The sequence below is a fragment of the Schistocerca nitens genome, chromosome 1 (assembly GCF_023898315.1).
Source record: "Schistocerca nitens isolate TAMUIC-IGC-003100 chromosome 1, iqSchNite1.1, whole genome shotgun sequence".
Lineage (NCBI taxonomy): Eukaryota > Metazoa > Arthropoda > Insecta > Orthoptera > Acrididae > Schistocerca > Schistocerca nitens.
This window is the reverse complement of record NC_064614.1, coordinates 204762607-204894161: the sequence shown is the minus strand read 5'-3', so window position 1 is coordinate 204894161 and position 131555 is coordinate 204762607. Positions and strand designations below refer to the sequence as shown.

The 131555-nt window shown below is 40.7% G+C and overlaps 1 protein-coding gene across 1 annotated transcript; it reads right to left on the bottom strand.

The window, feature by feature from the left end:
* Window positions 1-34549: 34549 nt before the first annotated feature.
* LOC126245923 (T-complex protein 1 subunit alpha) lies at window positions 34550-130925 on the bottom strand. Its single transcript, XM_049948356.1, has 13 exons — window positions 130751-130925; window positions 128195-128280; window positions 112699-112827; window positions 97458-97555; window positions 89979-90089; window positions 72753-72934; window positions 68261-68343; window positions 68032-68172; window positions 59990-60101; window positions 37010-37100; window positions 35427-35619; window positions 35152-35315; window positions 34550-34890 (listed from the first exon to the last, which is right to left on the bottom strand). Exons 1-13 carry the CDS (start codon window positions 130821-130823, stop codon window positions 34680-34682), a joined length of 1674 nt encoding a protein of 557 aa, XP_049804313.1. The 5' UTR covers window positions 130824-130925; the 3' UTR covers window positions 34550-34679.
* Window positions 130926-131555: the final 630 nt, after the last annotated feature.

Here is a 131555-nt window from a genome sequence, read left to right as displayed (position 1 = left end):
TGGCTCTTCAGTAATTTCATATGAAGGCAGTAGTAGTGACGAAGCTGTTGAGGAGGCAGTTGAAGCAGCTGAGGAGGCTGTCGAGGTTGAGGAGGCTGTCGAGGTTGAGGAGGCTGTCGAGGCAGCAAATACAGATGGTGTTGTTCAAACCCAGAATATTCCTTTGCAGCAGTTTGAAGCAAGGGAGCTGTGTAAACAGATTTATAATCTCACATACAACTGCAGCAACAGCGAAACATTACAAAAAGTACTTGAATCACTGAGCAACTGTGTGCAAGATTTGCAATTAGCAAATCCTGAAGTTGGTGGTCTCCCATTAGCAGTGCCATCAACTTCCAAACAATAGCGAAGAACGATGCCAAAAGCCTTACAAGATCTGTCTTAAACACATTATAACTTCCCATTTGAAGGGTAAGAAATGACGGTTTATTTGAATTTTAGATAGCTCTTTGTCTATGTAAAATACAAATAAGCTCCGTCATTTCTGATCCTCGAGATGGAATGCTATGAGGTCTTTATGTTGGTCTCTGCTTTTAAACTTTGTTGCACATTTGAATTTCGAAGTAGCAATAGATAAAATATTATAAAAAGGATAGTTGCTACATTTGTGTGTGTGTTTGTGAGTGAGCGAGTGTGCGCGCGCGCTTTTGAAAAGGCCCTTGTTGCCCCAAAGATGAGTCCGACAGTCTTTTTGTTGTGCCTTTCTGTGACTCAGCATCTTCACCATTTGGTGAGCAGCAACAACTATCCTTTTCATAATATTGTTACATTCCATCCTGGATTTTTCGTTGTTCATTGGAGAAAAGATTTTTCTGAGGAATTAAACTAGATGGTAGTGTAGAACTTGCAAACTTTTTAAAATATGAAGTAAAAGATTTTAACTTTAAATTAGGTTAATTCAAATATGGGACAATGTTGAGAATTGAAAAGGTGGAAAAAATAAGTAAGATATATCTTAGTGGCATTGAGATGTCGTATGACTGATGGAGGAAAGATTTTGCATTTCTTTTTCCAAGTAAGAATGCACTTACTCTCACTTGCTTCAATACATGTCTAGTGATTCACGTGAAACAGAGAAAAAGATAGACTGCCCTGTTAATGAACATGAGATTGCCCAGTATCACTCTGACAGAAGAGTATGGTGTTTCCTTGATATGGTATCTGGTCAGCAATGTCATTGGGACCAAATGAAGTAAGTATTGACTTTTTTTAATTGCTTTGGAAGCTTAATGTGTATCAGTTACCTACATATTGGATATCTACCACCTTGGTTCTAATGTTCTTAATAACTTTGCAGAGTTACTGCAGGTACCACACAGAAGCAATTACTGTTACTGGAATACCAGTAATGTTTATTAAATTCAGTTGTAAAGTAGTTCTGGGCATTGCAGCTGGTGAGCAATGTCATTGGGCACCAAAAGAAGTGAGTACTAAATTTTGGAATTGTGCCTTGAAAACATGTGTATCAGTTGTCTTCATGTTGCATAACTCAATTACTTGTTAATTTATTTGTTAGGTTCAGTTATGATGGATTTCTGGCCTTCAGTCCATGGGAAAATTCACACCAGATTGCATCAAGACTGTTATATTCCAAGGATATCTTGGAAGATTGATAGTATTCCTGAAGGAAAAAAATCCATATGGTATTTCACGTGTGTATCAAACTGCCATTTGTTGTGGCACATAAATGTTTGCAACTTTATTGTAATTTTTGAACAGTTTCTCAACAATCCAAGAATTTCTTGTAATGAGAAGTAGACATTGTTGTTTGGGTAAAGGAAATACAAATCACGGTCAATATAACTACCTTATTAACTTTCCACAGAGAAATATTTTTCACTACTTCTACTTAAAAATTCAAATGTGTGACAAAGTTTGCTTACAGAACTTGGCATAAAGATCTTCCTTATTTGTATTTTTTAGGTAGCTCTTATTGTTTGATCCTTCGAATGGAATGCTATGACCTCCATGTGATCTATTCCTTAGTAGTTAATTATCCATTAAGGCACAAATATATGAACATTACAATGAGAGGGGTATTTATGCCAGGCCCTGTAAAAGTAATGGCATCTTACTTAATATTATTGTTGGGAATTTGATGGCACAGCTGTGGGGAGACCACAAATTTCAGGGTTCGCTAACTGCAAATCTGGCACACAGTTGCTGAGTGATTCAAGTACTTTTCATAATGTTTTACTGTTGATACAGTTGTATGTGAGATTATAAACCTGTTTGAACAACACCTTCACTTCAAATTGCTGCAAAGAAATGGTTAAGGTATCAGTGTGATGCTCTGTATGTGTTTCCTCAACTGTGTCCTCATTGCTACTGTTTTCATGTGAAATTACTGCACACACACTTCTGAAACCAAACCTGTACATCTTGTGAAGACAGATTAATGGGCTATTCCTGCAGCTTTCTGGTATTTTATCAAAACCCCACTCTGGACAGAAAATAAAGATTGCACAGAAATGCTTGCATGGGTATTTATATATCTCAAAATCTTCACATGCGCAGTTTGGTAGAGCAAAGCTTACAACATAATTAGTCTTTGAACATTGTACTCTCCATACAAAACGTTGTCCAACTTCACATTCACTAATCTTGCAGTTAATTCAACTTTCCCTGGTGCATATCACTGCATGACATGTTTCACAAACTTGCTTTTTTTAATAAAAAAAAAAAAAAAAAAACCAGTGGAACATGTCTGTTATGATTTGATGGCAGAATTCTGCAGACAGTACTTTCTAATTAGGCTTGGAAGAAATTGATTTCTTATAGCCCTAGTAGCCCCATTGAAGGTCCCATCTGTGTTCCATTTTAGGGAAAAAAAAAGTTTACAATCTTGTTCATGGCGTCAACTCCACTTGTAATGTCAATGGTATCAAAATTGCCCTTGTCCTCATAAGCTTCCACTCACTTTTCATGTACCAATAGCCACTGCTGTTAAACGTACGGTGATGCATATTCGTTTCTCTGAGAAGCCTCACTATCTCTTCTGTATGATCTGTAAATTCTCTGTTGGTGATTCTGAAATTTCTTGCCACATGCCCAGAAATCTCTTCATGTCATTTGGTATTTATTCAGCCATCTTCCTCAAACCTGTTTGACTGAAAAGGCACAAGTAAACTTTTGTCTGAGGAAATGCTTGATCAGTTGCGTTTATCTCAGACTATAAGAAATCAGTAACCCAGTAGGTGGGATTCCAATCCTTGAAAATGTCTAGTGCTTCATGAATGGATCTCGCATTTTCAACTTGAATGAAAAAGAAAACCAAATAACCCACATTACTCTTTACAGCTATAAAAAAAAATAAAGGCATATCGTGTTGTTGTTTTGTATGTTGCATATAACAACTATCCCTGTACTTCTTCAAAAGATCTCTTTGCTAACAGCTCTGATAGAAAAAAGTGATGGTTTCACTCCTCCATTGGCACCTATACCATGTTTGTAACAAATCATGTGATTGCTTTATTCCTTGTGCCACTCGTCAGCATGATTCTGCAATCTAGTCTCGTCAAACAATGCTTTATTTGTACATTACAAGGTCCAATATGTGTGAATATAATTTTTTTTTTTTCAGTGGGGTAAAATGTAGTATTCATTAGACCTGGTATGTGTGTCCCAGTGAAATTATCAATAAATGTATCTAGAGCCAAATTATTGGCTGTATGATGTCATTCCATCGTGCACCTGAATTTGTATTTCCTTTACAAGCTATTGTTAGCATGTGTGTGTGCTGATTTGCTGGAGAGGCAGAGAGATAGTGTTTCAGCTATCTTTGAGACAGTTAAAGGAGGTGCTTTAGAAATGAGTGTCCTGATTGATATGAAAAACAGTTTTCAAATTTTCTGTACAAACTATAAACAGTTCCTCAGTTGGTGATTGTGGAAGAGATTGCCATAGCCACAGTATTGATCCACTGTCAGGTGGTAAACCTAGGATTTCCTTCCAGTATGAGCCAAGTGAAGTAAAACTGTGGTTGGAGAAATGTTTTATATTCTTAAACTGAGTATTTGTAACGCATTATGGTGGATTGCAGTTCATGTGTCAACACTTAAAAATGTTTAGTTCTTCACTGATGACACTTGATACAATTTCAATTTTTAAGGCTATTCTGTGTCAAGTTAAATTTTGAATTATCCATTTAAGCTTATTTTTTGCTGCGTGGCAGATGGATTTATGTTCATGTAATATTTTTAACATTGATTGTAGTAAGCTGTAATAATATGTAAATGCCCAATAAAATAGATTGATATTTATATTTTTTGTTTCTGTATAACAATTCTGTAGCTTGGTGACCTGAGTTGTGTGTGTGTAAGATATTATCATTTCATGGGAAATGTGGCAATAACAGATCAGAAATTGTGTGCAGAATATACCTAATTATCAACACCTGTAAGCGGCTAAAGGTCTGGATTTCATTATAATTTCATTCTTAGAGAGCTGCAAGATCACCAATGGTATCTGTACAGATACCAGCTTCATATAAATTAGTAAGGTTTTTACTGACTATTATTTACTAAAGCCGACAAAACAGGCTGCATTCAGTAGTAGTACTACATAATGGTGATACTTCAGTACAACTTTGAACCCTTTAAGTGGTTTGGATCAGCTCAGCAGGAGCAAAGTATATTCTTCAAGGTATGTTTCACATGCAACTAAGAAACCTTTGCCTTGAATGTTATGTGATTTTGCACTCTGCTGCTAAGTTTTCCTTTTAGATTTATTAAATTTCTTAAAGAGGCTTCTGTTACAAACACTAGCAATCCACATAGGTAACATGTGACTGATATTCCTTATGTATCACAACCTTATTTCAGTTTCACTCTGTTGTTGATGGTAACTGTTATGATGGAAGAGTTGATTTGTGCCACATTAAGGAAGATTAAGAAAAAAGTCATTTACAAACTCATGAAAAGGAGGCAGGGTTCCCCAAAAGTATAAAGGTTGCCATAAGCAGTCACTTTTGTTGGATTAAGTTATTTCCATATCCTTTCTGGATATTTCAGCCAGCTGCATCCTATTGTAGAGATAGACTAACCAAAAACCTTAGTGTTATATGAACAGAGCAGAAAAAACTTTATTAAATGCACAAAGGACTGGTAACTACCTTCATGTATGGACCACTTTCCAAAAAATACACTGTGTCAAGGCATTCAGATTGTACATATTCTTTCTGAATATTTTTATTGTAGCAGGAAGAATGGGGATTGTTTAACTTACCTTTAACCTAAGGTACATTAGATAAAATTCATCAAAAGAGTAAAGTTGGAATATGGGCTCTTACTTCAACTGTTCAAGAGAAGTTAGAGTACAATATTACAAGAGACAGATGAAAACTAGGTGGGAGATAGACTGAGAATAATTTCACATGGTGATGAAAGACCTGCACCCAAACAAGGCACTTGGGGTAGGCATTCCCTCACATTTGTGGAGATCCTTCAGACAGACAGCCAAGTCGAACTATTTCATGTGGTATGCAAGATAAGAGACAAGTGAAAAACCTTCACGTTTCAGAAGGAAGTAATTCCTATTCCACGAAAACCAGGCACTGAAAGTTGGAAATATTACAGAACTATCAGTGTGGCAAGTCATGGTTGTAGTTTGACACAAATTAAGTAAAGAATAGTTGACAAACTGGTAGGTGCCAACTGACCTCAGGAAACATTACTTTGGTATCTGGGAAAAAGTAGCAACACATGAGGCAGTATTGGTCCTATGAAAAATCTTACAAGAGGATATAGAGAAAGCTTTTGACACTGTTGGCTGGACTATACACTAGGAAATTCTGAAGGTAGCAAGGATAAAATACAAAGATTAAAATTTGCACACTGATGTAACAGTAATGTGTAAAGACATGAAAAGTGTGCAGTCCTTGGGAAGGGAGTGAGACCGGGAGTGAAGTATTGTAGAAGGTGAAACCACGACTTGCAGACGTATGTTTAAAGGGGTGTTGTTTCTGTTGCAGAGGAATTAATTTAGTGTACAATCCTTACTGTGATTTGTATTACCAATGTTTTGAGGGGGATGGAAATATTAAAGTAACGGTATACAAATTCAAAAAAGGTTTTTGACTAATGAGTATCATCTTCAAGCTCTGATTCAACATGCATTTAAAATGCTTGGCTGTATATCATGGCACTGTCTGTAGCTCTTGCCAGTTCATTACACACAATTCGAAGATTCAACAGTGGAACGAAAGACCTGACAAAAAGTAGCATTCATTGAGTGATTGGATATGACAATTGCTCTATCCTGACAATATTTTACATATAAATTATAGCCATAAGAGTTGCTTATCAATTGAACTGGGTGTACACAGGTATGATTAACATAATAAATCCGTAATAAATATCACTGGTATCTTTAAGTACTCATCTTAGCAACTGAAATGACTACACATCTATGCTGATAACTGAAGCCATGTTTAACATCCTCAGATGTATTTTACTACATTAGATTCAGTTCTCATTCTATAGACCCAAAAATGAGATTGGTTTCTTGGATATGGAATATGTCAAAGTACAACATAAAAAACAAAGACCATCTGAATATAACAATTCGCTGATCACATGTCAGGATACTTTAAAGATATGTGAATACATAACAGATAAACTGGGACTGCCAACGTTTACAGAATTAATACACTCAGAATGAAACAGTTATGCACTTTTAACAAATTTATCAAACACACAACACCTAATCTTAACTGTTGTAAAGCCAAATCTAAGACATTTTTACTTAAGCTGGTCCAACAGTCCCTGTTAAGATATTCATTTATAGAGGAGCTGCCTGCCTAAAAATCTTTCAAACTCTGTTTAAACTGTGCTGTTTCTGAAACAAACTTTTTAATGGTAGCTGGCAATTTATTGAAAATGTGTGTTCCTGTAAACTGGACTCCTCTTTGGACCAAGGTAAGCAATTTTAGGTCTTATTGTTCCTAGTATTTTACTATGTGCTGAGCTATTGTCTGGAAATAAACATGTTATTTGCAACCAATTTCTTTAAGGGATCAATATACTGAAGCATTGGTTAGAGTACCCACTTCCTTGCTCAGATTTGTACATGATTATATGGAATTTACAACACAATTGAGTCTTATTACGTGCTTCTGCAGTCTAAAAACTTTTGCTCGGTTTGATGAGGTACCTGAAAATATGAAAGCAAATGAAGTAAGCAAGTTTTTTTTTTCTATCTCCTACATCTGACATCATTCCCATTGCAAATACAAACTTGTTTAGGTGCTTCAGCAATTTTGTGGTACACACCCTTCCTAACTGAATTTATTACTGAGTTGTAACCCGAGAAATTTAACACTGTCAACTGCTTCTATCTGCATGTCTTCGTACAGTATACACATCCTGGAAACAAATTTCTTACAGGTTCTTATCTGCATATAGTGGGTCTTTCCAAAAGTTTAATGACAGTAAATTACTTCTAAACCATTTATTGTAAGTGAAGATTTGATAGTAGCAATTTCTAAATCTGTACTTGACTTGCTATTTGTTGCAATGTTTGTGTCATGTGCCAACAAAACAAACTTAGCATCTGGCAATTTAACAGATGAGGTCATTACTGTAGACAGGAATAAACAACAGATTCAAGATGGAACCTTGAGGAGCACCACATGTAATTACTTCCCAATCAGATGAAGACTATTTGCTTACTCTGCATGTATTTGCAGTGACACCCTTGTTTCCTTTTAGTTAGGTCAGACTCTAACCATTTTGCAGCACTGCCAGTGACATCACAATATTCTAATTCTCTTGAGAGAAAGCTGTGATTCATAGTCAAGGGCTTTTGACAGGTCACAGAGAATGCCAGTAGCCTCTAACTTGTTTTCTTATGAATTATTCCCATTGTATGTGCAAATACCCTTCTCTATATCAGTAAGCATAAGGAACCCGAACTGTGACTTTGATGATATATTGTTTGCAGTTGGATGCTTAAGGAGATGCTTAGACACAACCTTTTCAAATATTTTTGAAGACACCAGCAAAAGTGAAAATGATCAATAATTGATAGTATCTCTTTAACGCTGTTCTTGTACAGAGGCTTAACTTAGGCATATTTTAGCCAGCCTGGAAATGTTCCACTGATAAGATATTGATTACACAAATAATTTGAGGTACAACTCAACTCACATGAATACACTTTGAAAAACTTCACTAGAATACTTTAACGATTTTATGATGGATGCTGCTACTTAGGAAGAAGTGAGTGTCATTTCCATTTTACTGAAGTTATTTGTAGGGAGTGGTCTCAGATGTTCAATTGCACTGTTAACTGAACCTGATAACTTGAAGCTGTCAGTAACAGATACAAAGTACTGTACCTATTTAAGAAGTTTGCAACACTACATGCATTTGTTACCAATGTCTCATTTACTTTAATTTGAAGTGTTACTGGAATTTTCAAAATTCAGAACCTGTATGTATCACAGCATCAACAACAAGTTTAAATAACACATGGCTTTATCTCAATAGGAAGTCAGACTGCTACTTAATTTACAGATGGCAGCAGAAATGATTTTCTTTCAGTGTTATCTTTAAGGCAAACAGTAGCCTGTCTTCCTAATCACAGTTAATGTAACATAGCTGTTACTGTAGTCTCTTTAAATTTGGTCGTCTTGTCAGACTGTAGTTATCAGATTATCTTATCATTATTTACAGGATACCAGATGCATTAGTAAAACAAGTGTTTTCTGGAGACAATTTCTTAATCAAAACTGTGTAGCACAATAAATACCTTACATCTCTCAGTATTTGAACATCTGAATCAAATCTACAGTTACTCTGCATTATGTGGTGCAAAATGTAAATGTACTGTGATACTGGAGGGGTGCAGAACTAATTTTTATATGCACTCACAGTAAGAATGGTTACAAGAATGCTTTATGGAAAGCTTCATAGCGTTCTGTTTGTAAATTTTTAGTAAAATTTTCCAAAACTGAAGTCACAGCCACATGAGAAGAAAGTCCACATGACCTGGATTCATATACAAAATGAAATATTTCATTCAGCTATGAATTGTGCATAGTTAAATTGCCAGGAAAGTGGAAATAATGTGAAAGGTTTAAGACAACACTCTTTGTAACACAGCCTGTCATTTACTCTTCTTTCTTGCTGAGTGAGCTATGCACCCCATAGCAAACTGCCTTGTTTCTTATGCAGTCAAGTTATTTACCCATTCTTCTTAAATCATATATAGTTTTTGTGTGACACTGCATGGCACAACACACAAGTATTCTTACAAATTTAACTGTGGTATAATGAACACAGGAAGTAGTTTTTTAAAGAATTTTATGTTGCCCTTGGAGGTTTCTTTCATGATCCTTTAAGGCCCCTTTTGCATGATCAAAATTCATTTGTATGATCGTAGAAACTATTATTAATATAAAAGATTATCTGTCCTATGTATAGCCAAACAATTACCCCTTAAATGTATAACAAAGCCTGCTTCTTCTGAAAAGTTGTTTTCACAATTAACTGAGAAGACGGCAAAAGGCATTATCTTCCTGTGAGGCATAATTTAGAAAACATATCTATTTCTTTTAACACAAGTAACAGCTCTTGGTAAACCAATATTTCATTATAACTGCACTGGAATCTTATGTATCCCAGGAAACGAAAATTTATAGCCTTATTAGGACACTATTCTTAACAGTTTGTTTTTTCCCCCAGTATGAGGTGCGTACTCCACAACAAATGCTATTTCTCGTAAGCAATGGCAATGTTTAGCTTCTCTCAAGGGTTATACATGATGGTTTATGGAATGTGTAACGGAAATACTGCATTTATTATTTAGGTGTATAACATTTTATGCTACCTATTTGGTACTCGACAGAATAAGCAGATCAATCACAGCATGGTCAAGAAACAGGTAAAATCCGGTAAGCTAAGAATCCGTACGATTTATTTACTTCTACGTAATTTATAAATACATTTCCACTTCTCCGCTACAGTGTACGTGCGATAACAGCCACATTTCTTTCACATTGCGGTCACATATCAGCGGATCACACTCGTTTCAGGACGATTCAGCACACACGAACGGACGTTTTAACATACACTCCAGTGTGGTACGAAAACTTTCACGTAACTCGACTCGACCACGGATCTCGATACTCGACAAGTGTGCAGCGTGTTTGCTTATACGTCATTTTGACGTCACTTCCGAGTGGTTTTGGACCACAATGATGTGTCTGTTAGGCTTCCCGTTGGAAGCCCTATAGCTTCTGCACAGCAAGGCCAGTCTACTAGTATCTATGGTCGAAGGTCACTGTTTGACTGGCAGCAGAAAAAAAGTTATTTTCTAAGGCGCATATTTTTGCCAGCCAATTCTAACATAAAATTATTATTACCTCCTCCAACACTCTGAAATCTTTCAGAGCGTCACGAAAGATGTTTTCATACACCTGAGACATTTTGCTCGATAGCGAAAACACAACCACTCAAGATACACGGTCAGTATGACAGTGCAGAACACAGCAGACGCTTTTCCCACTAACTCGATTCGACCACAGATCTCGATCAGTCGACAAGTGTGCAGCGCGTTTGCGTACACGTCGTTTTGACGTCACTTCCGAGTGGTTTTGGACCACAATGATGTGTCTGTTAGGCTTCCCGGCTCCAACATAAACCACATGACTGTTGGCAAAACGTGGCGGGATTTCAAATCAGCAGTCTGCCATCCTATGTTTGTATCGTATTTTCCCCACATTTCTCAATTGACTGCCAAACGCTTCCATCAAAAATTACTTTTTATTTGCGAAAAATTATGCCAGAACTACATTTGACCTACATTTAAAAAATCTAAAAAATACATCGAACGCCACTCTGGTGGCCAGCGGGACGAAATTACCATAAACTATCAATTGAAGTAAAATGTCGTTAAAATGCTTTTAAACAGTAAGAGTGGGCTCATGTCAAAACTTTAAACATTGGATTCGCCGCGTTTTGAGCTCTAGTCAGTTATAAAAGAAAATGGGATATGGGAGTTATGTCAACTATAGGTGCCAAAATTGTCGACTTTAGGGGCAGGTCCATTTTAGAGTATCAGTTTTAGGTGCACTTCAAAGGTTCATTTCCCAATATTTTTACAAAAGCTTAAACTATCAGTTTAAAAAAATGTTTTAGATGAAAGGTGAGACTTTGAAGTTTCAGAAAATAATTTTGGAGCCTACGTTTATTTAATAGTATTAGAAGGTAGAAAAAATTCTCTTAATGTGTCGACTATAGGTGCTCTTACCATATTATAATCTCACTTGAATATAAAAATCCTTGCTACCTGTGGGCTATTAAGTGCCTCAAAACGAATAATGCATATACCAAAGTGAATATTGTGCACCGTAAAAGATGTCAATTATGACTCCAGAAACACCTACAAAATTTCAACTGAAACAGTCGTTACAGCAATCAATTAAACCAGGGCAGGCCATAAATTAAAAGTTCCAAGAGATTATGCAATGATTTTAATTTTTTGCAGGTATTTCTTCACAGTTGATGAAAACAAACTCAAGGAAAACTCTTTTCAAGGTTAAAACACTCACTGTTGTCAACTTCTGTCTTAAGATAGTAATTCTGTGAGGAAACAAACTGCAAAATAATTCCTCAATGAACTGTGACAGTATATAATTTTTTAAGAAAACTATCTAAGGGCCACTTTCCATTCCTAATATTGCAAAACTGTACTGACCTTCATCCAGATTAAGAGCTATTTCCCAGGGCACAAACAGGTTAGAGCTCATCTGCCAAAACGAAAACATTTGGCAGTCTCTCAGTACAATAAGAATAGGGGCTCTTTCTTATTTTAGAAAAATAATACCTGTACAGTGATCTGATTTTGTTCTGACACTGTGTGGGATCATGAGGAAATTTTTCCTTGCCTCTGCATAATAATCATGTGGGCATAAATCAAATAAAACTCCCCTTTAATTACATAATAATGATTATCATTGCAGTTTGTGAACAATTTGAATAGCTTACTACAAATGCAGCAGAAGACAATTAGTCAACCTAGAGCTTAAAAACTCACTTTTTTAACAGAAATTTTAGGCTTACCTTAGGAGTAACCTTTAAAGATAGGAAAAGTAGTTGTTACACTGAAAAGTGAGGTCTGTTTTCTGCAGAGTTCATAAACTGCCAATGTCACATTTTCATGACGTTTTGTACCAAATTTTGGAAATTGTTGCATATGAATGAAATATATATACCTGTACTTGCTTCAATCAAACAGCATTCTTAATTTCTTATAGCAAGCTTATCCAACAAATCCGTAGTACCTGGTGTGTGTAGTGGATGCATATTGCCAGAGGTGAACATTATCCATTGCAGTAACAACTGAGGTAATAGAAATACTTTTGTGCTTGTCAATCCAATGATATTTACAAACATGCACTGCCGACACCATGCATAATCTCACATTTTCACTAAGTTCCTTAGCAAATTTTGAAAGCTGTTGCATATGAATGAAATATATGTACCTGTACATGCTTCACTCAGAGCCTACTGAATTTTGTATTACAATCTCATCTGACAAATCCTTGGTACCTGGTGGTTATTATGTATCTATAGCAGACACATTTTACCAAAGTGAACACAATCCATTGCACCAACTACAGTTGACTAAGAATCAAGAAACTGGTTTAAACTATTACGTGAAACAACTTTTGGGTGTTTGAGTTTCCATAGATAACATGAAAAGAAATAAATGTTGATTCTTTCAAGTGCTTTTCTCATTTTAAATTTATTACCCTTTTTTCTCAGTTGCTGCAAATATTCAAAGAAAACTAACATATCTTGGGAATAAATGGATATTCAGAAAAAATTAACTCAATATTTTATTTCACAACATTTCTTACAAAATTTTATTTCACATTTTCTTTCTTACAACACAATATTTTGCCACAGATTTATTTCTTAAGCCCATATTCTAAGAGGGCAGAACAATGTTTAACAGGTAAAAAGATATAGAAGACACTGACAAGAGAATAAATCTAGTAAAAATATAAGGGCCCAAACAAATTAACAACACAACATACAGACCTAGAAGGAACAAAAAATAAAAGACAGTACATAAATATATGTTCTGTTAAGAGCAAAAGAATATCTAGGTTTACATAAAAGAAATGAATCCAATTGGTCTGAAAACAGAAGTAAAGTCCAAACATATATTGAAAAAGGCTTTGTGGGTGCAGTATGGGCACTTAGAGGAACTCCAGATACCTCTGTCTGTACTTTGTGTAGACATCAAGGTTCAAACATTAATAATAATAAACAACATAACCTTGGCAATTATTAACTCTAATGTAATAGGGATCAGGCATAGAATATTTAATGTCCCTTAAACAGCACAGCTTATGTGTATAAACTCCTCACACAACCTTTCTGGAATGTTTCTGTCACAGACTTGCCAAAATGGTGATTTCTAATTTTAAAATACTCAAATAAAATTGATTTAATTAGAGCATTTCTGTGATTTTCTGTGGGCTCAAAGTCCATAATATGTTTGTTGATAGATTGAAAAACACTACAATCAACATCTGCCATAGCACATGAAACAAGAACAAGCACAACATTTTTCTTTTGCAACATTCCCTTCGCCTGTTGCAACCGATAAGCTTGCTCTGCTGCTTTGCAAATTTTAATAACGTCAGCAGAAGGTGTAACTAAACCTCCCACATTCTTTCTTCTGATTAGTCCAATGTCACTGTCCACTGCCCCACACAAGGAATTTGCACATTCTACACAATGTACTGACTTAAGTCAATTTACGCACAATGAATCCTGCTATGTATGCAACAACATTCCGTACATAATTTGACAGCTGTTCAAATGAGACAGCAGGAATGCTGTATGAGTGATCATGAGAGACTGATGCAACATCTAGGCCTAACTTCTCTGAATTACAATTGATAACTTATGTAAATGGGTTAGATTGCATCACATCCAGTCCAGAAGATACACTGAGAATGGAACAATCTGCAGTATCCAAAGTAGATCCAAACTCTGACCCTCTTACCTGCTGATGGATAAGCAATCGTTTGTAGGCTGCTTTGAATTGAGCTGCTGTGGGATTGTTGTTATCACCACCATATCTTCTGATTGAGCTGAAAAATGTCTATGTGGTCCTGTAGCAATTTATACGTAAGCAAGATATTTAGTTTTGGTTGAGAGCTGTCTATGAGGGAAACATAAATTTTCTTAGGCTCTGTATACATACAAGAAAGCCAAGGAAACCAGTCTTTCTGTTAGTATACAAAATAGATGGTCCATTAGCCTCAAGTCTCAGCTCCTGAATATATTTTTCCACTTCATCAAGAAATGGTAAAATATGGCAAGCTGTCTGCATTGACAGAGGTGATTTATACCCTTTGGGCAGGAGATTCCTACTATTGAAACAATCAAAAAGGTTGTTCATTGTCCTTATAAATTTAACTGTATGTTCACATCCTTTAAAGTCAGCTAGTTGCAAATCTTTGTCAAGGAATTCTAGAGCATTAGCTACACTACCACTAAATGTTTGCACAGCAATCCTTACATTCATTTTATGACGATACCACTCAATGTGTTTTGTTCTTACTTTTGTAGTGGCCAGAAGTTTCTCCACTTTTTGCAGCTCATGTAATTTTAATACATAATCCCATTTTATTGGATTTCTGTTTCCATCAAAAATGACACCTTTACCAGCTAATGTATTGCGTATTAACTTGAACATGTGACATGGATCAAGGAATATGCAAACATCATCCTTACAAAGAGGGTGTTTACAAAAAAGATTTCATTCTGCACGTTGAAAGACAGGCCCCTAGCTTGTCTACCATTGCAGTGTTTACGTGAGCACCATCAAAAGTAACAGAAATTACTTCCACTCCAGCATCATATGTAAATTTCAATGCCTCCTTAAGTAGGTTTGATTTTTCAACAGCACCCAGGCCATTGACTAAAAAGTAGCCAATTGGAATTTTCCATGAACCATTAACAGCAGTCAACATGAATGTTAATGCCTCATTTGCAACAGGCAGATTGTCATTGTCAAGATCTGTACTATAATCTATGTAACCAATAAACTTATTTCCACAAAATTCAACATGCTTCCTTATGGCAATCTCATCAAATGACATGGCACAAAGCAATTTCTTACCTTTGCTAATGAGTTCCTGACTTTTTATTCTAAGCACTATTGCTGCTTCTTTACTGAAACCAGGATCCCCATCAACAACACTGTACCATTTTCTTAATGTTCGTGGATGTGGCAGTGATGTTTTAAAATTTTTCCTTACATAGCTATATGCCTTGCTACTGTAAAAATTTAGTGTTAGAGCAAAGGTCCGAAGAGCTGCTGGATACATATTTGCTTCTTTACCTTTACTGACACGTTGGAGCAACTCCGAAGTACCAGGTGGCAGCATCTGATAGCAAAAAGCCACATCATTTAAGCATAAGTATTCCAACTGCAATCAGTTATACATTTTAAAAATGACAGGCATTGTAAATATACTTGCCTTTAGTAAATTAGCCAGGGATTCATTTATAACACGATTATTTTCAAGATTATTTATCAAAGATTTCAAAGACAAGACTTCCTTCTTCATCCCACGAGATGACCGCTGCAAATTCGGCACTTATGCAGTTTAGCAGGTACGGAAAAAATTTTTCATTTTTTTCCAAAATTTGATCGATTATAGTAAAATGTGATACGCTGATTACGAATACGATATTTATTTTCGCCCCAGTCAATTATTTACATCAAAAAAATTGTTTTAAATTTTTTTAAAGTTTTTTTTTTATTTTTCAATATTTGGTCGATTACAGTATACGTTCATTTTAACGGAACGGTAGGTACGTATTTTACTAATTAGCCACAATCAAACGCCAGTGCAAAATTAACAAACTTTTAACTAAATTTAGCAAAATAAAAATAAAACGTAATCACTGTGCTGCTTCGGGATACACTAAACGAACGTGCTCAACCAAGTTATGAAATGCATCCTTTTGAAAACGCTGACGCCACAAAAATTCTGCCAAATAGTTATGTAGCATAGTACGATGGGTACCGAACCTGCGTTTGTTTTTTTCCTTGGCTTTCTGCCAGAGTCTATGTGATTGGTTGTAGCGTGAGTAAGGGAGTCAACGAAATTAATCCAATGGTTTACAGTCAAATGCTGATATCCCAGATTACCCACTGTGTTGTATGCTGCCCACAAATCCGAGACAACAGTAGTACCAGGGAGCACGAACTGTTGCAAAATAGGCAACAAAGTGCCAGCATCCCGTCTGTCTACAGTCACCATGAAACTTTCCTTTGTTTCCACATCGAAACCACCAAAAACCCATTGTTCTCTAACGCGATGACCACGTTCGTACTTTCGACGAACAAAACAACTTTCGTCGATCTCCACAATATGACCTCTGCCTCCCAGAAGGATCGGATTGAGCAAAAAATATTCGTGACAAATGTCCCTACAAAATTGTTTCCAATCAACAATCGTATGGGCACTTCCGATTTCCAACTCCCTCTGTAAAAAGTCCTGCTTATCTATATCATAAGCCCACAGATACATCAGTTGCAAGATCTTGGAAACTTCAATATGGCTTCCTGAAAAGAATGAAAATTTTCGAATTGATGCTTGTTTCCTACAAACTCGACCTGCTGAACAACGCCAGATGACACCATCCATAGAATTATTGTTTTCTAATCGCATTTCGTTGTATCCCACGCACTTGCCATCACAAATCATCACACTTTTCAACAATCCGTGTTGTTGAGCCCACTTAATCGCCTCCCTATTAGTGGCCGATATTTCGAATAAATTTTTGAGGCGAAATTCCGTAAGATTTGGAAATCTATTTGCCATATTCAAATGAACCTTTCAGTATATTGTCGACTAGCAAATCGTGTTCAAAGCAACGAATTCGACACGACAGACTACCAGTTCATTTGTTTCAGTTTAAACCTTTTCTTAGTTTAAACCTTTGCTTAGCGTATCCCGAAGCTGTAAACTAATCCGTTTTGTTTTTATTTCTACTTATTTTCGTTTACAATTATGAGCATCATATTCTCATCATCAACTCATTAAATGAAAATGGATGTTATATGGTGAATGATCACCAGTTCAATATTTTCGAATCATAGACGGCCGCTGCCGCGGCCGCATTCCAAAAAAAAAACTCCCAACCTAACCTCAAGTGGGCTACGCTACAGATGTGTAAATATACAGTGGGGGGAGTTTATTAAAAGTTTGTTAATTTTGCACTGGCGTTTGATTGTGGCTAATTAGTAAAAATACGTACCTACCGTTCCGTTAAAATGAACGTATACTGTAATCGACAAAATATTGAAAACTAAAAAAAAAAAAAAAAAATTTTAAAAAAATTTAAAACAATTTTTTTGGTGTAAATAATGGACTGGGGCGAAAATAAATATCGTATTCGTAATCAGCGTATCACATTTGACTATAATCGATCAAATTTTGGAAAAAAATGAAAAATTTTTTCCGTACCTGCTAAACTGCATAAGTGCCGCAAATTCTTTAACTTTCTGGCTTTGATGCTAATCTGCCGTCTTGCCACATCTATCACTTTTTCTGCTATGCCAGGAGTACACAAATCGCTATTCGAAAAGTCCCCAATATACCTGAAACTTTTGTTTTTCGGGGTGTTCGTTTCCATATCGCATGTCACTGTAAACAAAGCAAAAATGCATGTTTTGAGGTATAATTTGTGGGCGAAGCATGACCGAAATGGCACTTAACGTAACGTGCTACAGTTCTATTCTAATATAATATTTTACTAACTCGCAGTTATTACACACATTCTAAGAACATTCAGACTTACAGGCATTGGAAGCACAGATTTCAGAAGACGAGGCATCATCTAACGAACGCCTTCTAGAGTGTGATTTACGGAGCTTAGGCTTCTTCGATTTCATATGCTCCGGAAAATCGAAAAGTGTCGGGATAGCATCACTACTTAGCCAATTCCCTCCAGTTTTAGCCCTATAAACACATCGGGTTTAAAAATGACAGGCATTGTAAATACAAATTATAAATATACATTGTAAATAATAACTAACCTATCAAAACATTTCTCCTCGGAAGTGTTTCGAGCAAAGGCGCGTATGTGCAGACGGCTTAAAGTTTTTCCGCTTCAGAGCCTGTATCCAAAGCTGCCTTCGGTTTTCATCCTTGGGGAACCTATGAGTAGGAACGAGAAACAGTTATACTTACTTCTGTAACCGAATTATCACAGATACTTTCCAAAATGTAGTATGAGTCTGACTTACAGGCACCACTTTCAACACTTTATTTACGTGATACTCTTTTTCAAGTGCAAAAAACATATAAAAGTCACTTCAGCAGGTTTCAATAAACGCATCTGCACTATCATAGAAACACTTACACGTGAAATGTAATGCCATTTTCCCCGACAAAACGCTGAGTACAGCCATAAGAACAACACGAAACAACCATGTTTTGCCAACATTCACGTGACTTCAGCCCAGAGATGTTGGAGCCGCGAAAATGACGTCAGGGCCAGTCTATTATATTTATGGTCGAAGACAGTGACACACACATTTCGATCTCATCCTTTACACTGCTTTGAACTAGACGAGAATCCAACACATCATTCGACAATAATTCATTTACCTGTCCTGCTGAGCTTGAGGCTATGCTGAATCCGCGCATTTTCTTTCAGTTACAGTAGAAAAATCGAAATGGCAGCACCTTACAGAAAACGATAACTTAATAATTTCGTCGTCAAATGATACAGAAAAGCGTTGATTGAAACGCTGTCCCACTCAACCTTGGTTTCATTGCATTCATTTCCTAAAATAGACTACTTGTAAGAGCTATCCACAGATCTGTCCAAGTGGAGATGGGGTCGATCTAAAGAATGTAATTATTTACAGCTTGCGGTACTACACTTACGTGATGTGCAAAAGCGATAATAAAAAAAAATTAACTTTTTGCGCCTTAGTCAAACTTAGACATAGAAACATCTGTAAATGTATTTATATTTTTTAACATCTGCTGTTTATTATATGCAACTAGAAAGAAATCGTGTAGAATGTTGCAAGCTTTTATTACAGTGCATCAGGAGCAAGATCTCATCTTAGATTAATATACTCTTATCTTTTAGTTCGAAATACGAAATGTACATTATACTAATTGTAGGATGTTGATGACAAATAATTGTTTGTCTTTTGTGATATAACGTGTGGCCAATTATAAAAGCATAGCAGATGAATGCCCAGTAGCTGAGGGAAAAATTCTTATACATTTGATTTATCTAGACAATGAGACCATTAAAATAATACGAGGGACCGACACTAGGTCTGTGCTGATCACTAGTAATTAGTTTTTTTTTTCTGTCCTGCATTATATGACTACAGTAAACCAAGCTGTAACCGCGCGAACTCCGTGGCTTGCGGACACGGCACTGACGCCACTGAATAGCTCGCATTACTTGTGACCAGAGACAGATATCAATATCATTACCATTTCAAAAACTTTTTGGTACTTTTAGCTACATTTCATTCCCAACAATGTACGGTCTAAAACGGATCTAACAGTAAGCTATCCGCTACATAACTTTTTCACTACAAGATTTGTAAATCAAGTGCACAACGTTGACAAATAGCATCATTTCACAATGACACATATTCCTGTACGTTTTACATATTTCCCATTAGCCACCTTCAGCAGAGATGTTTTGTTGTCAATGAATACGATTTTCTGCAACTGGCGACGGTACTTCTCTGAAATGACTGAATGTGATGCTCCAGAGTCCACAACAGCTTGGACTGGTCGGCCATCCATGAGAATCTCGACGTAGTTTCCTATCATTTTTGTAGTGATTGACAGGGGAGGAGTTTTCTCTTTGGCGGCCTCACCTCCAAGGAATGTCGCACCCTTTAGTTTTCCAGGTTGCGGGAGCTAGATGATGGGATGGAGCTTCTAAACGGCGACGGAGACCTTGAACGACGTGTTGGGGAGCATCCTCTCCAGTGGCTAGCTTGTGGTGATGGTGACCTACGTCGTCCTGCACCCACATCATCTTGTTCATCTTCCGTTGCCTCGGAGTTGGCGTCGGCTAAGATCGGTCTGCTGTCTTGTGGCGTGGGCATCATCAAATATCCGCCGCCTTTCTCGACAATAGCGTACCACATGTCCCAATCGTCCGCAGTGGAAACTTACTGGTTGGTTATCCTGGGTCCTCCAGACGTCAGCCTTCCTTGGTGCCCAGACAGGTTCCTCATGCGGCATTGTAGTAACAGAACTTCGCCTGGGACTTTTTCGCCATTGTAAAGGGAAATGAAGGACGAGAGACTGGGTTCAATGTCTGCTCCAATTCCTCTACTATGACCTCTTGAAGCGTCTCAGTTTTTTGCTCGCCGTGCAATCCAAGTGCCTTCTGAACTTCCTCTCTCACTATCAGACGAAGAACACTTGTGAAATCAGTTCCTTCCTCCATCACAGACATCGATACAATGTTTGGAAGCCATTCAAACTTCTTGCATGTAATTCTTTTTTGATGCATTGTCTCGATATACTGGAACTGTTTTATGAAGTCGTCTGCTGTCAAAACCTCCTTCAGGAGTAGGGCTTGATACTTGTCCTCGGCAACACTCTTCATGAAATGCGCAACCTTATTTTCCTCCTCCATTCTAGGATCCACTATTTTACACAGCTCCAAGACGTCTCGAATGTAGGATGCTGTAGTTTCTCCTGGATGCTGTGCCCTGCACTTTAGTTTATCTTCAGGCTTGCACTTCTGTCATGTGTCGCCGAAATACTTGCGCAGTTCTGCCTGGAATACTTCCCAGCTTGTGAACTTCTCCTCATTGTTCTCATACCATTCCTTGACAGTGCCCTCCAGGTAGAAAAATGTATTAGCCAAACACTTGGTGTCATCTCATTTGTTAAATTTGGCTATACGCTCATATACCTTCAGCCACTTGTTTGGATCTTGGCCATCGTCACAAGAGAACCAACAAGGATGTTTCATGTGGTGGCACACAGTTGCTGTCATCGTAACATCCTCTTCTTCTCCTGTCTCTGATAGATCGTGATCTGTTGAATATGGCTCAAACTCGGGTTTCTCGCCACGTAAATGGCAGCTCTGTCGTGGCCTGATGGGAGCCACTGTGTCGTCTACAATGTGCACTATCACAAGTTCCAACACTCAGCGCCTCCACCAGATTAATGCCAAGTAGAAGAAGGTGTAATTAGATGAATGACGAACACTAACTTCACTTAACGAAGGTTTATTCAGCACTTGCACACACAAGAGTGTGGAGAGGACTGCCTCCAGCCAGAACATATACGGTATATATACAGTTACAGAACATTCCAGTACAATGATTTTTGATATTTGTGCATACTTCTTGAATGTCCTCAAACCAAATATAGAAATCAAGATATTACAGTTCAGGAGAGTTTTGAACTCACGACCCTCCATGCAACAGTCTAGTATCATAACCGCTACAGCACAGTGATGGTGCTACTCAGCTTCTTCTTCAACAGTACTGATCTTTTTTGCGCATGTTACACTTTAAGATACAGTCACACAAATGTACCAGTAAAATTTTTAATGATGACATAAATGTCTTATCTTCTGGGCTAGAAATTTTTCTAAATGGTCGTCCTCAAAGAGTTTATTTTTAAATGAGAGTCAAGCACTCTCATATTTAAGACATTAATCGTATATTCTCGAACATAGTTCAGCCTGCATAAAAGGAAATTTACTCTGGAAGCGACACTTTTGAAACAACCATTCGCAATATTTTCCTGCGATGTGTTAGATATAGGTTCGTTTCAGAAGTTGCCAGAGAGCGCCGCATAATAGGCGTCACCACACTTGCATAGCTATGATGATGCAGGAAGCCCATATGTTCGTACGTTTAAAACATTAGAAGATCTTACATTATGTCATAAAAGAAACAAGACATCAGAGGATACTCCAAGAGCATCGGAATTTCGTGAACCATACTAAAATGCATAATTCGGCTTACAGTGCACATTCATATGTCCAGATTCAGATGTAAATTTTCTTGGAGTACCAGTATTGTATTATCTCATGTTTGGTTCTTTATTATGGCATAATGCCGTAAGTGCTAGAAGATGAAAAGATGCACTTTTAAAATGCAGTTAACAGTTGAAACTAGCCAATAGTGTGGAATTAAATACTTAGTCTCAAATAAATTGACTACCTCAACTAAGAAGATTAATAAAAGCCAAATTTCTTTAGCAAACCGACAAAAATAACTTCATTGTTCTGCAAGGCGATTAATGCTTGACTGTCAGAAAGGTGGAAACATATTTTAGCCTTCCATAATTATGTGAATGTATTTTAATTCACTTGATAGCTCCTGGCCACAGAAATCAATTTTGTTTTCAAAGAGAAAACAACTAAATCACTAAACATAAACACGGGTCACGTGGAGACTATCACTTAAACTCAGACTGCTCTGTGCATCAGCACCAAATCAACGATATTTACAAACCGCAGTAATACTAGATAGTGGTGCTCCCCCCCCCCCCGCTTCCTCCCTCAAGCGTTTGAGGTAGGACACAAAAAAAAGTGTTCCAAAGTGCAGTGCCACACCTCTTCAAATGCATATGAGGTGCAACAATAAAGTAATGAGACTGACGTGAAAAAAAAAAAATGTTGCTTACCGTTTTAGTCAAGTTTAGTGTTGTCTCCTTCAAAGTAGTTACCTTCTGATTGCACACACTTTTTCCAGCACTTCTGCCATTGATGGTAACATTTCTGGAACTCATCTTCTGTAATATCCTCCAACACCCTCGTCACAGCTTTGTGGACATCTTGTGTTGTTTGAAAATTGTGTCCTTTGACCACCATTTTGACTCTTAGAAATAGAAAAAAGTCGTACAGAGCAATATCTGGCGAATAAGGTGACTGTGGTAGTAATGAAATTTGTTTTGATGTTAAAAATTGCTGTACTGACAGAGCAATATGGGATGGTGCATTATAGTGATGCAGAATCCAATTATCAGCAATGTTGGCACAGACACAAAGAACTCTTTTACGAAGTCTTTCTATAATTTCTTTGTAGTAATATTGGTTAACTGTTTGTCCAGGAGGCACCCACTCCTTATGAACAATTCCCTTGGAATCAAAGAAGCAGATAAGCATGCATTTCACTTTTCACTTTGACACGAGAGCTTTTTTTGGTCTGGGTTACCCCTTTGAGCACCACTGCGAACTTTGGTGTTTTGTCTCTGGATCGTACTCAAAAAACCAACTTTCATCACCAGTGATAACACGGCTCAACAATTCTGGATTGATTTCCGTTTGCTCTAACAGATCGGCTGCCACATTTTTCTATGTTTCTCACTGTTGTGGTGTGAGATTTTTGGGGAGCATTTACGCACAAATCTTTCTCATACCAAGATCTTCAGTTATTATTTGACAAACCGTTTCTTGATTGATGTTCAGTTCTTCTGCAATCATTTTCACGGATAATCTTCGATCTGATCGTACGGGTTCATCCTGGCCAAGTTGACATCCATTCATGAGGTTGATGGTCATCCACTGCGGTCTTCATCTTCAACATTCGTTCTGACTTCATTAAACATTTTATGCCAACGAAAAACATGAGCTCTTGACATAACCTCCTCTCCAAAAGCCTTCTGAAGCTTACTGTAAGTTGTCATTGTGTTTTCACCCAATTTAACGCAAAAAGAAATGGCATACCGTTGCACAATATTATGCGATTCCATTTCCGTGACGACAGACACAAACACATGTTAACTTATTACAGCAGTTGCATCGATGTGTTGCTTGGACTAGAAGTAGTTTATAGACCAAGGTCAAAGATATTGTGCCTTCGCAAGCCTGTAGGGTTGCCACACCTTGCAAAGAAAATCAGTCTCATTACTTTATTGTCACACCTCGTACTTCTTTTGCACATGAGTGTATTTCGCTCTGTGGAATTCAAACGTATAATATTTTTTAACGGATGCCATCAACCTATATTCAGGACAGTGCAAATTAAAAAGTCCTGTGGTGTCTCTCTCTTTTTTTAAAAAAGAAAAAAACCAACCTCGCAATTAATATTGGATGGGATTATTTGTAACCTGAAGAACAAGAACTCTTCACAAAATTTGTACTCTTTACTGCCTATTATCTAATAACTTGCTTTATTTGTGTAACACAAAATTAATTATACGATACACGAAACCAATAAAGACAAGAGACAAGCAAGACAGTATACATTTCTTCAATCCTTAAGTCCTAGCATTTTTTTCTCTCTAATTTTGCTACAGCTTTACATGGCATGCTTTCCTTTCTGCAAAAGAACCTATTACCTCATCACACTTCATTATACGTTTTGCTTCATGAAAAGACGAAATATTGTTATCTAATGCTGAAAAAGCTGTTCATACAAACAGTACCCAAGACTGGTGTGGTTTCTCGTTATGATTACGTGTATTATGTCACTTTCAGCTACATAAAATGAAATAGGCCTATCTAATATTGCAGCGATTGTAACACACACCAAATAAATGAGACTGTTTTGGCACAAACGGTCACTTATTTTTTTAACACGACTGAATATAATTCACGAATTACCAATATCAAATGCCTATTAGGCCTACTACAAGGAAAAAGCTTTATGTTCATAAATGGTTTCACATTTCATTCATACGCTCCAGCTTCTCAAGCACGAGATCGAAAAGTAGTGGTACGAAATTTTTATATAAATTTGGAATTGTCATATTCTTCCATAATTGGTGTGATGTCCCCATTTCTTCTCCTTCCTCTTTCTAACAAACAATCTTGTCATCACTAATTCTGTAACTATTCCTGCCAGTGTCAAAACTTATTCTCCAGTTAATTTCACTAACCCTGCCACAATCAATGGCTTATGTATCCCGTGTTTATTCTCGGTTAGGCGTTATTAGGTGTTCGTGCAATGCGTTTTCCACGCTACTCCCAGAATAGAACTTAGGCAGCTGCTACCCGGGTCTGCACAACTGGCCATTACTAGTGTAGCGGCCTGGCCAAAAATTTTTCTTGGGTACACCGGGAAGATAATACATAATCTTTCTTATCTGTTATTGCTGTTAGTCGTTTATTTCCACTCTGGTAGTCTGAATCTATGGATTTCGCTGGTAATTATAACAATGCTGATCATCCACAAACCCAGTCAAACACATAAACAAACAGTTATTGGCATTCATCTGTTCGACTTTGTTCCGCTCAGCTCATATAGCTCCATCCCCTTCTGTCCGCAGGGAAGTTTATTCCTAGTTGCAACGGGGGTTCCCTTGGCAGACACATGATGTCCACTATGCATGCATTCAAAAATCAACTTATGATTCATTCAGAAATAAACTTAGAATGTGTTCAAAAACCAACAGGGATGTGTTTCAAAATCATATTAATAATAGAGAGACCAATGTGTGCCAGATACTAGGGATGCGTTCCAAAATTGTATGAATAATCGAGAGACCAAAGTGCACTGGATACTAGGCACTTTGTGAAACAAGGTTTTTTTCCTCAAGAATATTAATCCAGATATCATTAACAAACTCCTAGTTTGATTAACTCTCACTCCACCCCGCCCCCTCACCACTAGAACACTTGCCGCTTACACTGTGCTTCAGACTGATTTTTGTCCTGTGGGACTGTTTTTGTTAGACGAGATTTTGTTTGTTTTCATGTCTCATATTTGCGGGGTTAAAATTTATCTGTTTTTACTATTCTTTCATGTGTGACATTGAAAAATATCAGAAGCAACTTCATCATATGATGCTGAGCAGAAAAGTTCAACATTCCTCTCTTGGCCAGGGAATTGCTGTATGAAGTCAATAGAGAGAAATAATTTGTGTGTTATGTGCCTACACAGTTAACAATAAGTGTTCATTATAATGCTCCCAACCATTCTGTTGTCACTGACAAGATGCCAGTCATGACAAAGCAAAAGGTGAACAGTTGGCTTTAGCACGACTATTTTGAAGTGAGTAACATGGCTACGTTGAATTAAGTGGTAATCTTAAAAAGGTGAAGCTTATGGAACTAATCTCTCTCTATGAACCACAGTTCCCTGATATGAAATTGACAATCTGATAAAAACATATGAGCATACAGCCATCAGGCTACCACTGTATCACCGCCATTTCAACCCAATAGGACAAAGTTATTTTAGAAAATTCAATAGGACAAATGATCTTGTCATAAAATTATGGCAGTAGCAATGTTACTGCAAACATATGTGACAGCGACAGCAGCACCTCCACTAGGGTGTTCCCACTGTCACTACAGGAAAGATGACTAGTCTGATGCAGCTGAGTGCTTGGACTGTGTAGCTTACATACTTACATAGGAAAATTACATTACAATTAATATTTATTAATTATATATTAATATGAAGGCTACTGACAATAAAAGAAAGAATGAATCTCATGCCAAGGAACTCAGTCTATCATACAAAATAAATCTTTCTCTGTTTGCAATACAGAGGTAGTGTATTTTGATCGCTAATCTTCTTTCTCCCAAATTGATACGATAAATTTGTTAATTGAAAGAAAAAAAATGTAGGGGTATCTGCAAATAGATTTGCAGTCATGTTTGGCACTTTCTTATAAATGTCCATCTCCGTTACATATGCTATACAACTCACAATGACCGATTTCGCTTGTTGCCATCATCAGATCTGTCAAAAATAGAAAAAAATCTAGAACAATATAATACACATGGCTAACAGCTGTACATATTATCCAGACGTACCATTAAAAGTATGCTGCTGCAAGTATCATTGTCAAACAATCTGTAGCCACGGTGAACTGATATAAGGACCATAATACCAACAGCCTTATGCAATAAGCTAAGGTACAAAAATACATGAAAAGAACAAGATAGTTCGTCCATATGGTAAGAGGCTTGTTACTATGCCATATAACAGTGTACTTTCCCATAAAGTTGTACAAGCTTTCAGAAAAAATCAGTGTTAATATTGGATTACAGAAGAAACATACAATGGGTTCTAGGTTACGTCACAAAACTGGCAACAACATTAATATATATTTGGAATCCGGGGTCTACAAGATTAGTTGCCAGGGCTTTGGTCAGAGGGCGAGGAACTTTAAGGCCTACTTCAAAGAACTTACATGCAGCCAAAATAAGACAGCATATGGAGCACACACAGAAAAATATGTGGTGGGAATTATGCAGGATAATTTGGAAGTGTTGCAGAGGACACCTAAAGGAAAATTACTAAACCTGTTAAGAGGAAATGGAACATAAACAAACAAAGAAAATGGCAACAGGTGTTACTGCATAACGAAAATAGCAAATTTAACTTGAATGCATATTTCAATGTATTCAGGAACCTACTAGTCTGAACATTGTTACATACTGCAGCAGCTCAGCCTGTGGCCACATATGAGGTCTTTTAAAAAAATTCCAGAAGCTTGCCTTCAAAATTTTTTTACACTTACCTTTACACTGCTTCAAAATTATCTCCTCCACAATTGATACACCACTCCCAATGCCATTTCCACTTCCAGAAGCAGTGTTGGTATGATTCCTGCTGGATCATGCGAAGTGCCATCAGAGAATTTTCTTTTATCTTGCCTGTCACTGCAAATCTCCATCCTTTCAACAGTGTTTTCAACTTAAGAAATAAAAAAATTTTAAAAAAAGTCCACACGGACCAGGTCTGGAGAATGAGGAGGATGAGGCAAGCACAGTGATTTTGTTTCTTAGGCAATAGTAACGCATCAACAGGGAGGAATTTGTGGGTGCTTTATCGTGATGTAAGAACCACGAACTGTCTCGCCACATTTCAGGCCGTTTCCTTCTCACAGGCATTCCAACATGTCCCGATAGTACCACTGATTAACAGTTTGTCCCTGAGGAACAAATTCATGGTGAGCTAATCCTTCAAAGTCAAAGAAAAGTACCAGCATGGCTCTGATACTTGACCTGACCTTACCAAATCCACTGTGGAGACCTAACCTTGGTCTCAACATCTTAACCAGGGACCCACGTCTGATCACCAATTATGGTTCTCTTAAGGAACATCTCATTCTCATTCATGATACAGAAGCTCTTCACAGATTGCAAGGCAAAGGTCTTTCTGGTCTTGACTCATGAGCTGTGGGATGAACATGGTGGCAACACAATGGTTCCAAGATGCTGTGTCAGGATTTCAAGACATGATCCAACAGAAATGTTACATTCTTCTGCAGTCTCTCTGGCAGTCAGTCTTTGATCGGCATGCACAATTTTGTTGACGTTCCCAACATGAGCATCGTCGGTAGACATTGAAGGGTGTCCTGAACAAAGGCCGTTTTTAACTTCCATCAGGCCATTTTTAAACCATGTGAACCATTCGTAACACAGAGTACGGCTTAAGCACTCATCACTTTAGGCTTCCTGCATTATTTATGAGGGCTATCCACAAAGTACTTTACGTTTTGGAATTAAAAATAAAGTATTGGGAAATTTTTTTATTATATACAGATGAAAGCCACACTTAAATACTACATTTCTACATAGTTGCCATTTAAATTAAGGCACTTATCATAGCGATGGACGAGCTTGGAAATTCCTTCGTCGTAAAATTCGGCCGCCTGCGCCTTCAACCACATGGCGACTGTCTTTTGGAACAGTAGTGTGATTTTTGTGGACTTCCTGAAAAGAGGCACTACAATAAACTCTCAAAGGTATTGCCAAACTCTGCACAACCTCAGAAGAGCAATACAAAACAAGCGCAGGGGAAAGTTGGGCTCAAAGATCTTGCTGATTCACGACAACACCCGGGCCCACACGGCAAATGCCACTCGTGAAGTTCTCGAATCTTTTAAGTGGGAGTTGTTTCCTCATCTGCCGTACAGTCCTGACCTGGCACCGGGCGACTTCCACTTATTCCCAGCAATGAAGAAGTGGTTGGCAATGCAGCGTTTTGATGACGACGCACAGCTTCAAGAAGAGGTAACCACATGGTTGAAGGCGCAGGCGGCCGAATTTTACGACGAAGGAATTTCCAAGCTCTTCCATCGCTACAATAAGTGCCTTAATTTAAATGGCAACTATGTAGAAAAGTAGTATTTAAGTGTGACTTTCATCTGTATATAATAAAAAAAAATTCCAATACTTTATTTATTTTTAATTCCAAAACGAAACGTAATGTACTTTGTAGATAGCCCTCGTATTATGTCTCTGTAAAGATTTTCTCGAGATTCACACAAAATTTAATGCAGACATGTTGCTCCTCTAACTCTGCCATTCCAAAATTCGCAAACTGTGCAACAACGTTCTATTCAAAACAGCACTGGACAATAAGTAACAGGCATATAACAATGAAACTTCTGGCAGTAACACATGAAACACAAGCGTGTGCAAGGATGCCAACCATACAGCAAAATTACAAATGTTCTGGAATTTTTTGACAGACCTTGTACACTGGCCACTCCAGCATGAAGACAGGGGCTTCCTTCTGTCATCATCATCATCATCATAGGAAAACTAAATCATCCTACAGAGGCCGCAAGATAGTAGCAGCTGAAGTCTACTCTGAATGCACTGTCGACCATCTTTTACTAAAGGTCATGTTTTACTTGCTTTGTTATGCTGAAAGGTTTTCTATTAATAAATTCTATATTACTTTTTACTCTTTTTATTCTGCCTTACAAGATGTGACATTTACTCTGTCCTGCTAGGTGGCTTCTATTAAACTATTAGCTTTTTTTTACCCATTTTACTCGCACTTTAGGTAAGGATTTTATTTCTATTTCATTTCACGTTTCATTTTTTGGCAGATTTTTTGCCATTTGAAATCATTTTAAATAATGACTATGCGTATTAAGTTACTGAAATTTTGGTTTGGTCACTAGTGTACCTGGCACTAGTGTCCTCTAATGGTTAAGGCTAGGTTTGTATTAGTATAGGACACCCCCAGACCATCACTGGTACTTGGTATGAACCTATGCATGCAGACTGAATGTGCTACTTTTGCCACAGTACTTTTAACATGATCAAAATTGCTCACACCACTGGGGCATGAGGTTTGCCTTGCCTCCCAGACAGCACATGCCGGTATGGCGTCATCAACCCCTCACGGCACTGTGGCTCCTATACTTACCCTGGCATGCAGGTTAAAAGGGACACTGGCCAGGCCCTCAGTAGACCTTTTACTGTCATTTAGGCTGGTTTGTTCATGAGTTGTTTGAAGTGAATTGATCCAGCTCACCAAATACAGTACTTCATCTTTATTACTCCAGCATTTCGTTATTTTTCTTTTTGTTCTCAAAGGCAAGTTAATAATTTAATTTATTTAATAAAACCAATTTCTGAGGGACATATCCGAGATTTATTTTCAGAGGTATCCTGTGTCTTGACAAAATTTGGGGGAGGGGGGCCGGGGGGTGGGACTTTCAAAACATCTGGTTGGCCAGTTGGTGGATTTGGGGTAGGGGACCAAACAGCAAGGTCATCAGTCCCTTCACAGAAGCAGGATGGCCAGACATGGATTCGAACTGTCATCCTCCCAAACGCAAGTCCATTGTGCTAACCACTGCACCACCTTGCTCAGTAACATCTCTAGCTATGTCCTTGTTTGTTCTACTTATTTTACAAAACATAGTGTCATTTCATGTCCATCTTTTCATTTTTATGGAGGTACAACAGCAAATAAATGAATTCTTCGGGCATGGTCTGTTACTGGAGTAAAAAATTGTCAAACATATATAAAACAGTTATTTGAAACTTCCTGACAGGTTGAAACTGTGTGCCGCCGGACCGAGACTCGAACTCAGGACCTTCACTTTTCGTGAGCAAGTGCTCTACCATCTGAGCTTTAATTTCACCAGTACCTCGTCTCCTCCCTTCCAAACATCACAGAAGCTCTCCTGCAGACCTTGCAGAACTAGCACTCCTGGAAGAAAGGATATTGCAAAGACATGGCTGTGGCAAAGCAGTATTCTAAAAAGAGTACGGAGAAGCATAGTGTAGGCAGTCTCCTTAGTAGATCTGTTACATTTTCCAAGTGCCCTGCTAATAAAACACAGTCTTTGGTTAGCCTTCCCCACAACATTTTCCGTGTGTTCCTTCCAATTTAAGTTGCTCGTAATTGTAATTCCTAGGTATTTAGTTGAATTTACAGCCCTTAGATTTGACTGATTTATCATCTAACCGAAGTTTAATGGATTCCTTTTAGCACTCATGGGGATGACCTCACTTTTCATTACCTAGGGTCAATTGCCAATTTCCTCTGCAAACAATGTAAGACAGCTGCTCAGATTGTCTCCCAAATCATTTGTATAGAATAAGGAACAGCAAAGGGCCTATAATACTAACGTTGGGAATGCCAGAAATCACTTCTGTTTTATACTGTGACTTTCTGTCAATTACTACGAACTGTGACCCCTCGGACAGGAAATCACAAATCCAGTCACGATATTCCATAAGCATGCAATTTCACTACGAGTCATGTGGTACTGTGTCAAAAGCCTTTGGAAATCCAGAAATACGGAATCGATCTGAAATCCCTTGTCAATAGCGCTCAATACTTCATGTGAATAGAGCTAGTTGTGTTTCACAGGAATGATGTTTTCTAAACCCATGTTGACTGTGTGTCAATAGACCGTTTTCTTCTAGATGATTCATACAGTTCGAACTCTATATATGTTCCAAAATCCTGCAGCATATCGACATTAATTATATGAGCCTGTAATTTAGTGGATTATTCCAACTACCTTTCATGAATATTGGTGTGGCTGTAAAAGACAGCCAATCTTTTGGGATTTTGCATCTGTTTAAATTTGGCATGTTGGGTTGTTTAGTTGTTTCTGCAACAGTGTTCTGACCCGTTTTGGGTACCACGGAGGATCAGCTCAGTCGTTTGTTAATTTATTTGGTATAAATCTCCCAATAGCTGCCAATACTTTGGATTGAAGCCATATCCGGTCTACACTTATATTGTTAATTTGGAAGGAGTGGAGCGTGTATCTCAGGAAGATGTCAAGTGAATTTTTATCAGCTGTTTTGTTCGGATTAGCCAGAATAACGGTGATGAGTTTCTAGAATAAAGTATACCAAGCAGATAAGTAGGTATACCATGGTAACAAATGAGAACAAGTGTGGGAACAATGGCTCACTCTCTGTCCTTGTTGTGCATTGTTGAGACCTGTGCATTGTTGAGACCTTTGTAGTGTAAGATGTCACTGCACTGCCAATTGGCTCGTTATATTAGTTATTGATCGCTGACGCATGTAACAGTTTTATTGTATTCGTTCAGGAGTAGTAGTGTACGTATTTTCGTCATGAGTAAACGGAAACATACAACATTAACTCTCAAAGAATAACTTAATGCTTTGAAGCGGATATACAATGGTGAGAATGTATCTAAACCGGCAATGGAATCGGGTGTTGGTAAAGCAATCATTTGTGATTGGAAGATGAACCGAGTGAAGCGTTAACAGTCCTGTGCAAACGCCTTTGGGAAAAACACTAAATTCGCCAGACTTTGAAACTGTCTCAGTACGATAAAATGGATGAAGCTCTTTTCCTCTGGATTACGCAGGAAAGAGAAAGGTGAACTCCTTTGAGTGGAGCACTGGTTCTGGAGAAAGCTGTTTACCTGAACAATTTAATGAATGGTGATCAAGTCTTTTAATGCGAGTACGGGTTGGTTGGAGAGATTAAAAAATGTCATGGAATCAATCAGCTAACAATTACTGGAGAGAAGCTTTCTTCTAACCGTGATGCAGCAAAGGAATACTCGGGTGAGTTTGAAAAAATGATCGAGAGGGAAAGTATTTTGCCCAACAAATTTACAACGCTGATGAGATTGGCCTTAACTTTAAGGAATTGCCAATAAAAAGCCTGGCATCAAAAGCAGAAGACCATGCTCCTGGTTTTAAAACATGCAAAGATCATGTGACTATTAGTGTGCAGCAATGTTGCTGATAATCACAAAGTGCCTTTAATGCTGATTGGCAAATCTGATAGGCCCAGAGCTTTTAAAAACTGAAACACGAAGTCCCTGCCCATATATTATTGCAACCGGAAAAATGCATGGATGGATGGTAAGCTGTTCAAAGAATGGTTTCACGGCCAGTTTATTCCCTCTGTTTGACAGTTTTCTAAGGAAAATCATTTGTCTCCCCATGCAATCTTTTCGATTGGTCACGCACCATCACACCCCAGCACTGAGGAATTATTTGATGGAGAAATTGTGGCAATGTTGTTGCCACCCAATGTTACACCCCTTCTACAGCCGATGGACCAAGGCGTACTGCAAACATTAAAACTGATTTATAGAAAACTTTTTTAAGAATGCTGATTCAAGATGATAGAATTCCTTTCGTGGACAAAATAAAGACCAATGTGAAGGATGTTTATTGGGCCACTGAGGCACTGAGGCATGACAAAATATTTCCGAAAATACTCTGAGAAAATCGTGGAGAAAAGTGAGGCCATTTCTTAAATTTTAGGACAACCTAGTTGAAAATAGAGAGATTTGAAGAAGCTAGTGAAGGAGACCTAGATGAGTGGATAGCAGCGGATGGGGCATGTTTGGAGAACCTTACCGACACTGATTTAGTTGCTGCTGTGACTCAAGACCAGGAAGAAGTGGATTGCTGTGACATATGTGACAATGAGCCTTAAAGCAACATAGGAGAGCTGGTGCCCCACAGTGATGCAGCAGAAGCCCTTGACCTCACACTACATTACTTGGAGCAACAGCCCACTGCTACACCTGCGGATTTGACGCTTACGAGACGATGCCGCAACTATGCGTCTTTAAGACTGTCTTCATTATGCCAAAAACAATGACTGAATTTTTGTCATCTAAAAAGTAGGGATAAAATGTCTGCTGTATTTTAGTAAGTTTGACAGCTTTTCTTTCATTGTTATGCGATGTTTAAACCTAACGTTTTCTTGCCAAATTATCTAATACATGTTTACTTTACTGTGTAAATTAAAACAGTGTGTATGTACAGCAGTTTACCACACAGTTTTCCATACTTAGACTAACATTTTTCGTGTTCGGATTAACCGAATGTTCGGATTAGCAGGACTCTGCTGTATTTTTCATTTATTTTTGTGGGATTTGGGGGTTGCAATATTCAGTCTCGCTACTACAACCCTGTGTTCACTAATCCCTGTGTCCATTTTGATGTTTGTTGCTAAGAGGCGAAGTGTATTTTCAGAACCATTTACTATTCGTGTGGGCTCATGAACTAACTGCTGAAAATAATTTTCAGAGAATGTGTTTAGCACAATTTTGGACGATTTTAACAGAATGGAACAAAAAGGATTGCATTCTCTTCATGATTTCTCTGTAAATATACAAATTTTAACACAAGCAAATTCTGGTTTAACTCTAACACATAGGAGATACTTGTACTATAAATGAAGCACAAATTTCTTTGGTGAAACTGATTTAATTCATTTCAAAATTGTGTAACAAATGTGATGAAAAATAAATGCATATAGTCTAGATTTATGATGCATGTCTGTTAAAAAAAAAAAATTCAACAAACACAAAACTGATCAACAGCATAGAAATGGTTACAAATTTTTAATTAAATATGTTAGCCAATTGTTAACAAGTTAACGTCAGAAAGCCTCAGTATCAGTTTTGTTACACTCACAAAAAGCAGAGGAAAAGTAAACCTGAATAATGATAAATAGTTAGTCTTCTAACTCTCCAGATTCATAAGCATTTCGGTAAGATTTGTTGTCCTTTCTTTCTGGATCCAGACGAATCATATCATCAATGCGAAGAATGGTAATCGCTGCCTCCGTAGCAAACTTGAGTGACTTTATTTTTGAAATAGCTGGTTCCAAAACACCAGCCTTCTTGTTATCACGTACAGTGCCTTCATACAAGTCCAAACCAACCCTATCGGAAAGCAGAAATATTTTAAATATACACTATGCAATGACAATTTAAATTTATCAGTAATCAATAACACAGTTATTAGTGCTCTAAATAAATAATTATTACAGGATTGGTTCGGTTCTAAACAGAGTTGACCCTTTCTGATGAAAAAATTGGTAGATCTTTAATTAGTTTAACATGTTTAATTCTGCTTTGCTGTTACTCAGCAAATACATTTGGAAACTGGTTGTGGGACCCTGAGAGGAAGAGACATTGACTTACCACTTAAGATGTGCATGATCTACTTTAGTTTGGCTAGAATTGTGATAGGCCCTCAATTTTGCTACAAGATCAGTTGCATCTTGTGCAGCATTTACTGCAAGTGTTTTAGGAATTACCAATAAAGATCGTGCAAACTCAGCAATTGCTAACTGCTCACGGGAACTCTGTAACGAGAAATAATTCTTATTAGCATCAGTCTCTGGATCCCAATATTATCTTTGTCAAGTAAAGAGAATGTACATCACTAATTTAAGAAAAGCATTGATTTTACTTACTAAGGATGTAGCAAAATTTTCCAAATAAATGGAAAGAGCTGCTTCAACAGCACCACCACCAGCAACAACACTCTTACTCTCTAGGACACGTTTCACAACAGACAGAGCATCATGTACCGATCTCTCCATTTCATCACAGTAGAAATCATTGGGCCCACGCAGTATGACTGATGCTGCTGTACGGGCTTTAGGGCTGGAAAAAGAAAAAAAAGAAATTGGTAAATCTACACAAATTCCAACAGTCTACAAAATAAATGTCATAGTACAAAAAATTCAATTCTTCTCATTTGGATGCATGCTTAAATTTCCTGGAAGAAAAACTGTGGACAGGACTTTAACCTGGTCTGGCACACAGTTTTAGTCTACCAGTATGTTTCAAATCAGTGCACACACTGCCTCAAAGTGAAACATTCATTCTGGATGCAAGTCAATGATAATACAGTGTGGTTACAATTAAACTTTCACTACCTGAGGCATTGCAGATGGAAAAATTTTCACCATATGGGTACCCAACTTTAAAGGAATGATGTACAGATTGCACACTGCAGGTTCTCATTGTTAGAAGCATTATTGGCATGACCTGCCGACAGGCACCAGTACTGGTACAGCAATATAGGGTTGAAACACAATCATCAGTGTGCATTACAGCTTCAGCCAGTCGACACTGGTCTGGACAAGGTGAGCAGGGCTTTAATCGTAGAGCTGTTTTATCAAACTAACAGCAATAGTGCTTCTGCTCTTCACAACCACTGATGCATTCAAGGATTATGGAGTGGTCCTCCTTCCATACCAGGATTGAAGAACATGATTAGGAAGTTTGAATTAACTGACAATTTCGGAATGGCGCCTGGGAGAGGCCAACACTCAATTGTGCCACAAATTATGACTGCGGCAATGGCTGAGAATGCTGGACTATTTGTGATCTTCCAGCATTGTACGAGCTACATCAGGACAGCTGAATATTTCATGGTCCTCAGTTCAAAAAGTGCTGCAAAAAATTGCGAAATGTCATCTGCACAAACTTCTAGGCTGTCATGGATGCAGATGGTCATCACATTGAGCAACGTTTGTAACCTGGAATGTAAACATGGTATGCAGTTAATAATGTTACCCTATCAGGTGCAAATTAAAACGGGTTTCTTTCGATGGTTTATTAGTTATTTCTCATCCGTGTGTCCTTACAAATGTTTCCACAAAGTTTCAGTGTTCTGTGATCACTTTTTTTTTCATGCGGGTCCTCTCATGCAGCGACAGTTTAATTATAACCACCCTATATGTCTAACTGTTTGAAGAGTGGAAAGGACTATTAATCATTAAAACAGTTGAGTTCACTCAATATTATATACCATGAACATAAAGCACCATTCCAACAACATTTAGGATATGATATACAATAAATCCAAAAAATGTCCAACTATTTAAGTATGTGTGTGTATTTTGAAACAAAAATTATTAGTATCACTTATAATGTTATTAGGTTCGTGTTAGACAACCACTTTGGATTGTATGAGAACAAATTTTCAATTATAACTAATTCATTCTTTACTGTTAACATAATGATTACCAGAGGTGAAAATTCCTACCCTTTGATAAGTATAAGTTCATCATCACACACACGGTCCTGCACTACTTCGGCTGCCTCTCCAACTGCACTGGGGTCGAAACTTTCTTCACCTAAAAAAGAAAAAAAAAACATTATTATTCATACGCTCCCTGTTTATCCTTTGTTTGTCAGTTTGTGCCAGTATGAGCACATATGCCTGAAGACAGAAGAATGATGTTAGGAAAGCTGGAGAACAAGTATATGATAAAGATAGAGGAAATACAAGCAGAAGGGGACAGGGCTAGAGAGAATGCATGAAGGTTGAGCCAGTAGGAAGCACAGTGAAAGTAAGCAAGATACACATAGGTACGTGAGAAGGGAGCGACAATAGTGTAGTTTATTCACAATGTTCTAAATGAGAGTTCCCCATTTCTGGATCAGTTGAAGCTGGTTAACTCCGGGTCACAAGTATTTTGTGTCTGGCTGCTGCCAACATTAGTGATCTTACAATGCAGCACTAGTATGTACCATAACCATTATGGAGTGATTATCATGTCATGCTATGCCAAGTCCAAAAGCACATATGTAGTGTGAAAACTGTGTGAGGAAAATGTGGCCTGCTATGTTCACACCCCCACTTCTCTTCCTGCAGTTGTCAATAACTTGGGTTTCAGTAAACAGAGCTTGCTTCCTCTGTTCACCACACCCCCATGGAAACTGTTAGGATGGCAGCAATGAACTATGTGTAGGAATTTAAGTTGTAAAGAGAAGTTACAAGCTAAGAATAAAATTGTGGGCAGAAATTGGGGGGGGGGGGGGGGAAACAGCAGAGTGAGTGGGAGAAGTACTATAATCAGCTGTTTAATTCCAACCCAACATAAGTATTTGATAATTACTGTAAGAATAAGATAGTGCTCAAGTGTGATGCTATGTATATAGTCAGGAAACAAAGAAGGAAACAGATTTGCAATGTAAGCACAATAACAACTAACTCAAAATAGTTGGTGAGTAACGCAAGCAGCCACAATTAGTTTTTCAATGCTTTTATTTCAGAGTCAAAGTATTTATGGCTGGTTGCATTACTCACTAACAATCATTAATGGTCTTGGAGTTCGAAATATCCAGCATGGATTCAAAATAGTGACACTCCCACTGTTTCCTTTTCCTGACCTCAAGTATCTCCTGTTTGTTTACAAACATATTATGGGTCAAATGCTACAACTATTTTGCTAAACATATGATTTAAAAGAGGTTAAATGTGTCATATCTGCACAAATTGTGAACTAGCATCTACAATATGCATTTTATTATTAATGTCTTGTTTTACTACTGATTTGGATTAAAGTACATGCATATTTTGGAATTGGTAACTCTTTCCAATAAAATTTTTTTCCTGGGAGCCTTGAAACAAATTCTTTGTAAGCAATGTACATGATGATTACTATCACAGTTACAGATTTATTTCAGGTTGAAAAATTTATTTTTGATAATTACCTGTAATTACAGGTAGTTTAATGTTAAACACAACACAAGATCAAATGATAAAGCAAAGTGGGAGAGCTCAATTTTCTAAGGTCAATGAGAGCATGATAGTATCTGTCAATATGAAAAGATGGGGCGAGTTCTAAACAATATGAGGGTTATTTTACTGAATAACTACAGTGAAGCACCACAAACTAATTTTACACACACCTTGAAGATCAGTTGATAGAGACTAACAAAGGGTCATAACAGTCAGGCCCTCTTCGATTTCCTTCACGTAAATAAGATCTGAAGGACAGTGCCCGGATATCAGTATCACAAAGCAGTAGAACAATACTAAAAAAACACCTTTGATATTTTGATTTCCTAATGCTATTAACAACAAAACATTGCCAACTACTTAACATAGTTGCCATAGTTGAGTGTGCAGTGCCTAGTAATATGAAGGCATTTGTTTGAATCGCAATGGTAACATAGCTTTACTTTTATTTCAATTTCATATTTATTAATAAATGGAAATGTTAATTAACCAATATTGTATTATAATGTTTTAATAAAAAGAAGTTCTTTGAGACAGAAAATGTGTTCAAAAATTATTAAGACCAGTATATTTCATAGTGATCAGCACACAGAAGTATGCGCTTGTGAATTAATACTGAAAAATAGTTCACTTTTAATTGTAACTGTATACAGATCCCCACTGTGAAATTTTTGAATCATTTATGATGAATTTAGACTCCTTACTTTGCTATCAGACAGCAAACAGTTAATAGTCTATGAAGATTTAGTTTTCCTGAAGGTTTCTGACAGGAAAACAAATCTGGAAACCTAATTCCGATCCTACGATTCTATCTCAGTAATTAACTTTCCAACACAGATGGATAAAGACAACAGGATCCTAATTGGTAATGTGTTCTCTGATGAAGCACAAAGTAAGAAAACAACTGTTGCCAAGAACTGTAGATCCTGCAGTAGTCACAGACTACAGAAATCTTGTTCCTCAAACAGAATGTCCCTGAAGGAACGGGATATGACAGGAATAATCATTTGAAGCAAAAAACTTCATAGGGACATGTCCCTTATTTCAAACAGTTTCTGAGAAAACACATTTTATGCACATTGTTATTTATTTTCTGTATCATTCAATACTAGTCAGGTTTACAAATGTATGGCAGTAAGTAAACATTACAACATGTGTTTTAAAAAGTATCATACATATTTTTAACACACATTCACTTCTAAGCATTATTGTACACATCACATTACAGCTCTTGCTCAGTTCACAATGAATGTCTGAATACCCCACCTCAACTTCAGTGGACATGTTTTGCTTGGCCGAGTCCTTTGCACATTCACTAATGAGGCCAGCAGCATTAATGATGCAAGCAAGAAGTTCATATTGCATGTTTATCTTTCATTTGTACCCCTCAGACTTCATCAAACCCAATAAACTTAAATGTAATGGTCGCCAGCAGCCCCAAAACAAATGTACTTTAAACATTTTCTATCTTGGAAACCATTCAGAATAGGGGATACGTTAATATGAAGTTTTTTGCTTCAAAAGAGCATTCCTATCATATCCCTGAATACTGACATTTCCTCCTAGGACACCCTGTATTTAAATGGTTGTCCATTTATTATAAAAGTGGAGTTAGTTCTTTTTACAGGTGACACCATTATTGTCATCACTCATACTACGGCAACAGCAGGAACTGTAAATAACGTTCTTAAAAGTACCATTTTCTATGAATGGTCTCACTTTCAATTTAAAAAAAGACAACATATTCAATTCTGTACATCTACCGGTACTACACCAATGATATTGTGCCTCAGCAGCCAGAGACTGTGTGTGTGTGTGTGTGTGTGTGTGTGTGTGTGTCATTTATGGTGAATAGCAACTATTGTTTTCAACATTGTCACATACCAACCTGGATTTCCCATTGTTGTATTTGGCTACTGCTTCACGGTACATTTATTTCCTCAGGAAGTTTGTTGTAAAGTACCACATGAAAAAAAAATGACATTCATCGCTCCAAACTAAGGTTGTATTTACGACAAAAATAATGCCACAAATAATGGTGCAACTAAAATTTTTATCCCTTACCCAGTGATATAAATGCTTGACCAACAGAAAAGTAACATCTGAAAACAAACTGAAAAAGATTCTCCTCGGCAAAATCTTCTCTAACACAGAAGAATTTCTATTGGTGTAATGTGTAAAAGATAGCTGCTAGGAATTACTGGCTCACACCTGTATGTTTTTAAGAGAATGATACATTTATACGTAATCAACACGTAGTGAAAGTATTCACTATAGCTAAAAATAAATTTGGTACAAAAATCTGAAACAGCAAACAGAAAATAAAACACTTTCTTATTTCTATAGTCAGGCCACTAGTAGTATGCAAGACACTTCTCACACACGAAGGGCACTGTGGAGGTGACTAGTGCCAATCCAAGATCTGGAATTCATAAATGTTGCCATGGTGACAGTCCCACATGCCACTCTTACAATTCACTGTTGCACACGGTTTACTGATGGGTGAGGGACGCGGTGTAACAAGCAGCAGTGTAGTGCTGTTGGTAACAAAGCCACCAGCTGTCACAGACATTCATTCAGCAGCTTGGTTTTAGAGATAGGACAGTATTATTGGTGTAATTAACTTTTTCATGTAATTAGTAATTAAAAACAAAAACTTTTTTTTCATAAAAAATTGCTGCTAATGATACTCCAACCAACAATTTTACAATTACCTATCTATTACATCATGCCATTTTTGCACCCATTCTGGCGCGTAATATTGTGCAACAAAGTTTCCCTATTGTCTTGAGTAGCCATTTGTTTATTTATTTATTTATTTATTACTCCAAACACTCTTGACTACAGAATATAGCAATCTATGTAACAGAGACTCTGCATCCAGCAGTTTTGTTTTAAGGCACAAAACAAACAGGGGGCCTTTGTGCGCCCATGTCAGAACCATAGAAAACAAAGACAGAAAAAGGAGTTACAAATGACTACACGTTCAGCCCAATCAACGGAAGGAAAGAGATAAAAACAGGGACTTTGAGAAAAGTACATAAAATATTCTATAGAGAAACGGTCCTGAACTAAAGATAAAATGTGCTTCACATTATCGCAGCGATGAATATAAAGTAAAACGCGGTTGACCTCGCGTCTTGTTCACTAAAACGGCCGACAACTCAGAAGGCAAACAAAAATGAGAACGTAAGTGGTTAAAAAAAGGGCATTCCATTAGGAAATGGCAAACCATCAAAGGCAGAGGGAAATGAGTACAAAATGGTGGGGAAGCACCACTTAACAAATGGCAATGGCTAAAAGACAGTGTCCAATAAGCAACCTAGCTAGAATGATCTCCTCATGGCCAGAGGGCTGAGAGGTCGTCCAAGAAGCCTGGAGAGGCTTAATTTACCGGAGCTTGTTTCCATGAGGGGGAGGGGGGGGGGACCAGTGGTGATGCCAAAGTGACACCACCTGCTGAGACGGTGACACATATAATCAGAGGGAATTTAACTAGTGGGCTGAGGTACGAGGAGTAAAACCTTGGCAGCAGCCTCATTTCTGTCACACTTACGTGACCAGGAACCCACATAAACATTACAGTGTCTCCATTAAGAGTGAGCAAGTGACAGCTTTCTTGGAACATTGCACTAAGGGATGGGTGATGTACAGCAAACAGAGTCTCTGCAGGGCACAGAGAGCCGGAGCAGATGACGCAATTAAGAAGCCTGTGTGTCTGATGTACTGCATGGCCTGATACAGGGCAAAGAACTCTACGGTAAATACTGTGCAGTGTTTTGGAAGCCGATACCAAAAATGGTCAGTGCCAATGACAAAAGCACACCCGACACCATGGTCAGTCCAAGACCCATCAGTGTAAACAAAGGTACTACAGTGAAGTTCGGTGCGGAAGTCGAGAAACTTACAGCATTAGAGAAAGTCTGGAGTGGTGTCCTTAGGAATCGAATGAAAGCCAATGTGAACAGAGGCCCCCCCACACGAAGGCAAGGTTGCGAAGGGTTCACACACATCATGAAAGTGGCCAGTAGTGTGAAATTAAGCTGCCGGAGCAAGAGCTAAAAGCAAATTCCTGAAGGTAACGGAAGAGGTACGCACCCCATACTAGCGATCAAAGCAGTCTTCAAAGAAAGAGGCACGGGATGGGTGGCCAGTCATGGCAAACATAAACATACAGCATAAACATACGGCATGCTTCTTTGTTGAGGAGAAAGTCACAGCGCTATGACAGCAGCAGTTTGGCAGCTTCTGCTACAGATTCTCAACTGTGTTAGTATAAAAAGGCGCCAGTGGCCAATGGGATGCCACGATGGTGGATAGTATTGAGATGGTGTAAGAGGAACGGATGTACAGATGCATTAATGAAATACCCATAGTGCAGTTTCAAATGGACCAGGAACTGGTACAAACGGAGGAGAGTAGTCCAATGTGCTCCCCAAGAAATACCGTTGAGGACATGTACGACACTGAGGGACCATGTACGGTGGAGCCAAATAAGACACGAGGGAAGATCACTCGTGGAGTATCGACATTGGCTTTCACTTTTCCACTCTTTATTGAAGACGATCAAGACACCGCTGAAGACACCGTTCAAGGAGTCAAGTCTGTGGAGAACTGCAATAGATCACAAAATCATCAACGAAAAGGGAGCCAGATATACCCAGAGGGAGACTGGCCATAACAGGGTTAATGGCAATAGCAAAGAGGATGAGGCTCAGGACAGAACCCTGAGGCACACCGTTTTCCTGGATAAAGGTGTCCAACAAGGTAGAACCCACACATACCTTGAAAAACTTTGTCTTTTAAAAATTCCTGAAGGAAACACGTCATGCGGCCACAGAAGCCCCACATGTAGATAGTACGAAGAATAGCACTCCTTCAGCAAGTGTCATACAATTTCTTTAAATCAAAGAACACAGACACAGTCTGTTATTTCTGCAGAAAAGCATTCGTGACACAAGTTGACAAAGTGAAGAGATGGTCAACTGTAGAACGGCGAGCTCGAAATCCACACGATGCAGTGGTTAGTAAATTGCAAGACTCAAGCCACCAAACCAGCCGGGTGGGTTGGTTGGTTGGGTTAAAGATTAAAGGGACCAAACTACAAAGGTCATCGGTCCCTTGTTTCATAAAAAATAAAAACACAGAGCACAGTGAAACTATCCACCAGTCAGGCGAAGCACTAAAAGAAAAATTCCGGGGGAAGAAAAGCCCCATGGTCCATTGTAAGACAACACGGAAAACAGAGCACAGCAACAAAAACAACATAGAGAACAAAGGCAGAAGGAATTAAAACTGCACAGCATAGGACTGTGGCTGGCTGATCACGAAAATAATAGGATGAGCCAGCCACTCTGCAACACGTTAAAACCTCCAGCCTAAAAGTTTAAGGTGGAGTCGAATTACAACACAAAACTAATTAAAAGATACAGCTCAAAAGAGGGTGATGTTAAAAAAATTTAAATGGACCTATAAAAGCTGCTTGCGCGAATAAAACTTAAAACCCGATCTGCCATAGAGAGATTGTCACCTAAAAGAGAGGATAAAATCACCCAGGAGATTAAAATCACGCCTGAGAGCGGTTAAAAGAGGACATTCCAACAATATATGGGCCACCGTCATGTTCGCACCACAGCGACAATGAGGGGGGGTCCTCTCGACGCAGCAGATGACCATGCGTCAGCCAAGAGTGACCAATGCGGAGCCTACACAGAACAACAGAATCCCTGCGAGAGGCCCGCATGGAGGAACCCCACACAGTCGTGGTCGCCTTTACCTGCCGCAGCTTGTTGGGTGCAGACAGAGTGCGCCATTCGTCTCCCCACATCCCAAAGACCCGACAGTGCAAAAACGTTCGGAGATCAGTTACCGGGAGGCCAATCTCCAACGGCAGTTTGCGGGTAGCTTCTTTGGCTAACTTGTCGGCGAGTTCGTTTCCCGCTATCCCAACGTGTCCCGGGGTCCATATGAACACCACCGAACGACCACGCTGTTCAAGAGCGTGAATGGACCCCTGGATGGCACCAACAATGGGATGGCGTGGGTAGCACTGGTCAAGAGCCTGCAGACTACTGAGCAAGTCACTGCAAATGATGGAGGACTCTCCAGTGCTGGTACGAATATGCTCAAGGGCACGAAAAATGGCTGTCAGTTCTGCGGTATAAACACTACAGCCTTCCGGCAAGGAGTGCTGGTCGACATAAGTCCGCATGAGCATAAGCGTATCCCACACGGCCATCAACCATCGAGCCATCGGTATAGATAACCTCCGAGGCATGGTATGCGCTTAGGAGAGCAAGGAATTGGCGGCGCAAGACTGCAGGAGGAACTGAATCTTTTGGCCATCGGGAAAGTTCCAGCCGAAGCTGCGGCCGACGAATACACCAAGATGGTGTATGTGGGCCGACCTGGAAAGCAGATGGAAGAGGCTAACACTCTAGTTCATTAAGGAGCGACCAAACACGGATCCCAATTGTATGGCCTGATCGTGGCCGCCGGTGTGGGATATGGACTGCCACATTTTCGAAAAGGAGACGATAGTTAGGGTGACGGGGTGAACAACGGACGTGGGCAGCATAGTTGGCTAACAGTTGTTGACGCCGAATACGAAGTGGAGGAACCCCAGCCTCAGCAAGGAGGCTATGAACAGGACTGGTGCGGAATGCTCCTGTCACCTGTCGAACCCCACAGTGGTTAACGGGGTCCAGCAGTTGCAACGCTGAGGGCGACGCTGAGCCATATGCCACACTCCCATAATCCAGTTGGGACAGCACAAGGGCTTTGTAGAGCTGCAGCAGCGTGTGACGATCTGCACCCCAAGTTGTGTTGCTTAGGCAGCGGAGGGCATTCAGACGCTGCCAGCACTGACGCTTGAGCTGACAAATATGTGGAAGCCAAGTAAGCTGGGCATCGAACAGCAATCCCAGAAAACGGTAAGTGTCAACAACCCTGAGCATAGCATCCTGAAGATAGAGCTCAGGGTGGGGATGGGCAGTTCGACGCCGACAAAAGTGCGTAACACAAGTCTTCGCAGGAGAAAATTGAAAGCCATGGGCTAGGGCCCACGCCTGCGCCTTGCGTATGGCTCCCTGCAACCGACGTTCTGCAACACCAGTGGTGGAGGAGCTGAAAAAGATGCAGAAATCGTCAGCATATAACGTGGGTGAGACAGACGACCCTACTGCTGCTGCAAGGCCATTAATGGCCACAAGGAAAAGGGGCACGCTCAAGACAGAGCCCTGTGGAACGCCGTTCTCCTGGATATGAAGTGAACTATGGGATGTGCCAATTAAAACGCGGAATGTCCGAACAGATAAAAAATTCTGAATAAAAATGGGGAGAGAGCCCCAGAAACCCCACCCACGCAACGTGGCGAGAATATGGGGCCGCCACATCGTGTCATATGCTCTGGAGAGATCGAAAAAGACGGAGACGAGGTGTTGGCGCTTGGAAAAAGCAGTGCAGATTGCAGACTCAAGGAAGACCAAAGTATCGGTAGTGGAACGGCCCTGACGGAAACCGCTCTGGCACGGAGCCAGAAGACCCCGAGACTCGAGCAGCCAACACAGCCGTCGACTCACCATGCATTCCAGTAGCTTGCACAGAGTGTTTGTCAAACTGATGGGCCGATAGCTATCCACATTAAGTGGGTCCTTACCAGGCTTCAGCACCGGAACGATGGTACTCTCTCGCCACTGCGACGGAAAGACACCATCGCCCCATATGCGGTTGAAGATGGCAAGAACACACTGCTGACAGTCCGGGGACAGGTGCTTGAGCATCTGATTGTGGATGCCATCTGGCCCAGAGGCTGTATCAGGGCACTGTGCCAGGGCACTTTGGAGTTCCCACAAACTAAATGGGGTGTTATACACCTCAGGGTGGCGAGAAGCAAAAGAAAGCCGTTTGCATTCCTCCTGGCGTTTTAGCAAGCGAAACGCGGGCGGGTAATTCCACGATGCAGAGGCCCGAACATAGTGCTGTGCGAAATGCTCGGCGATTGCATCGGCATCGGTGGATAGCGCCCCATTGATGGTAAGCCCTGTGACACCTGTAGAGTGCTGCAATCCAAAGATGCGCCGAATCTTCATCCACACCTGGGAGGGTGAAGTACGGGAACCAATGGTGGAAACGTACCTCTCCCAGCACTCCTGTTTCCGCCTCTTGAGCCGCAGTGCCTGAGCACGGAGACGTTTGAAGACAATGAGGTTCTCCAAAGACGGGTGCCGCTTATGTCGCTGAAGAGCCCGCCGACGTTCTTTAATGGCTTCAGCGACCTCCGGAGACCACCAAGGCACTGACTTTCGCCGGGGGCACCCTAACGAACGAGGAATGGTACGTTCTGCAGCGGAAACAATCGCTGCAGTCAGTGTCTCGACGGCCACATCGATGGTACCGTGGGGGAGAGATTCAACAGTGGCAGCAGAGGAGAACGTTTCCCAGTTTGCCTTGCTAAATGCCCATCTAGGCAGGCGTTCATGGGATCGACGCTGGGGTAGTGAAAGGAAGATGGGAAAATGGTCACTACCACACAAGTTGTCATGGACTCTCCAGTGGACCGATGGTACAAGCCCTGGGCTGCACAACGACAGATCTATGGCCGAGAACGTGCCATGCGCCACACTGAAATGTGTGGAGGCGCCAGTGTTTAAGAGGCAGAGGTCGAGTTGGGAGATGAGATTCTTGACCTCTCTGCCTCGGCCAGTAACCTTCGTTCCACCCCACAGGGGATTGTGGGCGTTAAAATCCCCAAGGAGAAGAAAAGGCGTGGGAAGTTGGGTGACAAGTGCAGCCAATTCGGTCAGGGAGACTGTACCACCTGGAGGGAGATAGACACTGCAGACGGTTATGTCCTGGGTAGTCCTTACGCGGACAGCCACAGCTTCCAATGATGTTTGAAGGGGCACAGGAGCACTATATACAGAGGTACGGACATACACGCAGGCTCCATCTGACACACTATTGTATGTGCTACGGTTGCAGTAATAACCCCTGTATCCATGGAGGACAGGGGTCCGCATTGCCGGGAACCAGGTTTCCTGGAGGGCAATGCATAAAGCAGGTGTCATGCTTAGAAGCTGACGTAGCTCAGGTAGATGGCTAAAATAACCGCCACAATTCCACTGGAGGATTGTACAAAGGGTGTCCTGTAGGGGCATTCAGGCACTGAAAAGGCAAATTACTTTGCAGGGTCACATGCTGCCACCGACTGAGTGACGGACGTCGCTACGGCCATCGTTTCTGAGGAGACAGCGAGATCCAGGTCATCAAGGGATGCAAAGAGCTCGACCTCATCCTCAGAGGCTGAGCTGACAGGAAGCGGTGGCGCGGGAACCACTGGGTCCTTAGGCTTCTTAGAGAGCTTCCTCTTCTCTCTCTTGTCTTTTGGAGGAGGGTTTAAATGCTGGGAGGGCTTTCCTGACGCATTATCAGGAACAGACGAAGAGCGTGAAGCCCTTCGACCAGCAGCTGGTGGCTTCTTCAGCCACTGGCTAGTGTCTTGTGAGACACTGGGGAAGTCCTTGGAAGGGACTCCCCCAAGGGATCCCTTCCGAACAAGTGAGGCCGGAGGAGGCACGTGCGTCCTCGGCTGAGAAGCCGGAGAGGGCTGTCGCCCCTCCGGCTGAGAAGCCGGATAGGGCTGTCGGCCCCAGTTGTTCGGGGCGCACTGCTCCCAAACTGGGTGTTTTAGGAGCAGTGGAAGAGAGAGTGGCCCCCACCTGTGGTGGGGCAGGCGTAACGTGACTGTTCGGTGGGCCAACTGTGAGAGGAATCTTTGCAGGAACTGGTGGCAGCAGTGTTACAGCAGCATAACTCCTCAACATAGGTGTGGGGTTGAGCCGTTCTAATTTCTTCCTCCCCTCTTGGTAAGGTAAACGGTCCAGGGTCTTAATTTCTTGTATCTTCCGCTCTCGTTGGTAGACTGCACAGTCTGGCGAGCAGGGAGAATGATGCTCCCACAGTTAACGAAGGTGGGAGGCGGAGCACACGGAGCATTGGGATGAGAAGGTCGTCCACAATCTCGACACGTGGGGCTGGCAGTGCATCTGGAGGACATGTGTCCGAATTTCCAGCACCGGAAGCATCGCATAGGGGGCGGGACATAGGGCTTGACATCGCACCGGTAGATCATGACCTTGACCTTCTCAGGCGAGCAGTCTCCCTCAAAGGCCAGGATGAAAGCACCGGTAGCGATCCTATTATCCTTGGGTCCCCTAAAGACACGACGAAGTGTACACCTCGTCGTGCCAAGTTCTCCCGTAGCTCGTCATCAGACTGTAGCAGAAGATCTTTATGGAAGATAATCCCCTGGACCAAATTTAGTGACTTATGCGGAGTGACGGTAACGGGTATGTCACCAAGCTTCTCACAGGCGAGTAACGCCCTTGACTGTGCAGAGGAAGCTGCTTGTATCAAAATGGCCCCGCTCCGCATTTTGGAAAGAGATGCCACTTCCCCGAACTTATCTTCAAGATGGGTCACAAAGAACAGAGGCTTCGTCCCCAAAAATGAATCCCCATCAGTTCTGCTGCACACAAGGTATCGCGGTGAATATGGCTCCTGTCTGTCCGCAGCCCTGCGTCCCTCCCAGGGCGTGGCTAGGGAAGGGAACGATTTGGGGTCATATGCCAAAGCGTTAAAGTTGACTTTACCGCGCTTAGAGATGTTGGTGGTCGTGCGACCACCGGATTGAGACTTTACCCGCTTCATTGCGGGATATCCGCCCCGATGCCACCCACTCCGACCAGAGGCTCTCCCCATGGGCGCCACCCAGTCACAGCAAAGGCCACCTGGCAGGATGGCCGTTGCTGGGAGTCCTGATACCCCAGACAGACGGGCATCTACTCCTTGGCTTACGTGGGGAGGTGTCAGCGCAGGCATCGGCAGTACAATCCCTGTGTTGTCAGGGGGCTACGGGGCTACAACCTAGAGGGTACATGACAACCCCACCACAACAGGCTGGCTACCGTGCTGGATTTCGGGTGCCATTGGAAGTCCATAGTGATCGTGGGTGCAGATGGTGACGCACTAAGGGCGTAACTGACACAATCCATCAGGTGTGTATGCCCAAAATGAGGGATGGAGAGTGCAGTTACAACACCAAGACGATAACGTGTGCCCAGGTCTTAGGGCACAGAGGACTCATGGTGCACCACATAAGGTGTCCTTCCCCAAAAGGCTCGTACTTCTGTTGAATTTGGAAAAATGGAGGTCAAACCCCAATGGGGAGCATCACATTAAAGGCCAAAAAAGTTGAGACTCCTTTTAGTCGCCTCTTACGACAGGCAGGAATACTGCGGGCCTATTCTTACCCCCGAACCCGCAGGGGGGAACCAGCCGGGCGCGAATCATGTACCATCACCTTGCAAACACAACTGATGAAAGAAATTGGGCGATATCTAGAAGGAAGGTTTTGTCCTTACTGGGCTTAGATGTGGGAATGACAGCGACTTCACACCAGTGTCTGGGCAATGTAACCTCTGCCCAAATGTGATTGTACATATGAAGGAGAAAGTGCTGGTCTGCAAGAACACCTGAATGTTGACTTCGTCTAGCTATGGGGCAGATGATCAGGATGAAGTGAGAGCACGATCCAGCTCCCTCATAGTAAAGGTGGCACTGTAGCACTCTTGATTCTGAGGAGAGAAGGGTAATGCCCAAGCCGCCTTCACTTTTTTCCAATTGAGGACAGCAGGGTGATAGTGGGTGGAGCTCGAAATCTCTGCATAATTGTGGCCCAAGGTGTGGAGATAGCAATAAGGTTCACAACATCATTTGCTACTGTCTGGCCAAAAATTGGGTCCCAGAGAGCTATCAGAGGTTGGCCCACACAACAAAAGAGGGAATGGAACTGTTGAAAGAACTAGTAAAGGAAATCCAGCTAGCTTTTTTTCTATCCTGAAGAACACACTGACACTGTGCACGCAACTGTTTTAACAAATGCAGTTAGCCATCTTAGCATGACAGCTAAAAATGCAGAGAACACGTCTCCGTGAGCAAATTGCTTCAAAGCATGCCTCCGTCGACTAAGTGACCAGGACACAGCGTGGTAAAGAGGAAGTGCGAGGAACAGAACCTTCTGCAGTGGTAAGGATAACATCTGTAAGATATTACATCTGGGGAAATGTTGTTCATTGAAGGTCACCAGGAAGGAGTAAAGCCTCCAGTTGTTAGAAAGCTGCCATTTGGGTGTGCTCTTAAGTGAGGTAGGAGTGAACAAATTGATAGCACACGGGAAATGTTCACTCGAATACAATCAGAGAGAACGGACCACTCGAGACGACGGGCAAGCTGGCAATGCAGAAGTAGAGGTCGAAATGGGAATAGGTGTGCGTGGAGTCTGAAAGAAACATGGTTGCACCCGTGTTAAGGCAGATGTGGTTAAGCTGACTGAGGTCAGCCAAGAGGCACTTCTCTGATAGGTTCTGGGAGAATCCCAAAGGGGATGGGGCACAATAAAGTCACCGAGTAGCAGAAAGGGGTCAGGGAATTGCCCAGATAGCTGGATGAAGTCTGCTCTGGTCCACCGAACGATGGAGGTATGTAAACAGTCTAAAGTGAAAAGGTCAAGTGAGGAAGGAAAATGCGACTGCAACAGCTTGAAGCCACTTGACTCCCCCACAAGATGGAATGACATCCTCGGGGGAATGGTCAAAGCGGATCGGGAAGAAATGCGAGAGCTCAAAGCAGTCACGAGGATGGAATTTTGTTTCCTGGAGGCAGAGAGCAAGTGGACACTATGATTCCAAGAGCAGCTGTAAGTCCTCTGATGGATCGAAGGCCGGAATGTTCCATTGGAGGAGAGTCGTGTCCAGGAAAGAGGGGGGGGGGGGGGGGGGGGGAACGGCTAAAATCGAGGGCAGATCCCCACTAATATTAACTTCCGCCCTGACAGAACGATATAAATCGCACTCAACTAAAATGTGGCGTACAGTGATTTGTATGCCACAGGCATCACACAGCGGGGGTTCCTCTTGTCTTAGTAAGAAGGCATGCGTAAGAGGACAGTGCTCTATGGAAAGACGTGTAAGGGTCATTTCATCCCGCCTAGGTGACCGGCAGGAGGAACACCACGGCTGGATGGTGGGTTTCACCAACCGCAGCTTATTTTCCCTCACCGCCAGCCATTCTTCCTCCCACAATTGCATAGACTTCCGCCGCAGCACAGAAATGACACCTTGCAAAGGAACAGAACATTGTGTCACCTCCAGTAATCTGCAGGCGTCCTTGGCAGCTCGATCAGCTTGTTCATTTCCTGTATGCCCACATGCCCTGGCACCCAGCAAAAGGACACTTGCTTGCCCTGTCGTTGGAGGATGTACAGTTGGTCGTAAATCAGCTGTTCCAACTTCTCTGCTGGGTACAGGTTCTGCAGTGACTGTAATGCGCTCAGTGAGTCAGAGCAAATTAGAAAGTGTTTGCCCTGAGTACACCGTATCTGCTCCAATGCCTTCAGGATCGCGTGAAGTTCTGCGGAAAAAACAGTGTATTCTTGGGGAAGGCGAATCCTGATGACACCTACAGGGAACACTACTGAGCAGCCAAGAAAATCCCCCTGTTGGGATCCATCAGTGTAGACTACTGTAAAATCGTGATGCCTATCTAAAATACTAAAAAACAAAGATTTGAAATTAAAATCTGATGTACTGTCTTTCTTAGAATTTGCCAAATCTAAAATCAGTCTGGGCCTCTGGAGGAGCCAAGGTGGATATCTGCTCCAACCTCGACGTGAAACAGTAAAACCGGCCACACCCATCTCTAAAATGCAATCCTTTGCACGAATCCCTTAGGGCCTTGTTGCTCGTTGCCGGTTGCGAAAAAGCCTTTCCAGTGGAGGCCGAGCAACAGTGTTGTATGCAGGTGTGTATGGTGTGGATAATGTTTTATAGGCCTGGCGCACCATAGTAGACGCCGCCGAAGGTGAAGTGGCGGTTCACCTGCCTCTGCAAAGAGGCTCGGTATGGGGCTCGTTCTGAATGCCCCAGTGGCCAACCAAATCCCCTCATGGTGCACCACATCCAACAGCTTCAAATAAGTGGGTCTTGCAGACCCATACACCGTGCATCCATAATCGAGCCGGGACCGCACGAAGGCTCTGTAAAACCGGAGCAGACAAGTCCTGTCTGCTCCCCATGTGTGGTGACTAAGACATTTTAAAATAGACGGCGCCTTAAGAGACCGCTTTTTCAGTTCCTTAATGTGTGGCAGCCACGTAAGCTTTAGAATCAAAACTGAGGCCCAGAAACTTCACCGTGTCTTTAAAATTCAGAACGGTGTCACTCATCCTCAACTAAGGCAAGTCAAAAATGGAACGAGAACAGTTAAAAAGAACACACACCGACTTATCAGTTGAAAACTTAAAACCACTCTTCTGTGCCCATTCATCCAAATGTCGCAGAGTGAGTTGCAACTGACGAGTCATCGTTGCAAGGCTTGAAGAAGAGCAAAATACAGAGAAATCGTCCACAAACAAGGAACACTGCACAGGACTTTTCACGACAGACGTAATACTATTAACAGCAATAGCAAAGACCGTCACACTTTAAACACTACCTTGAGGGACACCGTTCTCTTGTTCAAAGCGACTAGACAGTACGTCTCCGACTCAGTACCGAAAATAACGTGGCGATAGGAAGGACCGAATAAAATTGGGAAGACATCCACGAAAACCCCATTCGTGGAGCTGCCTGATGATAAGATGCCTCCAAGTAGTGTCATATGCCTTTTCAATGTCAAAAAATATTCCCAACAGGTGCTGCTGGCGCAGGAAAGCCTGTTGTATAGCCGCCTCCAGGAGGGCCAGGTTATCAAAGGTGGAGCGATACCTCCTGAACCCACACTGAAAGCGACTAAGGAGTTGTCTGGATTCTAACATCCAGACAAGACGGCGGTTAACCATCCGCTCCAAGTTCTTTCCCACGCAGCTAGTGAGGGCAACACTACGGTAACTACCCGGGCACGTGGGGTCTTTCCCAGGTTTTAAAAGAGGAATTAAAATTGCTTCACGCCACCAGTCGGGGAAGTGACCGGACATCCAAACAAGATTAAAACATCTCCCAGAAATCCTCCTGATGGTCTCCCATACAATGGAACTTCGTGTAGAGCTATTAATGGTGTTCAGGAACTGCTGCCACGACCTCTTCTTGCTCTCTCGTATAATCCGACAACACTTTGCCCTCGCCACCTGAAAGGCTGCAAGGTTCTCTACAGTTGGCCGGCATTTGAACCTACGCAGAGCTGCCCGCCTAGCCCTGACTGCAGAGCGGCACTCGTCGCTCCACCAAGGGACAGGCTGCCGCTTCGGTTGTCCTGTGGACTGTGGGATGGACGCTTCACTGGCGTGGTGGATCACTTCAGTAATATGATCCACCCATTCTGGACACTGACCCGATGTTCAAACTGGGCTAGCTGACTGTACAGTGCCCAGTTGGCTCTACTGAGCACCCGTCGAGGCGGTTTCCTTTCCGGTTCCACTGCACGTGGCAGGTGAATCCAGATGGGGAAGTGATCGCTGCCGTGTAAGTCATCGACCACTTCCCATTCAGCAGTGTGGGCGATGGCCGGAGAGCAAGGCGATAGATCAATGGCAGAGAACGACCCAGTTGCAATGCAAAAATGCGTGCTTTGACCTGTATTTAGCAAATAGGCACTGGAAGACAGAAGAAGCCTCTCGATTGCTCTACCCCTGGGGCAAGTACTCACAGAGCCCCAAAGCATATTGTGTGCATTAAAATCACCACAGAGGATGAAGGGGTGGGGGAGCAGTGTAAGAAGATCACAGAGCCTCTTCGCCGAGCGCATCGTGTGGGGGCAGGTAAAGCGAACATACTGTTAGCATATGACACAAATGTACTAATATTGCAACTGCCTGTAAATTCGTCGTGAGGGAGAGAGGCGAGGAGTGGTAGTCAGTGTTGACGAAGATAGCTACTCCTCCTCGAGCTCTCTGTCCACTCAGGTCGTCCTTTTTGTGGAGGACATAACCACGTAGCTCAGGGGTGTATGTTTCGCTGAAATTTGTCTCTTGCAGACATACACACAAGGTCTATCCTGAATCAATAGACGTAGTTCCTCCACATGTGTCCTGAACCCTTGCAGGTTCCATTGTAATATGGGAGACATCACAGTGGTTGTATTTTCTGCGTCTCTTTCCGCCGAGGTGGGGAGACTGCAGCGGGTGGAGGCTCAGTCTTGGGGCAAGATGATTGCCCCATATTCTCGGACTCCATCAGCTCTGGGGAAGAGTCTGATGAAGCATCTGGTGGGACCACATTAACATGATCCGAGGGTTTACCAGCCAATTTAATCTGTTGGTGCTGCTTGACGTGTGCTTTCCTTTGTTTAGGGGGCTTTGCTGGAACTGGAGCTGGGGTGTTTATGACCATGCTGGGTTTTGGAACAGCCTCAGCCATCGGAGATGCTTGGGGCTCTTCGATGTTAGCTACTGTACCTTTCTCTGCTGTTCGAGGAGGGGATACAGGCTCTGATACACTTGCTGCCTTGCAAGTGCACTGACATGTGCAGGTGTTCGTGCCAACACTAACAACCTCCGTCTGTGTAGATGCATCGACTTTTGGAGGCGGCTTCTGAACAATGGAGGCAAAAGACTTAACGAATGTGGGGGGCTGCATGGCCTTAAAGATCTTTTTGGCTTCACTGTAGGGGATACGCTTAGTTGTTTTTATTTCTTGTATTTTACGTTCCTCTAGAAAGATTATAGTGTCCCTACTCCAAACAGGGTGACTTTCAGAACAGTTTATACATCTGAGAGGAGACGAACCGTCAACTCCGCCATGGGCAGCCTTACTACAGTTGCCACACATCGCTTCTCCTTTACACCCTAGAGTTGTATGCCCAAAACGCTGGCACTTAAAACAGCGCATTGGGTTTGGGACATACGACCGCACGTTTAGTCGAAGAAATCCCAACTTGACGTGTTCTGGAAGTTTGGGGGTATTGAAAGTAAGAACGAAAGAGTCGGATTTCACCAGGTTCCCATCCACCCTTTTCACGATGTTCTGAACGTCAACAATTCCCTCCTGAGCCCACTCACTCTTTAATTCTACAGGAAAGTCAACAAGATCCCTACAGGTAACAACACCCCTACTGGAGTTCAGGGTGCTGTGAAGCTCTGTATCGATCGTGTATTCCCCCAAGCTTTTAGCTGTTTGAAGGTTAACTGCTTGTTGAGCAGTTGATGTTTCAACAAGCAGTGTCCCATTCCGTAAACGTTTCACTGATTTTAAAGTTCCAGCTATTCCTTCTAGACCCTTTTGGATATAGAATGGCGAAACCTTTTCAAAGGAACCCTCTTTCCTTTTTATTATTAAAAACAAATTATGGTTGTCAGTATGTGCTCTGTTACTCTGAACTGCTGTACGTTTGCTGACGCCTGAGTCAGGACGACTGGCTAACCTAGCCCTCTTGTTTGATTGGGTGGTAGTGCCTACCAGCGGTCCATCCATCCCACTGGCCAGCGAAATATTAGAAGGAGAAAAAGAGGAAGAATTCATGGTATCCATGGTCGTCCCACGAGCAGCTAGGGAAACTTATGTCCATCCAGACAGAGCCCCGCATGCCTGGATAAGCCTTGTACAACTGAGGTGCGGCGGGTTCCCCAGAGGTTGCCCGCTAGTGACTGTTCCACCTCAACAGCCATGCATCTTATCGGCGCGCAGTACACCTTAAGATTGAAGGGTTTTTTGTAGAGGTATGTACCGTCCTCACGATCCAGGCAATCAAGCCAAGATCCCCGGTCCCTACGACACACAACATTCCACCGTTGCTCCACACAGTGGTCGCTGAAGCATGCCCAGAACTTACGGTATCAGCAGACTGGCGGCGCACACCAGTTCACAGCTCGAGGACCCCGGGTTCGCCAAGCCCGTACCCAGCAAATGAATGCTGAGCCCCCTGAGGGATCAGAGGGTACGTTTGGGTTTCTGTCTCAGTCAGACCATCAAGCAGCCTAGTGTAAATAACACCATGAGAAGCATTCAGCATTCGATGGGCCTCAACATGAGCAGGATAGCCATGGAGGAGCGGTGTTGCTAGTAGTAGTTATGCTTTAAACTCTGACGTTGTCTCCAAAAGCAAAATGTGCCATTGCGTAAACGAGAGCAGGATTCCATCACCAGCTTTCTGAACAATAAACAAATTTATTGTAGCAAAGGACTGACCGTTTTCAGTGTGTGAAACCACGAGGAACAGTGGTGCAGCTAGGAGGGTCTTTGAATCATGAGCCTGATTCCATTTACGTTTAGCGGAAGGTGACTGTGAGGATGATGATTGCCAGCATCTCCGATGGTGTGCTTCTTCCAACTGGGGCCCCGCCTTAGGTGATTATTCACACCCAGGTCACACTTCCCTAACAGCAGACAACAGGACCAATCGTCAATTTGGGAGAGCAGCAGCTTAGGCAATCACCCCTCCCTGGGCCTGGATTGTATCAGGGGGTACATGCAAACACTACGTGTCAACCCGGGGCTGGCCTTCGGGAGCACACAGGGAGGAAGAAGAAAGAGAGGAACCTGAAACAGCGAAGCAGAAAAAGGGTAGGAGAAGGAGAATGAGGGAAGAAAAAAAAGGAATGAAAAACAGTGGAGAGGCTGTTCTGATATCAGCTGCTGAAAATGCCGAACATATTTCCAAATACATCCCAGACATGTTCCTCAAGAGAGGGGGAAGGGAATAGCAAGAGGATAGACATGCAGTACAGAACGGAAAAGATGCTGCAAAGGCTGAGGTTCCGTTATAGTCAAGCAAGAACCTGCCAAAGAACAGTGAGCACCTTAGGGGAGCCCCAACAGAGAACAGAACAATATGGCTTCTGCACTACTATTTAAGCTTAGACTCTAAGGGCCATAAAAATGCGAAGTTGCATACTGAATTGGCACATACCACAGCAATATCAAACATTCAGCTGTTACTGTGAGAGAATAACTGAAGATCTGCCTCTTAGTGGCTGCCTGTGCTCAACACCAGCTGATGATCACTATCTACAAATTATCCAAGGAGAATGCAACAGAACCGTGGGCTTGTTTTTTGGGACAAATGGGAGGGCTGTGTCAACCAAAACATTACGCAATCATCTCCACATGATCAACTTGGTTATTAGGTGAACTACACTGAAAAACTACACTGCTGTGGATTACAAAAAAGGTGGGCAAGGGACCATATCTGGAATGGAACATGGGTCAATGGCATTGGATTCTCTTCACTGACAAGTGCAGGCTTTATATGACATCTGACAACTGTCACAGAAGAGTTTATATGAAGCCAGGAACCACTGTAAATCTGAGGCAGGTTGTCCAATGTGACCACCATTGAGATTGGCCACTTATGTATTAGTCCAGTACCGTGTACAGGTATCAGACACCTCTCAGCACTCTCAAGAGCGACTTAATGCTGTACAGTATCTAGACAGAATCCTCCAACCTACAGTCAACATTTCAGTATTGACTGTCTTGAAAGACAGTAGGTAACACACAAAACACATTGCGCCTACCTTCTGAACATGTTCCTTCACGAGGCAGGAATTGACCAAATATGTGAGGTATCTGCTGATATGAACCCAATTAAGCATGTCTGCAATTAGCTGAAACCTAAGCCCGTCACACACAGTAATATTCGCTGTTGAGTTTGCTAGTTGGCATGCTCAATTGTTGGCTAGCAGGGAATGGCGACAACAAGCTCACATGCTGAAGCACTCTCACAGTATAAGGTGCACTGCACATTCTACTGTGAGAAAATTCCCGTTTCAAGTACAAATATTTGACATATTAACTGAGTTTTCTCCGCATGTAAGAAAAGCTCTTCCCTAGATGCATCAGTTAAATCAATAATGCTTTGCTTCTTCAGTTTCTCCCGGCATATTTGTTGATATTTTGGCGATCAGACAAGTCATCGTCAGGTGCGCTAAGGAAATGAGCTGAGGGCTGGTGGCCATCTTACGTTCACACCCCCCATGGGCACAGAGGTCTGCATCTGTGGCAGTGTGTGTAGTTGCTACGTCCACCCAGATCGGAAGATCATTTTTGTTGCTGAATGTTTTTTTAATTATGCTCAGTGCTGGTTCCCATGCCTTGCTAAGATTATAACCGCAGTCTCTGTTGATGAGCATCTCTGGTGCAAATTTTGATGGCCCCTCTGACAATGCTGTCCCAGTATTTAGGAGTCCGGGCCAAGATCTCGGTATGCTCATAATCCATCTCGTGTTTTTTGAACAAACAAAGTTCTGTGACCACTGGCTTGTTAGGATACTTCAATCATGTGTGCCTTTGATGTTCTCAGCAGCAATCTTCAATGGTACGCACTATCTGTCTAATATAAGTCTTATCACACTGACAAGGAATCTGGTATACACCGGCCTTCCCCAAGTGGAGACCATGTTTCACACTTCCCAGTAACGCTCTTATTTGGCAGGCAAAAGACAGTTTTAACCCCGTGTTTCTTTAATATGCACCTGATTTTCCCCAATAGTGTGCCAGTGTACGCAATACAGTGGCTACTTCTTCCTCCACGACTTATTCTGTCTCCAAAGGTTGTACTGTAGTGGTGGGGTGTAGAGTACATCTAATCTGCAATTCTGGGTACCCGTTCTTTCGGAATACGGTTCTTTCTGTGTGAGATGGGCTTTACAGTGCATTATCTTAGGGCTGCTGCTCACACACTGGATGGCCTCAGCATCCCCTCTTTTTAAAGTGTTGGACTGACTTGAGCAGCACTTCGACGCTCTGTGGGCAGCGCGCCAAGGAGGAGCCTAGCATTTTACAATGCACAAAGTGGAATAACACAGCATCAAATGTTACCTAGTAGTTGATTTTGTTTTCACAAATTTGGAAATATGCACTTTCTAACATAATGCCTTTATTTTTGTAAATTTGTTTTTGTTCGAGTCATTCCCCCCTCCCATAGGACTTCTCCTTTTGTTTACTGCTCCCCTTAGACCTCAGCTCTCTCTCATTCAGAGATACAAAGGAAGTGTTAAACTTTTTTTGAGCTGTTTTGTTCTACATGAAGGGAAAGAGCCTGCAGAATTCGACAAACTTATTTATGACCCGCATTCAGATGGCTCGATTTGGTAACTTGCCTACGAAAGGTAGGTGTCGAGGTTAGCACTTCTTTATGACAACTTTAACTCATCACTAATGATCTATTTTATCCAATCATAGAACACTGAACAATGTAAAGAAAATGACATGCTTAATGAAATTTTGTACCGGACAATTTCAAATTTGGATTTGCTGCTCATTTGTGAGCCGCCAAACCAATTACGCTCTCTGAGCATAGCTGCAGATCTCATTCGAACTTTCAATAAAGAGGAAATACTGACAATGACTGTTTTGAGTCACATCTTGAGATGTTTGTGTTTGTAATTTAATTTACTTGCTCTAAGATTAAGCCATGCAGAGTGATGTGGCATTTAAAAGAAGAAGAAGAAGGAGGAGGAGGAAACATTGTCTATGCATTTACATTACACATCCAACAGTCACATACCTTCCATGTTTGATAAAGATGTCACAAATGCAGCACCAGTAGCCTTAGCAATCCTTTTCAAGTCTGCTTTCTTGCAACGCCTTACAGCCATGGCACCAGCTTCCACAAAATACTGTAAAATAAATAAATAAATAAAAATAAAAAATATTCATGCATGAAGTTTCTGAATAACTTCAGTATATTTAATACTCTATCAGTAGATGTACACACGTACATTCCATCAAAGTATCTTTCCACTCGTATAGAACCAATTACAAATCCTAAACTGTCTAATATATCAAGACCACTAAATGAAGCAATACTCAACTCCTTGTATGTGAAGGAAAAAACCTTGAAAATGCAACATCAGACACCGCTGCTGTCCAATTGCTCCCTCAATATCTTTACTACTGTAAAGATACATATGTGATGAAATAACTATATAAGTGTACATTATCAGGGCTGCCAGAAGTTTCCCCAAGTGAAATTCACTGATATTTCCCTAATTTCCGGACACATTTTAGCATTTATCCCTGAAAAAATTTTGAGATCTCAAGAGGAGTTATGACATAACTTGACAATCTGGCTTTGCAGCTATGGTGCAAGAAACAATAGTGCAAACAAGGAACTATTTTAAAAAAACACTTGCAAGCAGAAGGCGTTTCCTGAAGTAAGCAAAAATCTTCAGTACTCACATCACCTGTAATCAACTGTTTTTAGATGGAGGAAGCAAGCCATACGATGTGGGTGTTTCATTAAGACCACTGATTTTATTTTACAGGGTGTCCCATTCAAACCTCCCCGATTTAAAAGACCCAGGAAAAAAAACCACAGTAGATAAGACAATGAAAAATGCACCACACTGTAGAGCATCTCAAAGAATTTATTTATTTATCATAAATACAGGGTTATTACAAATGATTGAAGCGATTTCACAGCTCTACAATAACTTTATCATTTGAGGTATTTTCACAATGCTTTGCACACACATACAAAAACTCAAAAAGTTTTTTTAGGCATTCACAAATGTTCGATATGTGCCCCTTTAGTGATTCGGCAGACATCAAGCTGATAATCAAGTTCCTCCCACACTCGGCGCAGCATGTCCCCATCAATGAGTTCGGAAGCATCGTTGATGTGAGCTCGCAGTTCTGGCACGTTTCTTGGTAGAGGAGGTTTAAACACTGAATCTTTCACATAACCCCACAGAAAGAAATCGCATGGGGTTAAGTCGGGAGAGCGTGGAGGCCATGACATGAATTGTTGATCATGATCTCCACCACGACCGATCCATCGGTTTTCCAATCTCCTATTTAAGAAATGCCGAACATCATGATGGAAGTGCGGTGGAGCACCATCCTGTTGAAAGATGAAGTCTGCGCTGTCGGTCTCCAGTTGTGGTATGAGCCAATTTTCCAGCATGTCCAGATACATGTGTCCTGTAACGTTTTTTAACAGAAGAAAAAGGGGCCGTAAACTTTAAACCGTGAGATTGCGCAAAACACATTAACTTTTGGTGAATTGCGAATTTGCTGCACGAATGCGTGAGGATTCTCTACCACCCAGATTCGCACATTGTGTCTGTTCACTTCACCATTAAGAAAAAATGTTGCTTCATCACTGAAAACAAGTTTCGCACTGAACGCATCCTCTTCCATGAGCTGTTGCAACCGCGCCGAAAATTCAATTGACTTTGTCATCGGGTGTCAGGGCTTGTAGCAATTGTAAACGGTAAGGCTTCTGCTTTAGCCTTTTCCGTAAGATTTTCCAAACAATCGGCTGTGGTACGTTTAGCTCCCTGCTTGCTTTATTCGTCGACTTCCGCGGGCTACGCGTGAAACTTGCCCGCACGCGTTCAAACGTTTCTTCGCTCACTGCAGGCCGACCCGTCGATTTCCCCTTACAGAGGCATCCAGAAGCTTTAAACTGCGCATACCATCACCGAATGGAGTTAGCAGTTGGTGGATCTTTGTTGAACTTCGTTCTGAAGTGTCGTTGCACTGTTATGACTGACTGATGCGAGTGCATTTCAAGCACGACATACGCTTTCTCGGCTCCTGTCGCCATTTTGTCTCACTGCACTCTCGAGCACTCTGGCGGCAGAAACCTGAAGTGTGGCTTCAGCCGAACAAAACTTTTTGAGTTTTTCTACGTATCTGTAGTGTGTCATGACCATATGTCAACGAATGGAGCTACAGTGAATTTATGAAATCGCTTCAATCATTTGTAATAGCCCTGTACACCTCTACATGTGAACCATTTGTAACACGAAGAATATAGAGTCTGTATTCAATTTCTTGCCAAGTTCTCTGTAACATTTCCTCTGTTATTGTTGCAATTCCGTTAGTGATAAGATGTCGCAAAGTAGGAATATCGTCCACTTTGGTCGCATACACGCGGTCCTCCATGAATCCCCAAATGTATAAATCAAGCAGCGTAATGTCGGGTGAACGTGGTGGCCAGGCAATGGGTCCTCTGCATCCGATCCAACAATTGGGAAATTTCCTATCCAGGAACTTGTGAACAGCTGTTGACCAATGCAGCAGATCTCCATCTTGTTGAAAAATTATGTTGGGTTGCAAGTCTTGTATCTGAGGGTACACAAACTGCTCCAACATGTCCACAAACACTGACCCATTCACTGTTTGTTCTGCAAAGAAGAACGGTCCAACAATCCTGTCGTGCATTAGCCCGCACCAGTCTTTTAGCTTAGGGTTATCAAGAACCTTTTCAATGACAACATGCGGATTTTGCAAACCCCAAATCCGAACATTATATGCCTATTAACGCTTCCAGATAGATGAAAGGTTGCCTCATCTGAGAATAAACATCTTTCCAGGAAGCTGGCATCCATATCAATACGCTGCAGCACATCCGCAGCAAATTGTTATCAGTGTGGTTTGTCGTTCAGTGTCAGGTATTGCAGAATTTGCACTTTGTAAGCACACATGAAGACGCTGGTGAACTACACAATGCAATGTTGATTGAAGTACATCAAGTTGCCTAGATGCTTGACGAATTGACTTACGTGGGCTTCTGAGAAAAGTTTGTCTGATGTCCTCCACTGTCTCTTCTGAAACTTTGTAACGTGCACTATCAGAATGTTTCAGAACAGTTCCTGTTGCCAGAAACTTCCTATACCATTCCTTAATTGTTTTCACATCAGGTGGATCACATTCATACACACGACGATAATTTCCCAGGTATCCATTGCCATGCGTCAGGTGCTCCGTGCGTATTTATAAGGGTACCCTTCCTTTTCCACGTGCTTTGTCTGGTTTGAATCGATTGCTTAGTTTTCTTTGTTATAGGTGTTTACGTCACTCTAAGCTGAAAATGCATTACTGCACTGTGTCATGCATTGTTTGTCGCATTCTGATAGTGCATGTTTACACCCTGTCGCCGCTTGCGGCACGGCTTGCATTTGTGCGCGCTACCTTCTCATTAGCGAAACAATGGCAAGACACTGCCATTTGTTGTTACTTACACTGCTGCTTTCTTTGATAATGATCAACAAGAACCGAATTATAGACTGCGTATGATAGAACATGTTCTGAACGAGAGTTAGGCAAAAAATTTTCTCCGTTTGAAAATCTTTGCGGCCGCTTCTTTAGTTCATCAAATTCTGCACAGAAATTAGTCATCTTAGATTTAAAAATCTAGTGAGTTGCCGCACTTCATTTCTGACTGTATCACTATTAGGCATAAGAATAATACAAATATAAACATGACACAATATGTATATTCTTCCGCGTTTGCTGTTGTCTCACTCTAGTTTCGTAGTTTATTAGGCAGACAGGATTTAAATGAGATAGCAGCAAACACGAAAGAATACATGGAAAAATGTTTATATTTGTATTATTCTTATGGTGAAGAGAATGCTGCATGCGATTCACATTTCATCAGGTTCCTATTAGCTACCATCTCTTCTCACAGGTAGGAAAAAATTCAGAACGTAGAGTTGGCCATATTGACAAACATCCCAAACAGTCATGCCAGTCAAATTTTCGTAGTACACTGAAATTCTGCTACATTCGAAGATGAACAATACGGAATTTGTATTTACTTCATTGGATAGTGTATGAAAATGCAGTGGTCGAAACTCGGGGCGGAGAAAAACAAGCTCGTCTCCCACCTTTTTTTTTTTTTAATTTATTTATTGATGCAGAGGTTTTGGCGCCAGTATATATCTTTGTGCCTACAAAGCATGCCTGTGTAGCGCTACATATATTTGACAGCAGAAGTTAGTTGTGGCAGCACCTACCAACATTTTTCAGAACTTCCGCTTGCTTTGCACTCGATTCTAAGTCGCAGGGGGTTTTTTTGATTACAAAAACCAGAAAAAAAGTGCGGCTTAGATTCGAGTAAATACGGTATGTGGTGCATTTTTCATTGTTGTACCTGGTGTGGTTTTCAATAAAACAAAATGTATTTGGTAACAAAAATAAACATTTCCTCGTAGTCGCAAGACTAATTTAAAATACCTTCACTGATTTCAGAAGTAAGTAAAGAAAAAGTAGGTCTGTTGAAAGAAGTGTGTAAGGTGGGGAAGAATTGTGTAAACTAACACTGTAGGCAACTGCCAATAAAAAGTTGGTTCTGGTATGTTCATTATCATCGGTTAATACCCACTGTGGTATGTCTTATTTTACAGGTATTGGTGATTTTTCTTTCGAGAAATATATGAGTACATGACGTACAAACCACCAGCAACTGACAATTTCCTCCTCCTTATTGTCCATGCTTTCTAACATATAAAATACTTTCAAGGTGCCAAAATGTACTAGAGCAAATAAAGTGTCTATAACACGCCACACTGTATAACTTACTTGCAGTGAGACAGTTGCAATTCCTGAAATCCATGGCCTCTGGCCTGCTGAGCAGCACGGCAGTCCTGGGTCCACGCATAAACCATAAAAATCCACCACATTATGCCATACACAAACAGACCCAGCCTGTAGACAGATTTGTGAAACTAGATCCCACAGGCAGGGCCTGCACATTAGTGGGAACCAAAGGACTTCAGATCAGCAGGCCCAATCTGTTAAGAGATATGCGCAGAAATGGCCTGCAATTTTGGCCTGTCGTGGAAATTCACTCACGTGGCCAGCAATTCACGAGCCACAGACAGCATGTTGATGACATGAGACCACGGTGATCAATTCATGCAACAGGTAACATGTTCAAATACTCTGCAAATCAATGATAATGAGGATAGGTAGCAACTCACCGTAAAGATTATTGCTGAGCCGTAGACTGGCATGTGGAAAAGACAATCACACTCTCACAACTAAGTTTTCAGAAATAGCTTTTGTCAGGAAACAAGTGTACACACGCGCACACACATGCACCATCACTCAGACAATTCTTGCACACATGACCCTCGTCTCCAGCCAGTGTCTACAGCCTCCAAGAATCAGATCCGAACATACCTTTCCTCATGCCTCCCTGCCTCTCATCAGCAGCTGCGAGGCTAGCAGCAAGAAGTGATGGCAGTACTGACTGCAAGCTGATGGGAGTGGTACGAAGGGGAGAAGCAGTAGGAATGAGGGAGTAGGGAAGCAGCATGCTCAGTTGTGCCGGGCCAGCAATGATGCACGACACCTCAGTAAACAAACCATTTCGTCTACTAAGACAAAAATGAGATTCTTCCAGTGTTTTTCCTCTCCCTCTGATTTCCCTAATTTCCAGAACCTATGGCAACCCTGATTATGCTCTACACTGAACAACACCCTTGGCCATTTGAACATATTTGGCAGAAATTAATTTTTAGTGTAATTAACCTGTCATTTAGACAGGAAAATTGAAAATTGCAGTGACAACTGCAGCAGTCCTATGACATTTAGGCCTAGTTAGTTTTGCATTCCCACAGAAATCTTTACAATAATGACTAGTATGAAACATAAAATGAAGGTGAGAACTCATTGTATGTATGAGGCATTAAACAGCCCATAAGCAGTTTTGTTGTTCAACTGAGCTGTCAAATATGAATTCCAACTGGATTGTCCTGCAGCAGTGAAGGGAGAGTGACTGCAGAAATGCTATGCATGTTCTGATGGAACCACGTTTGGTAATAAACTATACCAATCAAAATTTTTTTTTATTTTCATGTCCATGTTCAACACCCCTCTGTATATTGAGTGGTACCTTTCCTCATGCCGAGGTTCAATATTCATTTACGATATATTTTATTTAAAACTTGTATGGCAGAACAAAATCAATACTCATATTGAAAATCTATGATTGTCATGACATTGATGATTATTAGCCCTAGATTTGAATACATGTCAGAATGTCAGACACAAGGACGAGGAGGAGGAGGAGGAGGAGGAGGAGGAGGAGGAGGAGGGTGGTAAAGAAACTACACATCAACTCTGATAGCGAGATGGAATTTTGTTTGTAGAATATTTGTATTGCCACACAGTTTTGTTGAAACAAGACCAATATTTTTCTGCACTTTCTAAATTACAATCGTGTACCTGCTGTGCACCAAGGAAACTATGAGGAATATCTGTATCATCTCCAAGGCAAGAGCAAAACCACTAGCAGTAAAGAAACTCCACAAGTAAGTTTTACCAAGCCCAGAGTGCACCTTAACTACTGTACCTGTCTTAATAATTCTTGAAGTTTACATAATGCTTAGTTACATTAATGGCAGAACAGCTGACGTATATAATTCTAGAATGTGGCACTAAACAATTCTGGAAAACAGTATGTCGAAATGTAAGAGTCAAAAGTAGCACTAACAGCTACATAGATAACCACCAGATACATAGACATGCTGAGCACTCAGCAATGTTCTAGAAATTCAAGAAATTGCAACAACAAGGTCTGATAAAACAAGTACAAGGTAAGACAAAAAAGTGCAAACACTTTGAACTGTCACAGAAAAATTATTTTACCTCCTACAAGATCAAACTTCAGTGAGAAAGTAATTTTATGTTTTCTTAAGAGATAGCAGTAGAATTATAGATTTAACTGTCAACCCACTAAATGGCCAGGGATAATGTCAAGATGGCGGACACATGTTTGAGCTTTGAAGAGCAGAAGCATGGTATTGCATCATACTGCAAATATGTGATAATTGATGCTGCTCAAAGACAGCCAAGATAGAACTTACTTAGTTACAAGATTAACAATTACAGGTGTATGAAAAATTTGAGATCAATGAAACAGCACGTGATTTGGAGAATAGCTGATCTCTTACAGCTACAAATGATGAATCCTCTAATATGGCATTAGAACAATTTTAGAATTCATTTCAAAAATCTTGAAGGCCAGGATAATTTAAGCATAAAGAGTTACTAGAAGAGAAGCAGGTTGCATTCTCTCATTCCAAGGCTAGTGCAACAGCTAAGTGGTGATAACTCACAGCATAGTAAACAATTTTGTGAAAGGAATCAGGGGATGGATAAGCATGAAATGGGATTTATGACAATGTTATTTTGATGAATGAAGCACAATTGAATTAATGGCACTGTTGATATGGGTTGAAGATAGCCACCACATTGTTGAAAAGGCTGTATTTGTCTGGAGTGAGTATGTGGTGTGGTTGTCTCTTTGGGACACTCTGGCCTTTCCGTTTTGTAGGCACTGGAACTGGAGGGAAGTACCTAACAAGCTTGCATATTAGATTCTCTCTTCCACTTGTGAAATGAGAGATGGTATTAGGTTTTACTACTAACAAGGTGGCACCCCTACAAACTAGCATAGGGGTTTATGAGCATACCTGGATCGAAACTTATTAGGCCAGTTGACAGGACACAGGATACCAATCGAGTTTCTGCACACTCTCTGGACCATACACAATTTGATTTTTTTTACTGTGGGTCACAATAAATGTGGAAATGTACCACCATAAATGATCTACAGAATCTTTCTTGATCCATTCTCTGAAATGTGTTGATGTTAAAGGCCAATGATCTGAAAATTTCTCTTAACCAAGACTTGGAACATTCAGTTTACTAACTTTCTGTAACAATTCAAATTTTGTATTTTTTTCCCCCCACATACCATGTATCTCCAAGAACACAATAATCAAGACACACAACAATTTGACTTACCTTAAGGCAAAGATCATCTATACCTCCACTACACAATATTACATTAGCCCCAACAGCTAAAATCTTTTGAATTCTTTCTTTAGTTATGTCCGCTTCTCGTTGCCTGATTCCTTCCAATTTTTCTGGGTCTGTTATAAGAACCTATATCAATAAGCCAAATTTACTGAGATTAGTTCAACAGATTGCAGAAATTTTAATTAAAAATTCAAATCATTTATGAATAACTTGCCTGTATTCCAAGTTTCATCTTTACTTTTTGAAGGGAGAAATCTAGGCACACAATTTTTGCATTTGTTACTCTTTTGGGCATTGCTGAAAAAATAAAAAACTTCTTAGTTCATATCATTATGTGATACCAGCAGATTAACAGGTTATCTATTGAGGCTTCATATCGCAGGAAATTCCAGAGAAACTCAAGTACAACTTGTAGGAGTAGAGATAATTAGTCACTGCATAACACAAATTCACGGATGAGGAATTACACAAAGGACTGATGATCTCTTGTGGCTTATAGCCACCACATACTGGGCATTTTCCAGTCAATGAGAAAGCCCTAGCGCTTTTCTACTAGGAGCACACAAAAATGTTCCTTTTTTTAGCTTGTGTCACTAATCCTATATCAGCAGATAGCAACTAGGACACATAAAGGAGGTCATATTGCACAAGGGAAGGATGGTCGGGAAACTAATAACCAGCTGTTAAAATGAACATAAGAAGAAAGAAATATGGAGGAGTAAAAACAGCAGTGTAAAAGATGTCAAACATAGGAAGATAAATGCAAACATAGGTTAAGCACAGGGAGTTTGTGAGGATCTATGTGCTTGAAAGCCAAGTTCCTGTCTATTTTACTAAGACAGGCTGGTGCAGAGAGATACAAATGTCACCAGTGATAAAGCAGCTTTTGAATCCAACTGTTTTGATGTGCAGGATGCTATACCTGTCTAATAGACATTTTGCCCTTGGTGACAATTTTGTAGTACTATCCATGAAAGGGATACAACTGAGACACCTCTACAGAATACTGACAAATGCTGCAGTATTATTTGTAGATGATACTCGCTAATCTTGTGTTGAGATAAGAGGAGGCTCTCACATGAAACTTAATTAGAAAGTGATGGGAGGAACCAAAATAAAATGGATGGAAAAATGACTGAAGACGATAATGACGATGTAATAGAAACAAGATAATTATACTTTTTTGATTGATGTTTCAGCAAGACAAGTGGAAGGGGCAAGCCACCAGCCAATACTGCTTCTTTCTCCAGTGCCACACACTTGCTGTGTTGCCTGTTCTGGAAATATGTGCAGAGCACTGTCGAGTGTGGCTAACTGAATGCTGGCAATACTGCAACTGCAAGCTGTTGTGCACAAAAGTAGTTTAGCCATGTGAAAGAAGGTCATCTGTCTTAAAGAGAAGACAAAGTGGCAGTCTAAAATCAGTATAAGTGGTATGGGCATATAAATACAATGGACACAAAAATGACACCCAAGATGAATGCACGAGACTACAGCAGAGGACAAAAGGCTAACAAGGAATCACTCGAGCGCGAGGTTGCGAAAGGCCAATGATGTTTACAGCATTCAACATCCCTCTTATTGTCTACCTTGCAACCACAAGATTGGTTACTAATGGCAACAGGGGGCATGGTTGGAGCTATCTAATGATGAGCACAGCATGAGGCTACAGAGCATAGTTTAACAGCTTAGTCAACAAGTAACTCACAATGGCACTACAGTGCTAGTGCTGTTGACACAAAACAAAGCAACAGCAACAATGAACAGAGCAAATATTGCATTATGTCTAACACAACAATTGCTGAAGTTGACATTTCATCAGAAAGGAACCTAAGGAATTTCACACAGTGAGAAAGAAGTGGCAGATGAAATATTAGCGTTTCTGCAAGATGAGTCAGTGGAGTGTGTGGTGTCATATACACTCTACTATTTGGACAATGTACACGAGGAGTGTGACAATGACAACACGTGCTTAACAAGTGAAATTTATACTAAAACAGGTGTCGAGCCATGTACTACCATCATCCTTGTTGGTCAGGGAGCCAAAATCGGTGCCAGCAGAGTAAAAAACAATTATGGACAGATTTCAAATACCATTGCAGCAATAGGGCCGCGTAGTGCAGAGGAAAACTATAGATATTCAAGGAAAATAATTATATTTTACAATATAGTGTAACTGGATAGGTACAATATCTGTTCACCAAGCAGCGGCAGTGCACATTGTTTTTTTCCAGATTCACAATGAAGTAGGTCCCATCTCACATTAAACTTTTCAGTATAGCTTCTGGGGTGGAAATTTTCTTGGAGTACCAGTACTGTACGATCTCATTTTTGGTTCATTATGGCATAATGCCATACATAGCAGAAGATGGTAACATGCAACTGAAATTCAGCAAACAGTTGGAACTGGCCAAAACTGTGGAATGAAACACTGTTTCAAACAAAATGATTGCCTTAGCGGAAAGATTAATAAAGCCAAATTTCTTTAGCAAACTTGCAAAAATAACTTCATTGTTCTGCAAGGCAATTAATGCTTGACTGCTAATAACTTGGAAATAAAAATCAGAAAACTGAAACTAATAATATATTTTTGCCCCTCTGTAATTATGTGAATGTATTTTAATTCACTTAATAGCTCCTGGCCACAGAAATCCGTTTTGTTTTCATTTGACGTGGTATCTGTAAACGAAGAGAAGCAGCAAAATCACGAAACGCAAACATGGGTCACATGGAAACAACTGCACATGCGCATGAGCCTGCTGGCAACTGGTCAAACGAACCTAATGTGAACAGTTGTGACGCCACGTTCATATCAAGCAGTTTATTGTAACAAAATATTACATAGTCTTCGCCCTATGGCCTTTAACATATTTGTGCTGTTTGCAGACGCTTGTGCGTGCACAGTGTTTTGTTGTTGTAAATGGTGCATTTCCTTTGCAACTAAAGTTTTATTTATTTTTTCCTCTCGTTTATATTTTATTGCTGCAGCATCATTCTCCAGTAGCAGGATACAGTTACATTCTTTGCTAGAGACTCGAATTCTTACCAGTTAAAATTACAAAAATTTAACTGAAAGCTAAAGCAATGAAAAATTCCCAGAATTCCAAAAAAGTCCTGGTTTTTTTTTCCAGATTGAAAAATTCCCGGGTTTTTTCCGGATTTCCCTGTTGTCCCAGGTCATATACACCCTGGAAATGGACATAAGAGAACTACAACTATGGTATGTACACTGCTTTTGGCCAACAGCAGGTCAAAATAACTTGCTTTTGCTGGATTCCTGGTCTGCACATAAAAATCATAGTCCCTCCTGAAAAGTATGTGACATTGCAATTCATACCGCCTGGAACCACTGGACAAATTCAGCCAGCCTTTTGAATTCAGTTTCATGGCATCACAGTCCATCAGATCTCATAACCCCATTACACCAATATGATTTTATACGGATCCTTTAAGAGCGGATACCTAGATAAATGTCCTGCAAAATTTGTAGCTCCCAATGAGTTCGCCTTCGATCTTGAGGGTATGTACTTTTGTGATCACTGTGGTGCACTATTTACCATTTGGTGTTCACGGTGCAAGTTAATAGTTTGTTTTGAACATTTCTTGAATGTTGACAATGTCCATTTTGTGAAGTGTAATAATACATCCCACAGAAGCTTGATCTCCACACCTCCTGGACACTCGTTCTCAGTAGCCCTATGGATGCACACAGCAAGTCATTAGCAGCTAATATTTTTTCTGTCTTAACTGTTAACCTACCACATTCAAATTATCCTTTCTAAAGATTGAACGTGCGACCTCAAACGCAAGGGGTTCCTTATAAGACATAGACAGAGATCAGCAGCTGTTGGGAGCAGAAGATTTAGTGCAAATGCAATCAGGAAAGTGGACAAAACGTGAACAATGAAGTGAGGAATGGGGAGGAGTGAAAGGGAAAGGAGAGAGAGACTGCTTGAGCTGGAAACCTGTTGTCTTTGACGATGATGATTTAGAGTGCCAACATGGAGTTAGTGAAGCATACAGTCTTTCGACAAGAGTACTGTCATTATCTGATAATCAGAAGGACCTGGTTTATAGATTTGGTGTTCAGAGTACAAGATAGGGTTAGAGAATCAACTATGACACAACATAGATTCAAAAATTGTGCTTCTCTGAGGATCCCAATACATTCAAGAGCCATGAAGCTCAAATACAATTTTCTTCTTTTTTTTTTTTAGAATTTAAAGTCAAAGTATTGCACAAACACTGAAAACTTACATGGGGAAATTAAGAGCTTTTGAAAATTAAGCTTTTTAAGAGACGTGAGTTAGCATGTTATCGTGAAAAACAACACTTTCACTATCAAAATGTTATTCATGACAAACTTACGGAAGCTATCTACAGAAGTAGGAGTCTGATCTAATGCAAAAGTTTCATTGGTAATCTTCACTTTCCATTCCCCAATTTTTCAGGCTCATCTTGGTCCAAAAATATGCCACAATATTTATGTACAGTATGTGCCAGTCAATCTGTCTCTCTGGATACACATGGCTACTATCACTGAGCAATACATTACATATGTGACTCACTGAACTGTAAACATATTTGCTCTATTTTGATCAAACAGAAAAAAAAAATTAGTTCTAACAATACAAAATCTGATACTATACAGTATATACAGTATCTCTTATCTCTGGCTGGTTTAGTTTTTGAAAGAAAAGAATTACCTTGAGACGCAACAGTGCAGTTTAGGGCATATCCTGGAACTAAGATGCTTTCACGAGCACTTCTCCCATGAGCTTTCAATACATTTACAGCCTTTATTGGGTATATAGAACCACCTCTTCCATCAGAAACTTTTACTGCTTGTGCAGCATCTACAACCATGTTAGCGAAGAAATCGGCATCACTTATTTTGAGTTAAGGTAAAATTGAAAGGCATTTGTATAGAATCAGAAAAATCACAGTAAAATTTTATTTTACAAACAGGAAAACTACCAATAAATTTATTTCTATTATTCAGTCGTGAAGGAAGCACTTCAATATCATAGCAGAACACTACTTTCTGTGCTTGCTTCCACTGGCAGCATTCCCCTTGTTTCTCAATTCCAGTTCTTAAACTTATTATAAATATTTAGTTCCTTGTACAAAACTCCAAAGCATTTACTTTATAATTTTTGTAACTGAAATATTCCACAATAATAAAATACAATACTTTATTACAGTAAACCATTCACTGAATATCAAATTACCAACCCACAGCTCACTGCACAAGTACCTAAAATCAGGCATGATTTTTTAAAGACATTTTTTGAAATTTAAAGGAAGAGGATGAAGGTCGAGATGGTAATGGCACAGATTATTACCTCATTCTCCTCTGAATAAAGAACTGTGTATCATGATGATAGAATTGTTTGGGCACACAATATTGAGTTTTTTAGCATCCATACTAAAAGAAATTTTGGAAGAATAAAAAAATATCTTCATAGAACTACACACACACACACACACACACACACACACACACACACACACACACACCTACCTCTTCAGTGAACGTATGTTCCAAGTTAATTTCTCTGCTGCATACATTAATTTCAGTGTTTATACGCCACTGAGTGTTTCAGAAGAGATGAGAAATTTCTTCCCTTGAACATGCTCATCTGATCCGTGATTCATGTGACCCACACCGCACACAATTTTCGCCGGGTATCAGAAGAGATACAAAGCTTGTTACACATTTAAAGACGTTGCATCAGATGAACCTTTGCCCTCTCAACCTGCTATAATGAGACAGGGTACGCACATTTTCGCAGCAGTCTACTACACTTCAAATTTCAAAATATAAGGTGGTCATCGCTGTACAAAATGAAACATCTTAAACTGCAGCAACAAAGTAACTTTTCCAATCTTCAAGATGAGAAATGACAACTTTCATCATAGCCGAGTTCAGATTCCTGGCACAAATGATCTGCCAGAAACTTAGCAGCCTTTGATGACATTGGTGAAACTTGTGTATGATACAATATAAAGAATGGAAAGTGTACCGGGGAAAGGGGGTTCATTAGTTAGGGAAAAGTGCAAAAAGCTGTTTCTGAAAGATCACAATCTTGACATTTCAAAAATTCTACAAGGTTAAAGGTCTGGGGTGTGGTTGTTATGGACCCTACAAATTTTTCAGTCATTTAGATTTGCTCCAATTATCTCCATAGATGTTGAGAGATAATTTCTCAGATGAAAAATGTATCATATGACAAGAGACTCAACATGACTCCAAACATTTTAAGCAAGCATTTGTTGTCATGTGCAACCAATGAGGCATTGGAGTGCATGGGTTTGAAGAAAAATTATCAATTTCTGTCGAGCACAATTCCCAAATTGTTGGAAACTGTAAAGTTGCTTTAAAAATATGATACAACATAATGTTAAAATAATGTGTTGATTGTATGATTGAATAGTGCACTCTAGTAAATAAGTAAACATAATGTACGGTTTTTCTATATTGTCCTTCCAGCCTACTTTAGCTATTCATAATACATTTTTGACCGCCTATTTTGAAGATCTATAATGCCTGAACTTAGAACATCTGGTGATGATAATGGATAATGGTCACGGAAGCTCCTGACCAGCCAGACATCCTTGTTTCAAGTCATCAGAATATACTACAATAAAATTAGGGTTCGCATCTAAAATCTAGAAAATATATATTTCAAATTACAAGTGGAATGCTTTTTTTAACACAGTCAATTTTAAAATAATTCTGGACCTTTAAAAATCCAAAGTAGGTTTATAATTCACATTTGACACAAAACATACCAATATCTGACACACCAGTTCTAGAAGAAAATCCTTTTCACACGTGTCGAAAAAACCTCATTACTCACTGACATTTGTTACATACTTGAAAAGAGTAACAATGAAGTTATAGGTGAAAAAAGGGGTTGGGGGGTTTGAGTGCACGCATTTTGTAGGCATAGCCATCTGATGCCAAGTGGTGGGTGACTAGCCTTCACACTGAGGCTGTGAATGGAGTTTATCAATTCCCTCATAGTGGAGAGCATCCATCATTATTAAATTTATTGTGCACCAAACATCCACAGTTGAGATGGGAATATATGAGTATTCTATAAAACTGGAGCAGGCAAGATTGAGTTACGTGTCAACCACTGTGCCTCACACACACACACACACACACACACACACACACACACACACACACAAATTGCGAGTTCTGAGAGACCATGATTTGAAATCAAATAGGTGTAGCAGTCAAGTAAGTGGTTTTAATTATTAATAATAACCACTTCTGCTGTATGAGGACACATTTATTGTGTTATGACCAGTTTCACTAACATCTTCAGGTTGCCGAGTTTTACTAAGTCGTGGCACAAATTGTCTTGTTGCCATATGTAACGTTAAAGACCAAATCCAAAACAGTGATCAAACATTCTGCCAACTGCCTGGGGAGAGAAGCACAGCATACTGCATATAGTTTACAGTACGTGGCATACAGTGTTTGTTGTACACACCATGCCATGTCTGCTTGCTGTACTTCTGCCAGAATGTTTATGACTGGTAGTTTTGGATTTGGTCTTTAACATTACATGCAACAATCAGACCTTTTGTGCCAGGACTTTAGCACAACTCGGCAACCTGACGAGGTTCAATGAGCAAAACTGGTTGTAACACAAAAAATGTTTAACAAAACAGGTGTCTTGGTTTTCAGTAATAATTAATGTTATTGTCAGTAGTAATAGTAGTACTCAACGTCGTCAAAATAAATTTAAATAAGCTATATGAGCCTATAAACCTCATCAACTGACTTAAAATGTTGTCTGTAACTCCCAATTCGGGCAAAATAAAATCAGAGTAAGAATGTGGTAAAAGTACAATACGTTGTTGTGTTGTTGTTGTTGTTGTTGTTGTTGTTGTTGTTGTTGTGGTCTTCAGTCCTGAGACTGGTTTGATGCAGCTCTCCATGCTACTCTATCCTGTGCAAGCTTCTTCATCTCCCAGTACCTACTGCCACCTACGTCCTTCTGAATCTGCTTAGTGATTCATCTCTTGGTCTCCCTCTACGATTTTTACCCTCGACGCTGCCCTCCAATGCTAAATTTGTGATCCCTTGATGCCTCAAAACATGTCCTACCAACCGATCCCTTCTTCTAGTCAAGTTGTGCCACAAACTTCTCTTCTCCCCAATCCTATTCAATACCTCCTCATTAGTTACGTGATCTACCCACCTTATCTTCAGTATTCTTCTGTAGCACCACATTTCGAAAGCTTCTATTCTCTTCTTGTTCATACTAGTTATCGTCCATGTTTCACTTTCATACATGGCTACACTCCACACAAATACTTTCAGAAACGACTTCCTGACACTTAAATCTATACTCGATGTTAACAAATTTCTCTTCTTGAGAAACGCTTTCCTTGCCATTGCCAGTCTACATTTTATATCCTCTCTACTTCGACCATCATCAGTTATTTTACTCCCTAAATAGCAAAACTCCTTTACTACTTTAAGTGTCTCATTTCCTAATCTAATTCCCTCATCATCACCCGATTTAATTTGACTACATTCCATTATCCTCGTTTTGCTTTTGTTGATGTTCATCTTATATCCTCCTTTCAAGACACTGTCCATTCCGTTCAACAGCTCTTCCAAGTCCTTTGCTGCCTCTGACAGAATTACAATGTCATCGGCGAACCTCAAAGTTTTTACTTCTTCTCCATGAATTTTAATACCTACTCCGAATTTTTCTTTTGTTTCCTTTACTGCTTGCTCAATATACAGATTGAATAACATCGGGGAGAGGCTACAACCCTGTCTCACTCCTTTCCCAACCACTGCTTGCCTTTGATGCGCCTCGACTCTTGTAACTGCCATCTGGTTTCTGTACAAATTGTAAATAGCCTTTGGCTCCCTGTATTTTACCCCTGCCACCTTTAGAATGTGAGAGAGAGTATTCCACTCAACATTGTCAAAAGCTTTCACTATGTCTACAAATGCTAGAAACGTAGGTTTGCCTTTTCTTAATCTTTCTTCTAAGATAAGTCGTAAGGTCAGTATTGCCTCACATGTTCCAACATTTCTACGGAATCCAAACTTATCTTCCCCGAGGTCCGCTTCTACCAGTTTTTCCATTCGTCTGTAAAGAATTCGCGTTAGTATTTTGCAGCTGTGACTTATTAAACTTATAGTTCGGTAATTTTCACATCTGTCAACACCTGCTTTCTTTGGGATTGGAATTATTATATTCTTCTTGAAGTCTGAGGGTATTTCACCTGTCTCATACATCTTGCTCACCAGATGGTAGAGTTTTGTCAGGACTGGCTCTCCCAAGGCCATCAGTAGTTCTAATGGAATGTTGTCTACTCCCGGGGCCTTGTTTCGACTCAGGTCTTTCAGTGCTCTGTCAAACTCTTCACGCAGTATCATATCTCCCATTTCATCTTCATCTACATCCTCTTCCATTTCCATAATATTGTCCTCAAGTACATTGCCCTTGTATAAACCCTCTATATACTCCTTCCACCTTTCTGCCTTCCCTTCTTTGCTTAGAACTGGGATGCCATCTGAGCTCTTGCTATTCATACAACTGGTTCTCTTTTCTCCAAAGGTCTCTTTAATTTTCCTGTAGGCAGTATCTATCTTACCCCTAGTGAGACAAGCCTCTACATCCTTACATTTGTCCTCTAGCCATCCCTGCTTAGCCATTTTGCACTTCCTGTCGATCTCATTTTTGAGACGTTTGTATTCCTTTTTGCCTGCTTCATTTACTGCATTTTTATATTTTCTCCTTTCATCAATTAAATTCAATATTTCTTCTGTTACCCAAGGATTTCTATTAGCCCTCATCTTTTTACCTACTTGATCGTCTGCTGCTTTCACTACTTCATCCCACCCATTCTTCTTCTACTGTATTTATTTCCCTTATGCTCTCCCTGAAACACTCTACAACCTCTCGTTCTTTCAGTTTATCCTTAAATTCCCACCTTTTTGCAGTTTCTTCAGTTTCAATCTGCAGTTCATAACCAAGAGATTGTGGTCAGAATCCATATCTGCCCCTGGAAATGTCTTACAATTTAAAACCTGGTTCCTAAATCTGTCTTACCATTGTATAATCTATCTGATACCTTTTAGTATCTCCAGGATTCTTCCAGGTACACAACCTTTTATGATTCTTGAACCAAGTGTTAGCTATGATTAAGTTATGCTCTGTGCAAAATTCTACAAGGCGGCTTCCTCTTCCATTTCTTCCCCCCAATCCATATTCACCTACTATGTTTCCTTCTCTCCCTTTTCCTACTGACGAATTCCAGTCACCCATGACTATTAAATTTTCGTCTCCCTTCACTACCTGAATAATTTCTTTTATCTCGTCATACATTTCATCTATTTCTTCATCATCTGCAGAGCTAGTTGGCATATAAACTTGTACTACTGTAGTAGGCATGGGCTTTGTGTCTATCTTGGCCACAATAATGCGTTCACTATGCTGTTTGTAGTAGCTAACCCGCACTCCTATTTTTTTATTCATTATTAAACCTACTCCTGCATTACCCCTATTTGATTTTGTATTTATAACCCTGTATTCACCTGACCAAAAGTCTTGTTCCTCCTGCCACCGAACTTCACTAATTCCCACTATATCTAACTTTTACCTATCCATTTCCCTCTAACCTACCTGCCCGATTAAGGGATCTGACATTCCACGCTCCGATCCGTAGAATGCCAGTTTTCTTTCTCCTGATAACGACGTCCTCTTGAGTAGTCCCCTCCCGGAGATCCGAATGGGGGCCTATTTTACCTCCGGAATATTTTACCCAAGAGGACGGCATCATCATTTAATCATACAGTAAAGCTGCATGTCCTCGGGAAAAATTACGGCTGTAGTTTCCCCTTGCTTTCAGCCGTTTGCAGTACCAGCACAGCAAGGCCGTTTTGGTTAATGTTACAAGGCCAGATCAGTCAATCATCCAGACTGTTGCCCCTGCAACTACTGAAAAGGCTGCTGCCCCTCTTCAGGAACCACATGTTTGTCTGGCCTCTCAACAGATACCCCTCCGTTGTGGTTGCACCTACGGTACGGCCATCTGTATCGCTGAGGCACGCAAGCCTCCCCACCAACGGCAAGGTCCATGGTTCATGGGAGGGAAAGTACAATTATCAGTTGCAAATAATGTTTATTGGAACTCCAGACTTCAGTCACTTTGCTGCCTAATTCAGCACAACACACACACACACACACACACACACACACACACACACACACACCTTACTACATGTACAGTTATATTAGCTTGGCATGTTAGTAAATAAAACACACATCAGCAAATTTAATTTAAAACATTACTATCACTAACGTATATACCGTCCCAACTGGACTATCCATTTCGGAAGTCGAGTTCATGCGGAGGCTGCTGTTTACAGTTATTACACATACTTCAGTGTACATCATACCAGTCTGTAGCACCCTCTAACTGTGTGAGGTATCAAAAAACTATATTAATTGTTTTACAATTTGCATATTTATCATTTTATTCATTATTTTATACTTTTTAAAAACCTTATGCACAAAAATAAGGTGGTTGTAACTAAAAACAGTGTATGTTTTACAGTTATACATACGTGGTGGTGAATGTGCAGAATTGTGTGAACTAACCAGTGGCAACAGTTACTCTTGCTCATTTTACAGTCTCATGTACTTTTTAAAAATTTAGTAGAGCTTATACAGGGTGGTCCCGAATTCATGGTACAAACTTTAATGGTAGGTACAGGACATTGTAACAAGGATTTATTGTATAGGAATGTATAGTCGCAGGTGACGCGGTGAGGCGTAAACAGGGGAAAGAGAAATGGAGTGATCGGTTGGTGTCACTGCCGGTAGAGGGCAGTAGATGAACATGATGTATCGCAGTAGGGACAAGCGCCATTCACAATTGTGCTGCCGTAGACGATGGGTGACTTTACGTATGCAGAAAAAGCAGACATGCATTACATGTACGGCCGTGCAAATGGTAACGCCAGAGCTGCGTTACGAATGTATCGCGCGGAGTATCCTAATTGACGAATGCCGGATCATAGAATTTTTCAACGGTTACATCGTCAACTTTGTGAAACAGGTACGTTCGACGTCAACAGACATGACGCTGGTCGATTAAGAGCTGTACGCACTCCACGACTGGAAGAACGCATCTTGAACATAGTGGCTGATAGACCCGAGTCAAGCACAAGAACTGTTGCGCGTGACGTACATGTGAGTCATCAGACTGTATGCAGAGTGTTAAATGAAAATCGCTTACACCCCTTCCATTTTCAAAAAGTACAAGCATTGAATCCGGCAGATTATCCTCTTCGCGTGAACTTCTGCCAGTGGTTGTTGCAGCAATGTGCGTTGCAGCCGGATTTCGTAGGTCATGTGCTATTTACAGATGAAGCGACATTTTCACGCGAGGGTGTCTTTAATGCACGCAATTCCCATGTGTGGGCAACAGATAATCCACATGCAACGCGTCCACATGCGTATCAACAACGTTTCGGTATTAATGTGTGGGCTGGTATTGTGAACGACTTTTTGATTGGGCCATACTTACTACCCACGCGACTCTGTGGCGAAAGCTATCTTATTTTTCTGCAAGAAGTGTTACCAGAACTGCTGCAAGATGTTCCGCTCGCCATTCGTAACCGCATGTGGTTTCAGCACGATGGAGCGCCAGCACACTTCAGCACTGCTGTACGGAATTACCTGAATGCCACGTTTGGTGCTAGATGGATTGGGCGTGGTGGACCAGTCCCTTGGCCACCCCGATCTCCTGATTTCTCTTGCCTCGATTACTTTTTATGGGGACATCTTAAGAGCCTTGTTTATGAGACTCCAGTTGACTCAGATGAGGATCTCGTTGCTCGCATATCTGTAGCTGCTGCAGGTGTGCGTGAAATACCAGGCATCTTTGAACGTGTACGCCAATCGCTGCACCGACGCTGTCAAGCATGTATCGCTCATGGTGGACGCAATTTTGAACACTTACTGTAAACATGACACTTGTCAACAACGATTTCAATAAAATCTTTCGTTTTCCTTTCGGCCGTTATTTCCCCTGTTTACGCCTCACCGCGTCACCTGGGACTATACATTCCTATACAATATATCCTTGTTACAATGTCCTGCACCTACCATTAAAGTTTGTACCATGAATTCGGGACCACCCTGTATAAAAGACCTACACTAATAAATTTACTAAAACTGTGTGAAATTTAAAGTACAGATAAAGGAATTGGAACAGGAAAAAAATTGTGCTACAAGCTAACATACCAGCAACAGTATGTCAAAAGGACCTGATATCTCTCTGCTTTATAGTATCCTTACTCGTAGATTTCATATAAACGTATTATTGCTACATTTGTTTACCACACTATGGTAAAATTAGTGAAAGGGTGATACCTGTTTTTAGAAAACAAAAAGTAAATGCAGTGTTTTCTACCATGGGTAACTTGGGTAGAATTATAAAAATTTGTACTGGAAAAGCAATGTTTTCCATAGATCAAGTGTGCATATAATTAATGTCCCAAATGTGGTGCTTACTATGCAAGGAACTGGTAGACAGATTGAAGCTAGGTTAGCGAACACGTCACATTAGATTGAAAAAAATGCAGCAGAAAAATCCGGTTTCACTGCCCATCTTCTTGTGAGTGGGGACAGTGTACCAGTCACATCCTCACATATGGAGATTCTCCAACCAAGTGAGAAGAGTAGGCTTATGGTCCTAATGTATGGGTCTGAAGTGTTTTTACCGCCAGGCACCATTTCGTCGGACACTGCTTAATGAGCAGGTGGCCACTACAATCTCCCACTTTTGGCGATTATTTAAGAATCATTGGGATTTGGTTGCTTTGGCTCAGTTCCAACAGACACGTTTACCTGACAAAGGCCTTTTATGATTACACTCAGATCAAACACAAGTACATAGTGCCTGAGAGCAAATTTATTTCCCGTATTTATGCAAGGCATATCTGAAAGTTTATTAGTTTTAACACCAAACTGTGTAATTATACTGTATCTTTAAGTGAAACTAAGCAAAAGGACATTATAAAGGAGAAAGATTGTGGGTTGTTTTGACATACTACTGCTGATACAATAGCTTGCAACACCATTTTTGTCTGTTCTAATTCCTTCAGCTACATTTAGAATCTAACCTTGCTTTAATAAATGTATACTGGTACGATTTTCTGTATTTTTAAACTATATGAAATTGTAAAATGAACAACAACTGACACCACTGGTTACTTCACACAATCACCACTGGTTACTTCACACAATCACGGTCACTTATGTAAAACATTTGACACTGTTTTTAGTTTCAACCACATTAATTTTTTATGAGCATTATTCTTTTAGAAGTGTAAAATAATAAATAAAATTATAAAACGTGTGAATTGTAAAATAAAGTTAATATATTTTGTCAACACACACACACACACACACACACACACACAGAAAGTGCTAAACATGAGGGGGCCGGGGGGTGGGGGGGCGGCACTTACTGCAGACTTAATACTATCAACAGAAACTGAAACAATTGAAACACTGTCACACTTAAATCACTACAGGTCTCAGTTGTCATATTCAAAATGATCAGACAAAACATTCCTGACACTACATTTTGAGTAACATTATGAATGGGAAAATACCTTATGAAAACGTGTGGAACTCCTTGGCCCATCCACAGAGCTGACCAAGAAGTATTGTAAAGCTTCTAAAGGAAATACCATTTAGGCAATTCCTGTACAGGAAAGCTTGTTGTGTAGCCACATTCAGATGAATTACACTACCTAGGGTCGATCAGTATCGACTGAACACAATGTGAAACCGTACTGTGAATCTTATTTTTCACAGAAAAGCCGGTTATGTACTGTTAGCTCCACTGAAGTGGGGGGGGGGGGGGGGGGTGGTGTTAGTGTTTAACATCCTGTCGACACCGACATCATGAGAGATGGAGTGCAAGCTTGAAGTAGGGAAGGACAGAAGAAAATTGTCTGTGCCCCTTCAAAGGAACCATCCCAGCATTTGCCTTACACGATTTATGGAACTCAAGGAAAATTTAAAACTACATGACCAGACATTGGTTTTTCTCTGCAGCTACACTACAACTGCTATTTGGGTATCTACACTTCATCCCCAATTTCAAGAGTAGAATTAAACTGCCATGACACCCAGATGCAATATAAAAACAATGACGAGGATTTCTTTGCTTCTCCCTACAAGATACTACACTCATGTAACAGATCCCGTTGTGACCAAGTGACATGTTACAAAGCATAGATAATGTCAAATGCAGTTACCAGAGTAACTGTTCTGTCATTGTCTGGGTTATGTTTCTCGGGTTTGCCTGGAGACTTCCATTTGCATTACAGCAGTGACTGGGCACCTATCTCACCTTGAAATGCTGGTAGTGATTCCCATACAACTGTATTGTTTTTGAAACTGTGTAATATTCAGGAAGAGCTACCATTCCATATACAATCTTTTTTAAGTTGGGCAGCATTTGACCCTTATTACCTGAAAGGCTGCGAAGTTCTCTGCAGTTGACCAATATTAGAATCAAAATTTTCTGATACCCATCCATCCCTGAAATTAAGGCCAAACGAGCATTTTTCCAAGCACATTTCTGCAGGACTTCACACAGACAATATCGATCACTGCTGAATGTGGCTGGCCACACGAAGCATTTTCACACACTATGCACCTGGAAACTGCTATGTTCATGCAGTGTGAATGCGCTGGGATGCATTTATTCTGCATTATTTTCACACAGGAGGTCAACTGGCACTGACTACATATGCTGAAAATGCACTGTGTTTTCTATGAGCTGTCTGAACTGAGGAGCAAGAAGTACTGGGGAAAGTAGCTTTCCTGGAAATGTTCACAGTGCAGAGCACAGCAATTGCACCCAAGTCTTGTTCCACAGAAAGTACGCCACTGCCAAAATCTAAGAAGAGAAAACAGGATTCATGTGATAAAATAGTACAGGCATTGAAAGGGCATTTGATACAATCTGTACCTCCCACATTGATGCAAATGAGAGATTTCTCAAGACACAACTGTCAGTGGTTAGGAAACAAACTGCAGGACAAATTTGGTTTTCAATTAAATTCATTAAACATTTACAATTGTGTACAATATATCTTCCTCTTCAACATCATCTCCAGGTGGCAGCACTTTCACAGCTAATCAGCCTTCTACACTACAGCATAAGATAATGATAATTTTTATTGGAGAAAGTTTCTGATTGAAGGAATCTGATTTTTGTTAAATATATTGACTGTATTGTTACTGTTTCACCTGTGAAATTATGCTACAATGGACAGGTGTGTCTACACCTATGTTGCACATCGCAAAGACGAAAGTGAAATACAACTTCATTAAAATTATTCAAGAACAGGCCCTTTATGAAGGGACTGCTGCTTTTACTCCATGATTGATGATGCACTGGCAGTGGCCCAGATTTATTAGTTTTTGTAATCCAGACCATATACGTGACTTCTTTGGCGGGTTGTCATGGATCAGTTGACAAACTGACAAAGTTTGTACGAAGTTTAAAATACATTTTTCACTCAGGAAACTCACTTTGAATCCCTGCACACATGCTACCCTGTCAGTAAGAAGAAAGGACAAGGATAGACAGAAATACTCTGGTCTAAAAAAATCTGAGGTGTTTTTACATGGTTTTTTCCAAAGAGTTTTTTTAGCATTTAGACAAGCTCATTCACTGTATTTGCACTGAAGCAATCTTTCAGTGAGGATGGAAAAATAATAAAAAATTCAGATGAACATATAAAAAAATCTTATCTTTTCTCGCCCCTATTTTATTTGTTATACTACAGCACATCATTATGAAAGCAGTGTATCACAGTGCACCGAACAAAGTGAGACTGCCAGTGAAGAACCTTTCGTAACACTTTTGAGCTGTCATTCTAAATTTTGTGAATTATTTGGGGCAAAGAATTTTAACATTGGTGAAAACTCTGTCAATATTTCCGCATAAACTGTCAATATTTCCGCATAAACTGCCACAAGAAAGTAAAGAAAAATTAAATATAGTTTAAAGTCATTGCAAGTTTTTCCTTCTTCACTGATACATTCCTTCACAGTTGTACATAATGCAAAGACCACTTTCTTTTTTAAGGAAATTCCACTCATAGTTGATAGTAACAATGTACAGTAAATGTTCCTGCAGCCACAGCTTTCCACCAACACACTACTGATGAGATTTCCCGAGCTTCACGTTTCACGAGAAAGGTGCCCCTGTGGCCATCATTAACAATGCTGTGCGCAACAAGAGTGAGCTGCTGCAAGAAAAACACGCTTTTGTGGCCATAGCCCTAGAGCAAAGCAGCACTTTTCACTCTTCTATGGAACAGGCTGCTCTCATGTTGATCTGAAGAGAGTGGAATTAATGCTCATTACCACGATGGATAATTTTTTAATGGAATCCATTCATTCCTGAATGCTATCACGTTTGTCAAGCGTCAAGTAGGCTGTGCAACATACAGTTCAACTTGGTGAACAGCTCTTTGCTAGCTTTCTTTTGAGCACTGTTCTATCTGGCTGATGATCAGATTGTCAATAACTTTCCAAGGGACAGCATGTGCTGGGACACAGCAGTACGTTTAACGACCAATAACAGAGCATGACCCATTGCCAATTGGTAAGAGTGTGCTGTGCCACTTGCTCATAAAACTTTCATATTCTGTCAACAAAAGGCTTTATCAACACTACCCTAAGGATATATCTAAAAACAAAGATGATGTGACTTACCGAACGAAAGCGCTGGCAGGTGGATAGACACACAAACAAACACAAACATACACACAAAATTCCACCTTTCGCAACAAACTGTTGCCTCATCAGGAAAGAGGGAAGGAGAGGGAAAGACGAAAGGATGTGGGTTTTAAGGGAGAGGGTAAGGAGTCATTCCAATCCCGGGAGCGGAAAGACTTACCTTAGGGAGAAAAAAAGGACGGGTATGCGCGCGCGCATACCCGTCCTTTTTTCTCCCTAAGGTAAGTCTTTCCGCTCCCGGGATTGGAATGACTCCTTACCCTCTCCCTTAAAACCCACATCCTTTCGTCTTTCCCTCTCCTTCCCTCTTTCCTGATGAGGCAACAGTTTGTTGCGAAAGGTGGAATTTTGTGTGTATGTTTGTGTTTGTTTGTGTGTCTATCCACCTGCCAGCGCTTTCGTTCGGTAAGTCACATCATCTTTGTGCGCGCGCGCGCCCACACACACACACACACACACACACACACACACATATCCACACATATACAGACACAAGCAGACATATTCAAAGACAAAGAGTTTGGGCAGAGATGTCAGTCGAGGCGGAAGTGCAGAGGCAAAGATGTTGTTGAATGACAGGTGAGGTATGAGTGGCGGCAACTTGAAATTAGCGGAGATTGAGGCCTGGTGGATAACGGGAAGAGAGGATATACTGAAGGGCAAGTTCCCATCTCCGGAGTTCGGATTGGTTGGTGTTGGTGGGAAGTATCCAGATAACCCGGACGGTGTAACACTGTGCCAAGATGTGCTGGCCGTGCACCAAGGCATGTTTAGCCACAGGGTGATCCTCATTACCAACAAACACTGTCTGCCTGTGTCCATTCATGCGAATGGACAGTTTGTTGCTGGTCATTCCCACATAGAATGCATCACAGTGTAGGCAGGTCAGTTGGTAAATCACGTGGGTGCTTTCACACGTGGCTCTGCCTTTGATCGTGTACACCTTCCGGGTTACAGGACTGGAGTAGGTGGTGGTGGGAGGGTGCATGGGACAGGTTTTACACTGGGGGCGGTTACAAGGGTAGGAGCCAGAGGGTAGGGAGGGTGGTTTGGGGATTTCATAGGGATGAACTAAGAGGTTACGAAGGTTAGGTGGACGGCGGAAAGACACTCTTGGTGGAGTGAGGAGGATTTCATGAAGGATGGATCTCATTTCACGGCAGGATTTGAGGAAGTCGTATACCTGCTGGAGAGCCATATTCAGAGTCTGGTCCAGTCCCGGAAAGTATCCTGTCACAAGTGTGGCACTTTTGTGGTTCTTCTGTGGGAGGTTCTGGGTTTGAGGGGATGAGGAAGTGGCTCTGGTTATTTGCTTCTGTACCAGGTCGGGAGGGTTGTTACGGGATGTAAAAGCTGTTGTCAGGTTGTTGGTGTAATGGTTCAGGGATTCCGGACTGGAGCAGATTTGTTTGCCACGAAGACCTAGGCTGTAGGGAAGGGACCGTTTGATGTGGAATGGGTGGCAGCTGTCATAATGGAGGTACTGTTGCTTGTTGGTGTGTTTGATGTGGACAGACGTGTGAAGCTGGCCATTGGACAGATGGAGGTTAACGTCAAGGAAAGTGGCGTGGGATTTGGAGTAGGACCAGGTGAATCTGATGGAACCAAAGGAGTTGAGGTTGGAGAGGAAATTCTGGAGTTCTTCTTCACTGTGAGTCCAGATCATGAAGATGTCATCAATAAATCTGTACCAAACTTTGGGTTGGCAGGCCTGGCTAACCAAGAAGGCTTCCTCTAGGCGACCCACGAATAGGTTGGCGTACGAGGGGGCCATCCTGGTACCCATGGCTGTTCCCTTTAATTGTTGGTATGTCTGGCCTTCAAAAGTGAAGAAGTTGTGGGTCAGGATGAAGCTGGCTAAGGTAATGAGGAAAGAGGTTTTAGGTAGGGTGGCAGGTGATCGGCGTGAAAGGAAATGCTCCATCGCAGCGAGGCCCTGGACGTGCGGAATATTTGTGTATAAGGAAGTGGCATCAATGGTTACAAGGATGGTTTCCGGGGGTAACAGATTGGGTAAGGATTCCGGGCATTCGAGAAAGTGGTTGGTGTCTTTGATGAAGGATGGGAGACTGCATGTAATGGGTTGAAGGTGTTGATCTACGTAGGCAGAGATACGTTCTGTGGGGGCTTGGTAACCAGCTACTATGGGGCGGCCGGGATGATTGGGTTTGTGAATTTTAGGAAGAAGGTAGAAGGTAGGGGGTGCAGGGTGTCTGTGGGGTCAGGAGGTTGATGGGAGTCAGGTGAAAGGTTTTGCAGGGGGCCTAAGGTTCTGAGGATTCCTTGAAGCCCCGCCTGGACATCGGGAATGGGATTACCTTGGCAAACTTTGTATGTGGTGTTGTCAAAGCTGACGCAGTCCCTCAACCACATACTCCAGACGATCAAGTACCACGGTCGTGGAACCCTTCTCCGCCAGAAGAATGACGATGGATCGGTCAGCCTTCAGATCACGGATAGCCTGGGCTTCAGCAGTGGTGATGTTGTGAGTAGGATTAAGGTTTTTTAAGAAGGATTGAGATGCAAGGCTGGAAGTTAGAAATTCCTGGAAGGTTTGGAGAGGGTGATTTTGAGGAAGAGGAGGTGGGTCCCGCTGCAACGGAGGACGGAACTGTTCCAGGCAGGTTTCAATTTGGATAGTGTCCTGGGGAGTTGGAGGAGTACGATTAGGATCATTTTTCTTCGTGGCAAAGTGATATTTCCAGCAGAGAGTACGAGAGTAGGACAGTAAATCTTTGACAAGGGCTGTTTGGTTGAATCTGGGAGTGGGGCTGAAGGTGAGGCCTTTGGATAGGACAGAGGTTTCGGATTGGGAGAGAGGTTTGGAGGCAAGGTTAACTACTGAATTAGGGTGTTGTGGTTCCAGATTGTGTTGATTGGAATTTTGAGGTTTTGGAGGGAGTGGAGCTGGAAGTGGGAGATTGAGTAGATGGGAGAGACTGGGTTTGTGTGCAATGAGAGGAGGTTGAGGTTTGCTGGAAAGGTTGTGAAGGGTGAGTGAGTTGCCTTTCCGGAGGTGGGAAACCAGGAGATTGGATAGTTTTTTGAGGTGGAGGGTGGCATGCTGTTCTAATTTGATAGGATAGTTTGTATCACAGCCCCACGGCACACTGTGTGCATTAGAATTATCGTATTTGAGGAATAGTGAGGGAAGCTGTGTGACGAGTTGCTGAGAGCCTCCTGGTGTATTGGGTTGATTAGTAGGTAGATAGCGGGAACTTGCAGTGGCCCTATGAAGCACATACTCTGTGGTATTGACTGCTCATAAGTTGGCAATGAAACGACGAGCGGTACGCACCATCCACGACCGACTCCACATTTAGAACTCTCCTTACTAAGGCGATTTTTCTATTTTGTGGAGGCTATATCATCTCAACACAAGTTAGGAAAAGATGGACAGCATCAAACCTGTCCAAGGACTGATTTTTTTTTTAAAAGTCTTTTTAGACACAAGCCCCATTATATTCCCAGAGCCAAAAACTTAAATTCCTCCATGTGAGTCCTGTACGCACTGATGCATTCCACTTGAACATGGGAGCCATTTTATCAATGAAGTTTCTCCTTCCCTGTCTATGCCCGAGTGAGGACCTATGACAGTTGAGGTTTAGTTAAGGGACTGTACGGATCCCTCTGGGAGACATCAGACTTCATATTCTACAGTCTCTGAAGCAGAATCACTACACCCATTGGATAAAATGAGATCTGCAGGGTCTGACAGTTTACAACTACTTTCTTTTCATGAGAATGTTCTCTGTATGTTTTCTATTTGGATGCTCTTCAAACATATACCTGACATAGTAAGTGACAATATTATGAAAAGGACAGTTGCTACTCACCATATAATGAAGATGCTGAGTCAGATATGGGCACAACAAAGCTTTCAGCCAAACAGGCCTTCATCAGAATCTCTCTCTCTCTCTCTCTCTCTCTCTCTCTCTCTCTCTCTCTCTCTCTCTCACACACACACACACACACACACACACACACACACACACACACAACTACAATACATATGAACCATGAAAACAAGCTACAAACTATTAGTACAGAATAAGCACATAACTTGGTAAATGCAATGCTTTTAAAAAATTGTGAAAAAAAGGATACGCGCCGATAAGTTTGCTTGACATCGAGGTTTTTGCTGCATTCACCAGACAGTCTCGCCCCAGTTCATCAACTCCAACTGTAAGGTGTTCTTGGATATATTTACATGCCTCTCTAAAAACAAAGAAATACATGCCTAAATCTCACTAATAAGGAACAGCAAGTAAGAACACGAATCTAACTTTAAGTACACAATGAACTGCCTTTCCTGGACAATTATGTTCAGTGACCATATTTCTTAAAAACTATGCTTTAGCAAATATTTATTCAACAAGAATCCAAGAAAGTCTGTAAAACATCACACAAATTAAACACAATGGATAAAATTTATAATGTAATGCTCAATGGTATGAAAGTGCAGTGAACACCCGAATTATATTCTGAAAGAGTGTTTAAGACTCAAAACCCGAATACATAATAAATGAATGAGCATAAATTGCATGTGCACGCGCTGTGTGTGTGTGTGTGTGTGTGTGTGTGTGTGTGTGTGTGTGTGTGTCATGCATGCCTAAACACTTCCCAGCAGTAACCTTTCTTCATACTTCACCAGTGTATTTGTTGTTATATTTCATCCATATCACATAAGAACAATGTTCTCATCACTTAAAAGCAAAATTTCTACGCAACAAGGAGACACATGAAGCAGCATTTCATATAGTGCACTCTCATTAACTCTCTCTTTTTTGTTAATCTGTAGCACACATGCTGTGCTAAAGGCAAAAATCAGTCCTCCAACATAAATACATTAGATATGGAAAAACTTCACACTACAATAACAACAACAATAATAAGGTTCAGTATCATCCATTTGAGAGCCAATGCTGGATATAAGAGTCCTTCAGATTTTTCTATGGGTAGTGGTCTTCCATTACACATGCACATGTTGCTCTTCAAAATTTTCTAACCTAATCTACGCACCTTACATCTGGTCATAGACTCAATCTTTTCTTACAGCACAGAATCCAGCAAAGAATGTAACATCTCATATGCCTTCCATCACGAGTAGGAATTATATTCATAAAGTTTCAATAAAATGCCTAGTTATAATTCAGCAATTAACCTTAGCCAGAGATAATGTTAGCATCAGATAAGGTAGTGTGCCCATCAATGCCTCCCTTGTGATGTTTCTCCTTTCTGTAGAGAAAGACTAAGATTATCAATGTTGATAAGATTGCTACTCACCATGAAAATATGTTGAGTGCACACAGGTTCAAAGCAAAGACTTGTATATGAGCTTTTGACCAAAGCCTTCTTTAGACAAGAAAAACACACACAAACATTCCACAAGCAAGCACACTTCACATACACACGACTGCTATCTCCGGCCATTCCAGCCAGACTGCAACAGAAACACGTTGATCGGGAGCAACAATCCAGAGCAAAGTGGGGAAGGGAGAGGGGGATGAATTGCAGGGTACAGGTCAGCAAAGACTAATTGGTATTGCCTGGTGGAGCATGCAGGAACTAGAAGTGGGAGGACAGTGCTGCCAGACACACCATTGAGAGGCTGTGGTTCTCCCCCTCTCCCTTGCCCACAGCCTCCTGACACTGCACCTGGCAGCTCTGTCTGCTACCTCTAGTCCCTGAATGCTCACCAGGCAGTGCCAAGTCCTCTTCCTCCACCGATACCCTGCCATAGTTCCCCCGGGCTGGATTGTTGCTCCGGTTTGATGCACTTCTGTTGCTGTCTGCTCAGAGCAGCCACAGATAGTGGTCACACGTGTGCGAGGTGCGAAAGTTTCTGTGCAACAGTCTTTTCATCATGTCTGTCTGCAATTCATGGCATTTTCAGGTGAGGAGCAATCTACTCTTTTCATAATACTGCTGGTATGTCAACCTGTAATTTCCACTGTTTGATTAAGATTATCAGTGATAGTGATCAGTCTTGCATAATCTGTCTTGATTAACAGTTGAGAGAGAGAGAGAGAGAGAGAGAGAGAGAGAGGTGAATACAGTAAGCAGATTCAGAAGGCTGTAGGTTTCAGATTGCAGTAGTTATTCAGAGATGAGGCTTTAAGAGGCCAGATAGCAAGAAAAGCTGCATCAAACCACAAAACAGGTAGAAACACACACACACACACACACACACACACACACACACACACACACCATTACCATCAAGCATAGGATCAAGCCTACTTTCGAAGTTGATACACCACAACGACATATTAGCAAGCTGTGAACGAATATACAGCAGCGAACGAGAATGAAATGCTATTTTATGTCTAATTCATAGATTCTGGGAAAGCTTTTTACTCAACCCCAACAAAATCTGTACTGAGTCTTGAAGAAGCAAGACCAACTTAACCTAAATTACTTTACTGCAGAACACAGCAAAAATTATTTCGAAGAATCCCTGGGGTCTGAAATATTATTTACTTAATTGAAGGTTTTCATGAAATAAGGGTTTAGTTCCTGTATACTAACGAAGTAACCCAAGCCAGAATTGGGTTTTTTTTTTTTTTTTTCACTATCACAAATGGAAATGCCTTGGCACTGGCAAATCCTGAAATACTGTATTTACATGACTGTAAGACTAGGTGTTTTCCCATGTTTATCATTCGAAAAATACATGGTCACATACATTCACAAATTAACCTATGGCAGCTGAAATCAATGTTTTTACATTGGGTTAATAATTGGTATAGGCGTCTTTTTTTATAGATTAAGCTTTGGCAGCTCAGGCTATATACAGATTCATTTTGAAGAATTAGAAAGGGTTGGAGAGGGAAGAATATCACCAGCTCAGCTGAGAACTAGGCCAAGTGTGGCAAATATTGTGCTGTGAACTGTGAGAATGTCTACCACATACACTGGCTTTTTATGAACATCTACCACATTCAAACTGCATTTTGACAAATTTGTAGTCCAAACTGGACTGACTTTAAAATTTGACAAATACTCTAAACGGTACACATTTCTGCAACGGACTGTGAAAGTCAGAGATAGTGGCCAGTGGCATATTTGTTTCCTGCAAGAATGTTGTCAATGCTCACCATGAAGTATGATGGGAATGAATGGGGGTGTGTTAGATGCTGACTCTAGGCAACTATCGAGAGAGCAGCAGGCGGACAACATGTTTGGAAGCTAGAGACAAAGTAATATTGTCAATACAGGTGTGAAACCTGCTAACTATTCGGAAGAAACAGCTGTTTTATCATGTTCCACTGTAACCACAACTTCAGAAATTGCAACATATTCAGAAAAACAGCACTATGTCTATGACAACAAAGATTTTTATTGATGCCCATTTCACTTGCAGCAATTTAAGCTGTACTATTTAGTCCTGTCCTAACCCCACCTCTAAAATTGTGACATATTTGGAAGAAACCAGCATATATTTATGACAATCAAGATTATAAATTACATTCCGGGGCTACATAAACACATTTCTTCTTTTCTTGCCTCTCATTGGTTAGATTAAACTATGAACTCAGATGATTATATGATGATTAAAAATAGTGACATCATAAAGTGATGGCTTTTATAGTAAGCAAAAAAGGAAGTGATGATAAAAATTAATGTACACCATTTCTTTTCCTGTATTCTATTTCTCCTTATATAGTTGTTATGTACGCAATAAATGACTGGAGTTTATAATAGGTATAATGTTAACTTTTTAAGATAATATATTCCATCAATGAAGATGTTTGTGATTTAGATTTGTCAGACTAAGTTAAAAATAAAATTTTCTCAAGCAGCCTTAAGAAGGGGGGAGGGGGAGGGGTTGATAGTGTCTCAGGATAGTTTACTTCTATCTTCAAAAGTCCACCAGTTCAGTTTCTTCAGTATCTCTGTAACATTCTCCCACGGGTCAAGCAAACCTGTGACCATTCGTACTGCCCTTGCCTGTATACGTTCCATATCTCGTTAGTCCTTTTTCGTACAGGTCATACACCATTGAGCAATATTCTAGAATGAGTCATAAGAGTGAGTTGTGCAGTTTAAAAGTGTATAGACAAAACTAAGTGCACAGAAGAGGTGATAGGTCTGTACTTGTGTTCCTCTCCCACCTCAACTTCAATTTAAATAGTGGCTAGGTTTGAACCCAGAATCCAGGGTATTGTAGAAAACTGTATAGCCAATGACACGACCCCTAGACCACAGGCAACTTAATGTAATCTTCATTCTTTCTTCTGTACTTATTGTCTGCCAAAAGTCCGTGGTTTTTCTAGTTGACATAAATGATAAAACTCTCCATAAAGATGCCTCCTTTTGTAAATTTCATACACAGAGCTCTTTTTTGCCTTGTTTTCATAAGAAAAGCTAATTTTACTACCACATGTTCTAGGATTATGGGTACCATTATTAGAAACAGATTGGTTCTTGTAGCAGGAGTTTGTTGCTCACACACAGGACACACCGATAATGAAATAAAGGCCCTAGAGGTTTTGGTCATACGTTATATCAATAGTGAGTCGAAACCATTTATTTGGTCACTCAGCGACATACTAGCACCAAAACGTAGGACGACAGAGGGAACGCAAGGATACTAAATACAGTCTTCCTAAATTGTTTCACTGTGGAAGATCATAATACGGTCACTACTTTCAGTCACTGTACAAACACCAAAATGGAAGATACTGAGAAAAGTGATCGGCAGAATAGAAATGCATCTACAATCAATTAGTAGTGGAAAGGCATCTGGACCAAATGAGACCCCTCTAAGATCCATCACAGATTATTTGGAGGAACTTGCTCCCCTTCAGGTAGCAGTTTATCATAGGTTGCTGAAGCAGTGAAGGGTACCTAGCAACTGAAAAAAGTGCAGACCATTCCCATGTACAAGAAGTGTCATAGGACAGATGACCATAATTACAGGCCTATATTGTTGATATCGATCTGTTTTAAAATCATGAAACGTGTGTTATGCTCACATATTACATGAAATTGTAAAGCAAAATTTTCCTATCTAAAAATCAACTTTCATTCCACAAAAAGAAATCTTATGAAATTCACCTCACTCTGTTCATCCACGAGACCCACAGTGCTGTAGACTGATGCCTTGTTCCTTAACTTCCTGGAGATACCCAATACCATTCTGCACTGCTGTGTAGAAGAAGGAGAAGAAAAAGAAGAAAATTGACAGTTGCAAAGATCATTTCAGAAGTACTCCATGGAGAAGTGTGACAGGAATGTTACTGTTTACCATATGTATAAATGCTCTAGTAGAACATGTCAGAAGCTCCAGCAGGGTGTTCACAGATGATGTGGTTGTCTGTAAGGTCTAGCACAAGAAGACTGCAGTGAGTTGCAAGAGGACCTGCAGAAGATTGATGAATGGTGCAGGGAATGGCAGCTGGTCCTGAACATATATAAATGTAACATACTGTGCATACAGAGGAGAAGAAATCCATCACTGTACAATCACACTACTGACATCAAATTGCTCGAAACAGTATCTACCATAAAATACCTAGGAATAGCTATACTGAGGGACTAAGTGGAATGATCACATACAACAAGTAGTAGGAAAACATTCCAATATGAAGGAACGAAACTGAAGAATGAAATAGGTACTAAATACTGTTAATTGATGACATGAGTTGAGAACAAGCGGTAGTTACACTAATATTTCAAATTAAAATATCATTCCACAGATGTGTTTCATGTCTCGAACTTCTATGAAGTTTATATGTAGACTAGATGGGCAAATGAAAATTTGTACCAACGCCAGGGTTTTGAACCTGGCTCTCCTGCTCACTAGGCAGATGCACTTACCAATACGGAACTCTGGCACAATGGCATTGAACAACTGCACGGACTACCCTAGCATGCCTCCCTCCTCAATCCAAATTCCCTATTCATATCTCAATTCACTTGGTATTCCCCTGAAACTCTAACAGCACTGCAGATGTATTCTTCACTTCAGTCTGCATATATACTTCATCACAGATGTACGAGACTCGAAAAGGTCTCTGAAACCATGTAGTTTTCTTTGATTAAAGAACCTATGCCCGAGTTTCAAACAGGAATCCCTATTTTTCTCGATGTTGGGGTGGTATTCAAACATAGTTGGAGAGCCTCTGCAATGCTGTTCGAGTGTAGGGAGAATACCAAGTGCACAGAGGTGTGAACGAGAATTTCAATTGAGGAGGGAGGTGTGCTAGGGTAGTCCCTACAGTTGTGCCAACGCACTGTGCTAGAGTGGCATAGTGGATAGCACATCTGCCTAGTGAGCAGGAGGCCGGGCATCAAATCCCACCATTGGTACAATTTCTAATTCTTCGCTTCAGTCTGCAAACAGGAATGTTTTCTCAATGCAGAATAAGCAAGTGTTTACACACATTACACAATAATATTCATGGGGAAGTAAAGCACCGTCATTAGATTGGCAAGTGAACAGATTTTATTTTCCTCAATAAACCAAGACAGCACTATACCATATGAAAGCACTATACCATACGAAAGCACTTAGATAGAGACAGTATTTCTCGATTTCTGAAAACCATGTGACTCAGTACCACACCAACACTTATTGTCGAAAGTTCGATCGTATGGGGTATCAAGTGAAATTTGCAACTGGATTGAGGGCTTTTTGCTAGGGAGGGCACAGTATGTTATCTTGGATGGAGATCACAGATGTAGAAGCAACTTCGGGTGTGCCCTAGGGAGTTGCATTTGGAACTGTGCTGTCAATGTTTTATATTAATGACCTTGTGGTCAATATTAATAGTAACCTCACACTTTTTGCAAGTGATGTAGTTATTGTCTACTAAGTACAGTCTGGAAGCAGCTGCACAAATTTGCAGTCAGATCCTGATACGATTTCAAAGTGGTGAAAAGATTGGCAACTTGCTTTAAATGTTCAGAAATGTAAAATTATGCACTTCACAAAATAAAAAAAATGTACTATCCTGCAACTATAATATAAATGAGTCACTGCTGGAATCAGCCAATTCATACAAATACCTGGGTGTAACACTTTGAAGGGCTATGAAATGAAATGATAACATAGGCTCAGTTGTGGGTAAAGCAGGTGGTAGTTCAGTTTATTGGTAGAATGATGTGGATGTGCAATCAATCTACAAAGGATACTGCTTACAAATCACTCGTGCAACCCACTCTAGAATATTGCTGTAGTGTGTGGGATAGTTAATGTATACAGAGAAAGGAAGGACAAATGGTCACATGTTTGACCCATGGGAGAATGTCACAGAGATACTGAAGGAACTTAACGGGTATATTCTTGAGGACAGACATGAACTATCCCGAGAACGTCTACTGACAGGGTTTCAAGAACCAGCTTTAAATAAAGATTCTACGAATATACTACAACCCCCTATGTATCAATCACAGGGATTGTGAGAGCAAGGTTAGACTAATTATAGAACACACAGATGCATTCAATGCATCATTCTTCCCATGCACCATATCTGAATGGAACAGGAAGAAACCTTAATAACTGGTACAATAGGACATACCCTCTGCCATGCATTTCGCGGTGGTTTGCAGAGTATGGATGTAAATATAGGCACTTACTTGCATGCTAGACGATAGCCACTAATAATTGATGTAGGGTGTATCTTCTGCTTCACGAGTTCGTCAGCATTCTTCAACAGCTCTGCAGCAATTATTACCTGAAATCAAACATACCCTTTTAAAACCATAACTGTAGACAGATTAGAACTAAAAGTCTACTTTAATACTGTAAGAAGCTGATCCTGTGGATCTGCCATCATATTAAGCATCTATGTTTCTCGAGTTTGCTCTCACTACTGATGCTAGCAGTGTAAAGGCATATTTTTCTGCTGTTCGCTCTGTAAAACTGACAGGCAGATTGCTTCAACAAATATTAATTTCTCACTTAGCAACAAAGTGAGTTTTGTAACGAATCTTTTAGCGAGATACAAAGTTGTGTGTTGGTCTGGGATTTATATTTTGAACTTCGCTCATCTTTAGCACTGCCCATGAATGGCAAAGGTATGGGTTCCATTGTTAGTCCACATGTAGCTCTGACTATTAGGAAGTGTTTCACAAATCAAGGATGTGGGTTTTAAGGGAGACGGTAAGGAGGCATTCCAATCCCGGGAGCAGAAAGACTTACCTTAGGGGGAAAAAAGGACAGGTATACACTCGCGCACACACACACATATCCATCCACACATATACAGATACAAGCAGACATATTCAAAGACAAAGAGTTGGGCAGAGCTGTCAGTCGAGGCAGAAGTGCAGAGGTAAAGATGTTGTTGAATGACAGGTGAGGTATGAGTGGCGGCAACTTGAAATTAGCGCAGATTGAGGCCTGGTGGGTAACGGGAAGAGAGGATATATTGAAGAGCAAGTTCCCATCTCCGGAGTTCGGATAGGTTGGTGTTAGTGGGAAGTATCCCGATAACCCGGACGGTGTAACACTGTGCCAAGATGTGCTGGCCGTGCACCAAGGCATGTTTAGCCACAGGGTGCTCCTCATTACCAACAAACACTGTCTGCCTGTGTCCATTCATGCGAATGGACAGTTTGTTGCTGGTCATTCCCACATAGAATGCGTCACAGTGTAGGCAGGTCAGTTGGTAAATCACGTGGGTGCTTTCACACGTGGCTCTGCCTTTGATCGTGTACACCTTCCGGGTTACAGGACTGGAGTAGATGGTGGTGGGAGGGTGCATGGGACAGGTTTTACACCGGGGGCGGTTACAAGGGTAGGAGCCAGCAGGTAGGGAGGGTGGTTTGGGGATTTCATAGGGATGAACTAACAGGTTACGAAGGTTAGGTGGTCGGCGGAAAGACACTCTTGGTGGAGTGAGGAGGATTTCATGAAGGATGGATCTCATTTCAGGGCAGGATTTGAGGAAGTCATATCCCTGCTGGAGAGCCACATTCAGAGTCTGGTCCAGTCCCGGAAAGGATCCTGTCACAAGTGGGGCACTTTTGTGGTTCTTCTGTGGGAGGTTCTGGGTTTGAGGGGATGAGGAAGTGGCTCTGGTTATTTGCTTCTGTACCAGGTCGGGAGGGTAGTTGCGGGATGCGAAAGCTGTTGTCAGGTTGTTGGTGTAATGGATCAGAGATTCCGGACTGGAGCAGATTCGTTTGCCATGAAGACCTAGGCTGTAGGGAAGGGACCGTTTGATGTGGAATGGGTGGCAGCTGTCATAATGGAGGTACTGTTGCTTGTTGGTGGGTTTGATGTGGACGGATGTGTGAAGCTGGCCATTGGACAGATGGAGGTCAACGTCAAGGAAAGTGGCGTGGGATTTGGAGTAGGACCAGGTGAATCTGATGGAACCAAAGGAGTTGAGGTTGGAGAGGAAATTCTGGAGTTCTTCTTCACTGTGATTCCAGATCATGAAGATGTCATCAATAAATCTGTACCAAACTTTGGGTTGGCAGGCCTGGCTAACCAAGACGGCTTCCTCTAGGCGACCCATGAATAGGTTGGCGTACGAGGGGGCCATCCTGGTACCCATGGCTGTTCTCTTTAATTGTTGGTATGTCTGGCCTTCAAAAGTGAAGAAGTTGTGGGTCAGGATGAAGGTGGCTAAGGTAATGAGGAAAAAGGTTTTAGGTAGGGTGGCAGGTGATCCCGCAACTACCATCCCGACCTGGTACAGAAGCAAATAACCACAGCCACTTCCTCATCCCCTCAAACCCAGAACCTCCCACAGAAGAATCACAAAAGTGCCCCACTTGTGACAGATACTTTTCGGGACTGGACCAGACTCTGAATGTGGCTCTCCAGCAGGGATGAGACTTCCTCAAATCCTGCCCTGAAATGAGATCCATCCTTCACGAAATCCTCCCCACTCCACCAAGAGTGTCTTTCTGCCGTCCACCTAACCTTCGTAACCTCTTAGTTCATCCCTATGAAATCCCCAAACCACCCTCCCTACCCTCTGGCTCCTACCCTTGTAACCGCCCCCGGTGTAAAACCTGTCCCATGCACCCTCCCACCACCACCTACTCCAGTCCTGTAACCCGGAAGGTGTACACGATCAAAGGCAGAGCCACGTGTGAAAGCACCCACGTGATTTACCAACTGACCTGCCTACACTGTGATGCATTCTATGTGGGAATGACCAGCAACAAACTGTCCATTCGCATGAATGGACACAGGCAGACAGTGTTTGTTGGTAATGAGGATCACCCTGTGGCTAAACATGCCTTGGTGCACGGCCAGCACATCTTGGCACAGTGTTACACCGTCCGGGTTATCTGGATACTTCCCACCAACACCAACCAATCCGAACTCCGGAGATGGGAACTTGCCCTTCAGTATATCCTCTCTTCCCGTTATCCACCAGGCCTCAATCTCCGCTAATTTCAAGTTGCCGCCACTCATACCTCACCTGTCATTCAACAACATCTTTGCCTCTGCACTTCCACCCCGACTGACATCTCTGCCCAAACTCTTTGTCTTTAAATATGTCTGCTTGTGTCTGTGTGTGCGCGTGCGAGCGAGTGTATACCCGTCCTTTTTTCCCCCCTAAGGTAAGTCTTTCCGCTCCCGGGCTTGGAATTACTCCTTACCCTCTCCCTTGAAACCCACTTCCTTTAGTCTTTCCCTCTCCTTCCCTCTTTCCTGACGAAGCAACCGTTTGTTGCGAAAGCTAGAATTTTGTGTGTATGTTTGTGTTTGTGTGTGTGTCTATCGACCTGAAAGCGCTTTCGTTCGGTAAGTCACATCATCTTTGTTTTTAGATATATTTTTCCCACATGAAATGTTTCCATCTATTATATAGAAACATTGATTAGTATATAACTATCTCCCGTTCCCTCACATAAACAAACATAAACAGGCTTCTGTATTGTTTGTGGTAATAAGCAAATTCTACCAATATTACAATATTTACCTGATTATAAGACAAGTTTTCTTCCCAAAATTTGTCATTCAAAAATACAGAATCTTCTTACATTTGCAGATTAAACTAACTGCTGCTGAAGTCACCATTTTTATGTTACGTAATTGATTAGGTAAAGGTTTTATATACCAAAGTAGCACTTCCTGCCAGTGTGCCACAACAATCTATACTACAAACATGTTTTGAAGAGATCTTCAATGTGTTGTATCACTGAAACCACATACTTCCAGAGTACACACATATAAATATGGAAACCTTCAAGTACAGCATATGTTAGATTCATAAGCAATGAAATCGAAATGGCGGCTGCCTGATTTCCTTCTGTTAGCCACTCACAGAGTAGATGTGACTTCTTCAGCCAATCATATCATAGAGCATCATAGATTAGATTAGATTTGTTTTTCGTTCCATAGATCCGTGTTGAGGAGATCCTCGTGGATGTGGAACATGACAATTTTTTTTTAGCTGAAATAACAATACTAATAGTATGAATATATACAATACATCATTTGTTTCTATTAAAAAAAATTCGTCAATGGAGTAGAAGGAGTTGGCCACTAATAAGTATTTCAGGCTCCTTTTAAATTGATCTTTATTTGTAACTAAATTTTTTGTTTGCTGGCAAATTATTGAAGATGAGTGTTCCTGAGTAGTGGACCCTTTTTGAACTAAAGTAAGTGCTTTTAAGTCTTTGTGCAGATCATTTTTGTTCCTGGTATTTTATGTATGAACTGAGCTTTTTGTTGGAAAAAGAGATATGTTATTTAGGACAAATTTCATTAAGGAGTAAATATACTGAGAGGCAGTGGTTAGTATACCCAGTTCTTTGAAGAGGTTTCTACATGACGTCCATGAATTTACTCCACATATAATACGTATTACACAATTTTAGACTCTGAAAACTTTTGTTTGACTTGAAGAGTTACCCCAAAATAATATACCATATGACATTATGGAATGAAAGTAGGCAAAGTATGCAAGCTTTTTCACTTTTTATGTTGCCTATGTCTGCTAACACTCGAATTGCAAATACAGATTTGTTAAGGCGTTTCTGCAGTTCTGTTGTGTGCTCCTCCCAACTGAATTTATTATCAAGTTGTAATCCCAGGAGTTTAAGACTGTCAACCTGTTCTATCTGCTCTTCTTCATACTTTAAGCATATGCTGGGTGGAAACCACCTACAGGTTCTGAATTTCATGTAGTGAGTCTTTTCAAAGTTTAATGTCAGTGAGTTGACTTTAAACCGTTTATTAATATCCATGAAAATATCATTAGCAGATCTTTCTAGAACTACACTCGACATACTATTTATTGCAATACTTGTGTCATCTGCAAACAAAACGAACTCTGCTTCTGGCAGTGTAACTGATGAGAGATCATTAATGTACACAAGAAAAAGCAATGGTCCTAAGATGGATCCTTGTGGGACACCACAAGTAATTTCTTCCCATTCTGATGATGACTGATGTAATTCACTAGTCCCTTGCACTGACACCCTTTGTTTCCTGTTAGCGAGGTATGACTTGAACCATTTTGCAGCACTGCCCGTGACACTATAGAATTCTAATTTATTTAAAAGGATGTTGTGGTTCACACAATCAAATGCCTTTGACAAATCACAGAAAATACCTGCTGCTTTTAACTTGTTATTTAATGGATTAAGTACATTTTCACTGTAGGTGTTAATAGCCTTTTCGATATCAGAACCCTTCCGAAATCCAAACTGTGTTCTTGATAATATGTTATTTGTGGTCATATGGTTGAGAAGCAGCCTGTACATTACTTTTTCTAAAATTTTTGAGAATGCTGGCAAAAGTGAAATTGGTCTGTAGTTTGATGGTATCTCTTTATCCCCTTTCTTGAACAGAGGCTTAACATCTGCATATTTTAGCCAGTCAGGAAATGTCCCAGTTATAATTGACTGGTTACACAAGTAACTTAGAATTGTACTAAACTCACAAGAACACGCCTTAATTAACTTTGTTGATATTTCATCATAACCACTAGAATGGTTCGTTTTTAAAGATTTTATTATGGAAGTTATTTCTTTTGGTGAAGTGAGTGACATATTCATGTACTTGAAGCTATTTGTAAAGGCTAGTTTCAGATATTCAAGGGCATTATTTACTGATCCTGACAATCCCATTCTATCAGTAACGGATATAAAGTACTTGTTAAATAGATTTGCCACACTATGCCCATCGGTTACCAATGTCATCTACCCTTAGTGCTATTTGTTCCTGTTCCTTTCTGGTTCTACCAGTCTCCCCTTTCACTATATCCCATATTGTTTTTATTTTGTTTCCTGACATTGCTATCTTCTTCTCGTAGTCCATTCGTTTAGATGTCTGAATTACTTTTTTTAATATTTTACAGTATTCCTTGTATTTAGCTAAATCATCAGCATTGAAGCTATTCTTGGTCGACAGATACATTTTCCTTTTTGTCTTACACGAAATCTTTACTCCTTGTGTGATCCATGGTTTTATTATAGACTTCTGTTTAATTTGAGTAACTTTTAGAGGAAAACAGTTTTCAAACATGGTACTGACATTGTTCATGAATGTGTTACATTTTTCATTCATGTCATGAGCACTATAACATCGTTCTAGTTCATATCTTTGAGCAGTTTTCTAAAACACTCAATATTTGGTTGATTGACTACTCTCCTGTACTCAGATTTAGCAGTCTTGATAATCTGCTTAGAATTTACATCTTAAACAAGGAGCTGCATGTCATGATCTGATAGTCCATTTATTACAGGTTTTATGGTATGATTTTGTTCCCTTGATTTGTCTATAAAAATGTTATCAATGGCTGTCCTTGAGGATTTGCAGCGCAAATAAAATAAGGATGGTTAATGTCTTATGTTAAAGGTATTTTGAACCTGTCACTGCAACTACAAGAAAATGCATATTTTGTCACCAAATGGGTTTCATTTTATTGAAATAAAACATCAGTGGTCTGTAAAGATATTTACAGTATGGCTTGAATTCTTAAAAAATAATAATAATAATAATAATAATAATAATAATAATAATACAGAGAGAGAGAGAGAGTTCACTACAAAAGATGCTGGTTTTACTTATGGTACTTTACATCCAATCTTTGCTTACATCAGGAAATGCTGTCTTCTACGATTCCTTCATTTGCCACTATTGATTCCAACCTAACCAACATTATTTCACAGTGATGTTAAACACAACACTATGCAGTGTCACAAAATAATGTGGGAGTAAGATGGAATAAACAGTGCAAAACAAAGGAATACCTAAAGAATATGCAAACAGATGGTGTTTCCTGATGCAAGCGAAAATTGGGCATAAAATACTATAAGTAAAATCAACATCTTTTGTAACTGTTTTTCGATCAAGAAAGCAAGTGACATTGTAAATATCTTTCATTACAGACCACTGCTGATGATTTCAGAAAAACTAAATGCTTGTGGTGACATGTTATTTTCGCCTGTTGCCAAGACAGATTTAAAACACCTTTAATATTTACATAGCAACTATGGACCACTGGGTCACACAAATAGAAACATCTTCTCAAATTAATATACAAACATTATTATAAAAAGCAAAGCAATAAGCAATGCCTTCACAAACTGTGGCTAGGTAGGAACATAATAGCGCAACAATGGCATTTATATTCTTCCTTCTATATATATATATAAAAAAAAAAAAAAGCCACTGCTCTACAGCATTGTTGATTCTGAAGGTTGGCCACAGAGTTAATCAGAAGTTGTTTGATTTCTGCTAATTTTGCTGTAGGGAGCAGACACACCATATCAATATCATTGTCATTCACTATACTAATATTGTCAGCGCTGTAAGAACTGTAAACTTTAGCAATCACTGATGGATGCAAGTAACAGCTGTGACTCAGTTGAGAAACATGGATCTACAAGTTCGCGGTTCCAAGTTTGAGTGGGCAATATGACACTAAGTTACCGGAGAATCATTAAGCAGATGACACAAACAACTGTGCAGCAGGATAAAGATTTGATGTCACTAAAGTAAACGTTTGTACGTGGTGTCACATTAAGAATAAATTAAAGAATGCCAGTTCTATGCAACAAACTTCCAGGAGTCCAAAGCAGGGAAGGTTTCACGATGTTGAGTACCTGGTTCTTCAGTACATCCAAGACAAGCACAATGAAGGCTCCCAATTAAGCGAGAAATTATACAAACGAAGGCACTGGAGATGAAGAATTTTCCAACTGCATGTGTTGCAGAATTAAAAGCAAGCACTGGCTGATGCTTAAGATACACACCTCGAAGACTACCCACAGCATACGATAAAAACTATTCGAATATCAGCGACTACTTGCATTTCAGCAGCTATTTGCTAGATCATATAGGCAATGCTGATCAGACACCTGTTTCTTTTATGCCATCAAATGTTACTGTCTATGTGAAAAGCATTAAAAATGATCCTGTAACAATGTCACGATGAAAAGGCTAGTATAACAGTACTGGTGGGTGAGCTGGCAGAAAAATTACACCAAAAGGAGATCTGCCTGCAGGACTCATCTTTAAATGCCAAGAAAATGGGCAGATGACAAATGACCAGAAGCAGTTGGTTGAAGGTTGTTTGGAACAGAATACTAGGCTCTTTGTTTAGCAGGTGCAGTGTATTTTGTATGGATGTAAATAATAACTGTCTTTAAGTTACAAAGGTAAATATGTATAAGCAAGATCACAGTTTAACCTTCGTTTCATTAAGCAACAATAAAATAAACTTACATTATATGAGCTATATCTCTGTTTAATTAAATAATAATGAAACAAAAATACATTTTATCACTCTGCTGCCCCATACAGGTGTTAACCCACAGTAATGACCCACTCCATGCATTAAAAAAGCATAGTGGCATCAGATCCCGGCCAACCACTTATTCAATTCCCAATCATCTTGTGAACAACTGCCTCATTGTGGGATTGTGCAGCTAGACCAAAATCTGGGTGATTTTCTTGCATGGATTGTAAATTTTTTCTGACTTCTCATTGTTGATTGGATACTACTGCTGTTCACTTACACGTATGACAGCACAACTTATCACTGTTTTAGCTGAAGCAATAATGAAGGAATAGGTATGGGCTCACAATTGTAAAACAATGTAACAGTGCAAGACAATGTTATTTGTGGATGGCACACTTTATACAGAGGGGCACCAGCTCCAGTAAGGTAAAAGTTGGTGCTGGACTCTTTTAGGAGACATCTTCCCAAGGAAGCTAAAAATCTGACAGCAAGCAACAACACAGACTAATAATTCCTGGTGATAAGAGCTCACAACATTCCATTAGAACTACTGATGGCCTTGGGAGAGCCAGTCCTGACAAAACTCTACCATCTGGTGAGCAAGATGTATGAGACAGGCGAAATACCCTCAGACTTCAAGAAGAATATAATAATTCCAAACCCAAAGAAAGCAGGTGTTGACAGATGTGAAAATTACCGAACAATCAGTTTAATAAGCCACAACTGCAAAATACTAACGCGAATTCTTTACAGACGAATGGAAAAACTAGTAGAAGCCAACCTTGGGGAAGATCAGTTTGGATTCCGTAGAAATATTGGAACACGTGAGGCAAAACTGACCTTACGACTTATCTTAGAAGAAAGATTAAGGAAAGGCAAACTACGTTTCTAGCATTTGTAGACTTAGAGAAAGCTTTTGACAATGTTGACTGGAATACTCGCTTTCAAATTCTAAAGGTGGCAGGGGTAAAATACAGGGAGCGAAAGGCTATTTACAATTTGTACAGAAACCAGATGGCAGTTATAAGAGTCGAGGGGCACGAAAGGGAAGCAGTGGTTGGGAAGGGAGTGAGACAGGGTTGTAGCCTCTCCCCGATGTTATTCAATCTGTATATTGAGCAAGCAGTAAAGGAAACAAAAGAAAAATTTGGAGTAGGTATTAAAATCTATGGAGAAGAAATAAAAACTTTGATGATAATGGAATGTAGTCGAATTAAGTCGGGTGATGCTGAGGGAATTAGATAAGGAAATGAGACACTTAAGGAATTTTGCTATTTGGGGAGCAAAATAACTGATGCTGGTCGAAGTAGAGAGGATATAAAATGTAGACTGTCAATGGCAAGGAAAGCGTTTCTGAAGAGGAATTTGTTAACATCGAGTATTGATTTAAATGTCAGGAAGTCGTTTCTGAAAGTATTTGTATGGAGTGTAGCCATGTATGGAAGTGAAACGTGGACTATAAATTATTTGGACAAGAAGAGAATAGAAGCTTTCGAAATGTGGTGCTACAGAATGCTGAAGATTAGATGGGTAGATCACATAACTAATGAGGAGGTATTGAATAGAATTGGGGAGAAGAGGAGTTTGTGGCACAACTTGACAAGAAGAAGGGACCGGTTGGTAGGACATGTTCTGAGGCATCAGGGGGATCAATTTAGTATTGGAGGGCAGCGTGGAGGGTAAAAATCGTAGAGGGAGACCAAGAGATGAATACACTAAGCAGATTCAGAAGGATGTAGGTTACAGTAAGTACTGGGAGATGAAGAAGCTTGCACAGGATAGAGTAGCATGGAGAGCTGCATCAAACCAGTCTCAGGACTGAAGGCCACAACAACAACATGAGCTCACAACTTCAAATAATGGATTCTGTTATGAACAGACCTTTAAGACTTACCTGCAACAGTGAGTTGCTTCTTCTAGGAGACTGCACCCCCACTCCAGGTGAGGGGGCAGAATATGCATTAAAGAAAACTTCAGTACTCGTGCTGGGCTAGTGGATCCTTACTGAGCACAATCTCAAGTGAATGTATTATTAAATGATTCATCAAGTGCTGCATGTCTAATGCTATGGATGCCTCAGAAGATGGATGAGTGTCAGAAAGGAAGAAAAACGTCAGCAGGCTTACATATGAAGATAGTGATACCACTGAGGAAGATTATTAGTATTAAAAATATTGATATCTCTTATCAAAAGTAGACAGTCAATAAATGGTGCAAGTTTAAAATAGGTGTAATGTTAACTTTTTAGTGATATAATTTATATCAATAAATCAGTTTGTTGTTTTGATTAGTCAGATTATGTTAAAAATAAAATTTAACCAAGGAACCTCTTTAAAAAAAAAAAAAATAAATGGATGAGGGGGTTTTACACTTTGGTAAATATGGCAATTACTCCTTCCGACTCCATTTGCAAATGAGGAATAACTATATATGCTCTGGTATGTTCCCTGATCATTCTTATTCACATGACACTCATGCAAAGTGCCCTATGATAACATAATTGTTGCAAAGTTTTCCTCAAATGCCAATTCTCTAGATTTACCCAAAAGATTTGGGGAAAACATTGCCAGCTTCCCAAGTTTCCCATTTATTCACTGAAAATCTCTATTCAACTTTCATATAAGCTGCACCAATTTGTCACAACCCTAATCGCCGGTCTCCAAATGCAGCCAATTTCTGCTTTCAAGCTTATGTGTTATGGATCTGAAAATCTGAGCAATGATCAAGATCTCACCTGAGTATCGATTTTGATGTGACTGCCTTTACAGGTACATCTCCATTTCTCCAGAATTCTCCCAACAAATCTAAAACTCCCATCCACCTTCCCTACTACTTCTTCATACTGTACCCTATAAATACTTAAATGATGTGATAAGATACCCAAAGCATTATACTAATTTCAAAAGATATATTATCTGGTTCCTTCTGTTATGCTCATTATCTTGCATTCATTTGTGTTTAGAGAGAGCTAAATTTTAGTATGCTAAGTGGAAACAGAAAGTACTTCTGCACTTTCCTGCAAGCAACAGTATCTTAAGCAAATAGAATGGTGCTGACCCTGTACGATGACAAAATTATCTTTATCATGAACATTAGTTGTCCTTTAACATTTACTGCATCACACAGGATACACTGCTTTCTTCCCCATGTATAACAAACTGGTTTCTATCACCCAAAAATTCTTCAAGCCAACAGGAAGAAATCTATTCACCTATATCTTATTTGTAAAGCATTGTGTATTTGAGGAAATGCAAGAACAGTGCTTTCCATGAATGGGTTCCCGTCAATCCATGCTGAGTTCTCAGGAAAAGCTCTAGACCTCCAGTAATGTAAATGTCTGAGCTTTGAATATTGTTTAGGGTCCTGCAACAGACTAATAATTAGAATAATAACATGTCATTCTGTGCATTCATTCTTTTACCCTTTCTTTAATCACAAATGACTAACTTTTCCCCCAATCACCAGGGCTGTTTGCAATAAAAGACCCTTGATGTTTCAATTTTCCATGTTTTTTCAGCACTGATATTGATACAAGTCTTCACACATGGTCCATAGGACAGTAATATGACTGCCACATAATACAGTGACACACCTTATAACTGTCACTATGTGTGCTCTTAATGTACTATATTGTACATCAGAAGCACCTGATGATTGTGCCATATCTTACTCATATTTTTTGTTACTTCACTCATGAAATCATATTACTTTTTCAACTTTTTTTCCCTTTTTACGATGATATACTGAACATAAAACAAAACAAACAACTGGAATTCTGAAATAAGTGAAGCTACGGGGTTATTTATAACATTCTTTTTCAATTTTTTTCCCATCTTTGCTATTACATTTCACCAGACAACCTGGGACACCTTCCAATAGCCCATACATGCGATGGGGTATACATTGTTTGAATTTGGCCTTAAGTAAAATTCTCTGCACAGAAGTTCTAGAAAAATCCTGTTCACGAGAGAGCCTACAAGTAGACTTTTTAGGGCTCTGGAAAACTTTAAGCTTAATTAATATGGTCACTAGGGATGAAACCAAATGGGAGACTGCCAATATTTCCGCCTTCTGGAAAAACATCACTTGCAAAGGTACTAAAGGAGTGTCGAGGCACCATTGCTTATGCTTGTCAACTAGTAGACAATTCTGCCATCAGTGCTTTCCATCGTATTTTGGATGAAGCAATGCTATCTCTCATGAAGACAGAATGAAAAGCACAAAAATTATTTTAAAAATTACTGGACATGTCACTTGAACTGGAAAAACTGATAGCTGACACACATGCTCGGGTGTCATTTGCACGAAGGATATTCCTACAGATCTTTGGTCGCATTCTTGGGGGCCTACTTTCATCAAGGATGTCACGCTGAGGGACAGATTTTAGGAGCTTTTCACCAGATTTCCGTTTCTGGTGAAAAATAAACCTGAGCTGAATGCCTACCCGCCAAGAAATTTGCTCTTGCATCCGTAATTTGGGGAAATTTCATGGAAAACTGTATTTGTTCTTATGGCCCTGGAGAAAACATAACCACATACGAACAATTGTTACCCAGCATAACAACAAGCACGTTCAGTCATTTCATGTCCAACAGTGTCTCAAATTCTGGATAGCTACTGATGTAGCAACACAATACATATGTAAAACTTTCCCATACCTTGGAAAACGGAACATGCATAGAGAGAAGCAACTACTCTGAGTATGTCATTCCGCATATTATGGAGCCTTTTCTAACTCAAGGAAGAAACGTGATAACAGGTAACTTCCCATCTTCTTGCTCAGAAGCTCAAAGAAAAGAAAACTTCATTAGTCAGTACAATGAACAATCTATTATGAAATCCCTTATGAGATAACCAAACCAAATGCTGAAATACACTCCACCATTGTCCTGTGTCAAGCTGGCAACACAAACTTCACCAGACTGTATATGAAGGTAAGGAGAAAGTCATCCTTCCGAATACATGGCATCCTAAGTAGCAATAAAGAAGGAAAGGAGAAACCTAAAACCATAATATTCTACAGTGCAAAAAAATTTGGAGTGGACATGGTTGATCAAATTAGCCGTAAATATGCTACAAAGGTTGCATGTAGGAGATGGCCGATGCACTCTTCTACAACATCTCTAATACTGCAACAGTAATTGCATTCATCATCTACAAAACACAATGAACAAGAAAATGGAATGGAAGGAGGTCCTAATTCAGCTGGCAAATGAAAAGGGAACAGAAAGAGCAAGAAGCAGAAAAACAAAAATAGAGGATAAGGAACAAAAATCATCTAGAACACTGAAAAAGTGCCAAATCAGCCTCTGCAAAAGCAACATGACCAGCAATAACTGTATCAAGTGTAACAAAGCCATGTGTAAAAATGTGGATATAAAACAGATCACCTGTCCTAAGTACATCTAGCAGAGTCCAAAGACTTGAGCAAAAACTACAACAAAGCCACATGTGGAACATATACAAGTGGGGCCACATACAGGGTGGTCAGAAACAGCCTCAAAAACTTGTAAGTGTAATGCAGCTTAGACTCTGCTGAGAAATAATTGTTAATTGAAAAAACCTGATACTTTTCAGTTTCCTAATTAGGACTGAAGGTAGCTAACAGGCCGTTGCAGAGGCAAATTAAAGTGACTCACCACAGAGGGTGTCACCAAACGTGTTCTTTTCTCAGTTTCCTAAAACCGAAACAGAGAGCAATACAAAAATTGGACATGGGATGGTGGTAAGGAGTGAATCCGAGGCAAAGGCTGAGCAATCTCACGTGCTATCATCTACATTATGCAAACAACTGACTGACTATATCTGGCGAGCTGCTTGAATCTGTGCACACAATGGCCTGACTGACTTCAATGCTAATGAACTCAAAAACAGTGCAATGTATCAATTTTTTCCTTTAACAGTTATTTCTCAGCACAATCTACTGTGCATCATGCTTACAAGTGCTGTTTTTGGCCACCCTGTATACTAAATGTGTCTAGAAGGTTCTAGAAATCGTTGTTATATGAAAGTCTACAGTTTAGGAAACTTTTTGTCACAAGCAATGATAAACCAGCAACATTTTTGTTGTTCAAAAATGTAAGTAATTTATTAATTATCAAGGTAAATAATTACTGCTGTAACACACTAAATGCCAGGGATTAGCAAATAAAATGACCCCTTTCAGCTCTTATCAATGTTAGAAACTCTGTTATTCTAGTGTTAATGTCTGTGTTTCTTATGTGTTGTACCCAGTTTGAATACCATACTCACTCCGGAAGAGACACATAGTAAGTTTGAATCCATTCATTCACTGCCATTACATAGGGCCAGAACTTTAGGATTTGCTGATAGATCATTCATTAGGATCTGATTGGTAATGCTTCATGCATAGCCCTTACTGTGGGCTCTTTAATCTCATTACATCTTTCAGTTTTTCCACTTTATCCCTTTTGTATTGAAGGTGCAACCATCCATTCTTAAAACATAATTCAATGGTACCAATAAATGAAGAGTCTTGGCACACTTTATTAACTTACTTGCTATGCATTTACCTCAGGTGTTATTTACATTTGTTTGAGCTTAAACCTCAAACTCTTGCTATGTTTGCCATAATCGAACTAGAGGTCCTCAGTTTGTCTTAAGTAGGATATTGGTTGCTATCAGTACTACCAAAACCAATATCTCTATAACAGCATCTCTGTCACTAATACATATTTAGCGGCAGCTCGATGATAAAATACAACAATAACCTACAACATGAACATTTTCTGCAGGTTGTCATTTTTTGAGCAACAGTAAAAGACCACACCAGCCCTTTTGTCTTTGAGGCTGACACAGGAAAACATCTGCTGCTGAGAATTTTTATTCACTTGGGGTTTATTCTTTATAAAAAAAATGCTTTAGGGAAGTCACAGGAAATACACAAGGACAAATAAAAATACTAAGAAAAACATAAGCATACACTATTGGACACTTAAACTGAGTAATATTGCATTTGTAGTTCACAACAGTGGCCATTCGCATTACTAGTGACAACTTGCATTTTCAACTAATTATATAGTTTCAATGGCTGAAGAAAAGAGCAACTTCATAACAATGTGTTTCAAACACGTACAAGTCTGCATGTTTTCATAAATGTGCAAAAGCATGTAAATACTGGAAAAACAGGAACTTACCACAGACGTCGTACCATCTCCCACTTCGTCATCTTGCAGCTGTGCAAGTTCCACTAGCACACGTGCTGCAGGATGTTCCACTTCAAGCAGACGTAATATTGTTGCACCATCATTTGTAACAGTGACGTCCTATCAACAAACATTTCTAATGATGTACACATTATAAAAATGTATCTTCTGTACACTTCTAATATATAACAGAATCATAACTGTTAAACACATGAAGTTTAAAATCCCACAGTTATGCTTTACACACAGGGGAAAGATGTGGAATGTAAAGCACTACCATTATAAATTTCTTCCTTCCAGCATTTTACTGAATATTCAGAAATGAAATGTCCACTGTCCACCACAAAGTTTTTCCTATTTGATCCACATTTTCATTTATCTTCTTTTGCACGATGTAACATGGGGATTTAGACATGGAGAATTTCTTGTTATATTATAGTTGACAACAGATGATACAAAAATCATAGTACCAGTCTGTGATTATAATAGCACTAATTCTACATAAACATCTATACTCTGCAAACCACTGAAGTGCCGGTCTGTGACTGTGGAAAAGGTAAAAAAAGAAACTGGAAACCAGCAGAAATGGGAATGAAACTCAAAAAATTGGAGAAACTAAAATAGAAGGAAAGCTTTAAAAACCACCATAGAAGGGGGTTGGTTGTCCCCAAAAAAAGCTTCAAATGACTGACGTCATCTCACTGGCACTAATAAACTCGAGAACGCGATCGGCTGAGCGCGTGTCATCTGCTAAAATGGAAGATATATCACGCGACAGCTGTAGACGGGCGCGTAACGGTGTAAAATAGGGGCACTCAAGTAAAAGGTGTCTTACTTTCCACAGCTGAGAGCAGTGGGGACAGAGTGGGGGAGGATCACCACTTAAAAGATGTCTATGGCTATAAAGACAGTGCCCTATCCGGAGTCTAGTTAAAATTACCTCCTCCCGACGACATGTTCGGGAGGAAGAGGTCCAAGCACAGGGAAGAGCTTTCACGTCCCGTAATTTATTATTGGGAAGTGTTGACCAATGTGCGTGCCATAAAAGAGTAACACGACGACATAAAACACTCCGTAGATCGGCGAAGGGAATCGTGCGAATAGCTGGCTGACGAAGAGAGACTGCAGCCTTGGCCGCTATATCGGCCGCCTCACTTCCACAGATACCAACGTGTCCTGGGATCCAAACGAACGCCACAGACGCCCCCCAAGTGGAGCAAGTGGAGGCAGTCCTGAATCCGGTGGACCAGAGGGTGGACAGGGTACAGAGCTTGGAGACTGAGGAGAGATCTGAGAGAATCTGAGCAGATAACATACTGTATCCGCTGATGGCGGCGGATGTAGTGGACAGCCTGGAGAACAGCGTAAAGCTCCGCAGTATAAACCGAACACTGGTTGGGAAGCCGAAATCGATTTGGGGTGTCGCCAACACTATAGGCACTCCCTACACCTAACAATGTTTTCGAGCCATCAGTGTAAATAAATGTGGCTTCCTTCATTTGTGCACATAGAGCAGCAAATGCCCGACGATAAACAAGTGAAGGGGTACCATCCTTGGGAAATTTACAAAGGTCACGGAGCAGGCAGGTCCGGGGACGGAGCCAAGGCGGTGCTGTACCCCAAGTTGTCAAGAAGGTTTTAGGAAAGCGGAAGGAAAGAGAATGGAGCAGTTGACGGAAGTGGACTCCTGGTGGTAGTATGGAGAAATGGCGATCTGCATACCCTAAATCCAAGGAGGCGTCGAAAAAAATGTCATGGGCCGGATTAGCAGGCATGGAAGACAGATGGCTAGCATAATGACTCCGAAGGACAGCTCGCCGATTGGACAGCGGAGGTGCAGCAGTCTCAGCATAAAGGCTTTCCACAGGGCTGGTGTAAAAAGCTCCAGACACTAAACGTAATCCACAGTGGTGGATAGAGTCGAGACGCCGAAGAATAGACGGCCGAGCAGAGGAGTAAACTATGCTTCCATAGCCCAATTTCGAGCACACACTAAGGCGCGATAGAGGCGGAGAAGGACCACTCGGTCCGCTCCCCAGGAGGTACCATTCAGGACACGGAGGGTGTTGAGGGATCGCACACAGTGAGCAGAAAGATAGGAAACGTGGGAGGACCAGCACAGTTTTCTGTCAAACATAAGACCCAAGAATTTAGCGACGTCCGAAAACGGAAGGTTGACAGGTCCTAGATGTAAGGAAGGTGGAAGAAACTCCATACGACGCCAAAAATTAACACACACGGTCTTACTGGGAGAAAAGTGGAAGCCTGTTGCGATGCTCCAACAGTGGAGGCGATCGAGACAGCCTTGAAGACGTCGTTCAAGAAGGCTGGTCCGTTGAGAGCTGTGGTAGATCGCAAAATCGTCCACAAAGAGGGAGCCCGAGACATCGGGAAGGGGACAATCCATAATTGGATTTATGGCAATGGCAAACAGTACAACACTTAGCACGGAGCTCTGGGGTACCCCATTTTCTTGGGAGAAAGTACGGGAGAGAGTAGTGTTCACCCGCACTCTAAATGTGCGCTCTGCCATAAATTCGCGAATAAAAAGGAGCAGCCGACCCCTAACGCCCCAAGAGAACAGTGTGCGGAGGATGCCTGTCCTGCAATGGGTATCGTATGCTCTCTCCAGATAAAAAAATATTGCTACTGTTTGGCGTTTCCGGAGAAAATTGTTCATGATATAAGTGGAGAGAGCAACAAGATGGTCAACTGCATAACGATGCTTTCGGAATCCGCATTGGGCAGGTGTTAAAAGACTGCGGGACTCCAGCCACCAAGCTAAACAGCAATTCACCATACGCTCCAAAACCTTACATACACTACTCGTGAGAGAAATGGGGCGATAGCTAGAGGGGAGATGTTTGTCCTTTCCAGGTTTCGGAACAGGAACGACGATAGCTTCCCACCACTGTCTGGGAAAAGTACTGTCGGTCCAAATTCGATTATAAAGGCGGAGGAGGTAACGCAGACTGTGGGTTGATAAATGCAGCAACATTTGGATGGGGATACCATCCGGTCCTGGGACGGAGGAGCGAGAAGAAGAGAGTGCATGTTGGAGTTCCCGCATGGAGAAAACAGTATTATAGCTTTCACGATTTTGAGAGGAGAAAGCAAGAGGTTGCACTTCCACTGGACGTTTCTTCGGGAGAAACGCTGGCGGGTAATTTGAAGAGCTCTAAATCTCAGCAAAGTGTTGACCCAATGAGTTAGAAATTGTGACGGGGTCCACTAACGTATCATGCGCGACAGTGAGCCCAGAGACCAGGGAGAAACTAGGCGCGCCAGATAACGGTCGAATCCGACTCCAAACTTCCGAGGAGGGAGTGAAGGTGTTAAATGAGCTAGTAAAGAAGACCCAGCTTGCCTTCTTGCTATCGCAGATGACGCGACAGCACTGCGCACGGAACTGCTTATAGCGGATACAGTTGGCCAAAGTAGGATTGTGGCGGAAAACGCGAAGAGCACGTCGCCACTCACATATTGCGTCACGGCATGCCTCGTTCTACCAAGGAACTGGGGGGCGCCAGGGCAATTCAGAGGTGCGTGCTATTGAACGTTCCGCAGCTGTAAGAATAACATCTGTAATATGTGTGACCTCAGCGTCGACACTAGGAAAGTGACAGTCATCGAATGTTGCTAGAGACAAAGTGTCCAATCGGCTTAGGCAAACTTCCAGCGTCGCAGGCGCATATATGGCAGTTGAGGCTGCAGTCTAAGGACACATGGAAAGTGGTCACTCAAGGGTGTATCATCAAGGGCGAACCAATCGAAGCGCCGAGCTAGCGGAACAGTACCGACCGAAAGGTCCAAATGAGAGAAATTTGTCGTGGAGGCAGATAAAAATGTAGGGTCCCCAGTGTTGAGGCAAACAAGATCCGCTTGGTGGAAGACGTCTATCAACAGTGAACCACGCGGACAAGGATGTGGAGATCCCCAAAGCGGATGGTGGAAGCTGACCAAGCAGATGAAGGAGATCAGCTCGTGCCATTGGTGTGGACAATGGAATGTATACAGTACAAAGAGAGAAGGTGTATCCAGAAAGGGAAAGACGGACAGCGACAGCTTGGAAGGAAGTGTTTAAGGGGATTGGGTGGTAATGGAGAGTATCATGAAGAAGAATCATGAGTCCTCCATGTGCTGGAGTGCCTTCAACAGAGGGGAGATCAAATCGGATGGACTGAAAATGGGGGAGAACAAAGCGGTTGTGGGGAAGCAGCTTTGTTTCCTGAAGACAGAAGATGACCGGCGAGTAGGATCGTAAGAGGATCAACAATTCATCCCAATTGGCTTGAATGCCGCGGATATTCCAGTGGATAATGGACATAGGGTGAACAGAAAATGGAGGAATGTGACCAAGGTTGCCGTCAACTCAACGACTGCTCAGAGCTTGCGACCAACAGCATGGAATGGCATTCAGCCGAAGGCAGAAGACCCTGATCCATAGGTTGTTCAGGAGCAGCTCCTGCCACCAGTGATCGGCCGGTTGATCGGCCGCCAGCAGTGCACCTCGGCGACACAGAAGACGGCCAAGGGCGGCTACCACCAGGTGGTGCTGTAGACGAGACCCGCCGTGGCGGAGAAGGAGAGGAACTGGGTTTCTTATTAGCCTTCTTGGAAACAGGATGTTTAGATGAAGGAGGAACCGATGGTTGTGAAGTTGGGGTACATAAAAAATCTTCACGAGTATGCTCTTTTTTGAAAGTCTTGGTGTCTGACTTTTGGGCTCGAGATTTAGCAGAACCCGATAAAGCGTGAGCCATAGAGTGGGCAGGCGAAAGTGGTGAGGTTGAACGGGCAATCTTTGCACTGGCCGATCTGACGACCATGGCACTAAAGATGAGGTCACAAGTCTGTGTGGCCTCCTCCTTTGTTGGCCGAGGAGAGGCGAGGACAGTGCTGTATTTTCCTGTCTGAGGCACAGTGGGCTTTTGACTGGCGAATAATATTCGAGCAGCAAAGGTCGACACCTTTTCCTTCACTCTGATTTCCTGAATGAGCTTTTCGTCTTTAAAAATGGGGCAATCTCTAGAGGAAGCAGCGTGGTCACCCATACAGTTGATGCAACGAGGGGATGGAGGTGGACAAGCACCCTCATGGGCATCCTTGCCACACGTAACACATTTGGCCGGATTGGAACAGGACTGGCTGGTGTGATTGAACCGCTGACACCGATAGCAACGCGTAGGTTTTGGGATGTAAGGACGAACGCAAATTCTCATAGTCCGCTTTTATGTTCGATGGGAGTTGAACTTTATCAGATGTCAAGAGGACAGTACGGGTTGGAATGATGTTCATGTCAACCCTTTTCAGGACTATGAACAGCCGTCACACCCTGGTCAGACAGGTAGCGAATTTCCTCGTCGGACAATCCGTCGAGGGAGCGTGTATAAACGACCGCACGTGAGGAATTTAAAGTGTGGTGCGCTTCCACCCGGACAGGGAAGGTGTGTAGCAGTGAAGTACGCAGCAATTTTTGTGCCTGGAGGGCACTGACTGTTTCTAACAACAAGGTGCCATTTCGTAATCTGGAACAAGACTTTACAGGACCTGCAATTGCGTCAACACCTTTCTGAATAATGAAAGGGTTGACCGTGGAGAAGTCGTGACCTTCGTCAGACCGAGAAACAACAAGGAACTGTGGCAATGATGGAAGGACTGTCTGTGGCCGAGACTCACTGAGCTTACGCTTGTGAGCAGACATAGTAGAAGATGAGGAAACCATTGCGAAAGTATCCCCCATGATTACCGGCGTCTCTGATGGCGCGCTCCTTCCTTGTGGGGGCCCTCTCTGAGGGCACTCCCGCCTTAGGTGATTGTTCACACCTCAGGTCACACCTCCCGAGAAACGGACGGAGGGACCAATCGGCACTTTCGGAAGTTATCAGCTCGGGTAATCACCCCTCCCTGGGCCTGGCCGTTACCAGGGGGTACGTACGTGTCCTACCTGTCTACTCAGGGCGGGGAATTACGCGTTACCCCATCACCGGCTACGCATGGAAATGCATGGGTCGGCCTTCAGACACGCGCAGGGAGGAAAAAAGAGAAAGGGAAAAACAAAGAGAAAGGAAAGAAGAGAGGTCTCAAACGCCGCAGCGGAGAAAAGGGCAAAGAGAAGAGGTAAGGAAAAGACAAGGACAAAGGAAGGACGAAGACTCGCAAGCAGAGAAAGCAAAGAATGTTTTACATTATCGAGCCTCCGTCTCCGGACATAGGCACAAAACATACTCCCAGAGGGGGAGAAAGGGAAGGAAAGAGTCAAAGGTGGGGGGGGGGGGGGGGGGGGCGAAGATGGGGGATGGGGAAGGTTGCGGAAAGGGAAGGTATGCAGCCCGGAAAGGAAGGAAGGCCACATTAGCTCGGGGTCCCGTGCTCGCTACGCACGTATCCACAAAAGAGTTGTGGACCCCCCTGGGAGGGGGGGGGGGGTACAGGGTGTGTCCCATTGTGCCAGTTATTAGAATTTTTTGCCCATTCCATTCACATACTGAGTTCAAGATGAATGACGACTCCCTATGTACTGTAATTTACTTAAACTCGTCCTCACAATCCCTACTGGAGTGATAAAGAGGGCATTTTAGTATACTCTTGGAGTCATAATCTACAACAGACTCTTGAAACTTCATAAGAAGTTTGCTTGAGGTAGCTTACACCTGTCTTCAAGAGGGTGCCAGTTCTGTTTCTTCAGCATCTGTGACACAATCCCACAGATCAAACAAGCCTGTTTCCATTTGTGCTGCCCTTCTCTGTATACATTCAATGCACTCTGTTAGTCCTATTTGGTATGGGTCCCACACACTAAGGCAGTATTATAGGACAGGTTGCACATGTGATTTGTAAGGATTCTATGTTGACTGATTGCATTTCCTCAGTAGTCTACGAACATACCACAGTCTGCAATATGCTTTAGCTGTGACTAAGCTAATGTCATCATATCCCTACAAAACGTTCCACCCAGATATTTGTGCAAGGTTGACCGATTTCAACTCTGACTCATTGATATAGTCATAAGATGCTATTGTTTCAGAGAGAGAGAGAGAGAGAGAGAGAGAGAGAGAGAGAGAGAGAGAGAGAGAGCGCACAGTTCTACATTTCTTAACATTTACAGCAAGTTGCCAATCTTTGTACCACTCTGAGTTCTGGTGAAGATCTGATTAAACATTTAGGCAGTTTCTTTCAGACAGTACTTCACTGTAGGTAACTACATGTGCAAGAAGTCTGGAGTTACCATTAATATTGTCTGCAACATGACTATCAAGGGTTCTAACACACTTCCTGGGCATACACCAAAAGTTAGGTCTAATCTTCTAATGACTCTCCATCTTGGAGAATTCGCTGCTACCTTCCTATCAAAAATTCTGAATCCAGACAAATTTTGCACGATACCCCTATATGACCATAATTTGATAATAAGCATAGAAGAGGTACTGAGTCAAATGCTCTTAGGAAATCGAGAAATACATTTTCTACCTGACTGCCTCGATATAAAGCTTTAATATGTCGTTGGTTGTTTGAGGTTTAAGGGACCAAACAGCAAGGTCATCAGTCCCTTGTTTCAAATATACTCCAGTCTGCTAACGGGACATCTCAGAAAAGTCAGAACAATATAACGGAAAAGGGAAAAACGGAAAAGGGCAGTCACGTTGTCATTGGTAAAAAAACAAATGAGGGAAGTCGGCAAGAGAACGAACCCAACACTACGCTGAAGCAGCATAGGCAAGACCACCTGTGACTTAAAAGGTACAACTGCTATAATGCAGAAAGTACGTATGGGAATAGAAAGACTAACCAAGCCTTAAAAAAAGGATTAAAAAAGATTAAAAGGGGAAGAAAAGAGGATTCCGGTCAGGGAGGTGAATCGGGAATCTCTGAACACTGCCTACAGTGGGAGACACCCAAAACTCACCGCCCTGCCCCAACACCAGAGAAGAGATTAAAAACCTTAAAACTGAGAATAAAAACCACTCTCCCGGAGGATTAATATGTCGTGAGGAAAGTGCGAGCTGCGATTCACTTCAGTCTTTTTTGAAACCAGGAACGTCATTGGGTTCAAGACACCTCATTATGTTTTGAGTTTAGAATGTTTTTTAAGAAGGGACCCCTTGAATGCAAGGTCACTAAAGTATAATGACCTTTATGTCATCCAACGCCCCATATATTGTCTACAACATTGGCTGATAATAGGACGATGAGTGCGGGCTTTCAAAAAGAAAAATGAATGAAAAATGGTGTTGGTGGACCTCAACTACGTACCCTCAGACTCAGAGTTGAAATATTAAAAGTTTTGGCTGGTTTCGTCGTCTGGGATACGTAGTAGCCGCATTACAAGCCAAATACTGCTGAGTCTACAGTATATGATAAGAATACACACATGAATCGAATGGTCGACGGTTTCTATCACGTGGCAATTGTGAATTATGAAAGAGACATAAATTTATAAATGAAAGACTGCAATTAAATAAAATCTGCAGGTACTATCTTAACGACTTTAAATGATGAATGAGATAGAAGTACTGTTGAGAATGCGATATATTTCTGCAACACACTTATTGGTGTCAATGGTCCAGCAATTAAATACAATATAAGTTGAATAACAGGGAAACGATAGACTGCTACAGCACGTAATTAGTTATGAACAATACAGCTCGTGAGGTATTCACTTCTAAACGCACACTACTGTATTTACTTGAATCTAAGCCGCACTTTTTCCTGGTTTTTGTAATCCAAAAAACCGCTTGCGGCTTAGAATCGAGTGCAAAGTAAGCAGAAGTTCTGAAAAATGTTGGTAGGTGCCACCACAGCTAACTTCTGCTGTTGAATATATGTAGCGCTACACAGGCATGTTTTGCAGGCACAAAGATAAATAATGGCGCCAAAACCTCTGCATCAGTAAATAAAAAGAAAAGGTAGAAGAATGTAAACATTACGTCATGTATTCTTTTGTGTTTGCTGCTATCTCATGTAAATCCTGTCTGCCTAATAAACTACGAAACTAGAGTGAGACAACAGCAAACGCTGAAGAATATACATATCATGTCATGTTTATATTCGTATTATTCTTATGCTGAATAGTGATACAGTCAGAAATGAAGCATGGCAACTGACTAGATTTTTAAATCTAAAATCACTTATTTCTGTGCAGAATGTAATATACTAAAGAGGCATCTGCAAAGATTTTCAAACGGAGACAATTTTTTGCTAAACTCTCATTCAAATCATCATCTATCATACGCAGTCTATTATTTGGTTCTTGTTGATAATTATCAAAGAAAGCACCAGTGTAAGTAACAAATAGCAGTCTCTTGCCATTGTTTCGCTTGAGACAATTGCGCACGCTCTCTCTCTCTCTCTCTCTCTCTCTCTCTCTCTCTCTCTCTCTCTCTCTCTCTCTCTCATTGTATTGTAAGCCGCAGTAACACGCACAAAAGCAAGCCATGCCACGAGCAGTGACAGATCGTAAACACTCATTATCAGAATGCGACAAACAATGCACGACACATTAAAATAGTGCAGTTTCAGCTTAGAGTTACGTAAACACCCATAACAACGAGAACGGTACTTATCAGATCAAAGCAAAATAAGCAATCAATTCAAACCAGACGAAGCATGTGGAAAAGGAAGGGTACCCATACAAATAAGGACGGAGCGCCTGACATTGCAATGGCTACTTGGTAAAGCTTAACTGTTAAGCTTATGACTCGAACCAAATTATTGTAGCTGTATCTTCATCCATTCGACCTAAATTGTGTCTCATGTTACAATGGACCAACTTTGTCTCGATTTGGAGGTGCGGTCTAAAACTTCTCTCTCCACTTGAATTTTGAGTCTCAAATTTCAGGTGCGGCTTAGATTCGGGAAATTTTTTTTTCCCCTTGATTTCGAGTCATTTTTCAGGTGCAGCTTAGATTCGAGTGTGGCTCAGATATGAGTAAATACAGTACGTCTTAACTGTAGAAGCCACGAAAATCTCACAAGTGCGCAAGTCGGCAATCCAAAGTATTTCTATCTGTCGCGACCACGTGCAAATTTCTCCACGCTCTCCAAGTCTCTGCCGTGACCGAGCGTCCGTCATGTCCATACTCTCCTGTGCCATACTCTCCAGAACTGCCCCGTGTCCTCTCTGGAAACCTTGCTCCTCCTCAGCCTCCACAGTCTCTCTTATTAACGAGCGCTGTGATTGGCTAGAGCGCTTCCTCCGTGTCAAAGTACACTCACAAACATAATGAAACACATTAAAAATACTGGAGTTACATGTAAATAACTTTAAATTAAATAAATATTCCTACAGCTGGACCATAAACATGCTCTAACACACATTATTAGATACATAAACAAATTAAATAAACATATCAAAGGAATAGAACAAAAGGTAGAACAGTAGCCTAATGTCTCTGTGCTTTCTAAAACACAGTAAATATTTAACCAATTTCTTCACGACTAGTATATATCAGATATAAACAAAGACATAGATGAATAAATATATTTACAAGCATGCTGCTAACGTTTTTCGTGTCACTGTGGAGTACTTACGGCCTGACGCAATCAATAGCAATCTGCCACTTTGACCTCCTATAACTCAAGTACTATTTAAGTTACATGCCTGTAATTATTACCAATTTAGGTTTACACTAATAGGTTTGTAAAGACAGATCGATGAAATTGGAAGAATCGTTTGGATTTGGTAAATTCGTTGCTGGGTGTTACTTGTGTAATTTATTGTCTGATACTAAACTTTAAACTAATAAATATATCGAAAATCTGATTACACCATCAGAATCATCGTGCAAATAATAGTAATGTACATGTTTCTTTTTGAGGTATCATGATTCGTCTGGCAACTATTAATTTCTATACAAACTGAAATGTCTGCCATTAAGGTTTCACAAAGTCCGTCATCTTTGGTCCTCCCAGCACACGGCGTCACCAAGGAATTCCCAGCCGCGTGCTCTATGGACCACGTGCTCCAGCCATTGTGAAGCACCACGCGGATGTTAACAAGACTGGCCCTGCCGCGCGGCCCGAGCAGTGGCTGCCAACTCTGAACTTAGAATATTTCCAAGGCGCTTCAACTCGCCCGTTACCTCACAGGAGGCACGACTGGAGCCCTCAAATGGTGAGCACAGCACGAAGCTACAAAGTGTAGTTAAACTGCTTAGCCAATGAGTAACTCACAACATTGCTACAGCTGAGCAATGGCGTTATAAACAAAGCAAACATTCCATTATACCTGTAACAATATTTGCCAAAATTGACATTTCGTCAGAAAAGTACCCAAGGAACTTCAGAGCGAGAAAGAAGTAGCAGATGAAATATCAGTGTTTCTGCTAGATAAGTCAGCAGAATGAGTGGTGTCATATAGGCTCAAGTGTGCAGACACTGAACATGAGGAGTACAATGACAATGACACGCGCCTAACAAGTGAAAGTCATACTGAAACAGGCATCAAACAATGTAGTTCGTCATCCTTGCAGGGCAGGGAGCCACAAATTCCATCTCCAGTGAAACGTAGTGAAGGATGAACATTTCCTAGAAGCAGGTATTAAACATAATTACGTACATGGAAGATCACCTGCAGCATTGTATTTAACAACAACAACACAAACACAATTACGAATAGATTCCGAACAAGTTCGCAGCAATATGACCATGTAGTGCATAACAGGTCAAGGGAAGTATTCGATCCCAATGTGTGGCTGTGAATGTTGGTATCGGGAGATGTTTTTGAGCTATATAGGTCAAGGGAAGTGTTAGGTCCTAGTTTATGGGATCGGGAGTTGCTGATCCCGCCCGTCTGCTTTGACCCATGATGTCACAAATATGGCAGAAATGACCATAAACCACAATTCCAATATGGCGCATATAAAGTCGTTACATACACATTATGAGGACGAAAATACATCGAAAAACAAACACACACACGTTCCACAAAAAGCCTAATGACACCAACGGGACAAGCACGGGAAATATGGGTTTTTTGGGTGGGGTCAAAGTAAATATAAACAAATTTAGACACCCACCCCCATACAAAATCACGCAAAATGACGAAAAAACCGACATCACAAAACTCACCAAATACCACTAAACACAATATCATCTGGAATCTGACACTTCCCTTGACCTATATAGCTCAACAGCAGCTCCCGATCCCATAAATTAGGACCTAACACTTCCCTTGACCTATATAGCTCAAAAACATCTCCTGATACCAACATTCACAGCCACACATTGGGATCCAATACTTTCCTTGACCTGTTATCCTTACAACATCTCCACATACAGCTGTCCCTGGTCCGAGACGCCGGAACTTTAAGTAAGCCTCATTTCTCCACGACTTCATCCGAAAATCCGAATAGTTGAAGAAATTTTATTAGAGACAACGCACTGTCCCCCATCATAGCCAACAACCGAAAACTGTTGACCCTGTCAGTCATATATATACCTACCAAAGACATAAAAAATTTACCAAAATTCACACACGACGCCACACTCGCAAACTAAACCAGAAACATCACCTAACACACCACCAGAGACCACCACCGATCACATGAAAATGACACTTACAAACTCACCACTCTCACAAACTAAATTTCGCACCGTCGTGACGTCACACACCACAACAGCCTTATGCCACGGGTCAAAGCCGACGGGTGGGATCGGACGCTTCGGTCGACCCGAAAAACTACGGATATTCAAGGACAGACAAGGTGCACTTGTTGCAACAACTGGTGTTTGCAAGTTTCAAGGACGCTCGATGCAATTTATAGAATGTGCGTGATAGTGACCTATTAAGTTATGCATATCAGTGTGACAGATTATAGTGATTTCAAAGGCAGCAATGGATGGTTGCACAACTTCAAATAGTGCTACAGAATTGGAAAATGTAAGATAGCGAAATTTCAAACAAAGCATCAAGCATATCAAATTGCTGAATTGATCCAAAAATTTGTAGATGAGATAAATGTATCCCATCATACAGTAAGGAATTTGTTTTCAACTCCATCCAATTGGCATTTGATAAGAAAATGTATTTGAAAGGAATCCTGAAAAATCAGAGATACAAAGAGAGCTGGGTCAAGATAACTAACGCCAATGCTTTTATGCATTCGTAACAATTGTGCCGACTGCTAACCTGGATGGTAAATTGGTTGGAAAGTTATTTATTATGCTGTGAGAAATTGGACATGCTCTGCACCCTATGATTCTTTCTCGTGTGCGTGAGCTGGAGGACAGTAGAGAATGTCTATATCATAGCAAGCAAGAGTGGGGAAAATGGGCAAAAGAGAACTATAACTAAGGTACAAACACTGATTTTGCCCAATAGCTGGTCAAAATAACTTGCTTTTGATTGATTCCTGATCTGCTTATAAAAATATTACTCCTTTAGAACAAATAATACCTCCTAAAAAATGTGACATTACAATCCATATCACCTGGAACCACTGGACAAATTCAGCCTCTGCGTGTCATGTACATAAAAAAATTATCGCACTGTCTGCAGCTATGCCTTGAAGGATAGTAGTTTCGCAATAAGCTCCACACATGCTGTCACATTCCATTAGTTCTCATCACCCCATTACACCAATATGATTCTATATGCATCCTTTAAGAGTGGATAACTAGCTGAATGTCCTGCATGGTTTGCAACTACAAACGGGTTTGCCTTTAATCTTGATGTGTGAACCTTTGGGACCACTGTGACACACCATTTATCATTCAGTGTTCAAGTTAATGGTTTGTTTTGAACATTTCTTGAATATCAACAACGTCCATTCTGTGACAAGTAATACATACATTCCATAGAAGGTTGATCTCTGCACCTTCCAGACGTTCATTTTCTGTCAAGCTCCTGATGCACATGGCAAAAAATTAGCAGCTAATATTTCTCCTGACAATTGTTAATGCAGCACTCCAATGGACCTTACTGAAGATTGAACTTGGGACCTTGCACTCACAAGTGGGTCCTATAAGATTTTACAACAAATCTATATCCAGGATGTTGGATGGTAGTTTAGTTGATCATTTTTATCACTATGGCTTTCTTCCCAGTACAAGACATGGATTTTCATATGAGGAATCTACAACAGATAGTAGTTAACAGGGGTGCTACATCAGCTGCAAATTCTGTGCAGAATGTGATAGGTATTCTCTTGGGCCCTGGAGCTTCAATTGTAATGATTTCAGCTGTTTCTCAATGCTATTGACACTGACTTGTTTCACTCATATTTGCAGTGGTACAAGGATTAAATTAGGGCTCTTCTACTGGGTTTTCCTTTGCAAATGAACATTTGAAAATAGAGTAAAGCATTTCTGCTTTTGCTCTGCTACCCTCAATTTCACTTTATCTCATCCACGAGCAACTGGACACTGAGTTTCATACCACTAACAGCTTTTACATGTGACCTGAATTTCTTTGGGTTGTGTGAATAACCATTTCACAATATCCTGCTAAGTTCACACATTGCTCTTTTGATAGCAAACCTGTTCCAGTCACCATCTCTGTATGTAAGGGCCTAGGCTTAGTCTTTCATGTATCATGAAGTAGTCGGCTTCTTTAGAAGTTTCTTTACAGTGACTGTACCACAGAGTCCTACCACTCGACTAGGTACATATCTTAAACAGTGCATGATCAATTTTTTTTTTAAGCCACTGTTCCACTTCATGCTACTGTACGCTATGTAATTCTCAACACAAAATCATTTAACACCCAGCACACATCAAATTATCCGATATTTATTAAATACCACATGTTTATACTAACTTTCCTAAAAATGCGATATCCTGCTATTTTAAATTACAAAGTTATAGAAACTTTTCTCATTTACAGTAACAGGTGTTACAATCTTTTTACAAGTATCCCTCATTCCCTCACATCCACAATAACTGTAATAACATTCCCAACAATCTTCCTTAACTTCCTGTTGCAGCAAAATCAGCATTGCTACAGGTAATTTGAGGCAAGGGCAGACAAAATTATGAGGTCAAATTTACTGTTACACATTTCGCTGAAGCTTGACGAAAACGAAATATTTACAGACATAAAAATATTACATATGAATATACATTTGAAGTAAATACAGTGTTTAAGTTGTTTATGAATACTACTTGCAATTAAGTCAGGTTTAAAGAATCACTCATTACATACACTTTAAGGTGGAATACCATGTATATATAGGCTTGTATTGATTCATATCATTTTATCTTGTGTCAACTTAATTCTAGGTACTTCTAAAATATAATTCTCTAAGCCATACATTTTATTAATTAATTACACTGTTTATCATTTATATATATGGTTTGTTGGCAACCAAAAAACCCCAATTTTTCACAGTCACTTTAGTTACAATATTTATTGTTAGGAACTGAAATGATTTTGAAATGGGCAATGTATGTTTTATCCACAGAAGGCATTTCCTCCCAAACCCTCTGACAGCAACTGCAGATATGGGCAACTTTATTAAGCAAAGGTCTCCTTTTATCAGGTACGTACCCCTATGTCATCCACCAGCATCTTGTCCAAACCGACTGGTCCCAGGGAACTCTTAACAATGTTTGCAATTGAACAAGCAGCCATAACTGAAAAAAGTGTGAACCACAAGAAGTTGTTAATTTATAGTGATAATTACTTGCAACAGAAAAGTATTATCAATAGTAATGACTTATGCTCAATCTATGATTTTCCTATGAAAATACCCCAAAAACTGACTGCACCAAACGAAAAAGGATTAGTAGCATCATATAGAAATAGTACCTACTAACTGGCACCTGCAAACGTTATTAATTTTGACGAGACAAGAAAATATCTCAACAATCTAAAATTAGCACTACCAAGGCAAGCAGTACATAAAATCTGTAATTCTCTCAACAGTGTGTGTGGAAGGGTGTAAATTTCCACATGATATCCTTCAAACAACCAATGATATCACAAAAACCTCCATTTTCAATTTATTGTCAATCTTTAACTTATTATAAGAACTCCTAAAGTTTTATAGCACTGAATTTCTCTCTCACTAAATAGCTATTCTGCTGCAAAAACAGTCTTGTTTTCACAAATGTTTTACACATTTGTATTTTTTAGACTACTACATTCAAGTGAGTTTTTGGTAGCATAACCAAGTAGGACTTTTGGATCCAACACACTTCATATGATGCATTTTCGCATCAGATCAAACCAAAAGGCCTGTAGTTTTTTGTCAAGTGCTTGAATTAAGTGTGCCGGTAGTAATCACTATATGTCTACCAATGATACACTAATAAATACAAAAAAGATTTTCATAGAATAAGTTTTTACCTACAATATTGAAAATAATGATGATGACTGGAGCTAATGGGCATTCAATGGCGTGATCACAGGTGCCCTTACACTTATCAAAACAAAAGAATGTGGCTGAAACCTCCAAAATTGTTCCATATTCATATACAAGAAAAGATGTTTTAACAAAGAACACAAAAAATGGCTCTGAGCACTATGGGGCTTAACTTCTGAGGTCATCAGTCCCCTAGAACTTAGAACTAATGAAACCTAACTAACCTAAGGACATCACACCCATCCATGCCCGAGGCAGGATTCGAACCTGCGACCGTAGTGAAAGAATAACACAATTAAAGGACTCTTGTCAACTAGTAACACAGAAGTACCCTATGAGATGAGCATTCTGACTACAAATAAGCGTTAATGTTGTTCAACATTGATGTTGAAGAACACTTTCTGACAGAAATAAATGTGCAACATTACTAAAACATACATCAGAAAAAAAGGAAAAATTACGCCAGAATTAAAAGAACACCGTAATGAAGTGAGAACTAGCAACAAATGCCCTATCTAGAATTCTTACAGGGGTGGAAAACATGCGCACTTCATTAAGTTTATGGTGAGGACATTACAGATATGATCATCAAAGTCCATAGCTTCATGCGACAAGAAGTGTGTCACAAATCATGAAAGTTTCATTGTTGAAATTTCAAGGGGACCGGTAGCAAGAAGAGTCAAGCAAAACATTTCATGTCATGAAATAACAAAAGATTATCAAATGTCATTCTTCCTACAAACCATTCGCAACTGGGAATATTTTCCAACTGGCAATGGAATATGAAAAACAAATAATGACAGTGGTACACAAGGCGGGTACTCTTAACCACACAATGTATGGTGGTCTTGAGAATAAAAATGTGTATACGTGAACAGTTTAGCTTGTTACTTGATCCATAGATCAACGAAAATCATTATTGGAGTGTGTTAGCAGTTAAGTTGTGTATTTTTTTTTTATTTTTTTTTAACTGCTTATGGCCAATTGTAGTATTACATTACAAATGACAACTGAACATAGTGAACTATCAAGATTTCATTTCTAGGTTTTGTGTGTCTCTTGAATTAAGTTTTTTAACATATGCAACACCTCTCTTGAGCGAGCTCCAGATAATTAAGAGGTGCTGCATAATAATTACCAGAGACTAGCGATAGGAGTTAACAGGAGTTCACCAGAATGTACTAGAACTGCGAGTATGTGTATGCCTTTAAACAGATTCTGATATTTCAATACACGATGAACTCTACGAAAATGTAAGAACACTGGAAACTTATGAATACTCTTGAATGTCGACAGAGCGGGCAGTAAATTAATCCCGCAGAGACCATCACAACAATCTACCTACAGATGGCACTTATTGCAAACCGCCCCCAATGAAAATCCTCCTTCAACAGCCTCCCATTACTGTTTTCGGAGGGGTAACGGGCTAACAACTGCGTCAGCTATCCTGTGTGGCTTTAAATTGCCCAACTAGTTGTTGCGATGTAGATATTATGCCGATCTGCAGACTAACGAATGTAAACTGAACTTTCGGGTTTTTACCACTACAGTAATCTAACAAACATCCAAACACTTGATTGCCAGGGTGAGCAGATTCTCAAAGGTACAAAAGTTCTCTTAATAAACACTGTTTGTCCCAATTTACTACACCGCAACCACAAACATAACCTTAAAAGGACGACAAAGCATGTGCTCCATTTGCACACGCCCGGATGACAATTTAAATTAACACCAATTACCATTTTGAGTTCTCACAGGATTACCAGACGCTCGATGTCCCGCAACAGACAACGGGGGCGCAATGCTAGACATTTCTTCTCTTTTTCGCTTCGTTTTGCTATATAAACACTAGTTTCAAAACTACGACAAAACACCTAAGCCATTCAGAGACATTCGGTGACATAAACCATGGATTACTCCAGAGATGTACAAACTACAAAGAACAGCTACCGAATCCATAGCTGTAACTAGAGAGATTAGCTAACAAAATTAACGTGCTTCTAACCGATTGTATTAAGCCTTTAACCGTAGATTAAGACAGAAAATGATCTCAGATCAAACTTAACCTGGAAAGCTGCGTTGTATAAACGTTAATCCCAGATCATATCGCCGTGGCTGCCCTGCAGCCAGGCGCCTAGAATGAGTTTTTGTGTTCTCGTAAACATGACTCATTTTAGATTATAACATTTAGTTTCGTACTTATTACGTTGTAAATAGGTGTATTAGTGTGCTTTTTAAGCGTACCAGTAAATGTTTCATTTTTCTATGCGTAATAGCAGAAAACGCGAAAAGATCGTACAGTCGGGTTATAGTCGAATTTATTTCTGTTTACGTTTTGCCGCAGCAAATCTATAGAATTTTGTGTAATTGTTCTTTGCTGTCTCCAGCATTTTAACTGTAACGTACGTCTTCATTATTTAACTCACATTTCCCGAAAGTAGCATAAAGTTTAAGTTGTTGTTTCAGAAACTTTTCACTGCTGTTTTTGTTTCATACAGTTGCGTAGACCGAATTTGTGGAATCAAATTTTCGTGTATATGTGTA

What these genes read in the sequence shown, in the direction of transcription:
- LOC126245923 (XM_049948356.1), bottom strand. Translation starts at nt 130,823, where the DNA reads ATGTCTAGCATTGCGCCCCCGTTGTCTGTTGCGGGACATCGAGCGTCT. An exon ending in ATCTTTATCAAACATGGAAG is followed by an intron (nt 37,101 to 59,989) that starts GTATGTGACTGT and finishes TTTCTTTTTTAG; the next exon opens with GTGAAGAAAGTTTCGACCCC. An exon ending in AAAATTTTGCTACATCCTTA is followed by an intron (nt 35,316 to 35,426) that starts GTAAGTAAAATC and finishes TTCTCGTTACAG; the next exon opens with AGTTCCCGTGAGCAGTTAGC.